This window comes from Salvia splendens, chromosome 22 (assembly GCF_004379255.2).
Source record: "Salvia splendens isolate huo1 chromosome 22, SspV2, whole genome shotgun sequence".
Classification (NCBI taxonomy): Eukaryota; Viridiplantae; Streptophyta; class Magnoliopsida; order Lamiales; family Lamiaceae; genus Salvia; species Salvia splendens.
The window spans coordinates 4,023,301-4,135,290 of NC_056053.1; the positions used below are offsets into that span (position 1 = coordinate 4,023,301).

At 38.1% G+C, this 111,990-nt stretch overlaps 10 protein-coding genes, 1 non-coding gene and 1 pseudogene across 18 annotated transcripts; 8 read left to right on the forward strand and 4 right to left on the reverse strand.

Annotated features, from left to right (window-relative positions):
- Positions 1 to 3,187: 3,187 nt before the first annotated feature.
- Positions 3,188 to 5,366, forward strand: LOC121785779 (E3 ubiquitin-protein ligase RMA1H1-like). 4 transcript variants are annotated; one of them, XM_042184214.1, is made up of 2 exons: positions 3,188 to 3,398; positions 4,549 to 5,366. In XM_042184214.1, the coding sequence occupies exon 2, from the start codon at positions 4,549 to 4,551 to the stop codon at positions 5,290 to 5,292; it is 744 nt and encodes a 247-aa protein (XP_042040148.1). In that variant the 5' UTR covers positions 3,188 to 3,398; the 3' UTR covers positions 5,293 to 5,366. The 4 variants fall into 4 exon arrangements, with proteins under 4 accessions (XP_042040148.1, XP_042040145.1, XP_042040147.1 ...); XM_042184211.1 differs by having other exon boundaries at positions 3,189 to 3,592; XM_042184213.1 differs by having other exon boundaries at positions 3,192 to 3,352.
- Positions 5,367 to 15,200: 9,834 nt separating this feature from the next.
- On the forward strand, positions 15,201 to 19,654 carry LOC121788054. The gene is made up of 8 exons (XM_042186912.1): positions 15,201 to 15,542; positions 16,530 to 16,670; positions 16,832 to 16,924; positions 17,087 to 17,213; positions 17,438 to 17,541; positions 17,697 to 17,777; positions 18,050 to 18,129; positions 19,170 to 19,654. The coding sequence occupies exons 1-8, from the start codon at positions 15,240 to 15,242 to the stop codon at positions 19,387 to 19,389; spliced, it is 1,149 nt and encodes a 382-aa protein (XP_042042846.1). The 5' UTR covers positions 15,201 to 15,239; the 3' UTR covers positions 19,390 to 19,654.
- Positions 19,655 to 20,089: 435 nt separating this feature from the next.
- On the forward strand, positions 20,090 to 21,421 carry LOC121786527 (GPI-anchored protein LLG1-like). Its single transcript, XM_042185163.1, has 3 exons — positions 20,090 to 20,327; positions 20,525 to 20,581; positions 20,958 to 21,421. Exons 1-3 carry the CDS (start codon positions 20,249 to 20,251, stop codon positions 21,305 to 21,307), a joined length of 486 nt encoding a protein of 161 aa, XP_042041097.1. The 5' UTR covers positions 20,090 to 20,248; the 3' UTR covers positions 21,308 to 21,421.
- Positions 21,422 to 25,130: 3,709 nt separating this feature from the next.
- Positions 25,131 to 26,063, reverse strand: LOC121787919. The gene is made up of 2 exons (XM_042186764.1): positions 25,807 to 26,063; positions 25,131 to 25,469 (listed from the first exon to the last, which is right to left on the reverse strand). Exons 1-2 carry the CDS (start codon positions 25,900 to 25,902, stop codon positions 25,347 to 25,349), a joined length of 219 nt encoding a protein of 72 aa, XP_042042698.1. The 5' UTR covers positions 25,903 to 26,063; the 3' UTR covers positions 25,131 to 25,346.
- Positions 26,064 to 37,303: 11,240 nt separating this feature from the next.
- On the reverse strand, positions 37,304 to 41,722 carry LOC121786228 (riboflavin synthase-like). 2 transcript variants are annotated; one of them, XM_042184816.1, is made up of 2 exons: positions 40,475 to 41,722; positions 37,304 to 37,588 (listed from the first exon to the last, which is right to left on the reverse strand). In XM_042184816.1, exon 1 carries the CDS (start codon positions 41,322 to 41,324, stop codon positions 40,476 to 40,478), a length of 849 nt encoding a protein of 282 aa, XP_042040750.1. In that variant the 5' UTR covers positions 41,325 to 41,722; the 3' UTR covers positions 37,304 to 37,588; position 40,475. The 2 variants fall into 2 exon arrangements, with proteins under 2 accessions (XP_042040750.1, XP_042040751.1); XM_042184817.1 differs by lacking the exon at positions 37,304 to 37,588 and adding an exon at positions 37,618 to 37,924.
- Positions 41,723 to 52,592: 10,870 nt separating this feature from the next.
- Positions 52,593 to 58,037, forward strand: LOC121786105 (annotated as a pseudogene).
- Positions 55,176 to 55,256, forward strand: LOC121788138. Its single transcript, XR_006047590.1, has one exon. It is a non-coding gene; the product is annotated as a small nucleolar RNA J33 (small nucleolar RNA).
- A 1,951-nt stretch (positions 58,038 to 59,988) lies between the features above and the next one.
- On the forward strand, positions 59,989 to 68,682 carry LOC121787451 (two pore calcium channel protein 1A-like). Of its 4 annotated transcripts, none has more exons than XM_042186181.1 (24): positions 59,989 to 60,643; positions 61,720 to 61,863; positions 61,961 to 62,056; positions 62,335 to 62,430; positions 62,850 to 62,980; positions 63,133 to 63,193; positions 63,312 to 63,478; positions 63,657 to 63,762; positions 63,878 to 63,955; positions 64,130 to 64,191; positions 64,455 to 64,527; positions 64,912 to 64,977; positions 65,051 to 65,197; positions 65,309 to 65,366; positions 65,828 to 65,935; positions 66,033 to 66,096; positions 66,398 to 66,566; positions 66,785 to 66,849; positions 67,008 to 67,098; positions 67,205 to 67,291; positions 67,731 to 67,802; positions 68,013 to 68,044; positions 68,171 to 68,288; positions 68,398 to 68,682. In XM_042186181.1, exons 1-23 carry the CDS (start codon positions 60,500 to 60,502, stop codon positions 68,271 to 68,273), a joined length of 2,220 nt encoding a protein of 739 aa, XP_042042115.1. In that variant the 5' UTR covers positions 59,989 to 60,499; the 3' UTR covers positions 68,274 to 68,288; positions 68,398 to 68,682. The 4 variants fall into 4 exon arrangements, with proteins under 4 accessions (XP_042042115.1, XP_042042116.1, XP_042042114.1 ...); XM_042186182.1 differs by having other exon boundaries at positions 68,426 to 68,682; XM_042186180.1 differs by having other exon boundaries at positions 59,990 to 60,643; positions 68,171 to 68,316.
- A 2,373-nt stretch (positions 68,683 to 71,055) lies between these two features.
- Positions 71,056 to 71,499, forward strand: LOC121787920. The gene has a single exon (XM_042186765.1). It carries the CDS (start codon positions 71,056 to 71,058, stop codon positions 71,497 to 71,499), a length of 444 nt encoding a protein of 147 aa, XP_042042699.1.
- A 4,278-nt stretch (positions 71,500 to 75,777) lies between these two features.
- LOC121787473 lies at positions 75,778 to 76,625 on the forward strand. The gene has a single exon (XM_042186204.1). The coding sequence runs from the start codon at positions 76,036 to 76,038 to the stop codon at positions 76,543 to 76,545; it is 510 nt and encodes a 169-aa protein (XP_042042138.1). The 5' UTR covers positions 75,778 to 76,035; the 3' UTR covers positions 76,546 to 76,625.
- Positions 76,626 to 76,770: 145 nt separating this feature from the next.
- Positions 76,771 to 80,356, reverse strand: LOC121787472 (switch 2-like). The gene is made up of 8 exons (XM_042186202.1): positions 79,859 to 80,356; positions 79,611 to 79,717; positions 78,521 to 79,454; positions 78,188 to 78,438; positions 77,911 to 78,037; positions 77,552 to 77,827; positions 77,264 to 77,468; positions 76,771 to 77,181 (listed from the first exon to the last, which is right to left on the reverse strand). The coding sequence occupies exons 1-8, from the start codon at positions 80,225 to 80,227 to the stop codon at positions 76,892 to 76,894; spliced, it is 2,559 nt and encodes an 852-aa protein (XP_042042136.1). The 5' UTR covers positions 80,228 to 80,356; the 3' UTR covers positions 76,771 to 76,891.
- Positions 80,357 to 82,250: 1,894 nt separating this feature from the next.
- Positions 82,251 to 88,924, reverse strand: LOC121785893 (signal peptide peptidase-like 3). The gene is made up of 14 exons (XM_042184365.1): positions 88,565 to 88,924; positions 87,837 to 87,995; positions 86,993 to 87,104; positions 86,748 to 86,864; positions 85,730 to 85,887; positions 85,298 to 85,474; positions 85,036 to 85,070; positions 84,772 to 84,928; positions 84,263 to 84,316; positions 84,099 to 84,191; positions 83,594 to 83,736; positions 83,301 to 83,371; positions 82,707 to 82,790; positions 82,251 to 82,614 (listed from the first exon to the last, which is right to left on the reverse strand). Exons 1-14 carry the CDS (start codon positions 88,715 to 88,717, stop codon positions 82,502 to 82,504), a joined length of 1,626 nt encoding a protein of 541 aa, XP_042040299.1. The 5' UTR covers positions 88,718 to 88,924; the 3' UTR covers positions 82,251 to 82,501.
- Positions 88,925 to 111,990: the final 23,066 nt, after the last annotated feature.

A 111,990-nucleotide genomic window follows, 5' to 3' on the forward strand; every position in this document is an offset into this window, starting at 1 on the left:
TGTCGTTGTGGTAACCCAACCATGATGACTGGAGATCCCAAGAACTTGGTTCAATGGGAAAACTAAACTATGAGAGTTCGTGTGAAACACTCATCTATATCTATTCCCTAGAAAGCAATAGAGTGTTGAAAATCTTGCCTAGTGGTGAGGTTAAGTCTATGACTTTTAATTATTCCTAAAGGATTGAGTTATCAGAGGAGACCGAGTATGGCAAGATACTCGACGAAGAATCACCTATATAAGTGTGAAGTGGGGCCGCTTCATATAACACACTTATGAATCTAAAGTGGTGTCCAAGGCCGCAATGGACACAGAACGTGAGAACGGATGAGGTTGTGGTGTTTAAGTGTTAACATCATTGTCTCGGTGGACACCGTAGAGAAATAGTTCAAAACATCGCGCTACTAGGAGATAAAAACTTAATGTTAAATTTTAAAAACATATGAAGTAGATAAATACTTAATGTTAAATTTTAAATAAGTTTTTTAAATAAGGTTGCGAAATCACCGAATAAAAACATCAAATATATGAAGTACATTGTACTACCCTCTAATATTTTGACATATATTTTTGCTTAAAACAAAACTATTTATGCCAAGAGAGATTAATAGGACGAAAGTGTGGTTTTCTTGAAGTTTTATTTTTGTTTTAATTAATATGGCAATAGATTGGAATAATGCGTTTATGTTTTTTTTTTTACTTTTAGTAATTTGTTTTGTATTGTGTTAATTAAATATTGTATATTGTAAAGATATTACAATTTTCATACTAATCAGTATACACACAAATATATCAGTAATATAAATAAGTTAATTTTAACTTATTTTTTATTTTAAATGTTAGTTTGAAAGTATCTAAAATAAATAAATTATAATAAATTAAAACTTTAATTAAAACTAACTTTATATATCCATTTTGCCGTTTCAGTATTTCACGCCATTTCCAAAAAGTACAATAAAGAATTTTAATATTGATAAAGGGTTGTTTAGTAATTTCTCTAATCTGTTTCTTCCATATAATGACCATAATGCCCTATTATAGCCATCCGCGTAGCTTTTCCCTTTTTTAATACTCCCTCTCACTTTCTCTTTCTACTGCACATCATGTATGGCTCTATATTCATTCTCTCTCATCTGTAATTTCTCTTCCTCACCAAAATCTTACTGTAAAACTTGTGCTTTTCACCGAAGAATCAATACTTTTCATTATTTAATGTATGCAAATAAGCAAATCGTTCCTACAATCACATCTACGATGTACACAAAAGATGAATTTTAGTTTGAAAATAATAGATTCCTTGCAGAGAAAAAATTATCCCTCTCCGTGTATTTAAACTCATATTGATATCATTTCTTTCAATTCAACAACGGAATTAGATTTTGCAATACAAATGATAGAAACGGAGAAATTGCTTTCAAGAAAATCCAAAAATAAGAGAATTTGCATATATAAAAAGGATAGTTATCAAAAGGAATAAGGAAGATGTCGACGATATTTTGCGTATAGAAATTGATGGAAAATCAGAATACAAGAATGGACATAGGAGGAGAAAGAAGGCGAGAGATTATGTTAAAGATGAGGAGAGAAGGAGTGAGGAAGAATTGATGATGACGCTGCCACGTCCAATTTACCCACATCTGGAATTTCGTCGCCCTCCGCCAGACTTATACCCATTTTTTCCTCTTCAAATTTTGAGTTGATGAGCTTTGATTTTGAATTCCGCATCCTAATAATTTTCCGGGGGTGTTCATTTTATTTGATATGGGTATGTCAGAATTATATCAAATCCAGATATATCAGTGTTGACATATGATTTAGTAGCAGGAAGGTTTAGGGTGTTCACTTTCCATTAATCAAAATACATGTGTGTTGTCTAGCCATAATACCCCCTTATACACTGTTCAAAATGGAAGGGGGCACCACCCATTTGGGATGAAGAACTTAATTTGCAGGGATAAATTTATAATTTGATGTCCATTTCTTGACACCTTCTTCAAAGCTGATTTAAAAACCACTTCAAGACCAAGAACTGAATTATGCATATTTCAAAGCCCAACAGTGCGGGCCTTCGTTTCTACTTCGGGCTGTCCACGAATTAATATTGAAACCTGAACGACAGATAATGCCACGAATTAACCTCATTTCTTTACATTTCTGGGTCCTTGTGATTATTCCACAAATGTTTTATTTTTTCATTAAAACACCTGTCATCCACAAATGTGATTATTTTTTTTGTGAACGAATGGAGTATTAATATCGTGAAGATGGGACGAGATACATTAATTACTAAAATAAAATAATCAATCAAAAATTCAGAATAAACATGACTTTTACTCGCTCCGTCCGCCATTAGGAATCTCATTTCTTGGCGTCACGGGTTTTCAGAAATGTTAAGAAAGTGAATGGAAAAAAGTGAGTGGAATATGGACCCCACTTGTATATACTCCCTCCGTCCACGAAAAATAGGGTTATTCCATTTTTATCCCTCGTTTTGGAAAAATGATAGTTAAAGTTGATAGAAAGAAAAGTAAGAGAGATAATAATATAGAGAAGTCTCTTGTCTATATTATTTTTCTCTTTCTCTCCGCTTTAATTATTTATTATCATTTTTCCAAAACGAGAGATAAAAATGGAATAACCCTATTTTTCGTGGATGGAGGGAGTATTTATTTTAAATGAAATATGAGTGGAATGAGTTATTGCAATGTACAACCTTATTATCATTTATAGTAAAAATAACCAAGACTCTTATTCTCGAACGGACTAAAATGAAAAAAACTAGACTCCTAGCGGACGGAGGGAGTACTGATTTTGAAGAATAGTGGAAATCAAATTGTTGGATTGGGTGTATATATTAACGTTTAAGATAAGTATTGCACGTACTCAAAAGTAGTCATTAAGTCCAACCAAATACTCCCTCTATCCCACCTCAAGTGATCAACTTTCCATTTTGGATTATCTCATCTCAAGTGATTGATTTATTTTTTTAGCAAAAACAAAACTTCAATCATCTCTTATTTTATTATCTCTATTACTTTATTTTATCTTTCTTATTTTATTCTCTTTTTATCTCTCTTACTTTTTCCTTTCTCACTTTATTCTCTCCATTTTTAACTCAATATATATAATTTTCATCATTCGCGTGCTGAAAAGAAATCCATCACATGAGATTGGACCGATGTTGCACTATAAAACCACATTAAAATCAGCGTATAAATGAAGAACAGAAGCTTTTCTCCTCTCACTCAACTTTAACTCTGAAAAGACTGCGATTTTTGTTGCCTTTTTATTCGAGAGATTGATTGGAATCGGAATATTGGAGCTTTTTCAGAAGCCCCTTTTCCACATTTCGGTATATATCCTGTGTTGCAGCAACATCCTGTGTTGTTCTTCACTCGGTTTGTGTGCTTGTGCTTTTTTTGTCTGATTCTTGCGTTTATTGCATGTGGGTCTCTTTAGAGTGCTGTTTTTCGATGTATAATGTTTTAGTTTTGTCCTTTTTAGTCTCTTCTGCTGCAGGTTTTTGTCATGTTTGTGAATTTGATTGATTCTCAACTTCTTTGAGGATTCTTGTGATCTCTGTTTTGAAAAGGTTGAATCTTGATTCAGAATTCTCAGCCTACTTTGTCTGGTGAGAAGAGAGTGTCTGGTTTCATAGCATTAATATGCAGTTGTTTTTTCAATTGAGCAAAGATGTGGTATGATATGTGGGATTTTCATTGGTTGGTTGCATCTCCCTTAAAGGCAATAGCAAACCTTGTTTTCTCCAAATTGATATGTGGGATTTGTTTGTTCTGCACATGATTGTACTATTTTTTATATGAACAAGAAACTATGTGAATCTTGCTTTTCTTGTTCTTCACTTAATATTCAAAGGAAGTTAGGTGAGTGGTTGGGATCCAAATTATTGATGATTGAATTAGTGTTTCCGACAACATCTCACCTAATGTTATTAATTCATTTGAAGATGGTCTTTTTTTTATGAAAAATCTTCTTTAATGATGGTCATTGATGTCAAAATTAATAATCTTTATGCTATATGAGAAATTCTTGGGTGCTTAAACTAGTTGTGGTTTCAACATCATGGGCCACTAAATTGTGGTGTGTCATATTCTAACCAATTCTACTTTCATTTTATTGTGGTATAGATTGTGATATCACATTTAGATTGTAGGTGGCTTGTGGCATGTATAGTTTGCAGTTGATGGAAAACTAGTTGTTGTATGTCACATCCGTGGCTCTCGGGTTGTGACTACGCCCGGTTTGTCAATGTGCCTCGTAGACGCAACGAAAAAGCGTGTAAAAGGCTCCCCACCCTCATTAGGCCGTGTTAGATAGTCGATGTATGACATTATTTAGTCCGCAATTTTGAGTAGGGTTCGTTAACTATTTCCGGCATCATGTAAGGGCTGTAGGTGGGATTGGTCGGGACGAGTCATATGTTGTTTTTGCGCTTTATGTTGCGTATATTGTTGGATTGAACGATTTTGAGTTCGTGTAACCGTGTTATCCTTATACTCAATTCTATGTTTTCGTCTATCTATGCAGATGGAGCATTATCTCCGAGGACCAGCGAGGACTTCGTGCCAGAACCTTAAATCCTTGACCACCACGCTTGACGAGCCCAACGCCAATCCGTCTGCCGGCTTTGAGTGCAACATCTGCCTCGAGCTCGTGCAGGACCCCGTGGTCACATTGTGCGGCCATCTCTATTGCTGGCCGTGCATATACCGGTGGATCAAATCCCAACACGCCTCCCCCGAGAATCCCGACCACCAAAGCCCCCAGTGCCCGGTTTGCAAGACCAAGGTCTCGGAAAAGACCTTGATACCCCTCTACGGCCGCGGCCAGAGCACGGACGCCTCCAAGGACGAGCCATCCCGTCTCATACCGCAAAGGCCTCCGAGCCCCCGATGCCTGACCAACCTCATCATACCAAACGCGACGAGCAACTTTACTCCATACCCATTCGGGCAACTCCACCGTAGAGGCTATGGCGCCCCGCCATCCCCTCGACGAGATTACGGAAGCTACCCCACGTCCCCGGTCCTCGGACATGGAAGCAGCGCGCCACGCTTGGCCGACCCCATGATTGGGGTGTTCGGTGAGATGGTGTATTCGAGAATATTCGGGAACTCGGAGACGACATTGTATACTTATCCGAATTCTTACCATACAGCCGGTGGCAGCTCGCCTAGGCTGCGATGGCATATGGTGCAAACTGATAAATCATTGAGCAGAGTTTGTTTCTTCTTTTTTTGTTGTATGATGCTATGTTTGCTCCTATTTTGAGCTAAATGTATTTTCAATGTTATGATTTGTACATATTATAGTTTATATATATGAGCATTACATACAAACGCTTATGTTCTCAATTCAATTTTAGCTACTCAGTTGTTAGGACGTTTTCTGTCTGATAAATAGATTGAAGTTCGAGTATAACATAACTTGATCACCGCAAATCCGCGATCATCTCTGTGGTATAGTACTGAATGAATCACACTCGATTGGTCATATGCTATTTTGACTTATCAATATTTGCTATTTTTCGCAACTTAATACCATGCCGCGGTAGGGTCCGTGATGCTTGATGAGATATTCCACTTGCAATAATAGTATATGATCTTTCCTTTGTCGCATTTATTAGTGTCACTGACAAAAGTTGAACATTATTTGTGGCCCCTATATTGGATGGCATCTAGAAGAACAAATTTATCCACAATAGTAATTAATATTGTGAGACTATAAGAGTCAATCATTAAGCGATTATTGGTCCTATTTTATTTGAAAATGGCTTCTTTAGAAGTCCCCACTCCCCTTTTTTCTAGAAGTAGGCAATCTAATTTTGATTCTCATCGCACAATTTTTCTTTGAGTTAGGGAATGAGTGATCGACAAATCTATTCTAGTTTATTGATTTGATTGGGAATTGCGGTGGAACACTTGAGTCATGTCCTACGATTGGATATCCTTTCATTTTATATTAACATTTATAACATTATCATATTACATGAATTATATGAATTCATGATATAAAAATAATCAAGCCGTTTAAAGTGCTTTTAAGTAACCTCATGGCAATATGATTGGTTATAGTAATTCTCATGTACATTTTCTCTCAGTTGGGTGCTTTAAAATTTAAATCACCTTTTGCTAATATATATGATTTGCTCTCGATATAGTAAATTTAATAAGACATATCACTTACGACTGCCTATTGTGACACTTCCTAAAGTCACAATAGATAAAACGCCTATTAAGACATCGAAGTATCATAATAAATGGAATATTTGAAAGTGTTGCAATAGTGATGTACAATACTTATTATGACATTTGAATGTGTCATAATAGGTATTAGGTGGCACACAACATACACTGAGGGCATGCAAGTTTTGTGATTAAATAAATATAGATTTGATAACCAAATTACTCTTAAAATTGGAATCATCGTCATCAAGTTGCATGATTATTGGCGGTGGTGGAGGTGGAGAAGGCGACGGTGACGGCGGCGATTGGGAGCGAGAAGCTTCTGAAGTGGCAAAATTGTAATTTTCCGTTGACTTGGGATAATTCCAATTAAGGTGCCAAAATTGGCAAGAATTAGGCCATCCGCAATACATCCCTTAGCCGTCTCTTATCTCGTCCCGAAGAGACGAGACAGATAAGAGGCGGAGTTGCAGCCTTCCGTCTCCATCCCGTCTCGGAGAGACGCCCGCCCCGGAGGGACAGCTCGCGAGACGTCTCGCCACGCGCTTTGGCGACGTGGCGAGCTCCGGTTTGTCCGTGACGCTCACTCGCCGGCCCGCGAGTGGGCGTCGTTTTTATCCGAAAAAATGTTTTTTTTATTTTTTTTAAAATTCAGGAAAAATTCAAAAATTAAAAAAAAAATCCCAAAAAATATACTAGCCGTTTATAGGCGTTTTTTGCAATTTTTTTATTTTTTAAGCCTCCAATCACTTCTATAAATATCAAATCATTCCCACAAATTAATCCACCATAAAAATATGTTTTTTTATTTAAATTATGTACTTTTAATTTTTTTAGGATTTTATTAATGAGGTTTTTAATTTTTTTAAAGAATTTTAAGTTGTAATTTTATTTTATTTAATGAAGTGTGTTTTTATTAATTGAATTTGTTGGAAATAAAAATAAAAAATGAAATTGAATGAATAATTAAGGGATGAGATGGTTAAAAGACGGATAAAAGATGGAGGGTTGTAGGTGTTGTCTTTTAGTTAAGAGATGGAGTAAAAAGTACAGTGGGGCCCATGAATAGTTAAGAGGTGAGACGATTAAGAGACGGATAAGAGACAACATTGCGGATGGCCTCGGCTGCTTTTAAGATACTACTAATAAATCCTCTAACAACCAACTAGTTGTACAAATTGTTGTAACTATTCTTATCTCTATAGACTATATATAATTAGAGAATTAATTTTGAGTATTTGAGGTTCAACTTGCTTGATCCACCCACATAATTAGTTGTAATTTTCCTGATTCAGCATTGAGTGATGCTACTTTAGTTTAGAAAAAATAAAGTTGCTTTTCGCGAGAAATAGTTACGTAATAATGCCAAACTTGATAGAAACTAACTTGGCCTCCACCTAATTGAATTTGCTATTATCATTTTTTTTGTTAATTAATACTAATCGTGTGCTTTGATTATTACAGTTATTATATCTAATATTTACGTAATGTTATTTATATTGATATGTATGCATTTGCGTGTAAAGTGATGTTGGTTAGTACATTCATTACTCATATGCTAATTATAGGTGAACTATTCCTTCAATCTTTTTCCTTATCTCATAATACGTCACGCAATTATAATGATACAAATTGTAATAAGATACTAATATCATATGGCTAAAATCCATCCTATGATGTGATTGTATAACAAATGTTGCCATTTGTTTAAGAAAGAATTCATAATTTAACATGTTTGTAACATATAACTAGAATATAGTATAGCAAAAAATTGAGCTTGAGCAGCCCAATTAACATACTATTCTCACAAAAAGTATATGTAACTACTGGCAATCTTTATATGCTACACTAGTTGAGTGGCACATACAATGACGTTTAACTAATAAATATATATCCGAAATGAATAAACATTATCATAATTTTGAATAATTTTGGATATTGCCTATATACTATATGTTAGTTAAATCACTACTATTATTCGCCACCTATATAATCTGTCATCATAATTTTATGGTAGAAAAATCTTTAACTAAAAAAAAGAGAAGCAACTGGTTATCGAATTATCATAAATAATATGTAAACTTTAATTCAAAGTAGTACTATATAATTTTATTAACTTGAACTTTGACAGGTTTTCAAAATCGAGTCAGATCGAATCAAAATATATGCTTTGTTTGATAATTGACACTAATCAAAAAGATAATCACATTTCTAAGCATGCTTACTATATCATTTTTAGAGATAATATATGAATTAAATTACAAAATATGTCTCTATTATTGAACTTTAAAAAAATTTGGGTCTTTGCGTCAGCGACAAGAAATTCAATCTACAATCGACCAAATATAAATTTTTTATTGTAACATGCAGTCAATGATTGGTCTGCAGTTATTATACATATTAAATACTAGTAATAATTATTGTTCGTAAATGAAAATTAATGGAGAGGGTGAAGAGGATCCAAAAGATAAGGTGAGCAAGCATGCCAAAGATGATAAAATATGAATATATATGGAGTCGGTGATAGATTTTTCGATAAGGTTATAAATCTGCAAAACAAAACAAAAAAATGCGACGTGAAAAAATATTTAAATATGTATCATATGTGAGTATGTAACGCCATTTGCATTAGATTCTCTACTTTAAAAAGTATAATTTGACAAGGATCCAACTATATTTAATATGAGAATAATAAATTCACTCATTTAATTTTGCAACTTGTTAGAAATTTCATAAATATCACAAATATATTTTATTATTTTTATTATTTATCATATTAATTTATAAAATCATTTTGGCAATACATGGCACGTGATCTAACCTAATTAGAAAAACTACTTAAAAAAATTAGAACAAATGTTGAATTCAGCGAAATGATAAATGAATATTTCATACGCTTAACCATATTGACATTATTTTGACAATGAACAGCAGGGGAAACTATTGCTCTGATTTATTTGTCAAGGAATACTAAATATTAAGGAGAGAATCTACAGATTTAGAGTCTCTGAGCCCGAGGATGCTCTCTGTTCTACTTCCTACACAAGAAAAACATACTTATTGTTCAACATTGTTCCAGTAACTTGAATGAAAATTGTTGGCACCTCTCCTTATGCTTACTTAAAGACCCGATAGTGCACTTCGAAAGCTAGATGAGGCTCATTTTCCATATTTGACAAAAGGATTTGGACATTTACGTTTGTAGAAATATAGTGTATGAAACGATCAAGAAAGAGGGTTTAGATGAAGAAGAACACCAAGTTTGAGCTGAAAAAGAAGTTTATTGAACTAAGCTTGAAAACCAAAATGGATCGTTTACAATGTGAAGAAAAGAACTCTCTCTCGACTAACAATCTATCTACTATTTATACATCAAGAATGAGTGAATGAGACTTCACAAATCTTGGTACAACCTTCAAACGGCTAGTTTGCATAACTACTTTCTTGCTTCCTTTCTTGATCAACTATTCTACAACTTCACGGTATGCTTGCATGGACCCTCGATGCTGTGCTCATTCACATACTATAACAATCTCCACCTTGAATCAGACACAGCAACGATCAGAAATCAATCACAAGTAAACTCACCAATTTGCAGCAATACTCGAACTTCTCCTTGTTCAACGGTTTTGTGAGCATATCCGCAGGGTTGTGAGCTGTGTCTATCTTAACTACCTTCACTCTGCCACTCTCAACTTCATCTCTAATGAAATGCAACCTCGCATCAATATGTTTACTTCGTTCGTGAAACATTTGATTTCGAGCTAGGCATAAAGCCCCACTGTTATCACAGTGAACTGCCACACTTGGTTGCTCTATTCCAAACTCTGAAATCAAGCCAAGCAACCATCTCACTGTCGAAGTAAGCACAATATACTCCGCCTCTGTGGTTGATAGGGCTACCACATTTTGCAGGCTAGATTTCCAACATATAGCAGAACCAAATAGAGTGAAAATATAGCCTGTTTGTGATCTTCTTGTGTTAAGGTTTGCCGCATAATCTGAGTCACAAAACCAAACCAAAGGCTCCTCCTCAGCTCCACCTTGGTCTGTGAACGGAATAGCTAGCTTGTCAGCTCCTTTTAGGTATCTCAAATACCACTTTAAAGCACTCCAATGTTGTCTGCCAAAGTCAGCCATGTATCTGCTTGTTGTGCTGATGGCATGAGCTATATCTGGCCTTGTGCATATCATCATATACATCAATCTCCCAACAGTGTTAGAGAAGGGAATCAATTGCATCTCCTTCTTTTCCTCTGCACTTTCAGCCTTCTGATTCTTTTGCAGTTTGAAGTGAACAGCCAGAGGAGTTGAAGTGCCTCTCAGATTTTCAATCTTGAACTTCCTTAGTGTTTTCTGGATGCAGTTAGTCTGAAATAGCCACAACCTCTTCTTGCTTCTATCTCTGACTATATCCATACCGAGGATTCTTTAGCTACACCAAGATCTTTCATCTCAAAGTTTGCTTTTAGCTGAGCCTTTACCCTTCTGATTTCCTCAGCATCTGGACCAGAAATCAACATGTCATCTACATACAGCAGTAGATATATGGGTGCCTTATCCTTTTGCTTCTTTATGAGCACACAACTATCATAAAGTGACCTGCAAAATCCCAGCTTAGCAAGACTCTCTCCAAACTTTATATACCATTGTCTAATGCTCTGGTTGAGACCATAAATGCTTTTCTTGAGCAAGCATACCTTCCCCTCTGAACCCGATACCTCAAAGCCCCTAGGCTGGGCCATATAAATGGTCTCTTCTAGATCACCATTGAGGAATGTTGTTTTAACATCCAGCTGTTCTAGTTCCCAGTTCTTCTTAGCTGCTATTGCAAGCAATATTCTGATAGAATTATGCTTAACAAATGGTGAGTAGACCTCGTTAAAGTCTATCCCTTCTTGCTGGTTGAATCCTTTTGCAACAAGACGAGCCTTGAACCTAATTTTCTGAGACTGTGCAGACTCAATCTTCTTTTTGTACACCCACTTGCACCCTATGATCTTTCTGAATTCAACCTTGTCCACCAATATCCAAGTCTTGTTGCTCATGAGAGATTCAATCTCTTCTTTAATTGCCTGAATCCACTGCTCCTTTTCAGGCCCATTCACAGCCTCTGTATAAGAACTTGGCTCTGCAAGCTCTATCTGTTCAGCAATTTGAAGTGCATAAAACATCATCTCATAATCACTGAACCTTGAGGGTGGCTTCACATTTGCTCTCCTTGGCCTATCTCTGCCAATCTGATAATCTTGTGGTGGTATCGGCTCTTCCTGGGAATTCTCTAGTTCATTTCCCAGAGCTCCACCTGCTTCCTCAGTCTCTAGTTGTCTATCAATAGAAAAATTATCAGGCTCCACCTCAAGATGATCACCAGAGCCATCATCTGAAGTGCTAGAACTGCCAACTGCATTTTTCATCAGAAAATGCATTTTATCTTCAATGAACACAACATCTCTACTCACCAATACTTTTTGATTCCCAGGCTTAATAAACCATAACCTATAGCCTTTTACACCCCTCTGATATCCTAGCATAACACACTGAATAGCTCTAGCATCCAGCTTTCCTTGCTTCAAATAAGCAAATGCCTTACAACTAAAAGACTTTAATCTGAAATAATCAGGCTTCTCTCCATACCACAACTCATCTGGTACTGCCCCTCCAACTCCAGAGGATGGACATTTATTGATCAAGTAGGCCGCTGTAGACAAAACTTCTGCCCAGAAATGTTTCCCAGCTCCAGAAGAAGACAGCAAACACCTTACCCTCTCTAGTAGTGTTCTGTTCATTCTTTCTGCTACCTCGTTTTGTTGGGGGTTTGATGCAACGGTTCTGTGCCTCCTAATGCCTTTTTCTTGGCAAAAGGCATCAAATTTCTTTGACAATACTCCAACCCATTGTCTGTTCTTAAAATCTTTGGAGATCTGCCTCTGTTAGCTTCCATTTCCTTGCACCAATTTCTAAAAGTATGGAAAGCCTCTGATTTCTCCTTCAAGATATACACCCATACCTTCCTGAAAAAATTATCAATTATAGACATGTAGTACATTCCTCCACCCAAACCCTTCACTGGGGCAGGCCCCCATAAATCTGAATGTACATAGTCCAGTGGAGAGGTTGAAGTATGCTTACCTGCTGGGAATGAGAGCTTCTTGGCCTTTCCCAGAAAGCAATCCTCACATGGCTGCAACCTATCTTCATTACTGACATTGATGAACCCTTTTTGGACTAGAGCCTTCAAGGTTCCTCAACTGGATGCTCCAACTTCAAATGCCAGCTACTCAAATCCTCCTTGATAGCAACATTAATTTCTCCAGTGATTGCAGTAGCTTGAAGATAATAGAGGCTACCTATTCTTTTGGCAAACATCTTAACCTCTTGACCTTTGCAGACCCTCATCTCACCATTCTCTGATACAAACAAATACCCTTTCTTCTCAAGAGTTCCAAGGGAGATCGGATTTCTCTTGGCTTCTGGAATGAACCTAACATCAGACAAAATTCTTACAGAGCCATCATGCATCCTCAGCTTAATGCTCCCAATACCTCTGATGTTGCAAGTGTTATTATTTCCCACTGTCCCATTACACTCCACAAAATCCAGAAACCATCCTCTGTTTGGACACATGTGAAATGAGCATCCGGAGTCCATGATCCAAGAACTTCTTTCACTCTTATCCATCACATTCATGACCTCAGCTGCTTCATCACCTTCACTACTAATAACATTGCTATGTGATTGATTATCAGCTGTCTGCTTCTTCTTCCATGCATAACAATTCTTCTTTAAATGCCCCGGCTTCTTGCACCAATGACAACAGCAGGTCTCCTTAGCTCCAGATCCATCAGGCTTGGAATCCTCATTTTTCTTCTTCCACTTTTTTCTTGTGGAACTACTTGGTGTTGAGAGATTCTGGCTGGGGATCCTGTCTCTTCTCTGAGCCTCTTTGCAAATCCTTTGCCATAAGAGCAGCATGAACTTCTGCCAAGGTGATAGGCTTATCTCGGCCATAAAGAATTGCATTCCTCATTTGATCGTATGAGGTTGGCAAAGCATTAAGAACCAGAATGGCTTTGTCTTCGTCGCTGATCTTGACATCAACAGCTTCAAGATCATCGATTGACTTGCTGAAATCTTCAAGTTGTTCAATAATGGACTTATCCTCCGCAAAACTATATGAGTACAGCCTCCTCTTCATATAGAGATGGTTGGCCAGAGATTTAGCCAAGTAAACTTCATCTAACTTCTTCAAAACGCCAGCCGCGGTTGTCTCGGCTTGAACTTCCCTCAAAACTTTATCAGCTAGGCATAATATGACAGCACTATGCGCCTTGAGCTGCATCTCATCATGTTTTGCCTGAGCTTTCTTATCGAGAGCGTGAGCCTTCCCTCTAGCATCTGCATCAATCGGGGTCAGGGCCTCAACGAGCCCTTGCTGTATAAGAACGGCCCGCATCTTCATTTTCCAAAGGCCATAATCGTTCTTGCCCGTGAATCGCTCAGCCTCAAGGCGTGCAGCCATCTTAACAACGCTTGATCGATCTTTTCTTCCCACCGGACGGCGCCAATTGTAGAAATATATTGTATGAAACGATCAAGAAAGAGGGTTTAGATGAAGAAGAACACCAAGTTTGAGCTGAAAAAGAAGTATATTGAACTAAGCTTGAAAACTAAAATGGATCATTTACAATGTGAAGAAAAGAACTCTCTCTCAACTAACAATCTATCTACTATTTATACATCAAGAATGAGTGAATGAGACTTCACAAATCTTGTTACAACAGCCATGTAAACTGCCCTTCAAACGGCTAGTTTGCATAACTACTTTCTCGCTTCCTTTCTTGATCAGCTATTCTACAACCTCACGGTATGCTTGCATGGACCCTCGCTGTTGTGCTCATTCACATACTATAACAACGTTTTATGTGATTGCATGGTCTGTTTGGTGGCTTAGAAATAGAACCGCTTTCTAGAAAATGGAGCTTAATTGGACAATCAAGAAAAAACTCATTATATGGTTATGGATTAAAGGATAGGGTCCTGATATACGTTTCTCTTAGTGTCAAGTTTGCGAGGATTTGCTTAAAGTCCGAAGATGGGAAGGAAGAAACCAGAAATCTTATCGGCTCTACTAAAGTTATATGTTATTTTATTTGCTTGCCTGCTTTTGGTGTACTTCTGTCTAATTTTACATAAGATGGATCTTCGTATATCTATTTTTTTTTATGTTGGATTTGATTGGCTTAAGTGGTAATTTAGTGTGAGAGTGTGTTTATCTTTGTTTTGGTTTTTGCTTTTGCCTTTTTTTCGCCAAAACTTTGTTCATACATTGCTAACAGTTACCGGTCTTACTATTGAGTCTAATCGATAAAAACCCATGTTGACATTATTTTCATACTTCACCGTCTATGAAAAGTATGAACTAGTATTTCTTTATTAGTCCGTCCCTGAAAAATACATAAACTTTCTATTTTTGGATTAGTTAAACGTAAACCACTACATTAACATTCAATATAATTGTGAATTATTCATTCGAAACTTTTCTCTGCACTATACACTTCGGGAGAAATTTCAATGTCACTACAAATGAGTTCTGGGCCTTACTGATCCAACAACAAGACCCATATATGGGCCTCCATGTAATTCCAATCTTTTATGGGCCTAATATGGGCTTACATCCCCATGTAATCCCAATCTTGGTTTTACACGATTTTTAACCGACAGCAAACTCCGATTTCTAGTATCTTGCAATAAAGTTTCCCATATTGTCCGATAAATATAAATTGATTTTAAAGAACATCCTTTTAGTTAAAAATCATTCTAAAATCTCTTTAAAAATATCATTGGGCTCGCAAAATATCACGATTAAATAAACTGCCAATAAGAAAACTGCCCATTTAGATGGGCCAAGTCCTCTATTTATTAGCAAATAATAAATAAATTAAAATAAAATAGTGTTTTGTTCCTTCCACACTTCACTCCCCAAAAAAATTAATACTAGTATTAACCCTATTAAAATAAAATTAATTCACAATGCTAATTTCTGCTCGTGGAATCTTGTTCAGCCCAAAGACTACATTCTATAGCTGCAACAAGATTCCTCATTTCTACACTGGGGTCAAACCCTTAACATCAAAACCCCCATTTTCGATGTCAGCGGACACCCTCACAGCAGCCGACAATGAGAGCGCAACCATTAGCCTCGAAGAATGGCAGGGGTGGGGCACCGTGTCGCCTCTGCCGGCGATGGTGGATCAAATTATTCATGATATGAAGCTTCTGGAGAAGGACATTGACAAGCCCATGACCTTTGGCGGCAATCGCGGCGCCCTCACGGTGAGAAAACGCAGTGTTTTTTTTCGACAGCTTGTGTGTAATGCGGTGGAGTTGTGTGGCAATTGAATCAATTGGATGATGTTGTGATTTTGGTTTTGTGGGGTTTTGGAAAGATTGGGAATTTTTGGGGTGGAGTTGGATTTTTGTGTGATTGAATTAATTTTATGTCTGATTTTTAGTACCTTTTTTGTTTGTTTGTCTGTTTGTGGTGAATGGTGATTTTTGAGTGTTGTATTGTTCTCTTTGGTTTATCTATGGATTAATTGGTTTCAACAACATAAAATTTGCCCCCAATTTTTGGTTTTGCACGTCCTTGAATACAGACATTACATTGTTTGTAAGTTTATCCTAATTTCACCCTGACTTATGGGATGGAGGGGAAGTGTCTCACCACCTAAGTTGTGCTTCCTCCTCCATATTTTGAGGAAATTGAAGCTGATTCGCCAGTGTGAACATACCCTCTGCATACAAGACGGGAGTAGTTTATTGTATGCAACCACTCATGTCACATTTGCAAAACATTAGGGAAAAGTTTTTGTATTTCAAACAAATCATCAGTATAATAGTTTGTATTTGCATGGAAAGATGTTTTGTCTAAATCGAATGTATGGGAAAAAATCAATGTGATCATCAATGCTAAGCTTGTGAATGCAGACTTTGCCATTTTTAGAATTTGTTTTACTTGTAAGAGCAGCCATTTGTTTGAGTAATTAACCAATAAACACTCGCATAAACCTGTTGCTTTCAATCATTGTCAAAGGAAAATTGGATAAACGCAATGTTAATTGGTTAGATAAACTGATAAAGTAGCTGTGTTTAGATTCATTTACCATTTTTATCTGTGTATAAACTCTTCATCTTTTTCTATCTTGATCTCAATATTTTAAGATATGTATAACCACAGTAATGTTATCAATGAAACTCGATCATCCAGAGGCTGGTTTTTTGTGTCTCCTCCTTAACACTGGCATCTCTGCTTGCTACTAGGGAGGTTTCAAGGTTGCAGAAGACAAGAAGCATCGTGCAAAATATGCATCTCTAAACACTACTGAAGAAAAGCTCCAATTCTTTTCAGCTCGACAGATTGCTTGCCGGCTACTTGGGAGTAGGGGATATCTGTGTCAGAAGGTACAAAGTTGAACATTTTTTTGTCATACACCATTTTGTTTCTACAAATATAATTGGTTAGTGAATGACTTCCTTACTCTGATGGACTTAATAGCTCTTCTCCATATGTGGTTATAAAATCAATTTTAATAACTACTTGTTGTCGTTTAAATTTATTGCAGTGCTGGCTTCCTCAAGAAGACTGTGTATGTTCGAAAATGAAAACATGCTCCCTGTGGAATAAATTGCGTATTTGGTTGTACATGCACCCGAAGGTTTGAGTTTGTCTGTTTGTTGCTCATTTTTCATTTATTCTTTCAATTCATAGGAGGAAACACATATGCTTGTACTAATTGATTTTCATTTTAGTTTTATGATATGCTTTCTAAAACTTGAAATAAGATCGTTGAGAATTGCATTTTCATGTCTTTTATCAGGATTTCCTAAGACAGAACAATACCGGGAAGTTATTGTGGCAAGTCTTTGGTCTTCAAGCTGCGAGCTTGTGTATCTTTGGCATAGCTGAGCACGAAGAAATGATGTGGAATGAATTGAATCGTGCAGGTGTTTTGTATTCTTCCAACTCTTGAGATGTTATTTCCAAATTAATGTTTTTCATTTTACTCCATTTTTGGCTTGGTTAGCATAGTTTATGCTTATTTTATTCCTTTTTTCCAAACCACAGTTTCTCCAAGAAAATGTGAATTTTTTTATCTCAAAATGTTAAGTTTCCAAATTTACCAAATTATCAACAAATTTCTTTTGATTCGACCAAGGGTGTTTTACAGGTACAAACAGGGTTTGGTGTCTTTATCCAAATAAAAATGCAGTGACTGAATCTGTTAAGGATATTGTTGGCTGCTCAACAAGTCCGGAAAGCCAAGCAGAACCGGTAATTTGCATGCCTCGTTACTTCAGGCTCAAGTTTGTTATAATATCATATACCAAAAGCCATTTGAATATACAACCTATGCAGTCTTTTAGCTTATTTATGCATGAAGCCCCTTTCAGTTATATGCTAAAAGCTCGTATTGTAATGTCACACAGGAAAATAAAGAAGATGTGTTGCACTTTATTTTGATCGATGGTACTTGGAGCAATTCAGCTGCAATGGTCAAGCGTTTGCAGGTTTGGAGCTAAACAAATATAAATCTGTATAATATCCAAAAAAAAATTTGTTCTCACTAACAATCTTTTATTTGCATTCACTCCTTGCTACGCTAAGAATCTATGAATCCGGCTTCTCATGAATGAAAAGTGAATATATGAAACTAACTATGTACTCGAAGAATAGCTCGTTAGGCATTGCGTAGCTACCATTTGTGCTGGCCAAGATTTCCTTCCACGCTCATACATCGTGAAAGATAACATTTTATTAATGCAAGCTTGATTTTATACAGACCAGAGCTGAATCAGAATGGGGAAAGGAACTGCGTTGCATATCTCTGAACACAGGTGCATCCTTGATGCATAAACTACGGTAAAATCCCTTCTACATTCTTCCATTAAGTTCATATACTATAAAACTATCTAGTTTGCTATTCTAAAGATTAAAAAAATAATTAAAATGCGTCATTTTTTAATGTAAATTACTGTTTCACCCTTAATGCACGTGATTAGCCTGAATTCATGACTAAAATACTTTGTGGACTAACAAGCAAACTAGGCAGTTCATATTAGGACTAAAGAACTCGTGGTTGTGAATTATAGGCAAAATAGGGTCAGTTCACGACTAAGAAGACTAGTGGTTGTGGAATGTGGATTGAAGGCAAAATATAGTCAATTCACGAGTCACTGAGTCTGAAGCATTTTGGTCACAGTCTAGGGTAAAAAGGGTCTTTCTACATGTAAAATATAGTCAATTCACGACTCTGAAGCACTTAGTTGGGACATCCCAAAAACGAATACGACTCAACTTAGTTGGGAGTTGGGACGAAGTGAGTAACACTTTTCTATTTTGGAAATAGAGGCACTCTTTCCCCTATGTTGCTTTTTGTTCTTTCTAGGTGACTTTATATCTCTTTTATTACCTACATTACTTTACATCTCGTATATTCCCTAGGTGACTTTATATCTCTTTAAATCCTCTAGGTTCCTTTATACTAGTATATCTTATTCTGATTTTAATTTTATTAATTGCAGATTGCAATTTTTATGTTTTAATATGGAGTAAGTCATTCATTTTAAGTTTTAATTTTTACAAATGTTAACTAGGGATAGATATAAACAAAATTTGGCTGTAAATTAGCCCCTTCGCCCTGAATGTTTACATCAATGCCCTGTATCCTAACAACACTTGTGGTTGTGAATCGTATGCAAAAATAGGGCTAGTTCACAACTGAGGAGCTTCGTGTTTGTACATTAATCGTCAACTTGTTAAAGTGCCTAGTTTTATTTTTTTAATCTTGTTGATTTTCTCTCTGTACAATTACAAAAAAAATGGATATGTATGACATTTTTCTTTCTAGTGTTTTGTAATTTGAGTTGTATCGTCTGATCGACCTATTATGTGTGATTTAGACCCCAGCCGTCTTGGGATCGTACGTGTACTGCTGCAGCAGCAATCGGCCTCCTCAACGAGCTCAACCAGCTTCCGGAGTTCAGTTCCATGGGATTGGACAAACAGGCAGAAGCAATAGACGATGCTTTGGAGGTGTTGTACGAAGGTCTCATTACTCGTAGATTGCGCTGGGGCAGGTCGATCTCTCGCAAGGAAAGGCACAACTGGGATATCTGGTAACGAGCAGCGCCATATTTTATGGTTTTTGCATATTGGCATACGAAGTTTTGCTTATTTCTGATGATTGTTTCTCGATTTTGTTTCAATCTTGTATTTTTTTGTCTGTCTCGTTTGATGTGGAATTCAATGAGACTAGAAAGTGATAGAAAATAGAGAGTTCTTTTTGTGTAATTTTATAGCACTGTATTTCTGCTACTTGCTCAGTCGAAATAGCTCCATATTGAATTTTGTTCGTGTTTGATTTATGAGATTGAATTTTTGTCCATCTCATTGCATAATAATTTCAAAACAATTGGCGACAGCTAAGACCTTTAATGAACCTTTCAAAACAGCTAAGTATACACTGAAAAATAAAGTTGTTACTGAAATTAAATTCTAGGCTTTTAAAATCGAAAATAGAGATCTTTTCAATGGAATATAACCAATTATTCAGAAATCAGAACGAATGTAGAAAGACTTTTGAATTTTTTTATATTATTAAGGCAAAGTATTTTGATTTAAAAAGTGTTACTGTGACAAAAATTGCATATTACCGTTACTTGCCACCTTATTCATTCAACTCAATTTGTCTATACAGTAATAACTATGAGTCTGATTTTCCCCCTTTTTATCTGTAAATCACTACTAATATAACAAGCTAATGTTAATAAATATTTTTATGTCTCATATATACCATTCTTGTCCCCGATTTCTTCTCCTTCAAACTCACCAACTCAAAGAAATCCAAAATTAGAAAAAAAAAAAAGCAAATAACAAGAAAAAAACCAAAATATTTGATTAGAAAAGCAAATATAGAAAATAGCAATCGACAGAAAAAAAATCGGTTGAAAATCCCATCTGCAGAAGGAAGAAGGCATCAATGGATTCCAACAAATCCTTGCTGCATTTGATTCTTTTCTTCCTTCTTGTTGGCATTGCATCTTCTTCCCACCTTTCAAGTAATTCTCTTTTTTTCTACATTCATTACATCTCCTTATTTGAATATCATTATTGGATTACTGATTTAAAATGGTGGTGTTTTCTTTTTTTATAAGGAAATCTGTATTTTCAAGGCAAGAATTTGCTATTTATTTGATTTTATTGTTTTAATTTTCAAGAATTTGACCCATTTTATTTTGGTGATGTTTGAGAGAAGATGGGATCTTCGAACCGCACGGATCAATTGGTCGTTCGCTTCTGCAGCAGAAAACAAGTAAGAACTTTAACATTCTATTCATTAATCCAAAAAAATTACATTTTGTTTTTATTCCTCATTTTTATTTATTAATTGTTTCTATATATATAATGCATGGCCTGTTCCAAATAGTTGCTTTTAAGATTTGCCAAATTTACCATGTTCAATTTTCAATAGCAGGGGTGAGTATTCGGATTACGGTTCAAAACTGTTGACTCATTCGAACCAATTCGAAAATTTGAATCATGACTCTTCATATTCTCAATAGTAATTAGGGTTAAAATAGTAAATTACTCGACATTCTTGGTATACGAATACTGAGGACATTTATTTTTGGACGGATGAAGTGCCCCCCTAATTAGTTACCGGGATGTCTGTCGACAAATAACTGCAGCTTGCCCAGTGGATTTCGAGAACATGAACTACACGGTGATCACAAGCCAATGCAAGGGGCCAAATTACTCGGCCGATAGATGCTGCCCGCCGTTGAAGCAACTGCTCTGCCCCGTCAAGGATCAATTCAACGATCTCAAGAGCGACTGTGCGGACGTCTTCTTCAGCTACGTCAACCTCTACGGCAAGTACCCACCGGGGCTCTTCGCCTCCCTCTGCAAGGAGGGCAAGGAAGGGCTCAACTGCGAAGGCGTTGTTGTTGCCAAAAATGGAGCCTCTTGCGCTGCCTCCTCCTCCTCTCTAGTCATGGCCATTGCTGCATTAGCATTGATCATGTTTTCCTATATTTGATGCGAGTGTGAATTGGTAGTTTGTTTGGCCTATTTATGAGTTGATTATTTGGAAATAGGTCTTTGTGTTAAATTTGGGATGGATTGTGTACACATTTTTTTAATAATGTCTTTGCAATCCTATGTTTGATTTTGATACTTGGACTAAAGAGAAAAATTAAAGTTTCATACAATTTTCTTTTTTGTTTTTTTAAATTCTACTCAGATCTATTAACTGATGGATTTAGGAAAACCTATGCAGATCTATCATCTGGAAAATTTATCCAAGAAGAAATTATGCATTTCAATTCGGCACGGGATTTGTAGTGTTATTTTGTGAGTAAAGTGGACAAAATGAAGCAAGAGAGATCGAAAATTAGAGATAGTGATGTTTCTATATTTATAAATGTGTCATTTAGAATGAGACATCCAAAAAAGCAAATTGTGTTGCTTAGAGTGGTACAATTATTTTTAAAAAATTGTAATATGAAGAATTTTAAAAATATAAATAATTAGGATAGATATAATTAAAAATTTAATATACATGATTAATAGCCGTATATCCTATTTGGGCCGATTCTGGACATGGACCGGGTTGAGTTTAAAAAATGGCTGAAATATAGCAGCCCGCTTCAAGCGATGAGTTTAGCCCAAGCTCGCTTTATTTTAAACTAAGAGAGGTGGGTTTGGGCCGACTCATATATAACTTGGGCCGGGTAGTGCGAGGTTGGCCCAACCCATTCTATTTATATACTTATTAAAAGAATGTATTTTATATATTGAATCTCTTCCAACATATCATACTTTCTAGAATTTGATGGAAAAGAGAATTGATGGTCGTCAAAATGATTGAGTTATTGAATATTAAACACCAATGAGATATATAGGCATCAAATAGCATTCCCAATTAGGCCAATCGATTGTTTGGAAACCACATCCACAACTTGAAGAGATTCAGCATTACCTAAAAGTTATAAATATGTTGACGAAGCAACAATTATTATGATGCTGTCGCCATATATATGGCCACACATGATACTATCTTCAAAACAAATCTTAAATAAAATATTAATAATGTACAAAGTAACATGACCAGTTATCTGCATGTGCAATCACCATGCTAAGGAAAATAGTGAAAAATACAAAGTATCTGAAAACTCACGGAACTTCTGAAAAGAAGAATCTAGTTTTATTCAATAGAAAATTTGGGAAAGTTGAAATCAAAAAAATTGGGTGGGTTGCAATCTGTGTGTTTAGCTAAGCTTATTTTAAATAATGTACGGTATAATTTAATTTAATATAATATGTCAAAAGTTCATAGGATATAATGTTTCAACAATATTCGTATAATTAAATTTATAAAGGTAGAGGGCGAGAATCATGAATTAGAGAGAAAAAAATCAAGTTAAAGAGAGAAAAGCAATTACTGTATAATAAAAATTAGAAGAATATATATACTAAAAAAATAAATCGTAGTAGTAAGATTATTTTTGTAAATTTATTGTTGCATATAAAATTATCAAAGAATATGACGGAATTGAAATTTTGTTACACTACAGATGAAACAGAATGACAAATCACATGAAGATTGTTTTGGTAAATTGATTATTGCTTATAAAATCATGAAACTAGATAGTAGAAGAACCTGTTTTTTTTGGCTTATAAGCTGTTGAATTATTTTCACAAATTATAAGCTATTCATAAGTTTATTTTGTCAAACACTTCTCAGAAGCTTATAAGCTCAGTCAAAACGTCCTATTAATCTTACAAAAATGAAAACTGATGTTAGATTAAAGAGTAAAGGTCAATTTTGGTACTAAACATAAGATCAAAATACAAATTTAGTCCAAAACATTCACTTTTTTTAAAAATATGTTTATAACAAATGAAAATGTCGACAAAGTAGTCCTTTTTTCAACGGTTTAGTAAAAAAACTAACGGTCAACGCTAATTGCACAGTGGCATGACCGTTAGTGTTTTGACGGAACCGTAAAAAAATGACCACTCCGACGAAGATTTTATTTGTATGAACTTGTTTTTCAAAAAGTAAATATTTGAGAGTAAATTCGTATTTTGGTCATATATTTAAGATCAAAATTGACTTTTAACTCTAGATTAAATGCAAACAAATTTTATTCCACTATCTAAATAGCCACCAATATTAATGCTATAAAAGCTTCGTAGTATAGTCTATCAGTTTTGGTTACCGGAACTGGCGATTTTGGGCACTATTTTTCCCTAATATTTGGTGGCTTTTTTTTATTCTTTAATATTTGGTCAAAAATCAGATAGTTTTCGAAAAAAATCGGCGGTTCAAAGTTTGATATATTATATTGGCATATTGGTCTCTAAAACTATAAACTTTGCCTAAAGTTAGTATTTCCCATGAATTTTGAAATTGGTATATAATATCACAAACTTTGCACTTTGTTTGGTATATCTCAAACACACTCAAATAAGATATATTAATCAAAATCTTATTTTACGTAGGCAACTGTGATACGTTTTATGATATTTTAAATCACTTTTTAAATTAATAACATGTATGATAAAAAAGTCACGTTGAAAACCACATTGATTTAATTGTGTCAAGTATAATAAAAAAAACCTCGTAAGTTAGTCAAATATAGTACCCCCTCCGACCCTCAAGAATATGCACTCTTTCCTTTTTAGTCCGTCCCACATTAATATGCACTTTCTAATTTTGAAAAGTCTTTTCTCTCTAATGAGGTGTGACCCATTCTCCACTAACAATACTTTATTTAATTTTTCTCTCTGCATCTCTCTTACTTCACCAATTTTACATTAAAACCCGTGTCGACCCCAAAGTGCATATTCTTTGGAGACAGAGGGAGTAATTGACATGCCGTGGGAAATACCAAACAAAGTGCAAAGTTTGTAATATTATATACTAATTTCAAAGTTCGTGGGAAATACTAAATTTTAGGCAAAGTTTGTGATTTTATGGACCAATTTTCCTATTACATTCATAATCAAACTAATAGTCCACGGTTCCAATTATAATTTGACCCATTGACTGTGGTTCGGTTCTGAACCGTAGACTGGCTGCCCGATTCTGGAGCAAACTAACAGTTACAGTTTTATGGTTGTACCACACATCACTAAAGGCTAAAAGCATACTAGGATAACTTGGATACATATAGAAACTTGGTTGTTAAATTTACTCAAAGAGAATGTTAAATATGGATTCGTTATAGAGTACTCCCTCGTTCCACCATTGTTTGAGTTGTTTTTTTCATTTTAGGAAATTCTTTTATATTTGAGTCATTTTTCTATACTGTACTTCATCCGTTTATGCACTTTGAGTTTGACACGAGTTTTAATGGAAAATTGATAAAGTAAGAGAGAGAGAAAGATAAAAGACTTTTCAAAATTAGAAATTGTATATTGTTGTGGGACGGACTAAAAATGAAAATGTACATATTCTTATGGGACGAAGGGAGTAATAATTATTCACTTTTCACTTTTATTCTCTCTTATTTTTCTCTTCCTCCATTTAACACAATAAACATTTTTTTTAGTGAAAAAAAACGCTTGACTGTATATTGCTCAATTTCTTCTCCCAATTAATTCCCATCATAAATATAGTACTCCTACTACACTGTATTTTATAAGTAGAGGTAGCCTGATCTCATCTTGATTTTATTGTCCAATCGTTTGATTCATTCCTTCATCCAACACAGAAGCTAGTTCTGTCGAGTCTTTTATCGAATCTGAAAAAGAGCCCAACTTTATCACTTACTCCAACCGCTCCAAACAGAAACACGAAAATTACCAAAACAGAGTCGACAAATTAGAAGAAAAGAAAAACCAACTAACAACGGTTTTAGAAAAAGACTCTTGCTATCAAACTAAAAATACATATCCGTCGACGTCAATACACAGCATTGATACAACAATATAAATCAACCTAAAAACGCCTAATTAGCCTACAAATCATCCGGTCCCTTATAATACTCAACATCCAAACCTTTTAAATAATTACTGGGACCAAAAATAGGGAAAAAGAAGAGGAAAAATTTAGAAACGCGCAGACGATCTTATCTATGAGCTGTCACCAGCGTCTCTATGAATCTCAATCCATCAAACCTCGGCGCGAATTTCTCCGAAGAAGACGATCCCTGTGATGCAGACTTCTCCTTGTTTTTCTTCGCCCGATCATCCTAATTTCAATCATAAAAATTAAAATAAAATCAGAAGGTGAAACTGAGAGAAAATGCGTGGGCTCAGAAACAACCGAAGAACACTCGTGATCTCCTAACCACAGAAGCATTCAACCTTTTTCAATGCATATTTTTCACTAATTGATCAAACCGCTGCTTTTCTCCATAAATCGTCAACCAAACACACTTGAGGAATCGAATTTAGCACCGATTCAGGTGAACAAACACAATAAAATTGAAAAAATAAATTCGAGATGCAGATCAACCGAGGAAAAGGAGAAATTAGTGCGAAATCGCGAAAATTAGGTTCAAAACCGGGATCGAGATTGGAAATTACCTCGCGAGGAAAGTGAAATTTGGCAGACGACGCCGACGAGATCGCGGTGGCGGAAGCGGCGACGGAGGCGGCGATGGCGCCGGATTTCTTCATCATTGATTGAGATAAGAGTAGTTAATTTCCGCGATGAATCAGAGAGTAACTGAAATTGAATCTGATTGAAGGCGTGAAATTCTTCGCGGAAAATAGGTGGGAAATTGCGGGTGGGTACTTATTTACGGTGGAGGGAGGAGAGAGTATTTATATAGGGAAGTGTGGTGCGTCATTAAATTTGTGCGAATAAATACGCGGCAACCATTGTAGCATCTGACGCCCACTTCTCTACTTCAATTACGGTCTTACCCTTGCCTTAACTTCCCCGCAAACAATTAAATTTGACAATTATTCTATACTCCTTCCACAACTAAAGTCTAAAACATTATCTTCACATTTTTTTTTCACTCACTGTATTTAACTAAATGCTTAAAGTGTTTCTTTCCTCATTTCCAATTCATCACTAATCAATTACAAACCTATCATTATATCACCTAATCATTTATATTATTCTTGTATAATATGTTTCACATGCTTCATCTTTTAGAACAAGATTGGGCCGAGAGCTGCTGGTGGGAAAATTGTTCATTGGATGTCTACTATGTTCTCTTCAATGTAATATACTACCTACCAGTTGCGTGTTCACTTTGGCACTATCATCCTTCTCACAAGTTAACACGTACTTGAAAGTCTTATTGTTGTCATTTTAATAGGTGTGTTAATCATCTTACTTAGAACATTCAGATTCCTTGCGTCCCTTGCTCATGCATTCTCCAAGTTAGTGTAGATAGCACATACTGATATTTGGAATTCTTGATTTACTTTATCATAATGAGATCAAACCATAAGAAATGCATGTGTGTTTCAGGCGCCCATTTGGCATACCTCTTACCACTTTGCAACTTTCCGTAAACACTTTTGATTTTTTTTTTTTTTGTGGACATTTGAATCTTCATTGGTATCCACATCGACTTTGAAGTTATGCTTCCGCATGATTTTCTCTGCAATGCACGTGCTTTTCAAACCTAGGTAGGAAACTCCACTTCTTTGGGAAACCATATGCTTTTCATCATCGTGGTTGGAATTGTTTGTTAAAATCCGACAAACTAGAATTTGGGAAAAGACAATCTACTGAGAGTAATTTGAAGAACTTGAATAAAATGATGATTTGGGGCGATGGAGTGGATGAGAAGTGAGGTATACATAAGAGAGGTTGGATTACAAAAATTGGCCGGCGCGTATGTGATACGCGTCACATGCTTCTTTGGGTATGCGTGTGTGCCATGATGGCCAGCGGCATTTCACGTCAGTCTTCCCTTCTCCAGTGCTTTCTACCGTCCTTACATTAGACCATCAGCAGTGGGGCGCTCTAAGGCGTGCCACGTCAGCATTTTTATCCTCCTCATTCTCCACCTGCAGTAGAGCGCCCTAAGGCGCGCCCTATGACGCGCCACATCATCATTTTGTTGTTTTGTTTAATGAATTTAACTGTTTTCAAATAACATGTAACGAGTAAAAAAAAACGACTAAATAACAAGCGGCGAAGTTTTAATAAAAAAAAATTACACCATTCAACTAAAAAAAGAAAAAAAACTAAGTCGGGCCAATTCCCAACTTCCTACGCAACTCATCGAGTAATGCACGGAGATACTCGGCTTGTTCGGGGTCGGTGCACTTCTTGAGGGCCTTGTGCGTCTGCAACATCGTCCTTGCCATCGACGCTGTAGCTAACGACGCAAATGCGGTGGACGTCTGCGTCGGGAGCTCATCCGGGTCCGGATCAGGGGTTGCAGCGGTCGCCGATGACGTCGCGGTCGCCTTCCACTTGGCCTTCGCAGCCTTGATGCCGGGAGGACGCCGGGAGGACACCGGTGTGCCGGAACTCCCTTCATCCACGTACGTCCGGTTGAGGTCAACCAGGTTAGTGCCGCTGCCGCTGCTCGTGTAGTCACCAGCTTCGGTGACCTTCGTCCTCTTCGGCGCACCAGTGTGCAGAATTCCGCCTTGGAACTTCTGCTTCTCCCTCAAGAGCGCCCAGATGGCCTCGTGCTTGAACTCGCCGAACATCGACCGGTACGACAACATCGCTTTAGAGCGCACGTCGTGCACGCTCTCGCCGCTCCCCTGTGATCGCGCGCACTTCTCGAACTCCGCCGAGTACAAGTTCACTTGCTTCTTGATTTGATCCCAGTGCTTGCGGAGTTGCTCACGCTTGCACTTGTACGCGGTCAGCGGCTTGACCGAATTGTAGAGGTCCGCGATGCACTCCCAGTACGCGGTCTGTCTCTGGTTGTTGGCGAATATCGGATCTTCCGATATATCTACCCAACACCGGGCCAAAGTAAGAGTTTCGTCGCCGGTGTAGTTCGTACGGCCGGAGGAGTACTCATCGCAGTCACCGGGAGGCGGCAACTTCTGCGCCCGCTGCCGGTTCCGCTTCGCCTTCCCCTTGGCGGCACCGGTCGCTGCGGGGGCGGGATCGGCCGATGCGGTTGGGCGGTGCGGCGACGGCTCCATATCAGACAACCCATACGATTCTGTACTGAAATCGGGATCGTAATGGGTGTTGTCGCCGAACGAACGATAATCGCCGGGTTCTGTACCTGGCCAATGCGCCTCTCCGCTAAACGTAGGGCTATTGGGGCTTGAATTCATTTCGTAGTAATTATGTAAATGTAAGTTTCGAAGATGAAATCATGTGAAATGAAATATTACAAATGAACGCTATTTATAAAAAAACGAAACCGCGTGCCATCGTCCGCGGCCTTCACAATGGGGCGGACGATGTCGCGGACGATGGCCATCGTCCGCGGTTTAAGTTTCGCCCGAAGCATAGGCCGCGACTATCGTCCGCGGCCTATGCCACACACCCACAGTGGGGGCGGACGATGAATGGCGCGGACGATGCGCGCCATCGGGCGTGCCATTGTCCGCCCATTGCGGATGGTCTTATGTGGAGTACCGCGAGCCCCCATTGATTCCCTTACTATGCAAATAAGGATAGTATAATCAATTAAACTCATTAGTTTATCATGAAATTACAAAAGTAATTCAGTTTAATAGTAGTACTATTCAGATTCCTAAAAAATATATTGAAACCCAAAATTTCATGTTCAACAATCAGATGAGCCAAGATTTCAAAATCCAATAGTTCGAAATTGATGAGCCAAGACTTCTATGGCACATATTATATAAATTCGTATTGTTTACTTTGATCCAATGAACAAGTCAACGTAGATAGATGCAACCATAAGACTTCTATAAGAGTTGATTTTGAATTTTATATAGTTAACGGATGATTTCCACGTTTTAATGCACCCGGAGACTTTTAAATTCTAATTTAAGATAGTTCTCTTGCGATTAGAGGCTCTTATTTAATACTCTAAAATTCTAAGTGATTTGGTTAGAAGATTTATAATGTAATCCCTCTCGCGACTACCATAAACAATCTTAATAATACGATATAAATATGGTACTAAAATATAAGAGAAATAAAGGGAAAATATACTTGAAAAACGACACAAATTTAGTACACACTCCAATGCTTTTTCACATAAAAAAATTATCAAAATGGTTAAAATATTTAAAATTATCTTATGGTGATGGTAGGGTAGAATAGTAAATTTTCATGGCTGATAATTTAAAATTAGGTTTGCGCCACTTCTGCTGGACAGTGATAGGCCGATATTTTGGACTCACCACCAATAGAATTCTCCCACGTGTATGGAGCAGATGCACCCACGACACCTCCACTGTTTTTCACATGTTTATCATCCCAATCGTCCGGGCCACGTGGAATGGAGCGGTTTACATGTTATGCAATTTTGTTTATTTTTTTGAAGTGTAATTGGATTATTAGAGAGAACAATTGTTAGTAGCATGGATTGTAAAAAAGTCCAAGGTCATTATGTTAATAATAAATGGGTCAATAAGAATACTATATAGTTGATTAAATGGAAAGTCGTAAAATTATTTGAACTTTGAAATATGTAAATAGTAAAAGATATTTATATTTCAAAAGAATTTTGATACCACTACTAGCTAGTATTATGTTAATGATTTGACATTTTAGGGTCATAAATATGTGGGATGAAATAGCGTGCTCAAGTGTATTGTTTTTATGTATGTGGTGATAGTGATTCTGAATTTTGTGGCTAGTGTGATGAGTTAAAATATTTTTGTAGTGGTATATGGTTGTGGTAGATGATGTATGTCGTACAAGTTGTTAGGAGCAATAGAAAACTAATAACGTTCCACATAGTGTTTAACACGCAATAGCTAATAATAATTGAAAATGAATAAGCAATCTCCTAAAGTTTAACCCAATTATATATTTTATTGTATTTTATACTATTATACCTTGATCTTGACATCATACTACCTTTTTAGTCCCTTTCAGTTTGGGTGATGCTAAATGGCCATAATGTGGTCGGCCATAAAGAGTTAATTTAGTCCATTTACTTGTATAAAAAAATTAGAATTACCGATATAAACTTATATGTGTGTGAATGGACTTGTGAGTTGATACTTATCTTTGAATTCCATTACGTAAAACACATTAATATCACGAATTACTGTATACGTTGAGCAACAATCAAGAAATGACAGTAGTAATAAGTTGAGCAAAAACTACGAAAGAGCAACACTAACATGTTGAGCAACATATAATGAATATGATATAAAAGTAAAATCAAGTAGTATTAAACCAAAAATTTGAAAAAAAATTAATTTTTTTGTTATTTAATTAATTTATGGCTGGCCATAATGTGGCCGAATAGCTTTATTCTTTCAGTTTATACATATCTCTATTGTTCATATTATTATTAATACCCATATAGTTAACAGAGTACTCCCTCCGGCTGGCCATAGAAGTTAATTTTCCATTAAAAAACCTCATTTCACTTTTATTGTAAATAATAAATTTATCATTATTCTATTCATTTATCTCACTCATATTTTATTATAAAAAAAATAATACTCACATTTCACAAATTGTTTTCAACTCACATTTATTCATATTTTCCTGCGGAAAAAAGGAAAACCTTAAATGAAACAATATTCAGCCATATATAAGTTAATTTATTTTCAAGAAACAAATATCAAATTCATACATGCCTACAAACGATAAGAAATGTTCGATTAAAAACCGTCACTCTGCTATTAAGTAAACAACAAAAATAAATACTCCATAATATTTTTTAGTTTAGATTAAAACTCTATTGTATGGATAAATAGCTTGTTCATACTTGTCAAACTCTCAATTTAGATGTATTGGTCTTTGTATCTGTTCATAAATGGATAGATTTGGGGTCTTTGCGATTATGTTGCTGAGCATCTCCAATGGCGGACGTCCGGTCGGACATCCGCGACGGGCGACCGGGACGTCCGCCATTGTGGCGTGGACGGTAGGATACGGACGTCCCGTAAGGACGTCGGATGTCCTCGGACGTGCGAGCGACGGGCGGGTGGACGTCCGCCATTGTGGTGTGGACCGGACGTCCGGGTCGGACGTCCGGTATTATTTTTTTTTAAAAAAAAACTCTATTATGTAATTTTTTCTTTTTTATTATGTAATTTTTTTTCTTTTTTTATGTAATTTTTTTAATGAAGCATTTGCAATTTTCCCGTATTCCGTGTCAAAATTATAACTTCGTTACGTATATTTGTGAATTTGTGATTTTTTTTTATTGCGGGAAGTCCTAGTGGGAAGGGCGATGGGAAGGGCGGATTGTGAAGGGGATGTCCTAATGAAGTGGCAGTGGGATGGGAAGTCCTAGTGACGTGGCAGGAGGTGTTTTTGGGAAATCCTAGTGGATGTTCGAGTGGGACATCCGCCCACTGGAGATGCTCTTAGCTAAAAATCATGTTTATTTTTATTATTTATTTATTTTTAAATTTAGTCTTTGACATTGTATTTTGGTTTGTTATTGTATTTCGTGATTATTCATTTCATTCATTCCCTTTCGACTAATTTATGGACAAAGTTCATCTTGTAACTTATTTCATATTGTATCTAATAAACTAATGTCATTATTTTTATTAGCCCAAGATATGGTATATGCATATCCTAGATAATATTTTGATATGATTTTGTCATTTTTGTAAGATTTGTTTGTTATCGTGCCAATATAGTAGATTCATCTCAACTAACGATTATTACATCCTTTTCGCCCAAGAAAACTAAAAAGTTTTGTTTTGATATGAAGGAAATCTATTTTATAGGTTGATGATGATTTGTTCTTAGCTATACGGCACGATGGCCGAGGCGACCATTACCTAAAGATTCAATTTTAAAATCAGTCGAAACAAAATTTAATCAGATTAGGTAGTTAAGGTATATGTATGTACCATAATTCCATAAAAGTAATGTAATGTTGTAGTAGTTGCGTAAGGTTAAAATGAATTATACAATTATACAAAGTTGCTCAACAAATAAAGTTACCAAACACGATCACGTACTCATTGTAGATATCGTGTCATTGATAATGCGCTAACATTACAATAAAGATTATAATTTTCTAGTCTAAATGTATAATTAATATATATTGTACTAACTTTTTACTATAATCATTCATTCACCTTGAGCATTCCAATTATAAGTACTACCCCCGTCCCACATTATAGTTGTCAGTTAATAATTTAAGAAAGTTATCACAATGTCTTTGTATTGACATCTATAACGTAGGTTATTGACATAGTTGTTAGTTGTTAATTTAAGAAAGTGATCAACTTACCATATTCCGTGAACTATAGTTATTAATTTACTACAATTTTTTTTAAAATATACTAGTATTAAAAAAAATTTAGATTCAAATTTTGACTAGTGCACCTTCATTGCTATATTTAATTTTAAATATAAATCATCATTACATATATTCCATATCACCATCCAAAAAACAAATTTTAAATATTGGCTCCCTTGCTTTATTATTTGTTAATAATCGTAATGTTTACCCACGCACTTTTGACTTTTAATAATTAAAGGTTATTAGAGAGATTCCTTCACTACTTTTATCATTTATTTATATTGTTTTGTTCTCTTCCCTTCCCTTCCCTTCTTTTCTTTTCATTTTTTTTCTTTTTTTTTTCTAATAATTGACTTGTAAGAGGTCATGGCCACCAAGGACATTACTCGTGTCTCATCCTCATATCAGAATCAAAATTATTACAATTTGAGCTCATGCTTACTTTGAAAAAAATGACAAGACATGGAAAAAGTCTTCAAAATTTTGTACATTGGTTAAGTCATTATTACATGATGCTTTCGGTTTAATAAAGGTAGTATAAAAAAGTACAAACCTAGATGGGTTGACTATTATGTAAAGATTTACTAATTCATTCAGCCGGAAAATTGCTTTCAATTAAATATTTTTTTTAACAAGAAGATTAAAGAAATAGGGTTGATTAATCATGTAGTTGTCAAAAAGATAAGCCATCCATAAAAGATAAAACCATATATGATCATGAATCATGTTTTGGAGTGATTATAACTTTAATTAGGAAAAATTCGTGCATGACTCCAAAACAATCAATCTCTTTAGTCCTAAGTTTAATAGTATCAATAATGAACTAATATAATGAGGTTTAAATTATTTGTTGCTTGTCACTTTCTCTTACGTGGTTTATGTGGTACAGTGTTAGTACAATTGAGTTGGCCACGATTATATCCATTTTATTAGTAATGTTTATAATTATTGTCGACCTCTTCGATTTTGAAAGAATTAATGCAATTTGAAGCACAAAAGTCCCACAATACTGATTCTTTTGGTTGGAATGGTCAGTGCACATGTTTTTGTGTCCCCTAATAAGTTTGACAATTGCATAGGTATGTTTCAAAGGAATAATAATGGGGTCTCATTCTAAGATAAGGGATAATGTTTAATGCGAATCACTCAAATTGCGCCTCATAGAGAAAATGAAAACTATAACCATTTTTTTAAAAGTACTATTATGCTTTTTGGGTTTGTCAAAAGTAAGAACAAATCTTGATTCCTTTTTGGACCATTTTCCACCTAAAACAAAAGGAGGCTTTGGATTCAACCAAGGTTTGGAGTGTTTTCGAGTAGGAATTTTGTTATGATACAAATAAATAAATTTATACTTGCTCTAAGAAAAATAGTTATATATTGTAGAAAACGAGTAGGATACAGAAAGGCTTTTAGCTTTACATTTCCAAGCATTTGGCCTTTCACCTAAAGTAACTTCTAAGAGCATCCACAACGCATTTCTCCATCGGCTCGCGTTCCGTTCTGGAGGAACGAAACCGCGAAAAAACGCGTTGCAGCCGCCGTTCCGTCGCCAGCCCGTTCCCAACCCGTCCCACGACCCGCCGTTATGTGACGCGGCACGAGACGTCTCGCCACGCGCCTAGGCGACGTGGCGAGCTCCCAGGCCATGCGTGACGCCCACTCGCCGGCCCGCGAGTGAGCGTCGTCACGATGACGCAATAAATATTTTTTTAAAAAAATCGAATTTAAAAAAATAAAAAATAAAATTGTAAACGGTAATATTACCGTTTATAGCCGTTTTGCAATTTTTTTATTTTATTTCTTTACTCTATAAATACTCCTAATTCATACTCATTTCACTCACAAACACATATTTATTCCTCTCAACTCCTCTCTATTTCCACCTCAATTTTCATCTCAAATCAACTATGTTTTTCTTCTCCCCAATTTAATCAAACTAATGGATCCTTTTGAACAAATGCGTCAAATAATGGAACAATCACTTGAAGAAGATCGACGACGGGAGGTGGAGGAAGCCGCGCCGCCCCAACGACGCTCCCGTACGTACATCCATCGTAACCGGGAGGAAGCCGCCGCAAGGTTAGTACGCGACTACTTTTGCGATAACCCGTTTTGGGGAGATACGTACTTTCGTCGCCGTTTCCGCATGGGGAAACCGCTATTTCTCCACATCACGAATACTTTGGCAGCCCGAGAAAAGTTCTTTCAGGAAGGGTTCGACGCGGTCGGCCGTCCCAGCCACACGACGCTGCAGAAATGTACTGCAGCAATCCGTCAGCTTGCGACTGGACAAACGGCCGACATGTTCGACGAATACCTCCACATCGGAGACAACACTGGACGAATGTGCTTGCTCAAATTCTGCAAAGGCGTCCGGGCAGCCTTCACCGATGAATTTCTCCGGAGGCCAAGCACGACCGATTGTCAGTTCCTGCTCGACCTTCACGAAACAGTGCACGGATTCCCCGGGATGCTCGGCAGCGTCGATTGCATGCACTGGCAATGGAAGAATTGCCCGGTGGCGTGGAAGGGGTTCTACACGAGCGGCCACAAAGGCACCCACCCAACCGTTATACTCAAGGCCGTTGCTGACTACCGGCTTTGGATCTGGCACGCGTACTTCGGGGTCCTCGGGTCGAACAACGACGTAAATGTGCTCCACCAATCCGACCTCTTTGCCGAAGTTTTGGATGGTAAAGCGCCGGCCATCAACTTCGTCGCCAACAACCGGCTTTATAAAATGGGGTACTATCTCGCCGACGGCATCTACCAGAAGTGGCCTACCTTCGTGAAGACGTGCGGCAGGCCTGCGAACCCAAAGCATGCGCTTTTTGCGCAGAAGCAGGAGGCTGCTCGGAAGGATGTGGAGAGGGCGTTCGGGGTTTTCCAAGCGCGCTTCAACATTATCAAAGCCCCGGCTCGTACGTGGTTCATGGAGAACATGGTCGACATCATGTATACGTGCATAATCTTGCACAACATGATTGTCCAAGACGAATGACCCGATGCGGGAAATTAGTTCGACCCCGAATCCCCCAGAAGCTCAACCGCAAGTAGTCCGCCTCGAAGTGGAGCGCATCCGTCTATACAAGAACGGTTATCTATTCGTGCAAGGACACGCGACTCTAGCGCCCACACCCAACTCCAAGAGGATCTAATTGAGCACATTTGGACAAACTTTGGCGGATGAAATTATTAAATTGTGTACTTTTATTTTTTAGGAAATTATTACATTAATTTTTTTTTACGAATTTTATGTTGTAAGTTTATTTTATTTAATGAAGTGTGTTTTTTTAATTGAATTTGGTTGGAAATAAAATTAAAAAATGAAATTGAATGAATAGTAATTTAAGGAACGGTTAAGAAACGGATAAGAAACGGAGGGTTGCAGGTTCCGTTCCTTAGTTAAGAAATGAAGTTAAAAAGTACAATGGTGCCCGCAAATAGTAGTTTAAGAAACGGTATAGCAACAGCGTTGTGGATGGCCTAATGTTCTACAAGGTGCATTAGCACCAAGATCTTTCATGTGATCTCCTTTATCCTATAAGTATGGGTTTGAGAAATGAGAAATACAAAACAAAAGCATTCTCTTTTTCTCTCTAGCTATCTACATTTTAGTGTGCATTTTAGGAACATTGCATTGCTCGGTTTTTGCCTCCAATTCAAGTTCGTCGGGGCCTACAAGTTTGAAGTGCTTCTACTCGATAGGAGGAAAGTCGTTTCAGCTTTGGGGATGTTACGCCAATCTGTGAGCACTAGTCGTTTCATCTTGTCTTGTGAAGAGAGGGATACTTCGACTCAACTTCAAAGACTATAGTTTGCATCTTGTTACTTTTATTTTATTTATATTGTTATATTTATCTTCTAGTTTTTTTTGTTATTGTGTAATAGGAAAAGTTTGCTCGTATAAATGCTACAATATTTTCAACATGTTTTTCCATTTTGAACCATCTATTAAAATTAGTCTCTATCTATTTTTTGATCTTATTTTCTACTAATAAAACTTTAACTATTTTTTCTTTCTCTATATTTCTTATAATTTAACAATTTTACATTAAACTCGTGTCATTCACAATTAAAATTATTTTTATATTAAAGAAAGTACGAAATATTTTATTTTAGTAGCTTCCGGTTATAGGTTAAGATATTTTGTGTGGGATATAGTAAACAAAAATGAAACCAAATATACGTTGGCTTTTAATCTGGCATAACTTTAAAATATTGCAATTACAATGTCCTTTACTAGATAACACAAGTAAAGTCAGTAAATAGAAAACATGTAAAGTCAATAAAAATAATAAAGAAAACGTGTAAGTCAATTGACAAAGGAAAAAGAAACACATGTAATCCGTCGAATATCTTTGAAGCAATTATTAACAGCTAATAATTTGTGGCCAAATCGCTTTAACACTTTAGTTCCAATTAAAAAACTAATGCTAATTAATCAATTAATTAACTATAACGACAAAAGATGTGGTCTATCTTCTACGCCGGCATAGTCATCTTACATAAACGTGAATTTCATTAATCCTATCTCCATCACTCACATTTGTGATCACCGACAATTTTAATCTCATAATATAGCATAATTTTGTTTTCTGAATACGACATTTAAAAATGTTATTTGCATACAAGCACATCAAAGTAAACTACTGGGTGCAATTATTATTGTTTATTATAGATGTACATCACATTGTGATTGTGTTTTTCACTATAATGAAAAGTTGCCGATAAAGGTTGATGCAAAATAACCAAAAAAAGAGAAAAGGAGAAGTAGTGAGCTTTGTTGTTTGTCCATAAAGAAACGGTAGAAAACATAAATATTAGTACTATTTTGAATTGGTGTAGTGACTGATTTTGCATCATATTTGTTGTGGAAAGAGCTACCTCTTGATACCAACTCCAACTCCAACATAAAAACGAACACGAATACGAACACGAACCCAAACGTAGGAACATGGGATTCCTATCAATGGAGTTCACAGCAGCAAACACTAATCCTACTAAAGAGACTTCTTTCAATTCAATATTAAGAAATATGCTAAGCATCTGCTATTTCATGAATGCAAAAACAGATTATTGCTGGAAATTAACAAATTAATTGACGTGTGTACACTAGAAGCATGTCAAGTAAAACAAGACCACCAATGACTGATTCAAGCAGGAATCAAAGGTCCAGAAACGCAAAATAGTCGAAGCTTTTCAAGCATACAGAACGCTGCTAACTAAGATGCAGTAACTTGAAAAACTGCATGCCTAAGGCTGTAATGGGTAGAGCTTCAATCATTGTAGCAATACATTCAGTGCTTGCGATTCAGTCCACATTTGTCGAAATCCTGCGTGGAGCTGAGCTGAGCTCCTCTCCTTCTTCCCAACTTTTTTAGGAAGATTTTAGTATGAAGCTTTGATGGCTACCAATCCTACCTCGTATAGAAGCCCTAAATTTTTTTTAACTCTACTTTGCAAAAGATGCAGATTGGTCATTTGGTAAGAACCTCAAGATGTATCGTACCACGAAAGAGAAATCATCAGAGAATTGGATATATTCCTTATGATGTGAATCAATTAGCTTCGTCAAAGATGAGTAGAAGGGGTTTAGGGCAGTGTGTGAACTACTATCATTAGTAAATATACACAACTGTTTAAGCTATTCCTGCCTTCTATTCTTCTTAATAAGAGGTATGAAGTGATTTCACCCAACATCCTTAACAAAATGTGATTGAAATCTCATTTTCTCAGATTCCTACATGTGGAGAATTTAGTGACCATAGAGTTTGAAATGAAGTATAATTGAAACACTAAGCCGGATTCCCGAATTTGGTCATGACACAGATGCATTCTACTAAAAGGTCGACTTCTTATAGGTAGATTCTGAAAAATCGCCCTAGGTGGCTACTGACCACAGCATTAGAACTAAAGAAGTATTGTATAAATACTTCATGCATTATTGAGCTTCTCATTCCTACCCTTTACTTTGCAGGCCGTAACACTCGTGATTCTCACTGTGCATACTCTCTTTCCATTATGCTTCTCATTCATACACTTGTGATTCTCACAAGTAAACTAATAAGGCTCATTTCATGCATCGGTTTAAGGGTAAAATGTATGTTACTTGATCGGTTTATCGCGCAAAACAAGTGTTAAATGTGTAGAAACGCCACTTGACCAAGGCAGCAAGGCCGAACTGATCAAACAAGTACAAAAGGCGATAAAAGGCCAAGAATCGGGAGAGTTGATCAAGGGGGAGTGATCAAGCAGTTAGGCGGGGACCGCTAGCTTCTAGAAGAAGAACACGTGAGGAAATGAGCTGGATATGGGGCACCATTCTGTTATCAAGGACGACGTTCTAGAAGGGGACACGTGCTAGCTTATGAGACGCAAGGACGGAGCTGAGTCAGGAATCTGTTACTCAAAAGCGTCGTCATTCTAGAAGAAAGGGCACGTAGCAATTAATGAGTCGCTCATTCTCAACATGAGCGAATATTCCCTGTCAAGATCGTTATCCAGCTGGAGGCCGAATCGAGCTTATAAATAGATGGTGTGCCATCACAAAGAGAGAATTCGAGACTTTATTTTCCGTCTAGTTTAGCTTAGCTTAGTTATCTAGTTTAGTTCAGCTCTCTAGTTTAGTTTAATTCAGTTCTCTAAATTAGTTTAGCTCTCCAAATAGCTTAGTTAAAAGGGCGACCGAAGGGAGCGTTGCAGAATACTCATTTCTGTTAGCGTTATCTTTAAGTCTCCCGCTGAGATTCATCTCAGTTTTTACCGCTTTCTTAGTTTCAGAAGTGTTAAGCTTAGTTTAAATTTCACGCTGTACTCAGTTTAGTTTAATCAAAGTTGTTTTCGTTTTCATCCTCGCATTTACTTTTCCGCTGTTACCTGCAATTCACTTGACCAAGTAGTTAAAGTTCCGTTGATCAAGCTAGCTAGTTTAAATTCTGCCTAGAGTAAAAATAGTAGTTAAAACTCCCAAGTTAAAGCGTGGCAGCAGTCAACCCCCTGTTCACTACTCACACACTCGACACACCAACTTCTCTGTGGAATCGACCCCGAACTTGCCATTTTACTGTTAAAGTTGTGCAAAATTGGAAGTTTACAAATTACTTTGGTAAGGAAGGAAGAGCGGGAGCAAGACTGCAGTGATTAGTGGCAACGACATTTGCTAACTGATCCGACCGGTTCGGTTATCATTCCATATAACTTGATCCGCAGTCTAATCGCGTTTTCGTCTCTTTCCAAGCCCTTCCATAAACTACTAGGCACAACTACATACTTCACCTTCATGCTATATGTTAATCTGAAGCATGTAGTTGCCACATTACATATTTCACAAAATTCTAGCATCTCAATCCAAGGTTAGACCAATTTTCAATAATTCTAGCACTTCAACATGCTAAACCCCTCGAAACACATACGAAACAACAGTGCAGACAATGCCACCACACTTCATCAAGAAACGCAGCAAACACCACAAATGATCAGAAGCAAGTAGCCCAAAACAAGGCATACATAGCACATAAAACACAAGTGTAAAAACGCATTACTTCACGAAGATTTGAACAAATCCACTGCCAAAACATATACTAAGAAACAACAATGAAGACGACACGCCCTAGCTCATCAAGAAACATAACAAACACAACAAGTTATCATAAGAAAATACCCTAAAACAAGGCATACATAGCACATAAAACACAAGTGTAAAAACGCATTACTTCACGAAGATTTGAACAAATCCACTGCCAAAACATATACTAAGAAACAACAATGAAAACGACACCGCCCTAGCTCATCAAGAAACATAACAAACACAACAAGTTATCATAAGAAAATACCCTAAAACAAGGCACACATAGCACACAAAACACAAGTAGAAAAGGTATTACTTCAAGATGATTTGAACGAATCCACAAAGCTGCTCCCAAGCAGTCTCTCCACATACTTCCCCAAAATATCAACCTCCAAATTCACCTTCTGCCCAACTTTCTTCAGAGCAATCACAACTTTCTGCTGTGTGTAAGCTACCAACATGAAATTGAAACACCCTTCATCATCAAACACATCCACCACAGTCAAACTTGTCCCATCCACAGCAATAAACCCCTTGGGCACAATGTACCTCAAAATCTCCCTCCCAACCTTAACTTTCACCCACAGTGAATCTCCCTCCGGCCTCAGCTCCATGATTTCTCCGGTCCCATCGACGTGCCCCTGGACAAAATGTCCCCCCATTCTGGTGCTAGGGCTCAGCGCCCTCTCCAAATTGACCAAAGACCCACTCTCCAATTCGCCCAGAGAGGTCTTCCGCAGCGTCTCCGGCGCCAAACCAACCGAGAATTCGGACGAAACGGTGTCGAATTCCGTCACCGTTAGGCAGGTTCCGTTGACCGCGATGCTGTCGCCCAAGTGCACGCCTTCAAGAACGGTTTTTGCTTGGATTTTCATGGTGAAACTGTCGGGTTGGTCGAAACCCAGGTGCTTGATTGTGCCCATTTCTTCCACGATTCCAGTGAAAAGGGATTTCACAGTGGTGTTGGCCAATTTGGGATGGTGGGCTTTGGAGGGTTTTTTGAAGATGGATGAGAGTGGGGGCTGTTTTAGGGCTAGCTTGGAGTGGAGCTGAGGCTGCCGCGGCGGTGCAGCGGCGGAAAGGTCGGTAATTGAGAGTGTTCTGGCCGCCGTGGATGGATTCCGGCGAGGACCGGAGAGGAGGGTTGGTGGGCAAGATAGAGCCATGTTTTCTTTCAAATAAGTTATTTAGTTCTTCTTTCTCTAAATAAGTTGCACTCCACAATGCAATGCAGGCAGGTCGGCGACGAGGGGGGCGGCGGCGTGGCGGTGAGGAAGGCGTGGCGCTAAGACGGGCAGAGAGAAATTGAGGGATGGAGAGAGATGCCGGAGATGAGGAAGAAACAGGGCATCAGAAGAAGGAGCGGCGGTCGTGGCGGCGCCGATTTGGGAGAGAAACAGTGAGAGCTGTAAGCGGCGGCCGGCGGGCTGGTGTGAAGCTCGCGGGCGATCTGGCGGAACGAGGGGTGGAGCGGCGAGACGGGAGGTGGTCGTGGCGGCGCCGATTTGGGAGAGAAATAGCCGCCGAGAATGAGAGGTAAGGCTAAGATGTTGAATGGGCTTAATTCAATTTAGAGTCGTTTATAGTTGATGGGCCAAAATTCAAATAAGGCTATTATTTGGTGGATTTATATCCTAATCAAAATTCTTTATATTAGTAAATTTTTTTAATATTAATTTGTTATGTTACGTTTATACTACTATGTCTGTGTGAAACAATATTTTTTTTATAAATGTATGTGTAATTGTATGCAATAACTATATGGTGTTGGCTATTAAGGGGATTTATCAAACAATTTATATAGTACTATTACTCTAGATATGTCATTAAATAAATACTCCACTACTTAGTTTTATATATGTCGTTAATTAATTTTATATTTGCTGTATTGACGTAATAAATTTAAGAATCATAAATTGATTCTTTTGGGTTCAAAAATTTTGTTGAGTGAGACCCATAACTAAATATAAACATAAAATACTTGGAAGAAAAATATTGGAAATTTGGAATGAACTAAAATCAACTAATTTCATTTTTTCAAATTATTAATAAAAAATAGAAAAACTGTTGTGATGTTTTATATTTATTATTCTAGCAATGCAATTTATAAATTTAATTATACTTAATATTTAATAACGTAATTTGTAGTAATAGGTATGTTTTTGAAGATGAAATTTAGGTGTCATTTCTATAAAAGATGAAAGAATGCTAAATACATCAATTATGTTCGATTAATTTAAATACTATAAAAATATTTATTAAGTATACCGTAATTGGAGAAAATATTTTACTTAATGACCGATTATAGTGATAAGATTTTAATATCCATCATGGGTCATGTAAAATTAGATTTTATTTACTTTTGGGCAAAATGAGATGTATTTAAATTTCTATAGTTTGAAAATGTATATCTGCTAGTATGATGTGTCTCAATTCTCATAAAATGAACAAAACATGCTCAATTTAGACATGGCGTAATGTTAGTTTATAATTGTAGATAACTTATGTCAAAGATGTAGGTTGGTAAAAGAATTATTTTGCGTATCTCCAATAATAAGTACTATCTAGTAGTCATATTTAATATGGGCACAGATTTTAAGATTTTAGTTTGTGGAAATGATAACGATGAATTGATGATGATAGTAGATGTTAATATTGTTTACAAAGAAGTTTTTTTAAAAAAATTTATGAACCACTGGTTTGTTATTATTTTTCTAAGTAATTTTTTTGGACTTGTGAATACTTTGTTGATCAAATAAAATCATGAACTATTTATTCGTTTAAATAATTTTTTTTCTTTTGCATTTAGGAATACATTTTCCTTTATTTATATATCTTATTTTATTTTATTCATGCATGTCCTTTTTGTTTTTATTTTTTGTTTTATGTTACTACATCTATGATTGATATTGAAATCGTATAATTCAATAGTTTGTTGAATACGAAATGTCTCATTACAGTGAGTTGTGGGTTGAGAGAATTACAAATGTCTCTTTTGATTGTTTATAATTGTTATGCCATAATAGAGTAATTGTGTAATCGACACAACAGAAACGTAAAGAGATACAAATTTACATGGTTCATCAACGTTGTGTTGGCTATGGCCACGGGCAGGAAAGAAGAACAGATTGTATTCAGATTGTTTTCGGATTATAGAGTTATGCTATTTCTATATAAATAGGCACACATACGTCGGGCTAGGCGAAATATAACAATTAGGGCCTAAACCAGAAACATTGCAAAGCGTCGGGCCGGGGGCGGCAAACAATACAGATTCAAGGCATATTAACAATAATCTTATGAATATTATTTTTAATTAATTCATATTCTTAACAGAACATATATTTATATTATTTTTTCTATATTCTTTATTTTAATCTCTTTATTTGTAAATATATTTTCACTACTTGAAAATCTTTTGTCTTGTGCATAGCACGGGTGGTAACACTAGTTTCCGTATAATTGTTCACTTTTTTCTTATTAAAACTCACGTTAAGCTAATTTGTCTTACTTAAATTTTATCCATCTTCATTAATTTTTTAGTCACTTTTTATTTTGTTTATGTAAATATAAGTCCCAGTTTACTTTTAATAAATAATACTCCAATAGAGTTCACATTCTACTACTTTTCATCTTAATTAAGTTTTCATTTTTGTCATTTCCGTACCTTCTCTATTAAGTACTACTACTAACTTTCACTTTTTTACTATAAATATTAAGTAGTCTGACATTTTACTCATGTTTCGTTACATAAAAGTGTGACTCATATTTCACTAATATTTTTTTTACTTACATTCCTTATTCCTTCCTTACGGTCGGCATTGGGAACCGCTCGGGCCGGCGTCGGGCTACTCAATTTAGCTCCGGCAAGTTGGCTAGCCACGTCTTCGGAGCCGGCGTCGGATAGGGATACCGACCTTGACCATTTGGAGGAGCCGCTAGAGGAGGATGTTATGCCTCCCCTATACTTCGGATGCGACCGCGTCTTATGCCAAATGTTGAGGTACTTGAACGACTTGTAGTTCATGGATTGGTAGGTCGACAAGGCGGAACTGATGATGTCGACCTCGCTCCGGCCGCTCCCCGCCGACCGCTCTTCCTGGAGATAATACCCCTGAAACTTTTGGATTTCTTCGTTGGCTCTGTATATGGCGTTGCGCACCATACTCTCGTTGCGCTCGATTGTTCCAGTCGGCCGGTTTTCATTGTACCGGCGACAGATGCGCCACCAATAATGATCGCCGGATTGGTTCATGCCAACCTCCGGATCTTCGGAGATTGACAAGAACGATTTGAACAATTACTCCATCTCCGCCGTAGTGTACGGTGTGTGGACACCGTGAGTAGGAGGAGTCGGAGTTTGGGAGGGGACGCTCGACCTCGCTCTAGGCTCGGGTGTCCACCCGTATTGCCCTTCGGGGGCATCTTGGTCGTCGACCGGGTAAGACCAGTAGCCACCCGGAACTTCCGAACCTTAGGATTGAGGAGGGGCCGAATATTCCGTTTCCGGACTAGGAAACGGTTGTGAATCGAACCACTCGGGGTTCCAACCGTGGGAGCCGGGAGGGTGATCGTCGTGGCCGGACATTGTTATGTTGTAGGAGTGGAAGAAAGATTGAGAATTGAGAATGGAAATGAGAGAATGTAAATGAGAATTGTGTAGTGTTGTGTGAATTTTTGAGTGTGAAAATGTGGTATTTATAGATGAAAATGTGTATTTTTTAGGGAAAAAATTGAAAAATAAATTAAAAGTGGGTAGAAAACGGATATAATTTTTTGGGAAGTGAGAATTTTTTTTTTTTTTAATCTGATTTTTTAATTAAAATCTAATTTTTTAAAAAAAATCAAATTGCCAACGGCTATGCCGTTGACCAATCACCGCTTGCCACGTATGCTGCTCGCTGGCACGGACGTGCTCGATGCATCGAGCAGCGCTGTGCTAGCGGCAAGAGCGCAGCGGCGGACAGCGGTGCCGCGCCGCTGGCATGGACGGACGAGCTGCAGCTCGCCGATGTGTATGCTCTAAGTTCTCACTCCTACTACTATTTTAAAAATCTCAAATTTGCCGAGAGATGAAAACCCCACACAAAGAAATTGAGATTCCACAACTTTCTTCTCCAAACTCAAATTCCACTATGAATCGGAAGACAAGAGATATGAATCAGAGAAATTGAGGTTCCAAGCAGATTTGGCGATTTGTCGAGTGAGAACTTACAAGCAGATTTGTTGTGGAATTTGAGTTTGGAGAAAAGTACTTTGTGAAATCTCAATTTGGAGAAGAAAACAATGGAGGGAGAATTAAGCAGATATGTTATGCATAGAGGAGAAACTTTAATAATATTAAAATGAAAAATAAATAAATTGAAAAAGGACATTTTCAGCGTCCTGCATATCATTCCTCTATAGTCCTTTTTAGTGCCCAATCCCTAGTAAACTTTATGGCAGCCATATCATTACATGATCTGAATAAATATTTTAATTGGTTATAATAAACATAAGTCGAGATGTCTAAGTAGGTCTAAGAGCATCCGCAGCGGTGCTCGCAGGGACGGACGGCGTCTGTGCCCATGTCGCCGCTGTTGCATTCCCGCTGTTGGCACAGCGCTGCTCGATGCATCGAGCACGTCCGTGCCGCTGAGCAGGCTACGTGGCGCGTTTCTATTAGCCAACGGATTATCCGTTGGAAATTCATTTTTTTTAAAAAATCGAAAATAATACCAAAAATAAAAAAAAAATCAGATTTCCAAAAATATGGCCGTTTTATTACTGTTTTTCTGAATTTTTTTGATTTTTTTATAATTTTTTTATTCCCAAAATCATCTATAAATACACACATTTATCATCTATTTTTCATCTCTCATTCATATTTTTTCATACAACTCATCTACATCTTCCGCTTTCACTCAAACCCTCTCAAATGGATTTGACCAATATCATGGCGGAAGCGGGGCGCGAAGAACAAAAATACTATGAACAATATCGTGCCGCCTATGAAGCCTATGTCGCCGCCACTACCCCCGCCCCTACTCCTCGACCAACTAGATCAATTCGCCGCTACATCCCTCGTGACCGGGAGGGAGCCAACGAAAGGCTCGTTGCCGACTATTTTTCCAACCAGCCACGGTTTCTGGAAGATTACTTTCGGCGCCGTTTTCGCATGTCAAAACGGTTGTTTATGCATATTGTCAACACATTGTCCGCCCGTGTTAAATACTTTCAATCAAGTAAAGACGCAACCGGTCGGCAAAGTCTCTCGGCATTACAGAAGTGTACTTGTGCCATCCGACAACTTGCTACTGGGCAAACAGCTGATCTCTTCGACGAGTATTTGCATGTCGGTGAGTCAACTGGAATCCTATGCCTTAAAATTTTTGTGACGACGTTCGTTCTGCTTTCGGTGAGGAATTCCTTCGGGCATCCACCACCGATGATTGTCAACGTTTGCTTCGTCTTCATGAAACAGTCCACGGTTTTCCCGGTATGCTTGGCAGCATTGACTACATGCATTGGAAGTGGAAGAATTGCCCGACTGCTTGGAGGGGGCAACACTTAAGCGGCCACAAAGGTGGCGACCCAACACTTATCCTTGAAGCGGTCGCCGACTACCGCCTATGGATTTGGCATGCATATTTCGGTATTGCTGGATCCAACAACGACTTGAACGTGCTCTATTCTTCACCACTCTTCAATGATTTTTTGAATAGTGTAGCACAGGCGATCGACTTCACCGTCAACGGAAATGCAAACCACATGGGTTACTATCTCGCCGATGGTTTCTACCCAAGGTGGTCGACTTTCGTAAGACGTTCAGCAATCCGCAAGACCCGAGACGAGTTCTTTTTGCGCAGCTTCAAGAGTCTGCTCGGAAAGACATCGAAAGAGCTTTTGGGGTCCTTCAAGGCCGATTCAACATTGTGAAGGCCCCGTCTCGGCTGTGGTACGTTAAGAATATCGCCGACATCATGTACACGCGTATTATCTTGCATAACATGATTATAGCTGACGAAGGACCGAGGGCGGCTAACTTTTACAACGAGGATGAAGCCGGAAGCTCAACCGCGAGGTCTCCCCCACGCCGATGTGTGCATACGACGGTGAGCGAGAGGATCAAAACGAGAAACACAATGCGCGATACCCGAACCCACACTGAGCTACAAGAAGACCTAATCAAACACATTTGGGCAAAATTTGGCCACGAGTAGTGGTTTTATTAATTATATAAATTTAATTATGTAATTTTTAATTTTTAGGATTTTAATTATGTAATTTTTAGTTTTTTTGTAATTCGTAATAGTATTCCGGGTATTTTTAATGCATTTTAATATTGTGGAAATATTTTTATTTAAATTAAATAATAGAATGATGGGATCCTTGAGCATGTCCTTGCGGAAGAGCATGGATGTGGGTGTTGTGCTCTTGCCTAAGAGCAGGGAGTAAAAAAATAATAAAAGTGGGTCCGGGCCCACATCCGTGCTCTTTGGCAAGAGTACGGATGAGGATGCTCTAAGACGCCAGATTCAGGTTTCGGTCCGAAAGGGCGTGGGTTCAAATCCATTTTCTTTTATTTTTGTTTTAATAAATTTTTTTATTTTCATTTTAGTAAATGGTATTACTATATTTCGTAAATATGGAATAACAATCTCACCTCATTATCACATATTTACTTTTATTTCATTTTATTTTTGTTTTTATATTTGTTTTCATAATTATAAATATGGAATAACAATCTCATCCCATTATCATTTATTTTATTTTATTTGTGTTTTAATAATATAAATTTTAATTTTTATGTTTATTTTAATAATGGTACTATATTTCGTAAACATGGAATAATGATCTCACCTCATTATCATATACTACTATGCAATAAGATTTTTGTATATTTGTTTTAAGAATGGTACGATATCTTGTATTGTAATATGGAATAACAATATAATCATATATGGAAGAAGCGTGGGTTCAAATCCACTCTCGACATTTAACTTTTTTATTTTATTTTTGTTTTAAGGGTATTATAATTTTACTTTTTTTGTTAGTTTTAATAATGGTACTATATCTCGTAAATATGGAATGACAATATCACCTCATTATCATACATGCAACAAGATTTTCTTCCTTTTGAAAAATGAGCATATATAAATTTCCTTTCGCCAAAATTTATTGCAAAACACGACATACTTCCCATTAATTTTTTATTTTTTATTTTTTATTTGGTAAGATACTTCCCATTAATTTGATTCATGACTAGGTTAAAACCACAACCTCCCTAAGTGGAATTGAAGCACAAAAAGTTCATGTAACAACTCATATATATATAGTGGTCTAAAGGCTTTTTTAATTTGCTCATCATCTCTTCAAATTAATTAGTATTACTCAGAATTCCCCTATCTCTCAAGCAATTATAATTGATGGGGAAATCAACCACAGCCACTATATTGAGAGGAACATCTGCGCTTTGTTATTTCATAGCATTCCTTGTCATGCTTACAAACAAGTAAAATGTTGAAGCTGTTACCGTTGCGTTCGCCGCTAAATACTCTCATTGGAATGCTCTCCAATAAGTTATATTTCATCAATACATGTCACGTCGTATATTATATATACACGTATAATAAACGTCGTATACTAAAAAATCGTGTCTCACTTTCATTTTATTTTTGTTTTCCAGTATCTAGTACTTTAGTTTAATTTAAATTTATTACTAATTATGATTCATTAAATTAATCAGTTAAGGTTTATAAATATACATCTTTTTTACTCTTGAAGTTAGTAATTGATTGTTTACTCCACACCAAATCGATTTTGTTAAGCTTCAGTTTTTAGTTAAAAATCTTCTTCTTTACACGAAAGATTCTAAGTTGTGTTAGTGTTAGTGTCGATCCATTGCTTCAGGATTCATGAAACCTTCAAACGATGTAAAATTAGACTTCTTGGGCTCCCAATGATTTAATTACTGTTTTTGTGTTTTAGTACTATTTTGTAGTATGAATAATTTGTTTTGGTGAATTTACTTGGAGGCACTCTATCTGTCTCACATTTCGAATTTATCTGTTTGTGTAGTAATGGGATTAATTGTTGTTTTTACTTCTTTTTTTTTCTATCCGAAATTTAGAGCAATTTGCAACCTGATCAATTAATAAACATAGTTTAGTTATACTTTGAGAATATTGTTACTTCACAAATTCAATATGAAGAATATTTTGGAATGGAATGCAATAGCAAGGCCTGTTATGTGCTAAAAAAATATAGTTATGTAAAATAAAAGCAAATATTGGTATGATATGAGCCATCAATTATTCAAATGAAAGATTTATCGACCTGTGTAAAATGAGAATTGTGAATTTTTTATTTTTATAAGTTCAATAATGATTAAAGACCATGACCTTTTGGTTAACTACATTGTATGATCCGATCTTTTCATATAATCACATATAATATGACATTTAAGACGTGTAAAAGTATTACTACGATTTTAAAAAGTTACAGATATGTGACATGACAAAATATTTGCCCGACAAAAGAAAAAGATGGACCATGTCAATGTGTTGCATATATTTGAACACAATTTTCGGCTATCCAAGTCATTTTTCCGAGGCTAAAAAAATTTATTCGGTGCCATATAATAATAATAATAATAACAAGCCTGTAAACTGCCAAGCCAGCAAGGAAACTAGCCACCACCGAATGGGTACAGGCTCGTAACATTGTTAGGCCCACATAGGAATTAATCCCAGATTGAGCTTCTAGGGGTCAAACTCGTGACCTCTAGGATGGAGGCAGTATCCAGCGCCCTTTGCCACTAGGCCAAAGGGCTTGGATTGACTTTATAATTAGGTTTGGTGGACAATACTTGTCTAATTGACTGTTTTACATAATAAATTCTTAAGAGAGCATTAAAAGGGACCATTTGGGTTGTAAGTTGTAACGATAATAGTAGGTGTAAATGCTCATTAAACTTATTAATTACTTAAAACAAATTAGAATTAGTAGTTCTAAGTTCGTTGTACATGTTTTTGGATTAAGTTTTAATAATTTCGACTAATCACGTAAGGATTAGTACTATAATATTCTTTCATTGAATCATTGTTCTTTTTATTGCTCATTATTGTCATTGTCCTTGTTTTATTTTTAGACTAAAAAATGCAATAATTGCACGATCAATATTTGTAGTACATTCACAGTGTGATTATTAGTTGTTTTCACTTTTCATGTTATGGTATGGGATGACACAATTTTATTATTATGAAATGAGATATTATTTTAATATTGTTAATCAGTTCAGTTTTGTTTAAGTATGATTATTAGATTGGTTCAACATTAAGTACTAAGTTGAAGATTGAGTCTTGAGTCTGATTTTCTTATGTTCGCCTTTTAAAAATATGAACTTTTTAATTTATGGAACTAAACTAAATAAATTTGGATAGCTAGATTATACTACATTCATCTCTTAAAAATATGAACTATTTTTATTTTAGTTTGCCTCTTAAATTTATGAAAAAAATTTCTCTTTAATTAATGGGTGAGTCATATTCTCAACTAACAATAATTTAATCACTTTTTTGTTTCTATTTCTCTTAATATACTAAGAGTTATATTTTTTATAAAAGTTTATATTTTAAAGAATAAAAGCAGACATAGTATTTAAATCAAAATTCGAGAATAATCTTGAGACCGTATAAAGTTTGCTCATCAATTAGAAGTCAAATATGCGACAGCTTTTTCACAAAGCTCACTAAGGCCATCCACAACGCTGTTCCTATACCGTTCCTATACCGTTCCTTAAACCACTATTTGAGGGCCCCACTGTACTTTTTTACTCCATTCCTTAACTAAGGAACGGAACCTGCAACCTTCCGTTCCTTAACCGTTCCTTAAATTACTATTCATTCAATTTCATTTTTTTTATTTCCAACCCAATTCAATTTAAATAAACACACTTTAAAAAACAAACACACTTTATTAAAAAACACACAACATTAAAAAAAATTACAACTTAAACGTAAAAAAATAAAAGCACACAATTAAAATCCTAAAAAAATAAAAGTACACAATTTTAATAATTTCATCCGCCAAAATTTGCCCAAATGTGCTCAATTAGATCATGTTGGAGTTGGGTGTGGGCACTAGAGTCGCGTGTCCTTGCACGAATAGATAACCGTTCTTGTATAGACGGATGCGCTCCACTTCGAGGCGGACTACTTGCGGTTGAGCTTCCGGGGGATTCGTCGTCGAACCAATTTCCCGCCTCGGGTCCTTCGTCTTGGACAATCATGTTGTGCAAGATTATGCACGTATACTAACCTTGCGGCGGCTTCCTCCCGGTTACGATGGATGTACGTACGGGAGCGTCGTTGGGGCGGCGCGGCTTCTTCCGCCTCCCGTCGTCGATCTTCTTCAAGTGATTGTTCCAATATTTGACGCATTTGTTCATAAGGATCCATTAGTTTGATTAAATTTGGGAGAAGGAAAATATAGTTGATTTGAGATGAAAATTGGGGTGGAAATAGAGAGGAATAGATGTGTGTTTGTGATTGAAATGAGTATGAAATATGAGTATTTATAGAGTAAATAAATAAAATAAAAAATAAAAAAAAATAAAAAACGGAGATAAAAAAAACGGTCTCATTACCGTTGCAATTTTTTTTTTTATTATTAAATTCGAATTTAAAAAAAAAATGAATTATTGCGTCACCGGACGAAGCCCACTCGCGGGGCAGCGAGTGGGCTTCACGCGTCGAATGGGAGGCCGCCACGTCGCCTCGGCGCGTGGCGGAACGTTCCGTTCCGCGTTCCTCCGGAACGGAACGCGGCACGGCATAGGAATGGCGACGGCACGGAACGGCGACGGAACGCACCCCGCAACGCGTGCCGCCGCGGAACCGTTCCGCCGGAACGGCATAGGAACCGCAACGGCACAGCGTTGCGGGTGCCCTAAATACCACTTCATCCGTCCCTATTAATATGTCACCATAAATACTAATGTATAAAAGGAAAAGAAAAGGGTGCCTTTGTATTGACATAAATTGAGGTGGCATGTTTGGAAAATTTATTATTCTTTATTCTTTATCAATAGTACAAAGTTTGAATAGGATCACATGAGTAGATTCTAATATTGTTTTTGAATTAAAGAATCTTCTACGATTAAAATTACGAAATTAGACAAATTCTTGACACTAAATACGAGGTTGTTTGACTAAATTTAAGCAAAATAATAGCCCATAAAGCTTAGAGGATTTTTCAAATTTAATCGCAATATTAGGCAATTTTCCTTACATTGATTGTGCAATATAATTTAAGAGACACGATAAGCTAATAAGGTACTAAGATAATAGCCAAATTTTATTTGAGTCAAAACAATATTCCCGAATCTACATTTAAACTTAAAATCTTAACATTTCCTCTTAATTTCCCTCAAATTTATTTCAATATTATTCATGAAGAATTACTCGAATTGGTGCTCGTACCTCAACGTCAAGCCGAACGTCTGGCTCACCGATTCGCACTCGCGCCACGGGGAGTCGGATCACCGGCGGGAGCTGCTGTACGTGTCGCTGTATCTCCTGATTTGGGGTGAGTCGGCTAACTTGCGCTTTGTTCCTGAGTGTATTTGCTATATTTTTCATAACATGGCGATGGAAATGAATAAGATATTGGAGGATTATATCGATGACAGCACGGGGATGCCGTATTTGCCCTCTGTATCTGGGGAGAATGCTTATCTGAATAAAATTGTGAAGCAAATTTATGATACAATTAATGACGAGGTGGAAAATAGTAAGAATGGGACGGCGCCGCATTCTGCGTGGCGGAATTATGATGATATAAACGAGTACTTTTGGAGTAAGAGGTGTTTTGAGAAGCTTAAATGGCCGATTGATCTCGGGAGTAATTTCTTGGTGACGGGACACAAGGGACAGAAGGTTGGGAAGACTGGCTTTGTGGAGCAGAGGTCGTTTTGGAACTTGTTTAGGAGCTTTGATAAGTTGTGGATTCTGCTGTTTTTGTTTCTTCAGGCGGCAATTATTGTTGCTTGGGAGGGCAGGGAGTACCCGTGGCAGTCGTTGAGAACTACAGAAGTTCAGGGTAGGTGCTTGACCGTGTTTATAACATGGAGTGCTCTGAGGCTCTTAAAGTCTCTGTTGGATATCGGAATGCAGTACAGCTTGGTTTCAAGGGAGACTAAGTCTTTAATGGTGAGAATAATTTTGAAAACTGTGGTCGCGGCTGGGTGGATTGTTGTGTTTGGGGTATTTTACTGGAGGATTTTGGATCAGAAAGATCATGATAATAACTGGGATAGTGGCGAGACAAAGAGAAGAACGGTTAATTTTCTTGAGGTTGTGGTGGCTTTTCTTGCTCCAGAGCTGTTGGCTGTGGCTTTATTTGTGCTACCATAGATTTTTTGGAGAACACAAACTGGAAAATATTTTATATGCTGACGTGGTGGTTCCAGGGCAGCACTTTTGTGGGTCGCGGATTGAGAGAAGGTCTTGTTGACAACATTAAGTACAGCCTTTTCTGGATCGTTGTGCTTTCCACAAAGTTTGTTTTTAGTTACTTCATGCAGATTAAACCCATGATTGCTCCAACATAGGCTTTGCTGGGTCTCAAAAGTGTTACTTATGAGTGGCATGAGTTCTTTGGCCACAGTAATCGGTTTGCAGTTGGGCTGTTGTGGCTTCCAGTTATTCTGATTTACCTAATGGATATACAGATTTGGTACTCAATATACTCTTCATTTGTTGGTGCTACAGTTGGGTTGTTTGATCACTTGGGTGAAATTCGGAATATGCAGCAGTTGAGGTTGAGATTTCAGTTCTTTGCTAGTGCTCTCTAGTTTAATCTTATGCCTAAGGAGCAGCTCTTGAATGCAAGAGGTAATATTAAGAACAAGATCAAGGATGTCATTCATCGATTGAAGCTGAGATATGGACTGGGCCGGCCATTTAAGAAACTTGAATCCAACCAGGTCGAGGCCTACAAATTTGCATTAATATGGAATGAGGTAATCAAAACATTCAGAGAGGAAGACATTGTCTCTTACCGTGAGGTTGAGCTTTTGGAGCTGTTTCAAAATGACGGGAATGATCCTATAAGTAACTGGCCATGCTTGCTCCTGTGTAATGAGCTGCTTTTGGCCCTGAACCAGGCAAAAGAGTTAATAGATGCTCCTGACAGGTGGCTTTGGTATAAGATCTGAGTATCGACGTTGTGCAGTTATTGAAGCATATGACAGCTTAAAGCATTTTTTGCCAGAAATTGTGAAGTATGATTCTGAGGAGCGCTCCATAATCAGAACTTATTTCCAAGAAATTGATCAAATTGTTTAGCTGGGAAAATTCACAAAAACCTATAACCTGATTGCCCTCCCCAAGATCTATAACAAGTTGGTCCGTCTTCTTGATCTTGTCGTCAAGATTGATTTAAATGCTGATAAGGTGGTGAATGCTCTTCAGGCCCTTTATGAGGTGGCTATCAGAGATTTCCTGAAAGATCCAAGAAACAGTGACCAGCTGATTGCTGATGGTCTGGCTCCTCAAAATGCAGTTTCTGGTGAAGCACTGCTTTTTCAGAGTGCTGTTGAGTTGCCTAGTGCAAGTAATGAAGCTTTCTATCGCCGGGTTCGGCGGTTGCATACCATTCTCACCTCTCGTGATTCAATGCAAAAGGTTCCAGAAAATCTTGAGGCAAGACGTAGGATTGCCTTCTTTAGTAATTCCTTGTTCATGAACATGCCTCATGCTCCTCAAGTTGAGAAAATGAGAGCCTTCAGTGTTCTAACCCCATACTACAACGAAGAGGTACTATTCAGCAAGGAACAACTACGAACTGAGAATGAAGATGGGATTTCATTATTTCAACCCTTTACTACATGCAAACCATTTATGCCAGTGACTGAAGGAACTTCATTGAGAGGATGCGTAGAGAAGGGATGAAAAGTGAAAGAGAACTGTGGACAACTAGGCTAAGAGATCTTCGATTATGGGCATCATACAGAGGCCAGACACTTACCCGCACAGTGAGGGGAATGATGTATTACTACCGTGCCCTTGAGTTGCTGGCTTTTCTGGATTCTGCTTCTGAGGTGGACATGGGAGAAGGATCTCCATGGCTGAGTTCCATGAGGCGTAATGATGAAGCAGACCGTTTGTTACAGCTGTCTCCCACTTCAAGAACATTGAGCAGAGCCAGTAGTTCAGTCAGTCTTCTTTATAAAGGGCATGAGCGCGGAACAGCTTTAATGAAATTTACTTACGTAGTTGCATGCCAGATTTATGGTTCTCAGAAGGCGAAGAAAGATCCCTATGCTGAGGAGATACTTTATTTGATGAAAAATAACGAAGCTCTTCGTGTTGCCTATGTTGATGAGGTACAGTCAGGGAGGGATGAGAAAGAGTATTACTCTGTCCTGGTTAAATATGACCAAAAGTTGCAGAAGGAAGTTGAGATATATCGGGTCAAGCTGCCTGGTCCAGTGAAGCTTGGCAAAGGGAAACCAGAGAATCAGAATCATGCGATTATATTCACCAGGGGAGACGCAGTTCAAACCATTGACATGAACCAGGATAACTACTTTGAGGAAGCTCTAAAGATGCAGAATCTCTTGGAGGAATTCAAGTCTTTCTATGGTATCAGAAAACCTACCATCCTAGGAGTTCGGGAGCACATTTTACAGGTTCTGTATCATCACGTGCTTGGTTCATGTCTGCTCAGGAGACGAGCTTTGTCACCTTGGGGAAGCGTGTTTTAGCAAATCCATTGAAAGTGCGAATGCATTATGGGCATCCTGATGTGTTCGACAGGTTTTGGTTTCTAACTCGGGTTGGCATAAGCAAGGCTTCCAGAGTAATCAACATCAGTGAGGATATTTTTGCTGGATTCAATTGCACACTGAGAGGTGGAAATGTTACCCACCATGAATACATCCAAGTTGGAATTTGGAAAGGGTAGGGATGTTGGGCAGAATCAAATCTCTATGTTTGAAGCCAAGGTTGCCAGTGGTAATGGTGAACAGATACTAAGTCGAGATGTTTATAGGCTGGGTCATCGTCTGGACTTCTTCCGAATGCTTTCATTCTTTTATACAACTGTTGTCTTTTTCTTCAATACCATGTGTATGCATTTTTGTGGGGTCGGCTGTATATGGCATTAAGTGGGGTTGAAGGTGCTGCCTTGTCAAATGCCAATGAAAATCGAGCACTTGGTACAATCTTGAACCAGCAGCTCATCATCCAACTTGGTCTCTTTACTGCCTTGCCAATGGTTGTGGAGAATACCCTTGAGCATGGATTTCTGAACTCTATTTGGGATTTTCTAACGATGCTGCTCCATCTTTCTTCAGTGTTTTATACATTTTCCATGGGGACTCGTGGTCATTACTTTGGCAGAACAGTTCTGCATGGTGGTGCAAAATACCGTGCAACTGTCCGTGGTTTTGTGGTGCAGCATAAGAGCTTTGCTGAGAACTATCGATTATATGCTCGTAGCCATTTTGTTAAGGCTATTGAACTTGGACTAATACTTACTGTTTATGCGTCTTACAGCCCAGTAGCTACAGATACTTTGGTGTACATAGCATTGACTATTACCAGTTGGTTTTTAGTGGTTTCGTGGATTATGGGCCACTTCATTTTTTACCCTTTGGGCTTTGGTTGGTTAAAAACTGTGTACGACTTTGATGACTTCATGAATTAGGTATGGTTCAAGGGTAGTGTGTTTGCAAAATCTGAACAGAGCTGGGAAAAGTGGTGGTACGAAGAGCAAGATCATTTAAGGACGACTGGGCTTTGGGGGAAAATGCTGGAGATCATTTTGAACCTCCGTTTCTTCTTTTTCCAGTATGGTATCGTGTATCACTTGAGCATTGCTGCTGGTAGCAAGAGCGTTGCTGTTTACTTGCTCTCATGGATATATGTGTTCGTGGCTTTTGGGTTTTATTGGGTAATAGCTTATGCTCGGGAGAAATATGCAGCAAAGGAGCACATTTACTACCGTTTGGTTCAGTTCCTTGTGATCATCTTTGGAGTAGTTGTTATAGTTGCCTTGCTTCAGTTTACAGACTTCAAATTAGAGGATTTCTTCACCAGCTTATTGGCTTTCATTCCCACGGGCAGGGGATTCATATGTATCGCACAGGTCTTTCGCCCCTCTCTGCAGAAAACAACGCTTTGGGAGATTGTTATCTCTGTAGCTCGAATGTATGGGGTCATTGTCATGGCCCCCTGTCGCCCTTCTATCATGGCTGCCTGGTTTCCAGAATATGCAGACTAGGATTCTCTTCAACCAAGCTTTCAGTCGGGGCTTACACATATCCCAAATTCTGGCTGGAAAGAAACCCAAGGCAGATGAGTGAGTTAAGGTATTACTTTCACCTAGATCACAGCTTTTATCCTGCATTATATGAAATGATTGAGTATGAATACGAACATGGAATACCTCTACTCAATTTCTTCATTTACTGCTGTTATTATCTCTTGTGTGTATCTATGTTCTGGCATGTATAATCTTTTTGGGGTAGTTTTCCAGATGAATTGAATTGATGCTAAGAGAATCAAACTTTGAAATGCAGGTTTAGAGTTTACTTGTGAAATAGATAGAACACAGAACTTGGAATTCTAGTTTACAACCACAGAGCTGAAGATTCTGATTGTTTTTGGTCTTTGCCGGTTGCTCCATCTCTCTCTAGCTGTTGATAAATTTTCAGGTTTCTGATATTTCATTTGCTTGTGTTCATCAATTTATGACCCAGATTTTGTAAAAAAGTAGGAGGAAGTTGTGTTTTTTCATCTCCGAGTAAATATATTTTGCCAGCTTCATTGTAACTAACAAATCTGGAAACTCATGAGTTTTGAAGTTTCTTAATAGAATATGCTTATAAATCCTCTTTGTTCATAGTCCTTGTCACTTGTGTTTCAAAATTGTTCATATTCAAGAAATGCAAAGTTGATGTTTGTAAAATATTAACAAAAATAGTGGGGGCCTAAATAAATAAAATACATGTGTCCACTAGTATGCATTGTCACTTTCTTGATTTGTTTTCATATCATTTATTACTACAACTGCGTAAATTTATTAATATATTTATGACGTGTTGAATCGACAACCATAGATGCATTATCAATTTTATTTTACTTGATGCTTCATAATAATCGCCAAGAATCAAGCTAATGATTTCCTACATCAAGTGTGGCATATTAAAATATTATTATTACTCTAAATTTATGAATACTATAATCAGCTTTTAAGAGCATCCGCAGCGGTGCTCACTGGTAAGGACCGCGTCCGTGCCTCTGGCGCAGCTGACCCTGCTCGCCGCTGTGCTCTTACCGCTGGCACAGCGCTGCTCGATGCATCGAGCACGTTCGTGCTGCTGAGCAGCTGACGTGGCAATGCCGTTGGCAATTTCGTTTTTTTAATCGGATTTAATTTTAAAAATCCAAATTAAATAAAAAAAATATTTTCGCACTTCCCAATAAATTATATCCGTTTTCTCCCCACTTTTAATTTTTTTTTAATTTTTTTCCCCAAAAAATCACATTTTCATCTATAAATACATCCACTTTCACACCAAAAATTTCACACCACACTACACAATTCTCAATTCTCCCAACTCAATTTGGCTGATAGGTCAAATATGACCCACGAGCAACTTGATTCACATTTGGCAATGATACGGGGTCTCCGAAGAACATTGGGGATAGGGCCAGAGGAATAGTCTTCCATGAGGGTATTTTTTAGCCTTTAATTATGTATTTTTTATTTTTTAGGATTTTAATTATGTAATTTTAAATTTTTAGTATTTTAATTATGTAATTTTTAATTTTTAGTATTTTAATTATGTAATTTTTAATTTTTTTAATTTGTAATAGTATTCCGGACATTTTAATATTGTGGAAATGTTTTTATTTAAATTGAATAATAGAATGGTGGGACCCTGGAGCATGTCCTTGCGGAAGAGCATGAATGTGGGTGTTGTACTCTTGCCTTAGACCATGAAGTAAAAAAGTAATAAAATTGGATTCGAGCCTCATATTTGTTCCTGAAAATTTGTCACTTATTTTCATTTTTGCCCTCCCTAAAAATTTATCACATTTCACTTTACGATTTTGGTAGTAGACCTCACATTCCATTAACTCACTCCTATTCATATTTTATTATAAAATTAATATATAAAAATAGGACTTACATGCCAGTAACATTTTCAATCCACTTTCTATTGCATGTTTTAAATCTCGTGTCGCGTCAAATAGTAACAAATTATAGGACAAGGGAGTAGTAGTTGACGTAACAGCCAAAAAGATATACTCCCTCCGTCCCAAGTTACTTGAGTCGTATTCCTTTTTGGGTTGTCCCAAGTTACTTGAGTCGTATCTCTTTTTGGCTAAAAACAAAACATCTAATCACACTTACTTTATTCTTTCTTTTACTTTACCCTCTCTCATCTCTCTTACTTTATTCTCTCTTCTACTTTATTTAATTCACTAAATACAACTTTCTTAAATCCCGTGCCGAAAAGAAACGCCTCAAGTAACGTGGGACGGAGGGAGTATATGAAAGTTGCAATAACATTGTGTAGTCGTTTGTTAATTACGTGTTATTTTGCAATCACATCAACCTTATTATTGCATAATTTCAATCAATATTGTATTAGCTAATTATCTTAAATCACCAAATTAGTATGGCCACAATTAGCCGTAATAACATTTTCCCATCATATAGCTTATGAAATTTGCCCCAAAAAGAAAAATTCAAGAATTCATACAGTCGATTGGACAAGGACGTTAAAGTCGTTATTATCCCTAATTCAATCAACGATTTCTTAACAAACCAATGCCGACAGATTTTCACACTCTTCAGAGCTCCAACACGTTGCATCTCTCTCACTCCACTTTCCAATTGAGAGCTCAAATATCCGCTGACAAATTTTCGTTTCACACACACACACACACACACACACACACACACATACACACACATACACATACACATACACATACACATACACATACACATACACATACACATTAAATGTGTATAACTAAAACCAACCACTCTCTCTGTCGATCAAGTAATTAGTCACACACACACACACACACACACACACACACACACACACACACATACACACACACATACACATACACATACACATACACATACACATACACATTAAATGTGTATAACTAAAACCAACCACTCTCTCTTTCGATCAAGTAATTAGTTTATTGGAGCTGCGCACCACCTGTTCGATCTATGCGCTAAACGGCGAAACATAAAGGAACAAAGTGGGTTTACTCAGTGAAGAAAGTCCCACATCTGAATCTTGGACAAAACTGCGGAAATGGATGCAGCTCTTCTCGGTGATGATGCAGGCAGCAGTGGTTGGGCGAGAGCGAGACGGGATCATCGGCGCTTGTTTGATCGAAGATCAGAGGCTATCGCTCATGGCTCGCCCTATGAAAGGGCTGCTGCTTTGGTTGATCTTGTATGTTAGTTTCTCTTTACTCGTTTTTTTCAGTTGAAACTTGATATTGTGAGCTCAGCTTCTTCGCAATGTAAAAGTGGGATCTGCTTTTTTTAGACGAGTTATCGTTTTCTTGAAAAAAAATGGTATCTTTAGGCGTGATCGTTTTTGAGACACTCTCAAGTGTCTTTCTTTGCATAAAGTGTTGTTACTCGAGAAGATATTAAAGCTTAATTCTGTTTCTCTGTTATATCATGACTTGTTCGTTATGTTTCAACTTCAGTTTTGAGTTGTTTTAAATTAATAAATTGTGTATTTTGTCTGGATTTGGCTCTTGCATATGCTAGCAGATAAGAGTAACTATACTATGACATTTATTTTCATTGACTTTGACTTTTATGGAAAGAGCCATCTAGATAAGGAAGAGTTGGTTTTAGAAAATTATTTTCTTTTCATAGTAAGTTAGTTCTTCTTTACTCGTTCTTTAGTTGAATCCTGATGTTTGGGAACTGAGCTTATTCGCAATGTGAAAGTGCGATGTGGTGGGATCTGCTGTTTTACATGAGCATGATCTAACTCTCGAAAAATGTGGTCTCTTTAGAAGTGATTTTTCTAAGGTTGCAGGTGTTTTTGAGATACTCTTAGTCCCTTTCTTTGCATGAAGTGTTAATATTATTTATTACTCAAGAAGATAGTAAAGCTCAATTCTTTTGTTCTTATACCAGACAGTTGAGTCTTGTGCATTATCAATTTCAGTTTTGAGTTGTTATCAATTAATAATATTGTCTTTTGTCTAGAAACTAAGAGTTCTTTTGGTTCTTGCATATGCTAAAAGACTAGAGTAAATATTTGAGGACATTTGTTTATGCTGACTTCGACTTTCATGGAAAGAGCCAGCTAGATATAGAAGAGTTCGTTTTAGGAAATTCTTTTCTTTTCATAGTAAGTTATACGGGTGGTGGCTGGGAAGCTTTTGAGTCCCATATAAATGAGAATGTAATTTTTTCTGCCATGGAACGAGAAATCCATGAATTTTTGTGATTGGAGTGGAGGCACCTTAGATAGCCTTATCATTAAAATGACTGATTCAATTTCAGGCTGAAGATGGAATCGGGATACCTGAGGAAATCTTTGACCAGCCAAGTTTCGGACACTCCTTAAGGTCATATTTGGTATTTATAAAATTTGATTTCCTTTGGAGCCTGAACTACTTTGCTCTACTTCTGCTGAATTTCTTGGAGGTTCGTATAGCCTTTTCACTTGTCTTCTTTATCTTCCTACTTTCATATATTGGCCTTCAATAACTTTGCTAATGTAAATCTTGATATGGAGTTTCAGAAACCTTTATGGTGTAAAGAGGAATGTAACAACAGGGGTTACTACTATCTAGGAGAGTTGCCTTACTTGACTAGTACTGAGAGTATCATCTATGAGGTAACTCAAAGTTATTTGATATTACTCTGGTGTTTTCGTTAGCATTTCAATCACCTGTCTCTAAATTAGCTATAATCTCAAATGACTCAAAGTTGAGTGGATTCATTTCACACATTGCTCCTCGTTGTAATTAATCTTCTGTATTGGGCTACATTAGTTGTGCAATCTTTTTATCTTTCCGTTAATCATCCGTTCCTTCTCTTTATGTTGGAACCTTGGTACCTTTGTTTATCAATAATCATAAGTTGAGCTTCTCATTCCTACCCTTTCCTTTGCAGGCCATAACAATTGTGATTCTCGCTGTGCATACTCTCTTTCCATTATCATATGAAGGGATTAGTATATACTGGAAGAGCCATGTTAATAAAATTAAGGTATTTTCCATTCACTACAATTACATAGATTCTATTGTTTGTTTTTAAGCAGTGAAGTCTTCAATAGGATGAACAATCTATAAGTAATCGATTTTTACAGCATTGTAATAGGCTTTTGCACAGTTTCACATGCAAAGAAGACTCAGCTCAAAAGCTTTTTCCGAACTTGAAATATGAAGCTCAACTGGCTCTTTAAAATGATCAAGTTGCAAACTACTGGAATTTTGTATTAGCATCTGAGTTGCTTGAAAACTGCTCCACTCATTTGTAGCCCTTCAGATCCTCAATTTCGATTATTCATATTTTCAGGCCTCATCCAGCATCATTTAGTTTGATTACTTACTATTTGATATATTAACAGAAAGTATTTTACACTTTTTGACTGCTTATCCCTCTCCCCTCCCCCGCATTATTTGCAGGTGGTTTTGTTGTTATTATTGGTTATTGATCTGGTGGTCTTTATCATATTTCTATCTCCGGTGGGAATCTATACTCTTCCCTTCCGGCTTGCACCGTATCTCCGAGTCGCATTTTTCATTCTTTCCATCAGGTAAGAGTACCAACAAGCTTCCAATAGTTGAATTTTCCATTTTCACACACAGAGAGGAGATCAGCTTAATGAGATCCACTTTGTACTTGCAATTTAATTATATGATTAAAAGCCGATCATGACAAGATGCAGTATGCTCATGTTGACCTTAGGGAGTTACGAGATACATTGGTCATCCTGTTCGGAATGCTTCTCACATACCTCAATGTCTTGGTATGTCGGTTTTCATAAAACACACTTGACCTTACCATTTATAAATTTTGTAGCAATTGAAGATAATGATATATTTTTGTGTTTTCTTCTGTTTGTTATGGTGGTGGGCGAAATGCAGGCTTTACTGCTACTATTTCTTCTGTTTTCGAGCTGGTTGGCATATGTCATATTTGAAGATACTGATCAGGGAAAGACCACATTCACTTCATATGGAACAACGGTGTACCAGATGTTTATCTTATTCACCACGTCCAACAATCCTGATGTCTGGATTCCAGCATACAAGTATACAATTTAAAAATTGAGTCGACTATTTGCTATTCTTTTAACATTTGTTGTCCATAAATCAGTCTCTCTTGCAAGGATGTCAAACCTTATGAAAACACTCAGTCGTCACTACTTGTTTTATTGTTTCGTTTTTTTAAATCGACTAACGCACTCAGTATTATTTTCTATTTTGTAGGGCCTCACGGTGGTATAGCTTGTTCTTTGTCTTATATGTGTTGTTGGGTGTTTACTTTGTCACCAATTTGATTCTTGCCGTTGTATACGATAGCTTTAAGGCTGAGGTACACCATGTTATCTTTCTCTACAAAAAATGTTCGATGACTTCTTAAATCCGGAGGTCTCGGACTTATCTCTTTTCAAATCATGACAAGTAGACTAATCATAGTTTTTCCATAGCTTGTACAACAAGTTTGTGCAAAGGATAATGCAACAAAAAGGATACTGAAGAAAGCTTTTAGCATCATAGATGAAAGTGTAAGCATAAATTTCCACTACCATAAATGTTTTTCCTTTATTTCCTTCGACTCGCTCTATAACTCTCTTTGTTCACTAACAACAGGTTTGATTAATGTTAAGAAGTGTTTATTACATGTTTGCTTTCCTTATTTCTAAAACCCCTTCCCTTTGTCACATTTTGGGTACTGGCAGGATCTCGGTTACCTCGATAAAGATCAGTGCATTCGCTTGTTTGATGAACTGAACAAATACAGGTATATTATGCTTCCCGAATAACTTTCATTGCTGTTTCTTTTTGCTCAACCCCCGCATCATTCACTTATGAGTTATGATTTGATTCCTACATTTAGAGCAGCATGAATATTTCTGTATGCGCGAAACATTTTAGAGAATAAGAAGCCAAAAAGGCGGTTGACATTGATGATGGAGATAGATGCGTGTTCTTCATTATATTCATGCAGAGCTTTGCCAAAAACGTTTTCAATACATTGAAACTGTTCTTTTATAATACTCGCAGAACATTGCCAAAAATATCAAGAGATGATTTTGAATTAATATTCCACGAGCTGGATGACAGTCATGATGTCAAGGTATTGTTGGGAAAAAAATTTCAATTAGTCCCACCTCTTATCTCTCTCTAATTATGTAATGTCTGCATTCTTCTTCAATTAATTTTCTAGTAAAAAAGTTGCTCACCTCTTTTTAGTTGTATCATGTGAGTACGTTTTGACTCCTATGCTTCTCAATACCTGCCCATCGGTGCATGTTTCTTCTTTTTTGATTCTTATTATCTCAATTTCTGGTTATTTTGAGCATGATGCAGAAATCATAAACTGATGGCCGTTATTTGCTGTGAAAGGCGAAATATATATTTTCAACAGATATTTTGGCAGGAAATCTCATTGACAAAATTGAATTTTTTGTACACTGACATCTTGACTTTTTTCCTCTTCTCCTTTGTTTCGCATGCGCAGATTAATCTGGATGAATTCGTTGATCTCTCGCATGCAATCGGACTAAGATTTCAGAAGGAGGATTCAGTAAATATACTTTCACAAACTAGAGAATGAGTCCCACCAGTCTTCACCCTACTGAATGTGCTTGTATATGCAGGAACCTATTTTCGAGAGCTGCTGCCCAACGTTCTACAGGTCATACACATCTCAAAAGCTGAAAGATTTTGTTCGGGGAGAAAAATTCGGTTACGTTGTAGCCTTCGTTCTCATCCTGAATTTCGTTGCTGTTGTTATTGAGACAACGGTACGAATGTGCTCAATCAAATAGTTACAACACTAGCACAAGAACTAACGGGGGTTGTATATACGAGAATATGTTGTTCTAATGAAATTCTGGTTTCTGATTCCACTGCAGCTCGATATAGAGGACAATTCTGCACAGGACGCTTGGCAAAAGATCGAATTCATATTTGGTAAGTCCTACTTAATCTCATAACTGAAACCATGAACTGCACTAAGTGGGGTGCTACATGTGGCTCTTAGTATTCTCACTTCCCCGTTCCACTTGAAGATAGTATTAATATGTATGATATTAAATACATGACTGTAATTTCTTAGTCATCGTGCATACTGTCAGATTGTTAACTTGAAACGACAATATTGATGGATGTGTCTCTTTTCAACATAGATATATACATCCATCTTTTTCCAAGTAATCGCCTTACTTAATTATGCTAAACTGAATTCTCAGTTACTGTTACAGATAAAAAATAGTAGCAATAAATTTTGTTTTGATACTAAATATGATAACTTTCCTGTGAAGTTCCTTTTTGGAAACTTAAATTTCTAAATTTCAATAGTCTGTGGGTGATGAGAATCTCAATAATAATCGTCGTTTTATCTAAAGGATGCAGTCAGTGTTTTCTTTCTGCAGGATGGATTTATGTACTCGAAGTGGCATTGAAAGTGTATTCCTTTGGGTTTGTGAATTATTGGAGAGATGGCCAAAATCGTTTTGACTTTGTAATCACCTGGGTAATTGGTAAGTACATACTACTGATCAGCTACTCTCATTCAATCTATGATTCATTTGTTACATATATTTAGAAAAAGTAACCGAATGTATCTTGTTTTTGCAGTAATTGGAGAAACAGCAACTTATCTGTCTCCAAGTGGACAAACATTCCTCTCCAATGGAGAATGGTGAGATTTCTTCCTCTGCAAGTGAATAACCATGCATGTCAGTTTCCAATCTCTGCTTCTTTTTTTATTGTAAAGAAAATGGTTTGGACTATTAATGGTAATGATAACCCATAAAAATGCATCATTTGCTTCTTTTCCTCCCTGAAATTTCTTAAAAGTGAGACTATGATTTATCATCTTAATTTTCTCAGGCATCTTTAAAGAAAGTTATTTTTCTTTTATATTTGAATACTGAGTATATAAGCTCCATTTCTTTCTGATAATCAAGATTTGTTCTTGACAACGATTCGTTCTACCGCAGGATTCGGTATCTTCTAATAGCAAGAATGCTAAGATTGATCAGGCTCTTGATGCATGTTAAACAATATCGCGCTTTCGTTGCAACGTTCTTGACCCTCATACCAAGCCTAATGCCATATCTGGGGATCATCTTTTGTACCTTGTGCATTTATTGCTCTGTTGGTGTTCAGGTATTGGTGGCTCCCCGCGCTTTATTAATCTGTGATTTCTAGCTCGACTCTTTTTGCTATCCTTTTTAGTTTGGACTAGCTTCACATGTTGACAACTTGACACTGAAAGAATAGAATGATTTCATCATATCTTTTGGAGTTATATATCTTTCCATCTCTATTATTTTACTTCAGTTTCGTGTTGATTATATATCATTTCACTTCTTCTCGATTTGTAGGTCTTTGGTGGTATTGTAAATGACGGAAATCCAAACCTCAGCAAAACTGATTTGCAAGATAACGAGTATCCTTTCCATAAGTGATCCTACTATAGCATTTAAGAATACTTTTCCAAATCTTTGGTTTATCGATCTCTTGACATTTCAGACTTGAGGTCTACGTTTCTGTTTGCCACCCGATTAACATCATCTTCTTGGTCGTTGTTCCCTTGACAAGATTTAGCTACTTGCTCTTCAACTTCAATGACTACCCTAATGGGATGGTAACACTTTTCAACTTGCTGGTGATGGGAAATTGGCAAGTGTGGATGCAGGTATGTAGAGTAGATTTAGTATTGTTACCTCAAGATATCTGAAGAGTTCACAGTTTAGAATAAATATTCTCCTTTGGCCTGAATTCGCTCGTTGTTGAAATTCCAGAGCTACATGGAGTTGACTGAAACGAAATGGAGTTATATCTACTTCATCAGCTTCTATCTCATCACAATCTTACTACTCTTGAATTTGGTAAGCCATTGTTTCACAAATTTTTCTGTCTAAACAATCATGACATGGTTGTGTTATGGAAGTTTCCTGCTCTCTCTTTTCGACGTTTGTTCTCAGTTGAACTAAGATGCAAGATAGCTAGAGCATACTTATGTCCGTCTCATTTCAATGGACTAAAACTGGGAACTGCAGATAGAAGCACATATAGCTGACTATTTGTGTAGTTTAAATTTTAAATGCTAGGAATATTAAACTAGGTCTTTTAGCATTTCATCGAACCTGTCTACCTAATATCTGTCATTATACGCATTCAAATTATCCGGTGAAGAAACTACACAAAACTGGTAGATTGCACAAGGAACATGGAAATACTCAGTAGCTTTTCCATATGTCTTGATTGTCATCTTCTTAAATGATATACAAATCGTGTCTATAATTTTTCGTTGTTTTCTTTGTTCAGGTTGTCGCTTTTGTCTTGGAGGCTTTCTTTGCTGAGATGGACCTTGAAACTTCTGAGTCAGGGGAGGTCAAGGTCAGTGGTTAAGAATTTACATAACCGTTCTTTTCTTATGCCTAATTACTCTGTAATCGCGCTTGAAACCATAATGACGCTTTGACTCGTGGCTTCTCGTACACATATTCATTTCCATATCTGCTCTACCTTCATTGAAAAACTGTTATTATACAGTCGTCGTACATGAGAATTTAAGTGTACTTTAACTTTCTGCGCTGTGCAAAACAGGAAGAAACGAGGAAGTCACGAAGGCTTATCGGGTATGGCCACTGCAACCATGCTTGCAAAACACGTTCCATCACTTGATTATTTATTTTTTTTGAAAATTTTGATTTATCTTATATTTGTATCATTTTTTTCCACCCCCACCCTGTGATGTCGTGCAGTGCTAAGTCAAGGAATCAGAGGGTCGATATGCTTCTCCACCATATGTTGAGCGCTGAGCTGAACGAGACGGCGGCAGAGGCGATAGTGCCTTCCACTCCCTAGAACGGTGCTACTAGCGTATGATGCTTACTCATACTATTTATTAGTACGCCGACTGCTCTTCCCTGCTTCTTCGTCTTAATCCTGTAAACTATGTCCGATTCCTCTATTTTTATCCACATTATAGGACAATGAAGCATTCATTGTCTTTGAAGGTTTGGATGCGAGGTGAAAAGGAGTTGAGCTTCAAGAAGATGAAATATTTCCTCCAATCATCACTTTTGGAATGGGATCTGTTATGTGATCATGTGTTTTTGAGGTTTTTGTTTGTTACAGATTGCAGATTCATGTCTCTCTCTCTCTCTCTCACCTGTGTAGCAATTCTTGAAGACCTCTTGTTTTGTCTTTTTTAGGTTGTATTTGAATTAAGATGGTTGCTAGTTTTATGTTATAATTTCGGTGCGTTTAATTAGGATTTTTTCTACTTTGGGCAAAATCCACGAGGGCTGCATTTATAACTTCTGATCACAAAGCAGCTTTACACCAATTATCGTACAGACATTGTGATCCATGAATAGGTAAGGGAAAGGGACAATTCGCTAACAAGAGCACATGCTCTTACGGGAAACTGCAAAATAATTCATCAATTATGACTCATTTTGCAATTTCAACACCACTTTTACAAAAATTGGCAAATAATTTCACAAATATACGAGTTTTAACTTAAACAAACTTTGAAATGATCTTCTTTGGTAAATTTCTCCATCTTCCTTTCAAGAACACAAACCCAATAAATTAATAACACGAATCGTATTCCATTTCAACTAGAAAAAAGCCAAAAAAAAAAATCATATATTGAGGTCAAACTTGTATGTTAAAAAGTCTCATTCATTTATTGTTTTTGTTGTTTATTCAACCACCAAACTACTCTAATAAAGATCAATCTTTACCCGTAGCTCACACCATTGTGATCTAATCGCAAAAGGATTTGACATAACAAAATAATTTAATCCTTACAACAAAGATCGCTCAATCTCAAATAAAATTAATTAAGTTTATGTTAAGGAGGAAAATGTAATACATATATCTAATAAAGGGAGTGAATTCTAGTTTTAGGACTTGCAACAATTAACCCATTATTAACATTTAACAGCGGTAGCTTTTTCATCAGCCAATAGTTAAATTATTCAAGACAAGCTATGTAATATCAACTTGATGTAATTAATTAGTTCCACAATTTATTAAGAGAAACATGTGTCGACTCTTTGTGTCTTCGTATTTAAGAGCCTATAAATTGAGTGGAACTAATTAATCACATAACGATGATATTACATAGCTCTTACTTATCTTCCAATTAATTCCATCCCTACTAAGTTCTACCTGCCGCCATCCGCATATGCCGCTGCTATTTGAAATTTGGATATGCATTATATTTACGCAGGTACTCTCATCATATTTTCAATAAGTCAGAGATTAGAAATTACCATATTTGTGCATAGTTAATAGTTGGAAATTATGTAAATACAACTAAGTAAAAATAACACAAATATGAATTCATATTGTAACAACAATCCCAAAATTCATTCTGGAATCACAAACATGTAAAATTACATCCAACGAGTTTCGGTACATGCAACTTCGGATACGAGATACACGATGCTGGTATTGGGATACCTATATAACCATACGGGTCGGGATTGGGTAGTATAATATTGAACTTTTCGAATTTAGATACGCACAAAATCAGGTTCAGATATATGTAGTACCCGTTTCGACACCTCTACCTATAACATAGGGTAATGGTCATTGTTTGAAGTGAAATTTAAGAAAGAACATGGAGCCCAACTGCCCCATTGTGTTACATTAATTTTTTATTTTTCTGTATCAGCGTAAAAAAATTAATTGTGGCACACCATTTGATATGCACAATGCTTATTTTAAGATTACGTTATATTTAATGATATGAAAGTGAAATATTTTCTTCGCATGCAACTTTGCTTTGTGAGATGATTGGAGAGAAATAAAATAATAAAATAATTGTAATAATAAAATATAGATATTGCTGTTTTCATTTTAAGGTTAGCTATCCAAAAACTAGCGCGTCATTCTAAAATTACAATGAAAATCGACAATTACCAACTAATACGAATTTGAATAACGATTTTATCTTATACTAATATGCTATAAGAATTATAATATTATATTCGAATTCAAAACTTTTCGTGAGGAAACAATTATGTACAAGGAAACAAACTTAGATACGATTAGTTGGCTCAACCGACTTCACCGTCAGTCCATAAATACTATCCAAAAACTCCATAAATCGATCTCAGACACCACAACAACAGCTTGCCTCCATCACATAGAAATTGCAATTTCACGATTCGATAGCTATGAGAAAAACGCTTCCTCGGCCCAAACGAACAACATACGACGTCCGAAATGCAATTTAGCCAACGAGCTCCGTTTTCTAGATCCGTCACTAATGCCTAATCCTCAAGCATGATCTAATGATCGGAAATCTTTAATTATTAAATTGATATCTCCAAAATGTTTTAATACTACTAAAAAGTTGTTTCATTTTAAAATTGGTAATGCCCATTCATTCACTCATTGAATTTCCAGCTGGATAGTTACTGCCAAAGCTAAACTCCCATAATTGCGATAGCTAGGGTTCCAAAATTTTCCCCCAAATCCCATCTCCATCGATAATCCCAATCCGATATGGGCTCTCCTCATTATTATATCCCCATCAATCCCAATTGCGCATCAGAATGTCGCCCAATCACCCCACACCTCCTCCATCAAATACCTCCAATGATCTGCCTCTGAATCTATTGATCCGATGAATCCGTCGCCGTCGTCCACTTTCTTCCTGATCTGCACGCTCCACGCGGCCGCCGCCGCCACGTGCGGCGTCCTGATCATGTTCTACCTGCGGGAGATCACGGAGCTCGGGCACGGCGCGGCGACGGCGAGGTCGATGCTCGGCTCGACGCCGCACGACCAGCTGGTGCTGCTCGTGTCGAATTCGTTTGCGGGGCTGCTGCTGGTGGTGATCGGGTGCCTGGTCTTCATGGCGGGGATGGTGAAGGACCGGGAGTTCCAGGGGCTCTTCGCGAAGGGGTGCGTGGGGCTGCACCTGGCGATGGCGGTGTGGAGGGTTTGGTTCGAGCGGAGGTTGGAGGTTTTGGCGCGGGATTGGCCGAGGCAGGTTGTTGGCGACGTCGTGCTGGCGCTCTCTTGGGTTTTCTTTCTGGTTTACACGTGGAGAGATAAGTATGATTAGTGGGTGTGGGCCCCGCTCTCCGCTCTTTCAAATTAATGTTTGGGGTATAAGTATTAATGTTAATGATGATATGCTATCTAAGAAAGAAAATATTACTAGTATTTGAAATTTCATCACCTAGCTATTCAGAGAGTTAGGTATTAAGGTATGTCTATTAATTTCAAATGAAGTAGTACTCTAATGTGAAGACAAACAAGCATATTCATCTAAAAAGATTGAGAGAATTTCAAATTGTAGAAGGAAATTCAAATGGAGAATATGTGATTTTATTGAAATAGAGCACTAGCACTATGATACAAATGGAGAATTTGTGATTTTATTGAAATAGAGTACTAGCACTATGATACAACATAATAGTCCCTTTGGATGAACAAATTTTAATGTGCAGTTAATAAAATAGAATAATTATAAAAAGAAAAAGTAATTGAAATATTTTTAGTAGAAAATGAGTAGCAAAAATGATCTATTTTTATGAAATATAATATGAAAATTGAAATATTATGTAGAAAACGAAAAGTGATGACTCTATTTCGTTGGGGTTCAAGTCCCAAGGTTGAGATGGTTTGAAGGCAAGGTTGGAAGAAATTGAAGTGATATTTCTTGGAAATGAGTAGAGTCAAGAGGGAGAATGGTTTGTTTCTCTGGTCTAGGAAAATAGAAGAATTTAAATACCCAATTTATTAGTAGAACACGTGGAAGGGTCGAAATACAAAGAATTGAAGGTCCACTGCCGACACACAGCATATTATCTTTTGTTTAATTTAATATAGTAAAAAAAAATCACTCTAATGAGTAATGAAGGAGGATCACATTTTCACTCGTCAACCACTTTTTCTTTTTATTTCTCTTGTTTTGTTGTATTTTTAAGATAATAACTTTGTAAATATATTTAAATTTTAAATTAATATTTAATCACATGTAATTTCATTTGATTATGAAATTCGGGTGTCCGACTATCTTGTCTAAAATTTTACTACTCCATATTTTATCTAGTCTAAAAATTTACTACTCCATGTTTTATCTATTTGTTGCTCGGAGAAACTCAAATTACAAATTAAAAAATAATGAATTTTCAAGTTTTGTTCAAACTACTTTATTCAAAGATTCTTCAAGTTTTAAAACTTCATACGACTTTCAAAATGTTACAACCACTACATCATTTCAATATTTTGGACTAACATTCTGAATTTATCAATAATCAAACTACATCCTCTGAACGTACAACTAAATGCGTTTTTTATATGTGGTGTTAGTTTTTCTTTTCATATATATTTTTTGTTTTAGGGCATCCACAATGAGGCGTCCTAAAGCCCGTCTTATACACCGCCACGTCAGCATTTTATCCTCCTGCCCTTCCACCTGCAATTAAATGCGTTTTTTATATGTTTTACAATTGTTTTGTTAATTAATTTAAATATTTTCAAATATATAAATGCAAACTAATTAAAAAACACAACGATTAAATAAAATTGGCAATTAATACGTTGATTAAAAAAAAGTTACAATGGTTATAAATAAAAAAAATTGACTATTCTACAAAAGCCCAACTTCCGGCGCAACTCATCGATCAACCCCTGGAGGTATTCGGCTTTGGTCGGATCCGTACACTTCATATTGGGTCCTCCGATATATCCACCCAACACCTCGCCAAGACGAGGGTTTCATTCGGCTGGTAGTTCGTACTGCCGGGGGCGTACTCTTCATTCGTTGTCGGAGGTGGGAACTTGTACGCGCGGTGCTTGGTCCGCTTCTTTCTGGCGGGGGTGGCGGCCGAGGCGGTGGCGACGGGAAGGGGCGGCAGGGCGAGTTGGAGATGGCTCCATGTCAGAGAGACCGTACGAATCCGTACTGAAATTGGGGTCGTACTGCGTGTTGTCGTCGAGCGACCGATATTCGCCAGGTTGTGTACCCGGCCACCATGCGCCATCTCCAAATAGGGGTGTGCATTCGGGTTTCGGTTCGGTTTTTCGCCCTAACCGAACCGAACCCGAAAAACCGAATTTCGCCTAAAACTAAAACCGAACCGAAACCGAAAACCGAAAAACTGAAAACCGAACTTAAAAACCCGAACTGAACCGAAAAACCAAAATTATATAAAAACTCAAAATCAAAAAACCTTAAACCGAAAACCGAACTAAAAAACCGAAAATCTGGAGAGAAAGAAAACAGTACAGAAACTTAGAAATTTTCAACCTACAAAACATAACATGATAAAAATGATAATATCCCTAATCCATCAAAGGCATCAACCAACAAATACAAATATGCAATCAACATTCCACAATAAAAAACATCAACCAAAATGTCTTCAATAGTTTCAATTAAATAATAGTAGCATATATATAATAAAATAAATAATTAAATAAATTCGGTTATTCGGTTATTCGGTTTTTTTCAGAAACGTGAGTTTCCAATTAGGGCTTTTACCTTTAGTTATAATTAAATAATAGTAACATATATATAATAAAATAAATAATTAAATAAATTCGGTTATTCGATTTTTTTCTTCGCCCGAACCGAACCGAAAAACCTAAATTTTTGTATTTTCAAAACCGAACCGAACCGAAAAACTGAAATAACCGAATCGAATTTCAAAATTTCGGTTTGGTTCGGTTCGGATATTCGGTTTCCGGTATTTTTGCTCACCCCTATCTCCAAATATCGGGCTACCAGGACTTGAGTATCAACCGGAATCCATTTTATAGCGTAATTTGAGAGTTGAAAAGTGAATCGAAAAGTTACAAATGAAATCTGAGGATGGGGTATTTATATAAATAAAATTTTCGAATTAAAAAAAAAACAAATTAAAACGCGTTGCATCGTCCGCACCATCGTACGCGTTGCCCATAGTGGGCGGACGATGGCGTGGACGATTCCCTATCGTCCGCGGACTAAGCTTAGGGCGCGGACGACGCATCGTCCGTCGTCCGCGCACCCACAGTGGCGGACGATAGAGAGCCCGATGCATCGGGCGCGCTATCGTCCGCCCCATTATGGATGCTCTTAAGTAATTTTGTATTATTTGCATTGGTCAAATCTAACACGTGTTGTCATTTTGGGATGTATGTTATTTAAAGACAAACTTACATTTTTTAGTAAGTGAATTTCATACTCAACTCATTTACTCACTATCTACTTCCCTTCATCCCTCTGTAGTCGAATCGTATTCCTTTTTAGATTGTTCCACTGTAATTAAGTCCTTTCATTTTTTTTAACAAAAAGCAACAACATTTCTTTTCTCTTTACTCTCTATTACTTTATTCTCTTTTTATCTCTATACCCTTTTCCTTTATTATCCATTTATTTAACACACTTAATACAATTGTTTTAAATCTTGTGCCGAAAAGAAACGTCTATCTCTACTACAAAGAAAAGGAAAGAATATAAAATTGTGATTCAATTCCACTAACTTTTTTTCACTATTTTTTCTATATAGTCAAACAATTTCTTAAAATCCATATCGAGTCAAAATGTATCCTTGAATGGCGGACAAATGGAGTATAGTTTAATGGGTCATTAGTCATTTAAATTATGAAGTTTGATCAAATTTCGGTCTGTTGCATGAACTTTGAAATTGAAATATTAAATCATGATGTTTCAGTTTTTCTCAATTATCTCATCCATGCACAGACTATCGTCTTTTAACGATATTTAAATGACATGTTTCATTAAAATAAGTATTTTTTCTTTATACTCCTTTATTTTCTCATTTCTCTTTTTATTTTATTGAAATATTGTCGTTTTCAACATTACAAAAGATATCGATTTATGCATGGTGAGACGATTGAAACTTATTGGTGTAATATTCTAATTTAAAGTTCATAAAATAGATCAAAATTTGACCAAATTTTATGAATTAAATTACTATTATCTCTGGTTTAATATTGTGAGAATTGTTTGTATAGTCAAATCAATGAAATTTTGCATTCATTCAATTCGTTTGTTCCTCCACTCAATATTTCTAGTAGAAAATATTTTTACTTTATCATCATTTGGTTGATCCTTTTTAGATTTTTCGAATTTGATAGAACATTGAGCTTGATAGTAGTATGAAATGGTTGAATTCATACGATGCATACAAAACCTATCGAAAATCCAAACTTGTGCCTCTAAAAGATCGATGCAAATTTGTGGAACTCGTACAATTATTTAAAATGGTACTACTATTTATTCCGACATACAAAACATGTATACAACCAATCTACGTAGATTGATTAGAATTTAGAAGTGATTGAATTCGTACGATAATACCAAACAAAGCCATAATTTATACTCGAGGATTTACTACATAATAATGCATCTTGAAAGAGACTATCAAAATTGAATCAACTATCCTATCCGTCTCGTCTGTGTACAAGAGTTGAATTCCAAAGCACCAGTTTTGCTGCAAAACTACCAAACAAAAAAAGAAAAAGAAAAAGAAAAAAAAGAAAAAGAAAAAGGCACCATTCCAAGCTGCAAACAAAACCCTCCCCAAAAGCAAACCTCAATTCCAATTCAATCCAACAAATATTCCCCCAATTCAACAATCAATCCATGGCGGACTCCCCCGCCGGAGCTCCCCCGCTGCCGGAGCTCTCCAATTCCACGGCGCTGCTGCTCCGCCTCATGAGCAAGCGCCGCACCTGGGTCTGCCTCTTCGTCTCCGTCTACTCGCTGCTGCTCTTCCTCTCCTGGAACTTCCTCAAATCCGTCCTCTCCCGCTACGAATTCGACTCAGCGCCGCCGTCTGGCTGGCCTGCGCTCTACGCCTCGGCGCTCCTCGGCCTGGCCTTCGGAGTTCTCTCGATGGTCGCCGCGCTGGCCGTCGCGGTGCCGGCCACGCTGGTGACGTGGACGACCGTGCTGGTGCTGCTCACCTTCTTCGGCAAGCCGAGGAAGACGCTGGTGGTGGAGGGGAAGAAATTGACGGCGGAGATCACCGGATTCGTGGTCAAGGTGCTGATCAAGGAAGGGAATCTCGTCGCCGCTGTTTGTGCTGTGCTTGGATATTTTGCCCTTGTTAGGCATAGGGAAAACGGCGGTGGCTCTCTTGATTTTCAATGAAATTTCCCCAAATTTTTGTAACGATTATGTAATATATAGTCTAATTAATCTCCTAAATCTATGTCTAATTTTGAAGACTATCTGACTACTTTTTCATTCTGATTGCCATGGCTATTTTTGTGACCGTAAATATATAGCTGGTAATTGTCTCTTGTGCTTGTGCAAGTGTAAATCTCTATTTGTGGAAAGGTGACAGTCTCTGAATTTGTTCTTTGCCCAATTGAATTCAAGAACCCTCAAAAGCTGAGCTTTTGTATTCCTCAAATAGCCAAACATGTCCCATTTCTGAGCAAATTGTGATACAACAACATTTTGTACATGCATATTTACACACATATGTATGAATCTAAGCTAGCATTAACTTATTTAGTTCTGCTTCATCTATGCCCATTAACACTGCAAGAAAGCTAGAATGGTCATTTTTCCTCTTCTTTGATGCATCACAGATTGGGGGATCCATCACCATTTCAACTGTTTCTGTTTCTGTATCTGCTGCAGCATCAGATTCTTTTCTTTCTTCCAGAGCTGGGCATGGCTGCTCGTCGTCTTGCTCTAGAGACGAGCTTTGTTTTTCGCTTACCAGGCAACGTGACCTGAGGTTCACAACGTCTTCGTTGCGATGAGCATATACAGCACCTAAAAACACAAAGAAGAAGTGGTTTGATGATCCTGCACACTATCAAGACTTGTTTTTGGAAAGCAGGGGAAGCAAACTCACCCAGATCTTTGAGCGTTGGCTTCGCCTTCGTTCTTCTTCCTCCGATAGCCTTGGATTCCACAGACGACGTTTCTTGTGGAGGATCATCAAAATAGATCCCTTGCTTGTCATGAACTCCCACGATGTTGCTGGTGAAAAGCTTATCAGAAAGATCTCGGAACAGATTGCAGATCCCGAACAGTTCGCCTCGAAACTCCTTCGAATCCTTTATAAAAAAAGTTCATTTGAAATGAGTTGAGTGAACACGGTTTATGAGAGTTTTATATGAAAGTGGGATAGGTCATTTACCTGCACGCCTTCAAAATACCGCTTCTCCATCTTGCCTGCAACGGCAATATTCGAGAGCTGCTGCTTATACACCTGCCTAGTGTAGACGAGTTCCTCGAGTGAACCAGCTGAGAGAAGACGGAAAACAGTCACATGCCGCTTCTGGCCATAACGGAATGAACGATCTTGTGCCTGCAAATCCTGGGCGGGATTCCAGTTTGGGTCGAAAATCACCACCCGATTTGCACTCACAAGATTTAGCCCTAGCCCACCGGCTCGAGTGGATATGAGAAACACCTGAATTCAGAAAATTTCTCCTAATAAATAAACAATCAAATGTGCATAAATACAAATCTCATGGTTAGGTGAGCAAAAGGCACCTGTTTACTCGGACTTGAGTTGAAGTCATCCACAAGAGACTGCCGTAGACTAGTTGGAGTTGAGCCATCTAGTCTCGAAAAGCTATAGCCTTTCCGTATTATGAACTTTTCGAGTATATCCAGCATCCTGCAAGACATGATACAATGCATTGGAGTGTATCGTTGATCACAAATTCACAATTACAACAAATGCGGAAACATAAATACACAATAGTGAAATCCGAGTTCAAGAACTACAAAGCAAAGATGATGCACAACGAAATATAGTAGTATTAACCTCACTGAATAACTGAAGAGAAGAATCTTGTCGCCCATCGAAATCCAGGAATGCATTAATCTCTCCAAAGCCCTCATTTTTCCACAGTGCCTAACATCGCTAAGGCCCATGAAGCTGCCACTCTGAGTGGCACTGCCTCCTACTAAATCAATGTCGGTGCTGAATACTGCAGAAGCAAATTCAGCATCCTTTATTTGCTTATCATGGTCATCCTTCGGGCTAGGCTTGATGAGCTCTAGATGGTTGCTTATCTGTAAAATATGTACCCTCCCATCAGCATCTCACGAGAGGAGTAGATTAAAGTGCACAAATGAAGCCTAGTAAAACAGATACCTGCTGGAGCTTCACCAGGCAAGGGAGAACGAGGCAAAAAGGGCACGAGTCACAACCTTCGGGGTTGTCCTTATGTAGATAGGGCCAAATCATACCGTCTGGAACCGTTCTTTGACAACACTCGGCTTGTTTGAGAGGGCTACCACAGCTGCACGGCAAGTCCTTGTTGATGAGGCATTGGATGTCGGGTAGCTGCAGTATCCTCTGGTAAACTCGTTTTTGCAACTCACTCATCGCACAAAACACAACATTATCTTCCTTTCCCATCATGAGGTGCCCTATGGTCTCGTCTTTTGTCCTTCTGAGCATATACTTTTGCAGCACCGACACTAAATGCTGTTTCCGCTCTTCAGCAATCTGAACAAACCGTTGTGGAGCACTCGATCTTTGGCCGTGCTTGAGAGGTTCATCATAAAATTCCCGAAAGTGCTCCCGTGTCCCCAAGCCACCAGGGGCCACCAAGTCAAACAGATTGAATAATTCCATAATCTTGTTCTGCATCACAGTTCCCGTGAGACCATAACGCTTCAGTGTCTTAATCTTCATACACGCTGTATATAGTTTCGACTTCTCATTCTTAAGCCGGTGTGCCTCATCAACAATAAGAATCTCCCACTGGATATTCGACAAAATGCTTCCTTGTATTCTATACGTGTCGAAGCTGGTAATGATAATCTCAACGTCACCTGCTTTTAGTTTGTCGATCACTAGATCCCGATTCACACCATGGTAAACAGCAACATTAAATGTGGACCATTTGGAAAACTCACTTTCCCAATTAAGGATAACAGAACTAGGGCAAATGATTAGCACAGGACCCTTCTTCTCAACTCGACTTCCATCGTGAGACGTTAAAACAGTATCGGATTCATCCGAACCCTTCCCAAACACAGCAGCCAAGAAAGCAATTGCCTGAATGGTCTTCCCCAATCCCCTGTTGCAGGCATATGATGGATTCCATAAAAGGAAACATGGAAGAGAATCAATTTACACAATCAAATCATATTTTCCATAAACACATTTTGTTCAAAAAAACGAGACAGAAAAATAAAAACAATAATTTATACAAACATAAGAGAAGTTAACTTACATATCATCTCCGAGAATACCTCCATGGTTGTTCTTATACAAGTTATACAAAAACTTCACCCCTTCTCTCTGATGTTCCAAAAGTCGACTATTAATCGACGCCGGAACCTAAAAATTTCCATACAGAAACCACAATTCAGCGCAAAAGAAATCAAAAAAAGAAACCTAATTCACTGCAAAAAAAATTATTCAATTTTTCAGTGAAGTGGAAAATTTTCATTAACAACAAATAGGAGCTCTGGAAATCACCTGAACAGCGGGAATTTCACCGGAAAACGACAGAATAAGAGGTTCATAAGGTCCGGTGTGATCGAACGAGCGAAAAGACTCCAATTTGACATCTATCGGTCGAATTTCCGTATCTTTCTCCTTCTCCTCGCATTTACGATTTATGCTTCCATCGTTAAAATTGGGGTCGGGATTGGAGATATTGAGTTCGTTTGGGGGCGAGAAATCGGCGGGATCGTTGAGGCGGAGAAGTTGTCGGGAAAGTGAGGATTTGGGGGGTTTTCTTGTTGGAAGTGAAGGGTGAGAAGATTGGGAGGAGGATGAAGATTGTGAGGAGGTTAGAATGGATTTGCAGGGCTTGAGCGCCTCCTTGAAAGCGTTCAATGACATGGGAAATTGGAATGGTCAAATTTTTGGGTGTGAATGTGATGTGATGATTCTCCTCTTTCAGTGCATGCTTTGCTTGTTCATCGACCTTCTTCAAAAGCTTCCCCAGCAATTCAATATTTCCCCCTCTACAAATTGATAATTTATGCAATTAGTTAAAAAAAGAAAAGATTTAATGTAGCACAGTTATATCTACAAAAGGCATTAAAAGTAAAAACCCATATCAAATTGAAATACTGAAAAATCTTATGTGCAGTTTTTTAGCATTCATTCCTTCAATATTTTGAATAAAAATAATTTTAAATTTTTGAATCCTATACTATAGATAGGATGAAATGACAACTGATATTCGTCACCTGAACTCAGCACCTCATGCAATAATGTCTAAGTTCCTTACCGCTAGGACAAAGGCTCTGAACAAACGATTACATTATCATGGTTCAACTTATTTACAATCTTCGACAAAATCATTAAATACAAACTTTAAATGGGTACTCCATTTAGTAGTCGGGTCTCGTTATATACAAATTACAAATCGCTCTTTCGCTTCTTCCTATTTGGAAAAGAAAGAAATGAATGGTGACTTAATTAAAACAGGCTGGTCCCGCCAAGCAGGAAATAGTTGTAGGCGTTTGGTGATTCATATTTGGCTGACAACACGCAAGCAAAGTTCATGGTGTCTGACGTATATGTCCCTATCATTGCTCTATAATCCCCTCCGATACCCCTTCCGTCGATTTAAGCGGTAAACCGAAAATGGAACATTCAAATTATCCCTATCCAAGATGAATTAGTACTCCATATATTATAGTCTTAGTTCTACAGACACAAGTAGAACTCCATATATTATAGTCTTAGTCCTTCCCCTTTCCCTAAATCTCCTATTCTTACATTCCTCTGTTTTAGTTCCACGAATCAAATGCCTCCGACAAATCCCAGGAACTTGTGTCTAGTTGGGATGGATTATGGAATACATTAGGATTTAGGATTTAGCATGATTCATCTCTTCCGAAAGTCAAACATAACAGTGCGGGTCGGAGTGGAAATCAAGGACCATGCAAATTTATCTACGGAACACCGAACCAGCTTTTTTTTTGCCATGATTTGACCCCATTTGTGGTCATTTAATGAACACTATCCTTATTGACTACTCCCTCCGTCCCCGATTAAGAGTCACTCTTTTCCATTTCGGTCCATCCCCGATTAAGAGTCACTCTTCATACTTACTATATTTGGACATAAAAAATACCCTAAAAGTCAAAGAGGTCTCACATTCCACTACCTAACTCCATTTATTACACCACACATTCAAACATTTCCTTAAAACCCGTGCCCGGTCAAAGAGTGACTCCTAATTGAGGACGGATGGAGTATAATATATGGAGTACTACTTTATCCCGTGGGCTGTTTAGTCATTCCTCTTTTAGTAATACATTAGGATTTAGGTCAAGTGAATTTCTATTTTGGTACGTTCGTAAAATCTGGGAGTAAATAAATCGTGTGTTACTTCTTTTTACCCTAATCGAATACCCACCCATTCACAACTTCACACCAGGCGCCTTCTAGTCCAACTTCATCCACGGACGATACTTCATCACCAACACCATACGAGTTTCCAAATGATTGTAACAAGGAATTCGACGATTAAAGGTTTATTGGACGTTTATTTTTTTATGCGTGACCAATTGTCGATAATCAATTGTACTCTTATATACTCCCTCCGTCCGCAAATAGGAGTCTCATTTCTTTCCGGCACGAGTTTTAAGAAATGTTAAGGAAAGTAAGTGGAAGAAAGTTAGTCAAATATGAGTCTCACTTGTATGTATATATTAATTTCAAATGATGTGAAAGTGGAATGAGTTGGTGGAATATAAGGCTCTTTACCATTTATAGTAATAATGAACCGAGACTCCTATTCGCGGATAGACCAAAATGAAAAAAACATGACTCTTATTTGCTGACGGATGGTGTATGTTTTTAACTGGAACCGGATTACAATCTGTATATAAAGATCATACAAAATATATGTGGAGTGTAAGAAAACTTCATCATATCAACAAGAGAAATATTCCAAGTGCGTATACAATTAAAACAATTCAACCTAAGAAGTTGACGACTAGCCATTGAGACTTACCAAAAATATATACTCCTTTTTACGTTTACATCAAATCAAGGAAGAATGCTCGAGGATCATCAAGCGTAGTTGAAGAACGACGGAAAAAACAGTCAGGGATATTAGGGTCAATTCCGACCGTGTAGTAACAGATGTCTGGTTCATTAAGCTTCTTCTCCAGACACAAGTTGTTCATCTGATTCTCTGGTATCATCTGTGTCGTAGTTCCACATGAGTTTGGTCTCGCCTCTTATCCATCCCAACAAGACACAAGTTCCTGAGATTTGTCGAGAGTCATTTGATTCGTGGAACTAAAACAGAAAGGAATGTAAGAATAGGAGATTTAGAGAAAGGGGGAGGAATTCATACCCAGTGTACATGGAACTAGGTACAGAAGAGCTGGTTGGCCATGCCCGTCCATCAAGTACAACGCTAAGTATGTAAACAATAGGCCTGCAGCAAATGAAATACTTTTTCAGTAATTATTCACCATCCCAACTTCCCAATTCCTTCTCAAACGAAATCGAGCTAGGAGCGGGTATAGTCAAGAACCAAGGTAGTGATCATGGGTGCACACATCATAAAGTCAAGATTAAACTTTATTTTCTATTTTCGGCAGATTTAGTGTATATACCAAAAAAAAGCATCACATCCGTCTATTTTTATTAAATTCTAGTTCAATCATATTATAGCTATCAGACATGTAGTAAGTTCAGTTACTCAAGAAACAATATGTTGAGGCAATCTCACTACATGGAGAATTTACCACTTATATAAATATGTGTGTATATATTTGTACCATCTTGCTAGAAATGTAAACATGGAACTATTCAAGACATTTAAGGAAATCCAACATGTCTGATTTACTGATAGAACTAAGCAATTGGAAGACAATTAACATATCAGTGAAGGAAATAACTATTCATGGGCTCTAAAATATGACCACTTTGCAAGTATACTCACCAACTCCATAGCCGATTGACAACCACAGGAAGTATCCATTTAAGATCCCTTTCTCATTAGCTTTGTCAAATCTGCAACCCATAGATGGACGACTTCAGTCTCCAGATGAGGGAAACAGTTAGAATAATATTTTAACAATAGCAGGTTTCATTACTTGATTTATACGCATATCAGCACACAATTAAATTGATTAAACAGAAAACTTAACAAAAACGTATGGTACAAATATGAAATATTGCTCCTCTAATATTACATATCTCAATCAAATAATTATAGTGATATAAGTAAGATACCTAAAAGCGAAGGAGACTAACAGGCCGGGGAACAGAATATCCCCAAAGCCTATCATGTTATAACCATAATATGGGTCAGCAATTCGAGGAACTCTCAGAAGCATGGGGATTGATTCTCCACCGCTTTTGTCACCTTCAGCAACCTGAATGACATTAGAAGAACCTGAGGTCACGACAACTGAGATTAAAGAATGCAAGAGCAATGCTGATAATATCACCCAAATCTAGTTATTGATAAGATCCTACAAGCCAATCTGCAATGAGTAAGCACCACGACAAATTGAGGTATAGTTAAGATCCAAAGCAGAGGAAGCAATTTACGTACAGTAAAGATATCATATCATGCACCTCAGCTTTGTAAGACATTTTGAAAGGCAGACTATCTAACAAATTTTCATTTCAAATAAGTGAAAGCTTTAGAAGCAAAAGATGAATAAGATGACAGTATACAGAAGCTGTCAGGCTTACAAAATGAGGGAAACGAGAAGGGTACGTGTAAACTTACTGCGATCATAACACTGTCCTGGAATATAAATGGAGATAGGAAAACCCAAAAGATATCGTACACGAACGCACAGCACAAAAGTACTGTGGCAACCTGAAAGTTGGCATGAGATAAAAATTAATAGATGGTAAAATTATGTTTCCTAATAAAGTGTTTCCACATACCTTTATGTTTGGCAATTGAGCCAATTGTAAGACAGTTATCATCATACATATACCCTGACATTCACAAAAATTATCAATACAATTAAACTTTGGAGAAAATGATAATGGTTGTTGCAATTTTTAGAATGTCAAAGAAAATGTCAAAAAGGCCACATGCTCACAAACAAACAGGAAAACTGTCTCAATGGAGATATTCAGGACATATAGTAGTGAATCTGAGGATTTGGGTAAACATGATGTTCACAGAAAAACATGTGTCCTGGTGTACACAGTTACACATGGCAAATTAGTGTGAATATGCATATGTTGGATAATAATATTATTATTAGAAACTTAATCCAAGATCTTCACTAAATGAGATTTCTTAGAAGATGGAGAGATAAAAATAGACAATACATTGTAGATACTCATACAGGGTACATTTAGCTGGACATGAAATTGAATGATTTCATATTAAATCAATAAGGGCAAAGGAGACCAAGTTATTGTGCAGTGCAGCCAAAGCTTACAAGGATGTCTTGTCCAATCCAAGAGTAGGACTCCATCCGGGTAGCAGCCCAGGCAACAGCAAACAACACACAGAATATCAGAACAGCTAAAGAGAAGATGGAAACTTCCCCTAGAAGTGGCAGATTCATTCTCTTCTGTTCGCTACCCCTGAATTTGCTGCTCAAAAAGCAAAGCAAATACGAAGGTTACTATAGATTCATAAAACATTTAGTTGTCACAGAAACATCAGCGTTGCTGTTTTCAGAAACACAACTAAATCATACCTCAAGACCAATGAAACAATACAATTGTGCATTCCCTGATAATGACAAAATCATTAATGAGGTAAAAAGGTATTCACACAGTCACACTTGATCTCATTAGTTCTACGTTCCAATGAACACAAAAGACTAGGAAACACTTGAGCCTGTTTCCTTGTGCCAAGCAAACAAACATATTATAATGAAAGTATTTTTGAAACTGAATGTGCATCTAGATGATGAAATGATGATTGAGGATAAGTATAAAAATAGTAGTATTATTTACCTCAATACCTCCAATGCAGAAAAGTATGATCAGCAGCCAGATGAACCATGCAGACATAAAGAAATAAAGCAGTAGCAGAAAAGTTGACGCCGTTATAACAAAAACTATAGCACTTTTAGCACTTATATGGAGAATTTCCTTCTCTTCATCATCCTTGTCTGCGGCAGAACCAGAATCCTAACATAGATATAAAATATAATTAGGAATGCATGCATCACATGAATCAAACAAAAAAGAAATGAAGTACTGATTTCTAAAGTAAAACGGTCAAATGTAAAAAATAAAAGAAACACTATCAGATATGAACAACGAGAAGCATATCACATCCATCAGCTAATTGTAATCCAAGTCTAATCCATATAACCACCTTTACACTAGGAATCAGTATTTGTATGAACAAGAACATAAAAGCACAATACGAAATTCAGGAACCTGTGGTGACAATTCATTATATTGCACATCAGTTTGCTTTGATCCAGTGATTTCCGACCAAAGTGAAGCAAAAACTACTGTCCCAACAGCCATCAACCACAAGAATATCACTGAGTAGTCTAAAATTGGCCGATCTGGGGAGTATAATAGAAGCTCAACTGTTTCATCAGAAATAGATGTGAGAAATTCGAAATTATAAAAGAAAGACACTATTTTAAGATAAATACCATCTCAGTCCTTTAAAAACAGAAACTTTTGAAACGGCACGGGTTTTAATGCATAATGGTTAGGTTAAATAAGAGAGAGAGATAGAAAGAAAAAGTGATTAAAGTATAGCTAAAGGAGAATGGGTCCCACCTCATCAAAGAGAGAAGATTTCCTCAAATAGAAAGTTTCTAATTTTAAGGGACGGACCAAAATGGAAATAGTTTCTATTTTTAAAGGACGGAGGTAATAACAAACATAGACACCAAAAGCATTTAGGAAAATTAGGCAGTGGGCTTCTTTTTACCACCATCTGTTACCGGGAAAGTGTTTCAACATGCCAATTCCAATCATATATGCTCTACCAGATTACATATGTACATGTCCAAGCTGCAATAATACCACATTTATAATTCGACCAACATTGGTTTTGGAAATATTCACTTAGTTTACTTTTGTTATGTGCACGGGTATAGTGACTTATGTCTGAAAAGGATAGCTCCACAAGAGCTAGCAATAGCTACAGAGTCAAGCCAACTGAACTCCATCATTTCTCCTGACTGCTCTAAATGTACAATTATCACTTAATGTTCAAAATGCAAGTATGAATTGGAGAAGAAAATAAGAACATACAAAACACTGCTACCACGTTCTGAAAATTTACCAAAAATATTAAAATAACAGTCAACTGGTTAGAAAAAATAGATAAAGGTACTTGAGAATAGATGGTGAAAACATATAAGAGAGCCAAGTAACATCACTCTGAAATACCTACTCAAAAATATTCTCACCAAAGCATATAAGCGTGTATTACCTTTTCCACCATTAGCCATGGATTTCTTTAGTTCCTCTCCTCCTGACTTGGAGATTGTAATAACAGGAATCGTGATATTTAAAGTAGTATCATTCCCACAACTCATCTGCACAAGACCTATGAAGTTCAAGCAAAGTAGAATCCATTAAAAACCAAGTGGGATTAACTCAGAGAATATATGGGGCATTAAGAAATGCAACGCTACATCAAAATAACATAATATATGCATCAGCAGTATAGCTAACCTTCCTCATCATTTATCACTATCAGTGCTGCTGCTTCCCCAGCTTGAGCAACTTTAGCCTTAGTTGTAAAGATGCAATCACCACGTACTGTCAGTGCAATAGAGCCTGATACCTGCAGGATAACAGAAAAGACCCTTAGTGTTATGGTTCAAAAACTAGCTACGATGATATTTTAGTTGCTTCCTAATGGAGGACAAAGCGTGATCCTTTCATACTGAACTCTGCTTCATCAAGCTATGAAATAAAACTCATATATCAACAGTGCATCCAGCCTGCACCACTACTTTTAAGTCCATCTCTATTGATTATAAGAGCTCTTAATTTATACAAAAAAGCTTCCTAGTAATTTTTATGATATTCATCTTTACTACAAGCTGTCCTACAATGTAAGTTCCAAATCGACCTAGAAACTAGCAGTAATCTCATATTCCGAATTATGACTTTAAACAATCCAATATAGACTAGTTCTTGATGTCTGAGATCTATCCCATAATAGACCAATGTAGCAGCAGGAAGCAGGCCCTTCATTTCTTAGAAGTTAGACCAAGGTAATTACACAAGCCTTCATTCCATTGTAGCTTCAGTTAGTTGTAGTTTCTTATCCTTTTTGTATTACATATTTTAGCTGATAAATAGCACTTAGAATGCTGTGGCCAGTACCATAAACTGTATCCAATTGGACCATCTGGCCAGAGATAAACTCATGATCAGGCTTAAACTGCCAAAAAATTATTCCAACTATAGAGGTTTTAAGGAGAATTGGTCACTAGTCATAGAGCACTTAGAGTGCATCAAAATCCTAACAAAAATAGTATGACAGAAAATAAAAGTATTATAAAAATACATTAGAAGACGAGAGTGAACAGCCATTTAAAGGATCTGCAAAAACAGCCGAGAAACGGTGGCCTTCTTCAGCATGAGCAGGTAACACAGACCCAAAATCGGCAGTTAATCCACCTATTGCCTCCTTCTCCACACCATCTACCCACCTTTTGACCTTAACCTGGAAAGCAAAGAAAGAAATTAGCACATGAATGAACATTTTTCTTTTCAGCATCATGATTAGGAAGTCGAGACAAAACATAGCTAGAAAAGAGGTGTAAATTTGAGTTAGCATCCGAAAACCACTAGTCAGCATCATATTCCTCCACTGTCAAACTTAATCATCACCACACAAGAATAACTAATAAATTCCTTCTCTGGCACCTATAAATTCATAGTACAACCGAATGTCGTCCTAGTTTAACTTGTTCCTATTGAGTGATCACAAACGATCACAGGTCGACCACATCAACAAGCACAAAGACGTGATAGTGAGCCTAAGTTGCTTCTCCCGCATGATTGCCCATAGTTATCGCTTTTTCCAAACCTAATCAGCCTCAAACATTATTGAGCTTAGATATTCTTCAGCTGCATGTTGCTATCCAAAACCCACGAACATACGCACACACACACACCAATGTGGGTATAATGGAATATGAGCGATTGAATTAACAACAATTCAGGCACATCAAGACCCCAAAAAATATTAAAATCTCTGAAACAACCATGGAGGTCGGATCATTTACATACCAATCGGAAGTCGTTACCGCAGGTAGCGGATTCATTGTCGGGGGAAGCTCGAGAAACATCATCTCCGATAACAATCGATGACAGGAACAACAAAAGGATCCCCAATTGCAATGCAACAGCCAAACTTGCAGACCGTTGAAATGGTGCAGCCATACCTAAAATTTAGGAATTCTGCTAATTAATCAGTCGCAGATACAATGCGTATCATCGGCTTGCCAATTTATGCATACGATTTCGAGGAGGGAATTTACAGGTAAGAGATCAAAGCAATCAGTCCATATTCAAAATTTAGAGATTAAAATGGGGGAAAACATTTTGAGGGAAAATAGGATATCGTGGAAATTAACAAGGATGCACCCTATAATTAAGTTTATTTACATATTGCATCTTTAGATTTAAAGGATTGTGATTTGCAACCACTATCATCAGTTTCTTGGCTATTGCATCCTTTTTTCACATCGCATTAGTCATTTATACATGGTAAATATTCAATTTTGCTACATCCTTATTATTTAACATAAATATTCCTAGTTTAAGATGATGTAATCTGGTAGACATATAAAAGCACAGTGGCTGAATTTTGCAGAACATTTTTAAGTGGAAATTGAAATATTTGGAACATTTTGTTAGAGCACTGAAACAATGGATCAAATTAAATATTTACGAATAAATGAATTATACATTTTTTTTGTTTTATTATATCTTAACATGAGAATGCATTGCTCGTAAACTTGAAAATCATAGAGGCACGGGTCATATATGATTGTTCTATAATGGACTTTTTTTCTACAATTGTTGAGGTTCTTACAATGATTGGAAAGAATGGCTCCATTTCGGATTAAGGGGAAAACTTAAGGCATTTTGTACTCGCGTGAGCTTTTTAATTTTGTTTTTATAACAGAACAAATGACTATTTATTTGGTTACACTAACCATCTGTATTTTATTTTGCAAAGAATTGATCAATATATTATTAATACTATGAAATTTATCACTCTAACCAATGATCAATTATAAAAAATGAGATAGAGTGGATGGGAGATTCAATTGAACAAGAGGTAATTTCAATTTTCAATAATTGTGTCACATTGTTCTGGATATTGAAAGCTCATTATATTTCTTAAGGAATATCAAAACGGTTTGATTAACAAGTTTCATATCTTCATCGTATTTGAGTTGATGTATTTATAGAGGTAATTTGATGAGTTTAACATCAAGTCGATCAAATGTATTGCTTGCTTCAATCCTAAAGTTTGATTATCTTCTTTTGACAATGAAAATGTACTTAAACAGTCAAATTTGCCACATTTTATCCTTCTCAATTTTCGAACATTGTTTTGACGGCTGGAGTGTCAACTCAATACATTCATAGAAGATATGAAATGAGATAATGATTTTTAAAATTTCCAAGATATTAGTTCTCTTTTGATGAAATTTTTTGAAACCGAGAAATGTAGATTATTTTCTTGTGTTTTTCTTATCAAATTGATTTTGATTCTTCATGTTGCTTCTACAAGTATAGTAGAGTATTTTCTAGAATAATGTTTTTGAAGAATAAGTTGTTAAATAATATGGGAGATCAATCTTTAAATGATTATTTGGTCTTTTTCATTAAGGAAGATGTGTTTTGCAAGTTTTCGATGACAAGGTAAAATCAATCGCTTTGAATAAATGTAGACATGCCAAAAAATAAATTAGGTGATGTGTAATTCTTTTTATTTTTGCCATTTGGCATACGACTCGTACCCCGAATAAAAAATCCTAGATATCTCGACGTTGTAAATATGTCAATTCTAAGAGGACCAAACAAATTAAAGATAATGACAACAAGCATTGCAAATATCGACATTACTTAAAATTGATGAGAAATGATATTTTAACATTTTAGTATGATCATAAGAAAACCTGAAATCACAAAACAAAGCACACAAGTGGGCACGCTTGTGCCAAGTTATTCATATTTAAAAGAAACGGATATGACAACTACAGACGTAGTTCCTCATTGCGCTTTCACGAAGAAGGTGGCGACGGAGGTGTATGAGCAAAAGGGTTTCTGAAGAATGGAGGAGCTTTTGGCGGAGGAGGAGGAGGAGATGGAGGAGGAGGTGGAGATGGAGGTTTGGGGGCAAAAGGGTTCGTGAATAACGGAGGTAAATGAGCAAAAGGGTTTCTAAAGAATGGAAAACCTCGTGGCGAATGATGAGATGGAGCTTTTTGCGGAGAAGAAGGTGATGGAGCTTTTTGCGGAGAAGAAGGTGATGGAGCTTCCGAGTAAGACGGAGCTGGAGCTTCTAGGGACCACGGAGATGGAGCTTCTGGGGAAGACGGAGCTGGAGCATTAGGCAAGGATGGAGTTAATGGAGGAGCTTGTGGCGAAGATGGAGGTGGAGATGGAGTTGACTGACGAGGTTCCGGCAAAAATGGTGGTGGAGCATTGGACAAGGATGGAGTTGAGGGAGGAGCTTCTGGCGAAAATGGAAGTGGAGCATTGGGCAAGGATGGAGTTAAGGGATGAGCTTGTGGCGAAGATGGAGGTGAAGATGGAGTTGACTAAGGAGGTTCCGGCAAAAATGGTGGTGGAGATTTGGGCAAGGATGGAGTTGATGGAGCAGCTTGTGGCAAAGGAGGAGGTGGAGATGGAGTTGACTAAGGAGGTTCTGGCAAAGACGGTGGTGGAGCATTGGGCAAGGATGGAGTTGAGGGAGGAGCTTCTGGCAAAGACGGAGGTGGAGTTGACTGAGGAGGTTCTGGCGAAGACGGTAGTGGAGCATTGGGCAAGGATGGAGTTGAGGGAGGAGCTTCTAGAGAAGACGGAGGTGGAGGTGGAGGTGGAGTTTGAAGAAAAACAATAAATATCATGTTTGTAGAAGAAAGCATTATAGCTGTATTTCCGGAAATAGATGTGTTGAAAAAACTAAATAAACTCTTTACATAACATCTCTATTTATACTATGCTAGGAATGATCTAGAATTTTGATTTAACCTAAAGAAATATACCAACAAAACTCTGCCACCCAGGCGACAAAATCACAACAATAATACTCATCAAAGGACATCTCTCTTTTCTCCTGTGAGCACGTCTTTCCAGCAACGAGCATGTACTTGGTCCTCACCCTGAGTTGGCATCTTATCCATGTTGAGCATCTTGATGCCTTTGCTCTCACAATCAATTATCTCTTTCTCATCTTCAATCATCATGCCATGCTCGTCAACAGATGATCTCGAGCTAGGCATATTCTCAACAGAGTTGGCAGAGGAGAGGTTCTGGCGAAGACGGTGGTGGAGCATTGGGCAAGGATGGAGTTGAGGAAGGAGCTTCTGGCGAAGACGGAGTTGGAGGTGGAGTTGACTGAGGAGGTTTTGGTAAAGACGGTGGTGGAGCATTTGGGCAAGGATGGAGTTGAGGGAGGAGCTTCTGGCGAAGACAGAGGTGGAGGTGGAGGTGGAGTTGACTGAGGAGGTTCTGGCGAAGACGGTGGTGGAGCATTGGGCAAGGATGGAGTTGAGGGAGGAGCTTCTGGCGAAGACGGAGGTGGAGGTGGAGGTGGAGTTGACTGAGGAGGTTCTGGCGAAGACAGTGGTGGAGCATTGGGCAAGGATGGAGTTGAGGGAGGGGCTTGTGGCGAAGACAATGGTGGAGCTTTGGGCAAGGATGGAGTTAACGAGGGGGCATCTGGCGAAGGCGGAGGTGGAGGTGGAGGTGGAGCTTTGGGAAATAAAGGATGTTTATAATATGGCCATTGCCACCAGTAATAGGGAAAGAAGTCCACCGGAGGCTGAGACGTCTCATGGGCAGCAGCCTGGAAGAGGGGGAGGTCGAGAAGGACTAGGACACAAATGAACCGACGAGAATCCATTTTGTGATCCTCCGTTTTTTTTCCTTGCAATACATGTACATCTGTTTCTCGCTATTTATTATAGTGTGTTACAATAGAACTAGCTCTTGTTAATCAATGACGAATCCAGGAAATCAAACTAGTCGTATTGAAAAAATAATTAATAATATTGCATGTCTTATGTTAGGCATGATAATTAATTAATTCAAATATCGATATTTTAAAAATATAAAAAACACATCACACAACTTTATACTCCATAATTTAATTGTTTAAGTTGTGATAAAACACTCAAGATTATTTATTATACCTAGCCAAGTTTAATTTTTTAGGTCATTTCCCTTCTTGATGCCTTGGCGATTACCTAATTAGTTTTTACTTTATTTAGGCAATTACTTAATTAGCTTTTACGTATTTGGGCCAACAATTAATTGTGTGTATGTAAGTTGGTATTTAGTATTACTACTGAGTAGTCCTACCTATCAAGATATTCGTCCAAATTATACCTAAATTAGGATTGATTGATCACACCAAATCAATATAGTCATGCAATTACATAAAATTGTCTATTTATATCTTAACCATTATAAATATGATTCAAGCATACCGAAAGAAGCACCTAACATTGACAAGTCGAATGAGAATAGGAGGAAAAATGCGTTCATATGTTGCTTGGACTTGAACACCAAATTATTGTGGATGGGTGAAGGGCGTGTCTTTATAGAGTTTCAATTGTATTTATAATTTGGTGATCTCATTAATTGTAATTTATGATATAATAAAATAAAAATGAAATATAAACCGTTCTAATATGAAATACATTATGTGTCAATGATGGCCACAAATAGGAGTAACATAAACGGTAAAAAAAAACAACGGTCAACACGTGTAAATATATAATACTTAAGTTTTTGTAAATATATAATACTAATTAAACAAAAGAATATTAAATTATGATAATTGCCTCATTTATAAGGCAATGTTTCAATTGAGTCAAGTCAAAGTCAAGCCAAATTAAACAAAATCAAGCATTAAATAAGAGCGTAATCTATCAATTAGTGTGCAACTATCTAGTACACTATCTCCAATTTATAGATATATTTATAAACACGCTAAATATTAAATTTTCTGTCCAAATTTGCTCTAGGTTAAAGAAAGTATTATTATTATATTAAATATCATGGATTTATTTTCTACCATTATAAAGGTTTATTGGAAAGAATGGCTCTATTTTACTTTTGTACTTACTAAAATTATTTAATTTTGGTTTTTTTGCTCAACTAAGAGCACACACAATGGATAGGGGATAGAGATGCCACGCCATTTGGGGCGTTCTAGCGAGTTGCACCATACATTGCAGGTGAAGTGAGGGGGCTGGGACAGGATGGTGGACGGGAGGGCGTCCTACAGCAGACGCCTATTATAAAGCTCATGTGACGGCCCGTCTTTTTCCACTCTTTTTTTTTTATTTTATTTTAATTATTTTAAAAAACATCAAGTGATTAAGCGTACGTAGCTTTTTCCATGCTTATACGATGACCAATGGTATAGTTTAATCTATGAAATCACGTCTCAATTCTCAATTACTTAGTCTGCATTCATGACACCGCGAAGGATTTCTAAATATATGCATGTGAATCGAGGTTGTTGCAAAGGAAATGCTTTGCCCATCAAAATGTGTATTGTCGATAGGGTTGGAACGGTACGGTATACCGCGCCGAAATGGCCATATCGCATACCGTACCGTACCGTGCGGTATGACCAAAAATCATACCTTTACCATACCGCTTTTGTCGGTATACCGCAATTGCGGTATACAATTGTGGTATACCGAAAAGTCGGTATACCAAAATTTAGATATCGTTACCGTACCGCTTTTGTCGGTATACCGTACCGTGATTTTGGTATATCGCAATATGCGGTACACCGCGGTATACCGTGATTTCCGGTATATACCGCAATTGCGGTCTATACCGTATTTGCGGTATGATGCGGTATAACGCAGTATACCGCGATATATACAAAATGCATACATTTGCCGTACCTAAAACTGTCGGTACGGTATGATACCGTACCGAAAAGTACGGTATACCGAAAATTCGGTATTTTCTATATTTTTCGGTACGGTAAGTGCAGTATTTCGGTATATTTTCTCAGCCCTAATTGTCGATAAGGAACATTAAATGCATTGTTGGGCCACTTTACTTTCACTGGTAAGAATTTGGGCCGGCCGGTGGGAGTTTTTATGTTTGGGCTGATTTCTTTTTTTTTTCAAAATGGACTTAGAGCATATGCAGCGGTGAATAGGACGACGTCCGTCCGTCCGTGCCAGCAGCACGCCACCGCTGTCCGCCGCTGCGCTCTTGCCGCTGGCGCGGCGCTGCTCGATGCATCGACCACGTCCGTGCCAGCGAGCAGCGTACGTGGCAGCCTCCCGTTGGCCAACGGCATAGCCGTTGGCAATTTAAATTTTTTTTAAAAAAATCGGATTTTAATTAAAAAATCCGATTAAAAATAAAAAAAATATTTTCCCACTTCCCAAAAAATTATATCCGTTTTCTACCCACTTTTAATTTATTTTTCAATTTTTCCCCAAAAATACACATTTTCATCTATAAATACCTCTACTTCCACACCCAAAAATTCACACCACACTACACAATTCTCATCTAAATTCTCTCATTTCCATTCTCAATTCTCAATCTTTCTTTCACTCTTACTCTTACAACAAAACAATGTTCGGCCACGGCGATCACCCCTCCGGCTCCCACGGTTGGAACCCCGATTGGTTCGGTTCACAAGTCATAGGCAACTTCGATCGCATGTGGCGATGATACGGGGTCTCCAAACAACATTGGGGGTAGAGCCGAATGAATAGTCATCCACGATGGTAATTTTTATTTTTTAGGTGTTTAATTATGTAATTTTTAGGATTTTAATTATGTAATTTTTAATTTTTAGTATTTTAATTATGTAATTTTTAGTATTTTAATTATGTAATTTTTAATTTTTTTTGTAATTTGTAATGTGGGTGTTGTGCTCTTGCCTAAGAGCATGGAGTAAAAGTGGGACTGGGCCCACATCCGTGCTCGTTGGCAAGAGCACGGATGTGGATGCTCTTATTTCCTAAAGTGATTGGGTCGATAATTGAGGAGATTGGTGGACTAGATATATTATATATAACGGGCTATAACTAACTAATTACTTAGTTGATGAACATAATTAATTAAATTTTCTGATTTAATTAAATATTAATTTTTAAAAGAAGCGCATTGCTTATGGAGGGACGGTGAAAGTAGTTATTTATCGTGCGACTCATAACCCAAATCAAATATTTTATATAGTATACGTTAATGGCAAAGAGGCCGTACAATAAATAATATAGTTAACCATGTCAATTCTAAGACGACCAAGAACAAATGAAAAGATAATGACTACAAGCATTATAAGGTACTGATATCAACATGAATTAAAATAGATGAAAAATACATATTAGTACTATGATAAGAAAACCTGAAATCACAACTTAAAAAGTGAAACAAAGCACACAAGTGGGCACGGCACGTACGCTTGTGCCAAGTTATTCCTATTGAAGAGAAGAAGAGGTGACAACAACAGACAGACGTAGTTCCTCATGGCGTTTTTCGAGGAGGTGGAGTTTTGGGAGCAAAAGGGTTGGTGAAGAACGGCGGAGCTTTTAGCAACGGAGGAGATGGAGTTGTGGGAGTAAAAGGGTTTGTGAGGAACGGAGGAGCTTTTGGCGGTGGAGCGAATGGATTTATAGAAAACGGAGGAGCTTTGGGCAATGGCGGAATTGATGGAAATGGAGGAGGAGCTTTGGGCAAGGACGGACTTTCGGGAAACGGTAGTTTAGGCCACCGGAGAAAGGGAAAGAAGTCGGTTGGAGGCTGAGTTGCATGTAGGTGGAGGAGGAGGACTAGGACGCAAACATGAAACCGACGAGAATCCATTTTTATGATCCTTGTGTTTTTTGGTTTCTTGCAATACATGTATGGTCTGTTTTTTATTATTTATCATACAATGGAACTAGCTCTTAGCTTGTTAGTAGAAAACACTCTACATTATTTAGCATACCTAGCTAAGTTATAATTTAATTGGTGCCTTTAGTGATTACTCCTACTTGATTAGTTATTACTCCTTCCCTTTAATTGCCTCATTTTCTTTATGACAAAAAAAATCAATCTCACTTACTTTATTCTCTCTCATATTTTATTCTCTTCCTACTTTGTTTAATTTCTGTTTAACTCATTCAACACAACTTTTTTTAATTATATTCGTTTAGAAAAGAAACCCCTAAAGTAACGTGAAACGGAATTGAGTAATGTGAGTCTTATCTTTATATATTAGTTTATAATAATGTGTACACGAGATGAGATTAGTGGAATGCGGGGCTAAAAATGAACTGAGACTCTTATCAGGAACAGACCGGAAAAAAAATAGACTTGTAATAGCGTACGGATGGATTACTAATTAGTCGTAGTTATCATATATTCGTCCAAACTATACCTAAACTAGGATTGATTGATCACACCAGAACAATATACTCAATACAATTATAAAATTGATTGATTCAGTTATTACCGCAAGAAGCATCCAACACTAACAAGTTGAATAAGAACTGGAAAAAAAATGCGTGCATATATTGCTTGGACTTAAAACACCAAATAACTGTAAACTGTGGTTGGATTAAGTGCGTATCATTATAGAGTTTCGATAGTATTTGTAATTTAATGATCTCATTAATTGTTATTTATGAGATAGAAAAAGAAAATGAAATATAAACAGTTTTAATATGAAACATATGTCCATGACATCCAAAAATGATGTGTACATGTATTAAATGAAATGACATTCAATGGAGTAATTTGATTGTCTCATTTAAAGGCATTGTTTCAATCGAACTGAAGTCAAAGCCAAACCAAATTAAATCAAAACAAGCACTAAATTAGAGCATAATCTACTACAAGTCTATAACTAGCATATTTATAAGGGATATTGATCTCTAAAATCATGAACTTTGCTCATCTTTTGGTATTTCCTATGAACTTTGAAATTAGTCTAAAAAATCACAAACTTTACATTTTGTTTATTATTTCCCATGGCAGCCTAAATAAGAAATCTTCGGCAAAAATCTTATTATATGTGGCAATCATGAAATGTTTATAATATTTTAGATTACTTTTTAAATTCGTGATAAGTAAGATAAAAAGTTATGTAGAAAATCACGTTGATTTAGTAGTGCCAAGTAGGATAAAAAAATGCACGGAAGTTGGTTGGATATGGTGATTGAGCCGCCATGGGAAATAACAAACAAAATGTAAAGTTTATGATTTTTTAGGCCACTTTTAAAGTTCATGTGAAATACCAAAATTTGAGCAAAGTTCATGATTTTAGAGACCAATATTCCTATTTATAAACAAGCTAAAAAATGTATAATCCGAATAGTCTGCATCCAAATAGTCTGATATGATCCCACGTGACGGATCCACGACGAGGTCTATGGTGAGGTGGCTTCGAGAGGGGCTTTCTACTTTCATCCAAAAGGCCACGTGGGAAGAGTCCATGAAGGCTGAGGAGCTGGCGATGAGGACCGTGTTGAAGAATGAAGGTCGGGTGGGGTGCAAAGATCGAGACAGCAAGGGGTTTGAGAAGGGCACCCGACCGGTGAATTACACCCTTAAATATTCACCTGGTCGGGTCCGGAAGAAACAGAAAATGAGTCTCAAAATGTCATCTTATTTCAGTAAGGCTTAGAAATATGCGGACTGACATTGCGACCTTTCACGATAGGTAGTCTAGGCCTATTGGGTTGTGAAATTCTTCTTTTTCTTTGTTTAGAACTGACCGTGTTACCTTAAAGTGAACGACGCCCACAACCGGTCTACTAAAAAAAGACTTAGACTTTGTTAAGTTTCTTATACATTTAAATATACAATAAACATCCATTATGTAAAACATAACAACATTATGACAAACATAATCTGTTTTATTCCTTGGAAAATAAAATAAGAGTTTTTACAGTATTCAATCACTCGAAATGTGATTTATAGTATACAAACTCTAACAGAACCATGACTTGGCATGTTCTTCTCCCCTAGGGAACAAGAGATGCCATATAACATCTCGTCACCTCTAATATTTTGTGCAATAATTTTTTATTGGTGTAATTTATGTTTTGAGTTCAACCGAGTCGAGTAAAATTATAAGCTCCAATTTGAATTTTCTCTGTCGGTTCTTTCCCGGATTGCCAAAGAGAGTCGAACTGCAACATAATTCAAGAAATGAAATGATATACTACTACTTATCATTCTTCTCTCAAAACCCTAATTTCTCCTATAACCATTATTTATGAAAACCCTAATAGTGAAGCATCTGATATGAGCATCATGGACCCTTACCTCTCCATGTTCGGCACATGGCTATGCTATTTGGCTTAACTTATATACATATTTCATTAGTGTTTTGATATAATAAGATTTTAAACTATTTATAAGTTTTAAGCTCCCCAAACAACAAATACGACCTCTTCAAATTAATTTTTACGTATAATTTGTACTACTCGTGCCATAAAAATAGAGACTCTTATCTATTTTGGTCTGTCACGCAAAAATAGTTCATTAATTTCTATTTTTGGTTAATTCTTTCTCTCAAATGAGTTGTGGCCTCATTCTCCACTAAAATACCCCAATAATTTTTTTTCTTTATATCTCCACTTTACCAATTATGCATTAAAACCCGTATGATTCCAAATGTCTCTATTTTGGGTCGGAGGGATTATAATTTATTATGAGTTATGGTCAAATATGGTACTAAACATATGACGATTTTATGATTTTGCTCCTTAACAATACATTTTGAATTATTTCATCCAACACATTTTAAAACGGGCTGGATTTAGTCCTTTTTGGACGGTGCCTTTGAAAATTAACAGTCAATAGCTATTTAGTCGATTTTGACTGAATTAGAGATTTTTTTTAAGGAGGATCAACGATGGTTCCCCATCTACCCCCCGAAGTGACTCGGACCCCCGGCCTAACGGTCGGAGGTGAAGCGTCTTACCACCGAGCTGCGCTTCGTTGTCTTGGAGGGGACCAACGGGTCCACCTACCTTCCCTCCAGTCACGGGTCCAGACCAGTTAACCTATCTTCTCAATTATGGGTCTGACAGTTAACTTATCTCCCCCTGCTCCTGGGTTCATGCCAGTGAACTCATCACCCCCAGGGGAAATAAATCCCCAAGATGGGGCTCCCAGGGGTCGAACACGTGACCTCTAGGATGGCGCGGTATCCTTGCCCCCCTTCTCAACCACTTGAGCTAAGGGGCTTGGATGATTTTGACTGAATTAGAGATTTAGATTAGAATTTTTCATTTTTTTCAAAAAAATTAAAAATAAAAATCTTTCTGATTCTTCATCTTCTTTCTTGGTTCATCTTCTTACTCAGTTCATCTTCCTTAGAGCATCCACAATGGGGCGCCCTATAGCTCGTCACGTCAACATTCTATCCTCCTACCCATTCACCTGCAGTGGGGTTCCCTCTACCTCGACCTATAGTTTTAACTACTATTTTGTTGTTATTTTTTATGTTTGCAAATATGTTGAGCAAAATAAATATAAAGCAATACAAATTAAAGGCAAACCCTACATTTACTTAAAAACAAGTGCACTACTAGTCTAGTTCATTCCCAACTGGCGTTGGAGATCACTGATCATCTGCTTGAGGTATTGGGCTTCACCCGGGTCATTGGTCTGTCTGAGGGCATTGTGCGTGTCCAACAACGTCCTCTGGGCGGCGACCCTCACCAAGTCCCCATAGGCATGCGCATCAGCCGAAGCCAGGACCAGGTTCTATGAGGTCATCGCCTTCCCATTTTCCCTTGTTCTTGGCAGCTTTGTTGCCAATGGGACGCCGAGTGGACATCGTTGTGCCAGAGCTCTCATCCTTGTACATCGGTTGGTTGAGGTCCATCAAAGGTGCGTCGCTGTGGCTGCTTGTATAATCACTAGTACTGGTTTTCTTCGTCCTCTTCGACGCACACAATATGAGCATAATCCCTCCTTGGAACTTCTGTATGTCCTTCACGATGAGCTGGGTGGAGTAGTGCTTGAACTCGTCGTACATTGATAAGTACAACGCAATCATTTTATCGCGTACATCGGACCAACTCTAGCCGTTGTCATGTTCCCTCAAGCACTTCATATACTCCGCCGAGAACCAGTTGAGCTGCTTCTTCACCTGATCCCAGTGCTTGCAGAGCTGCTCCTTCCTTTTCTTGTACGCGGCCGCCGGCTTGGTTTCGTTTTAGCGATCAGTGATGTGCTCCCAATACGCGATTTGTCGTTGGTTGTTGCCAAACACCGGGTCCTCTGAGATATCAACCCAGCACCTCGTCAGATGAACGGTCTCTTCGGGGCTGTAGTTCGTCCTCCCTGGGGCGAATTCTTCGTTGTTCTCCGGAGGCGGCAACTTCTGGGCTCTGCTTTTGGTTTTCTTCTTCTTTTCCTTGGGGGCGGAGGCGACGGGGGATGGCTCCATGTCAGACAACCCGTAGGAATCCGTGGTGAAATCCGGAGCGTACCGGGTGTTGGGCTCCCAGTTGGACTCGAAGGAACCCGGTGTATCGAAGGGCCGGTATTCGACAGGGTCTGTACCCGGCCACTGGGCACCACCACCGAATATCGGCCATCCGCCGGGACTATTCGGATTTAGGAAATCACTTGGATTCATTATTTTATAGAGATCATGGTAATTAACAAGATGCACCCTACAACTAGTTTTATTTGCATTTTGCATCCGTAGATTTAAAGGATTGTGATTTGGCACGCTATTATTAGTACATCTTTTTTCACATCGCATCTAGTCATTGATATGGTAAATATTCAATTTTGCCCCATCATAAAAATTCCAACTTTAAGATAATTTTATAGAGGTACATTTTTATTTTTGTTTCAAAAAATTCTCCCTCAAAAAAATCCGACATCGAATTTTGACGTGTCCAACCACATTTACATTTACGAAAAATTATGTGGCGTTACATAAATCCTCCTCTCTTCTTCTCTCTTGCGTCCATCGCCTTGCAATGCATCCCGTCACCTGAACCACCTCAGGCTCTGATGGGGTGCGTACTAAACAAGCCCAACAGCAATGACGGCCCATCAGCCCAAAGCCCAAGGAAGAGTATGAGTTCGGCATCACCAAAGAGTTCGGCCTCAGCCTACAGCTCGGTAAAAGCCAACCAATCAAGCTCTGCTCTCAGGTCGGCATCAAGCTCTACTCTCAGATCGGCAACCAAAGCAGTTCGGTCTCAGTATTCGACCGAACAAGGAGTTAGTGGACCCATACAGGATTTCCACAACTTCCAACACACCCACTACCACGTGGTGTCAACTCAGGCCACGATCGTAGGCCATGACCTACGCTACATCCACGATCTTAGGCCATGACCTACACGACATCCACGACTTAGGGTGGTGATGCAAGCCACGATCTTAGTTCAATATATAAATAGAACTTAGATCTGATAGAGAGGGGTTAAGCTCTCTAGAGATAAAATATCATATAGCAAGTCTGTGTTGTAAGCTGTAATCCCAGATCAAGCAATACAATCTTGCCCTCCCTTCTTCCCGTGGACGTAGATTTACTTCAGTAAATCGAACCACGTAAATTCATTGTGTCGTAGTCTTTATTCTCTACCAGCATTTACTAACATCAGAAATTCGCGGATTCATCACTGGCGCCGTCTGTGGGAAACAGAGAACCAAATTTGTGATAAAGCGAATTTTTGACCCTTTTTTCCACCCCAAAAAAATGCATACCAGATCACACACTACCCGTAATACCGTTCGTGAAAACCATGAGGAAGCTAGTCCAGCCCGCAGGTCCGGAAAACAGCCTCGGGAGACAGCTACTTCCAGTTTTCACGATGAAGGAACAAGCCGCTCAAAAGGTCCACACACCGAGTCTTCCCAGCAGCCTGATTTGAATGAGGCTGTCAAGCTGTTCTTGGCTGAGAAGCAGGATGAGTTCTTAGCCTTCCTGCAAAAGAGCCAACAGCCGAAGACGAAAACGGTGGATTCTCCCTCCTCCTCCAGACATGAAAGTCACTACCGCAGTAGTGCCGTGTCTTCCAGGAAGAAGAATCCTCAACCCCGACATGTTCCTGTTCCTCCTCGGTACCGGAATCACAGGAGATCTCCATCTCCTCCATACCGAAGAGATGTCGGGTTCGCCATGTACGGAGCATTGAAGACTCCGTTCTCGGACGATATCACCCGAACTCCCCTTCCACAGAACTACCGAACTCCGTCGATGACTTATGACGGGTTAGTGGATCCTCATGACTTCCTGGGACGCTATCAGTATAATATGGCGAACCAGGGTCTCAATGAGGTCCATATGTGCAAGCTGTTCCCCGAGCTGCTTATCGGGAACGCGAGAAGGTGGTTCGATAGCCTCCCCCAAGGCAGCATTAGATCTTACCGAGATCTAATGGATGCTTTCCACAGGAGGTTCTTTCAGAAAGCGGAAGCCCGGATCACTTCGGCTCAGCTGCTTTCTATACGTCAAGGTTGCGACGAAAAGATCAGCGACTTCATGACGAGATTCCACAAGGAATGCCTACAAGTAGATGATCTCAACGATCTACTTGTCTTTTCGGCATTCCAAAATGGAATCCTGCCCGGAGCTCTCTACAGAAAGCTCGTGGAATGCAGTCCGCAAACAGCTCAAGAGATGTGGGACATTGCGGACCAGTTCTCCCGTGCCGATGAGGCAGACCGTCGCAAACGGTCTTTAGACAGCTCATCCCGAGGAGACAGGAGGAAGCCCGATCATAGCGATCAGGGACATCCTCGCCGAACTCCTTTTGGTGATCAGGGACATCCTCGCCGAACTCCTTTTGAAAGGATTCAAAGGACTCCGGTGCAAGACCGATTGGGGCCACGTCTCAATCCTGAGAAGCCGCCCGCTCAGTTCGTACCATTGAACAAGTCAAGAGCGGAAATTTTCGAACTGCATTCCGATATGTTCGAAAAGCCAAGGCGGATGACGAAATCGGCCGCGCGCCGACCTCAGGATCAATATTGCTCCTTCCATCAAGACTACGGTCACGATACCGAGGAGTGCCGACATTTGGCTGCAGGTATTGATGCCCTTGTGAAAGCAGGGACGTTAAAAAAATACCGAAGCAAGCAGCCGAAAAAGAACAAAAAGCAAGAAGGTGCGAACTGCGCTCCTCAGGATCCGAAAAGGCAACAGGATCCCGAAGATGATAACGAGCCGCAATATGATGGAGTAATCCTAACTATTGACGCTCTCCCTGCCGGGAAGACTAAATCGTCTCTGAAGTCATAGAGCAGAGGTTTAAAAGCTCGGTCTCCCACCCTCAAGCAAACGGACTGAAGCCGTGATTCCGGTTGAGATCGGCATACCCAGTCCCCGAACTCTAAATTTCTCCTCAGAAATGAATGATGACGGATTGAGAGCCGAACTAGATCTGGCCGAAGAAAGAAGAGAATTGGCCTGCATAAAAGCAGCCAAGTACAAGGAGCAAGTAGCCCGGTATTATAACCAAATGGTGAAAAAGCTGCAATTTCAAGTGGGAGATCTCGTCTTGAGAAACAACGAAGTAAGCCGAGCAGAAAAGCTGGGCGAACTCGAACCCACATGGGAAGGTCCATATCGGGTGTCAGAAGTCCTCGGCAAAGGGTCTTACAAATTGACTCACGTGTCAGGAGCACAAGTACCCCGAACATGGTACGTTTCCAACCTCAAAAAGTTCCATTTGTAAGAGACAGTCCGGTCTGTCAGTCTTGTGTCTAGTTCGGTCCTAAGGCTATGTGCGTTTTTGTCTCTATGTGCTTTTTATTTGTCTAGGTGTGTTTTGTCTATGTGCGTGTCGTCTCTTACAAATGTTACTGAGGTATCTTGTTCTTCTAAGGCTGATCCCCTTTTTAGAACATATATAAGCCAACGATTGTGAGTCCAAGCTTCTAAGGAGGATACAAGACCACAATTCAGCTTAACAAGCAGTCCGTCTGAAACGAACTGCAACAAGCCAACGACTGTGAGTCCAAGCTTCTAAGGAGGATACAAGACCACAATTCAGCTTAACAAGCAGTCCGTCTGAAACGAACTGCAACAAGCCAACGACTGTGAGTCCAAGCTTCCAAGGAGGATACAAGACCACAATTCAGCTTAACAAGCACTTCGTCTGAAACGAACTGCAATAAGCCAACGATTGTGAGTCCAAGCTTCTCAGGAAGATACAAGACCACAATTCGGCTTAAGAAATAAGCACTTCGTCTGAAACGAACTGCAATAAGGGAAAGTCCGATCCACGCGATAAACCTCGCCGAATTAGGACGACCAAGTTCGGTCAAAGAAGTTTACCTCATAAGACCGAGGACGACCATGTCTAGTCAAAGAGGTTTACTGCATAAGACCACTTCGGTTAACTGGGAAAGTCCGATCCACGCGATAAAACTCGCCGAATTAGGACAAGGGAAAGTTCGATCCCGGCGACAAAAATTGCCAAATTAGAACACAAACCAAGTCCGGTCAAAGAAGTTTCCTTCAAAGTCCAAATACGAGTCCGATCAAAGAAGCTCACTTCATAAGACCGATGACGAGCACGATGAAATTGTTTCGCAGAACTGTAAGTAAGCAGTGATAAAAGTGAAAGGAAAAAATTTCATTTATTAAATCTCGTTCGGCAGACAATTCAGCTCCCCTACGAGAAGGCATTACGCCATTACAAAGGACTATTCTACTGTCCTCGGTTGCTAAAGTTAAGCCACCTATCTGCAAAATCCTCTGTAAGCCGAGTTCGGTTGTTCCGAGCAGATGAAGAATAAGCAGGTCGACGAGATGCTATCCTCGACCCAACACCTCTTCCGCGAGCCCCAGAAGCTCTAACCCCTCGGCGATGAAGAGTCTCTGCAATAAGCATCTGCTGATCTTGCTCGCTCATAGTCACAACTCCTCGGCGAATTTCAGTCCGTCCCTGTCTTGACGATTCCGGTTGCTCCTGAGCCCGTTCTCGTCTTGACGTTTCCGGCTGTTCCGGAGTTCGTTGTTGACTTGGAGTAGGATTTTGAACAAGGGAACCAGAGGCTTGATCTGGAGTGCGAGCATCTGTTGGTGGGAAATGCCTAAGGAATCTCTCGATTGAGGGACGCCGGGAAAGAATGATGTCGTACCGAGAAGCCCAGCGCCGTAATGATTTCACAACTTGTTGGCAAGCCGAGCTCTCCAGCGCATTGTTCCTCCGGAGTACATGATATTCCTCCCACAGTTCGTCAACTCGACTCTGAACATCTGATATGGTCACTCCCCCGCGCACACGGATGTAATCCTCGTACGCAGTCCTCTCAGCAATGGTCGTATTCAGCTCGGCCTCCAGATCCTTCTTATCGGACTCTAAGTCCTTATTATCGGCCTCCAGCTTCACTAAACGAGCCAGAAGCTCGTCATTCTTCGTCTGATCGGCTATAGCTCTTTTCTCAGCTTCGTCTAAAGCCGAAGAGTACAGCCGTTTCCAGTGAAGTATCTCCATCTCCTTGAGTACAAAGCAGCTATATTAGTTCGGCAGCTGTACCGAGCAGATAGTAAAATACAACAGGAATAAAGGCGAGTACGAAAAGCTATACGAAGACAAGTGTAGAGAATTTTTCATTCACAAGGAAAATTTTTTACACTAGGAGGGCTTCAAGGCCATTTTACAAGGAAGAAACTAGACTAAGAGAAGGGAGACGAAATCATACTCCGCCAGCTTCGTCTCCGGCTCCTCGGTCTGGTTCAGCTTCTTTCTCCTGAGCTACCTCAGCCTCGGCCTCGGCCTCGCATCCTGCCGGCCTCGCCTCCGCCTCCTGATCGGCTTCCTTCTCCGGATGCCCGGCCCGCTCGACTTCGGCCTCCTGCTCCAGCGGCTCGGCCTCACCCTCTCCGTTGTAAGTCGAAGCGGGTGAAACGGGTCCCACGGAGGCAAAGATAGCCTCCAGGTTCTCGTCCCGATCAGCTCGACAACTCCGGACTCGGTCTGCAGAAAGCAGGACCGAGGATGAAGCGAGCTCCTCAAGGAGCGGCAGATTCTGAAGCCGAGTTGCTATCTCTCGGCTGTACAGAGGCAGCACGACGTCGGCCCCCTGCTCGCCCTTATCGGTAATTAGCCTTACCAGACTACCGACAAAGGCCGAGAACTGGCCGCTCAAAAAGAGTTTCTCCGTGTAAACACGGAGAGCCTCCCCCTGGGTAGCCACGGCGGCAGCCTCCTTCTGAGCCTCCCGGTGCTTCGTCTGCTCTTGCAGGATGATGAGCTGGTTTTTGGCTGACCGGGCTTCATCCTGAGCCGAGATCCTAGCAGCTCGGGCCCTCTCAAATTTGGCCTCAGCCTGTTCGGCCAGACTACGAGCAAGATGCAACTTCTTCTGCATCTCCTCGTAGTCGTGGGATGCTTTGGAGAGCTCCACGGAGACGAGCTTGGCTCTCTGAAGATGAACAAGGAAAAAACTCAACAGAATGGCCATCAAAAAATGTGGAAAAGAAGCCAAGTCAGAAAGCTTACCTCCACAAAATTCGTCGGCCATTGAAAAGGCTCAGGGACGTGTTCCGGGATGTCTGCAACCACCTCGGAGATGACCAGGTCTTTCCCCGGCACTCTTGGGGACTCATGAAATTTCCCCTTCCCTTTAGCCGAACACGGCTCCGGCTCTTTCGGATCCGAAGAAGAGGTTTTTTGCCTCTTCGGATTCTTCTCGGCTTCAGACGCCGAGCGAGGGGCTCTCTGCCTCTCCGGCTCCACAAGCTCGGAGGACTTTCGGATAGCCTTATTCAGCAAGTTCACTGTCAAAAAAAAAAAAAAAAAAAAAAAAAAAAAAAAAAAAACAACAAAGTCAAATTTTCTTCGTTAAAGCAGTAGAGCATAAAGATAAAGAGAAATCCTCACCCTCGGCCTCTTCGTCCGAAGACGAGATGTCGAACACGACGTCGCCCTTGACGAGCTCAGACTCCGTGTATTGTTTCCTAACTATGGGAATCTTGTTGAGCTCGCCATCGAGCTCGTCCAACGGTTCAGGCCGAGGATGACGGATAACGGACTTCGGCCCTCTCCAGGGAAAACTAGGAGCCGCGGTCCTATCATAGTAGAAGAAGCGGTTTTGCCACTTCGGCCACTTCGTTTTACAAAAGGCCCTAAAGGGCTGTACAGGGATCAAGTAAAACCAAGACCCCTTCCTCTTAAATTGAAAGAATTTAAGGATCGCCTTCAAAGACAAATCCCTTCCTAACTTACGGAGTTCGGCAGCGAAGGCCGACAAGTGCCTCCAAGAGTTCGGAGTCACCTGGCCTAAAGGAAGCTGAAAAAAATCTAGTAAATCTATAAAGGCAGAAGGGAGGGGGAAACGAAGCCCGCATTCTAAGCAGGCCTCGTACACGGTGGCGTAACCCTCCGGCGGGGAGTCAGCCCTATGATCACCGTCAGGTACCACCGCCTTCCCCCCAGGAAAAAAGTATTTTTCGGGTAGGGATATCACAGTATCCTTACTCAAAATACTATGGAAATACTCTACGGTCTTCTCCCCGGACTCTTTCCGGCCAGAAGACCCCTTACCGCCTCTCCTACCGCTACCCGACTCCGAAGAAGAAGAAGAAGACATTTTTCTTACTTTTTGAAGGTGAAGAAAGTCTGAAGAAATTCTTGAAAGCGGAGAGAGAATTTTCGCAAAAAAGAGAGAGTGCAGAAGAAGCAGTCGCAAAAGTGCTTCAATGATGAAGAAAGGAGGTATTTATCAGATTCGGCGAAGATTTCAAAATCGTCGCACCGTTTCAAATCCCACCTTTTCAGGATTCAACGGCCGGATTTTACTGTCGCATTTAATGCAGTCACGTGCAAGGCACGTCCCCTGACATCAGCCTCCCCCTTGCCTTTATCCAGAATGCCGAAGTGACTCACTTCGCCGAAGTGATTCACTTCGCCCTTCGGGGGGGGTAGTGATGGGGTGCGTACTAAACAAGCCCAACAGCAATGACGGCCCATCAGCCCAAAGCCCAAGGAAGAGTATGAGTTCGGCATCACCAAAGAGTTCGGCCTCAGCCTACAGCTCGGTAAAAGCCAACCAATCAAGCTCTGCTCTCAGGTCGGCATCAAGCTCTACTCTCAGATCGGCAACCAAAGCAGTTCGGTCTCAGTATTCGACCGAACAAGGAGTTAGTGGACCCATACAGGATTTCCACAACTTCCAACACACCCACTACCACGTGGTGTCAACTAAGGCCACGATCGTAGGCCATGACCTACGCTACATCCACGATCTTAGGCCATGACCTACACGACATCCACGACTTAGGGTGGTGATGCAAGCCACGATCTTAGTTCAATATATAAATAGAACTTAGATCTGATAGAGAGGGGTTAAGCTCTCTAGAGATAAAATATCATATAGCAAGTCTGTGTTGTAAGCTGTAATCCCAGATCAAGCAATACAATCTTGCCCTCCCTTCTTCCCGTGGACGTAGATTTACTTCAGTAAATCGAACCACGTAAATTAATTGTGTCGTAGTCTTTATTCTCTACCAGCATTTACTAACATCAGAAATTCGCGGATTCATCAGGCTCCTTCTCTCAAAGTCGTCTCACTTTCAGACACTTTAGATTGCATGTTTCTTCCTTATATATCTCCTCATTTATTTCTTCACCACGGTGGCTGAAAATGCTTTGCGTAACATTTTTAAGTGGAAATTGAAATATTTGATACTTTGTTCAATCACTCTTATATAAGTTCGGAACATTTTGTTAGAACACTGAACAATGGATCAAATTAAATATTTACCCAAAATTTATATAAGTCCATGAAATATTTATGAACAAAATGAAAAACACATTTCTTGTTTTATATGTACTATATCCTAACATGAGATTGCTCGTCAACTTCAAAATTATAGGATTGTTATGTCATGGACTTATTTTCTACCATAGTTGAGGTTGCTGTGATGATTGGGGGCCAGGGGAGAATGATTGTACTTCGAATTATAAAGTAAAACTTAAGGCATTTTGTATTCACGGGAGTCATTTAATTTTAATATGTTTTGGCAAGTTTTCGATGATAATGTAGTCAATCGCTTTGAAGAAATAAAGACATATCGAAAAATAATTTAGATGTTGTTTAGTGTAATTTCCTTTTGTATTTTGATATGTATGATATTAAAATTGAACAATGTTTCAAAGTATACTACTCCCTCTGTCTCACTAAATATGACTCACTTTCCTTTTTGGTTTGTCACATCCAAGATGACCCATTACTATAAATGGAAACATCTTTATCTCTACTTTATTTCATCTCTCTTACCTTACTCTCTCCACTTAAGACATAAAATAAAACTGTATAAAACTCTGTGTTGCCTAAGGAATGGGTCATCTTCCTTAGGATGGAGGGAGTACTTTTAATTTATTTTTTTTTGCATGTTAGTTATTTGTACCACGGATAAAAAGTTGTAAATAGGCCAAAGAAATAGGCCACATCGGATAGTTAATAAATATGTCAACCGTAAGACGACCAATAAAAGATAATGATAATATCAACATAAATTAAAAAGGATGAAAAGTGGAGTATATTATTATTAACATTTTAGTACTCCAGGGTGATAAGAAAACCTAAAATCACAAAAAAGTGAAACGGAGGAAACACAAGTGGGCACGCTTGTGCCAGTTATTCCTATTGAAAAGATTGGAAGCGGAGGTGACCACAACAGACATAGTTCCTCATTGCACTTTTATGAAGAATGTGGCAAGGAAGGTGTATGTTGTTGATGATGAGCAAAAGGGTTTCTGAATAATGGAGGTGGAGGTGGAGCTTTGGGGGCGAAAGGGTTGGTGAAGAACGGAGGTGCATGAGGGTTTCTGAAGAATGGAAAACCTCTTGGTGAATATGAGATGGAGCTTTTCTTGGAGAAGATTTAGGTGATGGTGCTTTCGAGGAAGACGGGGCTGGAGCTGGAGCTTCTGTCGGAGACGGTGGTGGAGCATTGGGCAAGGATCGAATTAATGGCAAAGACGGAGGTAGAGATGGAGTTGAGGGAGGTGGAAATGGAGTTGACTGACGAGGTTCTGGCAAAAACGGTGGTGGAGTTGATGAAGGAGCTTCAGGCAAAGACGGAGGTGGAGATGGAGTTGACTGAGGAGGTTCTGACAAAGACGGAGGTGGAGATGGAGTTGACTGGGGAGGTTCTGGCAAAGACGGTGGTGGAGTTGACTAAGGAGCTTCAGGCGAAGATGGAGGTGGAGATGGAGTTGACTGAGGAGGTTCTGGCGAAGACGGTGGTGGAGTTTATTAGAAATGGGTCACTCACCCCTTAAAAGGCCTCATAAGGGGGAGGGTTATCCACACTTATATAGGTGAGCTAGGATCGTTACCAAGTCGATGTGGGACAAGAATTATGAATTTTAACAGAGTTGATGGAGGAGCTTCAGGCAAAGACGGTGGTGGAGTTGACTGAGGAGCTTCAGGCGAAGATGGAGGTGGAGATGGAGTTGACTGAGGAGGTTCTGGCGAAGACGGTGGTAGAGATGGAGTTGACGGAGGAGCAGATGGCAAAGACGGGGGTGGAGCATTGGGCAAGGATGGAGTTAACGAAGAAGCTTCTGGCGAAGGCGGAGGTGGAGGTAGGGGTGGCGAATGAGCTTTGGGAAATAAAGGATGTTTATAATATGGCCATTGCCACCAGTAATAGGGAAAGAAGTCCATCGGAGGCTGAGACGCCTCATGGGCGGCAGCCTGGAAGAGGGGGAGGTCGAGAAGGACTACGACACAAATGAACCGACGAGAATCCATTTTGTGATCCTCCGTTTTTTTCCTTGCAATACTAGCTCTTCTTAATCAATGACGGGTCCAGGAAATCAAACTAGTGGTATTGAAAAAATAATTAATAATATTGCATGTCTTATGTTAGGCACGATAATTAATTAATTCAAATATCCATATTTTGAACATATAAAAAACACATCACACGACTTTATACTCCATAATTTAATCGTTTAAGTTGTGATAAAACACTCAAGATTATTTATTATACCTAGCTAAGATTAATTTATTAGGTCATTTCCCTTGTTGATGTCTTGGCGATTACTTAATTAGTTTTTATTTTATTTAGGCGAATACTTACTGAGTTTTTTATTTTATTTTAGCAGTTACTACTGATTAGTCATAGCTATCAAGATATTCGTCCAAATTATAGTACCTAAGTTAGGACTAATCGATGACACCAAATCAATATAGTCATGCGAATTACATAAAATTGTGTATTTTTATATCTTAACCATTATAAATATGATTCAATCATACCACAAGAAGCATCAAACATTGACAAGTTGAATGAGAATAGGAGAAAAAATGCGTTCGTATTTTTCTTGGACTTAAACACCAAATAATTGTGGATGGATGAAGGGCGTGTCAATATAGAGTTTGAATTATATTTATAATTTGATGATCTCATTATTTATAATTTATGAGATAATAAAATAAAGATGAAATATAAACCATTCTGCTATGAAATAGGAGTATATGTCAATGGTGTTCAC

Excerpts from the sequence above, each read along its gene's own strand:
- LOC121785779 (XM_042184214.1), top strand. The coding sequence starts at position 4,549 with ATGGAGCATTATCTCCGAGGACCAGCGAGGACTTCGTGCCAGAACCTT.
- LOC121788054 (XM_042186912.1), top strand. The coding sequence starts at position 15,240 with ATGCTAATTTCTGCTCGTGGAATCTTGTTCAGCCCAAAGACTACATTC. Across the intron at positions 17,214-17,437 it reads GAATGAATTGAATCGTGCAG|GTACAAACAGGGTTTGGTGT; the intron begins GTGTTTTGTATT and ends GGTGTTTTACAG. Across the intron at positions 17,542-17,696 it reads CGGAAAGCCAAGCAGAACCG|GAAAATAAAGAAGATGTGTT; the intron begins GTAATTTGCATG and ends AATGTCACACAG.
- LOC121786527 (XM_042185163.1), top strand. The coding sequence starts at position 20,249 with ATGGATTCCAACAAATCCTTGCTGCATTTGATTCTTTTCTTCCTTCTT. Across the intron at positions 20,328-20,524 it reads ATCTTCTTCCCACCTTTCAA|ATGGGATCTTCGAACCGCAC; the intron begins GTAATTCTCTTT and ends GTTTGAGAGAAG. Across the intron at positions 20,582-20,957 it reads GCTTCTGCAGCAGAAAACAA|CTTGCCCAGTGGATTTCGAG; the intron begins GTAAGAACTTTA and ends AAATAACTGCAG.
- LOC121787919 (XM_042186764.1), bottom strand. The coding sequence starts at position 25,902 with ATGATGAAGAAATCCGGCGCCATCGCCGCCTCCGTCGCCGCTTCCGCC. Across the intron at positions 25,470-25,806 it reads AATTTCACTTTCCTCGCGAG|GATGATCGGGCGAAGAAAAA; the intron begins GTAATTTCCAAT and ends GATTGAAATTAG.
- LOC121786228 (XM_042184816.1), bottom strand. The coding sequence starts at position 41,324 with ATGGCTCTATCTTGCCCACCAACCCTCCTCTCCGGTCCTCGCCGGAAT.
- LOC121787451 (XM_042186181.1), top strand. The coding sequence starts at position 60,500 with ATGGATGCAGCTCTTCTCGGTGATGATGCAGGCAGCAGTGGTTGGGCG. Across the intron at positions 64,192-64,454 it reads GATGAACTGAACAAATACAG|AACATTGCCAAAAATATCAA; the intron begins GTATATTATGCT and ends TAATACTCGCAG. Across the intron at positions 65,936-66,032 it reads TGTAATCACCTGGGTAATTG|TAATTGGAGAAACAGCAACT; the intron begins GTAAGTACATAC and ends TTGTTTTTGCAG.
- LOC121787920 (XM_042186765.1), top strand. The coding sequence starts at position 71,056 with ATGAATCCGTCGCCGTCGTCCACTTTCTTCCTGATCTGCACGCTCCAC.
- LOC121787473 (XM_042186204.1), top strand. The coding sequence starts at position 76,036 with ATGGCGGACTCCCCCGCCGGAGCTCCCCCGCTGCCGGAGCTCTCCAAT.
- LOC121787472 (XM_042186202.1), bottom strand. The coding sequence starts at position 80,227 with ATGTCATTGAACGCTTTCAAGGAGGCGCTCAAGCCCTGCAAATCCATT. Across the intron at positions 79,455-79,610 it reads GGTATTCTCGGAGATGATAT|GGGATTGGGGAAGACCATTC; the intron begins GTAAGTTAACTT and ends TGCCTGCAACAG. Across the intron at positions 78,439-78,520 it reads GCCTGGTGAAGCTCCAGCAG|ATAAGCAACCATCTAGAGCT; the intron begins GTATCTGTTTTA and ends CATATTTTACAG.
- LOC121785893 (XM_042184365.1), bottom strand. The coding sequence starts at position 88,717 with ATGGCTGCACCATTTCAACGGTCTGCAAGTTTGGCTGTTGCATTGCAA. Across the intron at positions 85,475-85,729 it reads ATAATGAATTGTCACCACAG|GATTCTGGTTCTGCCGCAGA; the intron begins GTTCCTGAATTT and ends TATCTATGTTAG. Across the intron at positions 82,615-82,706 it reads CCTAGTTCCATGTACACTGG|GAACTTGTGTCTTGTTGGGA; the intron begins GTATGAATTCCT and ends GACAAATCTCAG.